This window comes from Bos taurus, chromosome 7, assembly GCF_002263795.3.
Source record: "Bos taurus isolate L1 Dominette 01449 registration number 42190680 breed Hereford chromosome 7, ARS-UCD2.0, whole genome shotgun sequence".
In the NCBI taxonomy this organism is placed as follows: Eukaryota; Metazoa; Chordata; class Mammalia; order Artiodactyla; family Bovidae; genus Bos; species Bos taurus.
The window spans coordinates 44,188,803-44,329,903 of NC_037334.1; the positions used below are offsets into that span (position 1 = coordinate 44,188,803).

The 141,101-nt window shown below is 51.9% G+C and overlaps 5 protein-coding genes and 1 non-coding gene across 10 annotated transcripts; 4 read left to right on the forward strand and 2 right to left on the reverse strand.

Annotated features, from left to right (window-relative positions):
- Nucleotides 1-2,123: 2,123 nt before the first annotated feature.
- On the reverse strand, nt 2,124-10,338 carry ABHD17A (abhydrolase domain containing 17A, depalmitoylase). Its single transcript, NM_001046536.1, is given in 5 exon segments — nt 2,124-2,602; nt 2,703-2,882; nt 5,100-5,294; nt 6,280-6,816; nt 10,253-10,338. Coding segments are annotated over 4 exon segments (933 nt in total). The 5' UTR covers nt 6,612-6,816; nt 10,253-10,338; the 3' UTR covers nt 2,124-2,376.
- A 21,023-nt stretch (nt 10,339-31,361) lies between these two features.
- Nucleotides 31,362-48,260, forward strand: SCAMP4 (secretory carrier membrane protein 4). Of its 2 annotated transcripts, none has more exon segments than NM_001024566.1 (7): nt 31,362-31,436; nt 38,326-38,374; nt 39,944-40,072; nt 40,564-40,720; nt 41,973-42,074; nt 45,010-45,127; nt 46,728-48,259. In NM_001024566.1, coding segments are annotated over 6 exon segments (693 nt in total). In that variant the 5' UTR covers nt 31,362-31,436; nt 38,326-38,367; the 3' UTR covers nt 46,908-48,259.
- Nucleotides 31,581-38,380, forward strand: ADAT3 (adenosine deaminase tRNA specific 3). Its single transcript, XM_059888742.1, is given in 3 exon segments — nt 31,581-35,683; nt 35,686-37,020; nt 38,326-38,380. Coding segments are annotated over 2 exon segments (1,101 nt in total). The 5' UTR covers nt 31,581-35,647; the 3' UTR covers nt 36,751-37,020; nt 38,326-38,380.
- Nucleotides 48,261-54,976: 6,716 nt separating the features above from the next.
- Nucleotides 54,977-86,419, forward strand: CSNK1G2 (casein kinase 1 gamma 2). Of its 4 annotated transcripts, NM_001101056.2 has the most exon segments (13): nt 54,977-55,201; nt 70,015-70,446; nt 76,439-76,479; nt 76,605-76,674; nt 76,751-76,899; nt 76,995-77,229; nt 77,303-77,388; nt 77,474-77,558; nt 77,658-77,806; nt 77,910-77,993; nt 78,092-78,198; nt 78,319-78,403; nt 78,613-79,228. In NM_001101056.2, coding segments are annotated over 11 exon segments (1,245 nt in total). In that variant the 5' UTR covers nt 54,977-55,201; nt 70,015-70,262; the 3' UTR covers nt 78,374-78,403; nt 78,613-79,228.
- On the forward strand, nt 73,485-73,555 carry MIR6120 (microRNA mir-6120). Its single transcript, NR_107740.1, has one exon. It is a non-coding gene; the product is annotated as a microRNA mir-6120 (primary transcript).
- Nucleotides 86,420-91,368: 4,949 nt separating the features above from the next.
- BTBD2 (BTB domain containing 2) lies at nt 91,369-113,280 on the reverse strand. Its single transcript, XM_010807292.4, has 9 exons — nt 112,871-113,280; nt 99,423-99,542; nt 96,161-96,317; nt 95,086-95,191; nt 94,804-95,001; nt 93,228-93,420; nt 93,013-93,100; nt 92,625-92,771; nt 91,369-92,356 (listed from the first exon to the last, which is right to left on the reverse strand). Exons 1-9 carry the CDS (start codon nt 113,257-113,259, stop codon nt 92,195-92,197), a joined length of 1,560 nt encoding a protein of 519 aa, XP_010805594.3. The 5' UTR covers nt 113,260-113,280; the 3' UTR covers nt 91,369-92,194.
- Between the last annotated feature and the right edge of the window lie 27,821 nt (nt 113,281-141,101).

The following is a 141,101-nucleotide window of genomic DNA, read 5'->3' on the forward strand; positions in this document are numbered from 1 at the left end:
AATGTGAAATACAAATGGCTTTTAAATATCTACTGTTTAAAATAGTTTCCAGTTTCAAAATGACCATATTAGTGATAGGAATGATCAACATAAAAAATATAAGTCTGACAGAAGCACTGAGATGTTTGATTATATTTCTAGGAAATATGAAGCTACAATGAAATACTATTTTAAGAGATCATATGCCCATTTACAGATCTATGGAAAGCCCTTCTGCAGTAAGGAATTCAGTTTTCAGGAATACCCGTACTTAGGAAGAGAAGTGTATAAGGATACTGGATCTAGCAATGCCTGTTACAGACTTGGGGGAAAAAAACAAATTTCAACCAAAAAGTAACAGGAATAATAAATTACAGTGCTAATAAAATATAGTGCAGCCATTAGAAGGACTGAATCCAATCTATGTAGGGGTAACTGAACATTCTCCAAGCCACGATGATAACAGGACCACATTTCTGTATAAACTCTTTGGCTACACGTGCACTTTCTCTGTTGACACCTAAAAAACTGCTTGTCTGTGCCGCGGTAGACGGGAACACTGGAGGTCAGGGGTGGGAAGAGCAGTGAGTTACCACCCAACACTCATACTCTGAAGTTTTTACTCTGCCTGAAAACATTTCTGTTCAATCGTAAGCCGTCGCTTTGGACTTGCTGCACCGCGGAGCCCCAGCCCTCGGGGAACTTGTATTCTGATGGGGTGAAAAGCCGGCGGGCTCTGTGACAGGGGCAGCAGCGGCGGTCAGTGGCAGCACAAGGCAGGAGGATCAGGGTAGGGGCTTGCGGAAGGAATACTGCAGCTGATGGCCGAAGAATCGGACGTGCTGGGAGGGATCGGTAAAGATCCGGCTACTTCGGTCACCAGGACCAGCCAGTACAAAGGAGGCTCTCTGCTCCCGGGAGTGCACACCCACGCTAAGTTTTGCTCCCAGACATCCTGGATTATTAAATGGGAACCTAGATTTCCAGCGGGAGGGCCCGGGGACTCGGGAGGGACAAGCCTCGGCAGCGTCCTCGGTCGGGGACCTCAAGACCAGGGCTCCCGCCGGGCCGATCTCGCGTGCCCGGGGCCACTCTTGGCTTTCCCAGCACCCAGGCCCGACGCCCAGTTGAGAGCCACAGAAAGCGCTGACACACATCCGCCGGCGTCGGCCAGCCCGCTGGGCGCGCCCCCACGGCCGGGACGGCGGCAAGGGCAGGGCCGGCCGCCAGGGCGCCGCCACTTACCGGCCAGGCCGTGGCCTCCACGCCTGCCACTGCAGCCAAGCGCACGCCACCCCACTTCCGCTTCCGCTCGGCCGCCCCCTTCGGCGTCACCCCCGCCCCCAGGCCGAGACACCGCCCCCTTCTTTAAAGGGGCCTAGGACCCCGAGGGGACGAGGCGGAAGCAGCGGTGGCTCTCGGCCTCGCCACTGTCTGGTGTCGGGCACTCGGAGCTGCCGCCCGACTTCGGCGTGGACAACAGGTCGCCCGTCTCTGAAGCCTTCGGCGCTCTAGGGCGCCGCCCTTAGAGGTCGCAGGGGGCACTCCGGGGGGCGGAGATGAGCCGGGCGTTCTGCCAGGATCCCGGAAGACCTAGGCCGTCCCTGTCTTTAAGGGCATCCCCCGCGGAGTATTGAGCTCAGACCAAGGTCCGGAGGTGTGCTGCAGGAGTGCTCCTCGTGACCCCATTCCTGGGGAGGCCGCACGGAGCCTCGGACCTACCACTGCCCTCCACTGGACGCAAGCGTGCAAGACTCTTCTTGGTCTTCCGCGCAGGGGGAGCTAACCCTAACCCTGCGAGGTCTACCACACGGGTACGGAAGGGTGTCTGTCTCGCTGAGGGTCCAGAGTAGTCCCAGCCTAAACCCGCGGGGGCCACTTCCACCCTCAGGGTTGTCTTGTGGACAGGGAGCCAACCACCCTCCCCAGGCGTGCCCTCGGAGCACGCAGGGTCCTGGATTCGAATGCTGTCGCCCCTCCATCACCACCTAGGCAACCGACAGCCTCAAGGACCGGAACTCTGACCTGGCATCTGCAGTTGTGAACTCCCCTGGAGGGTTGGGGACAAAGCCTGGTCCCGCCCCCGTCTTGGGCTCGCTGAGCCCCATGGAGAGCACGCACAAGCCAAGAAAGGGAAAGGAACCTTAAAATTTTAAATCTTTAATTTCTGTTTTCACGTTTTTCTTTCGTTTTGCTTCCAAAAGGAAAGGTGCACATAGCTCCGTCACCTGTACATTGTCCACGGCCCAGGGGCCGGGGCAGGTCCCGACCCCTGCCGGCCGGCTGCCTCTAGGGCGTTGGGCGCCCGGGGGTTCACATGCAGCCCCCGGGGCCGGGGCAGGGTCCGGGCGCCGCCTTATTGCTGAGGTCCTGGCGCGGCTCGGGCCGGCCACTAGGCTAGGCGCGCTGGCTGGGGAGCTCCTGGGAGATGAAGCGGCGCAGGCGCTCCAGATACTGGCTGTAGAGCTCGATGTCGTTGTGCCCGGCGCCCTCCACCCACAGAGGCTCCACGGCCTTGGGGCAGCGCTCGTAGAGCGCCAGGCCATGAGAGAAGTCGATCACCTCGTCCTCCGTGCCGTGGATGATGAGCACCGGCGACGTGATCTTCGACACCTTCTCGATGCTGCGGGGCGGGGCACGTTAGGCCTCCTCGCCCCGCCCCTCCAAGGTCCCGCCCCGCCCTAGTCCCCGCCCCGCCCCGCTCCACCCCGCCCCGCGCTCACTTGGGGAACGCGTCAAAGCAGTAGGTCTTCTTGGTGTCCGGGAAGGCGACGCGCATGCCCGAGGTGAGCGGCGAATGCAGCACCACCGCGGCGCACTCGTAGCGCGAGGCCAGGTCCACGGTGGGCACCGTGCCGATGCTCTGTCCGTACAGGACAATGCTGTCCGGGCTGATGCCGTACCTGGCGGCGGTAGGGGCAGGATCAGCAGCGAAGCAACTCACACACCCCTCCCACTGCCTGTCCACCATTCTCTGCGCTGGCTCCAGGAAATATGATAGGGTCCTGGGACCCTCCCCAACCTGCCAGCACCGAGGGCGTTGGCTCAGCAGGGGAGGCAGGATCCCCAGGTGTGAGGAGAACTGATTGCCCGCAGCCCAAACCCTCAGTTTCGATAGTATGTACTTGGTCACACCTGGGCAGTACACCTGTGTAGGCCCTACCAGCGCTGTGGTTCCTGGAGGCAGGTCCCTGGGGCTTCTTCTGGTCACCCGGCCCTCCCGACCCATACACACACTAGACCAGGGCCACATGCAGAACCTGCTTGGAGCCTTCCTGCCGCTGCAGTTCGAAATTTGACAGCCCTTCCTGGTCCCACTGCAAGGGGGCGTGTCTTCCCGTCACCCTCACCCACTCCCTTGGCCTTGGGGAATGAAGACAGTTCCTGCCCAATTATCTCAGCCAGTATGCAGCCCCTCAGGTGCTTAGTAAAATGTCGGTGAGCAGGAAGTGGCCCCTGAGGGCAGTGAGTGGTCACTACCTCCTTCCTTGGGCACCTTTCCTACATAGTGGTCAGGTCCTATGCCCCTTTCCCCCCTACTCCACACACAACTCCCAGAGCACCACCTCAGCGCAGCTCTCCTGACCACTCAAGGACTCACCACCCTCTGGGTATAGGAGGTCTCCATGGCCTTACCTCCACACACCCTCAGCTGTGATCTCAAAGGGGGTGCCCCTCTTCCAAGTGGCCAGGGCACTCGGGCCCCTGGGCACCCAGGGGTCATGAGCACCTGTCCTTGCCCTCTGGCCCCAACCTCAGGCCTTGGGGATGCCACCCAACCTTGTGCCAACCCCCCTTGGCCACTCCACCCCAGTCTGCTCCCTGGTTTGCCAGGAGCACCGCTGTGCTGAGCACCAGCACGGTCCTGTCACCCAAATCCAGGCAGGACTCCCAGCTGCACCTGGCTGTCTCCACCTGGACAAACACAGCAGGTGCTGGATTCCACAGTTTTTCCAGCCCTTCCCCACCCTGCACCACTGCTTGGGCCCATGCCTCCCGCCCTCCTAATGATTCTCAATTGTTGGGGCTGAGGAACAAGGTTGCTGGAGGTCAATGCTGGCAGCAGGACAGATGGACGGATGACAGAGCTCAGAACCCTCACCCTTCGGCAGGGCATGATTCTGCTAGCAACCCCCAGCCAGCGGGGACAGGCTGAGGCAGCTGAGTGTGGAACACCTGCACCAGGCCACCCAGCATGAGTCCCCAGTACCACAGAGGTGCCAGGGGACCCTGTTCCCAGGGCCTGCATCAAGGACTCCTGGAGCATCACTACAGCAACCAGGGCCCTGCCTCCCCAGGGCAGGCTGGCTATGGGCCCTGAAGGAGCTGGTCGCACCAGTTGGCTAGGCAGGGCCGAGGTCAGGCCGCCCTGGGCAGGCAGAGGGCACCACCTCCAGGAGGCTGGGGGTCAGGTGCTCCCTCCAGGGCAGCATGGGGCACCAGGCCACAGGCTGTGTGTGCTGACTCTGAGACTGAGCCACCAGGCTTCAGTGAGCAACCATGGAGTGGAAGGGGGTTGCCAGGACCTGGACGACAAGGGTGGTGAGCTCCAGGGGCAGAGGCGTAGACAAGACCACAGGGACTCTGTCTGAATCAAGCCAGCAACTGTGGCGGGTACTGTGCCTGGGGAGGCCCCAGCCTCTGCTAGCTGACCTCCCACAGGGGCTGTGTTGGGAACTAAGCTGTCTAACAACACCTCTAGGCCCAGAGACCCTCCCCAGAATGAAGCCAAGCTCCACAACAAGGGGTCTGGCCCCTCCCCACCCCTCAAGTGCTCCCTTAGGTGTGGGGATCTCCGAGTCTTTTCACACCACCCTCACACACCACGTACCAGGCCCAGGAGAGGTCTGAGTCCTCTGCCTAACTCCTCCCTCCAGGCAGAGCCTCTGTTCCCATGGAGAGAAACCCAGGCCCTGTCCCTACCCCTCTCAGACTGGGGCTCCCAGGAGGAGATCACTCCAAGGAGGGTGGAGGGCCCCATCCAGCCTCCCTGCACACCAAGCAGACAGAACTCGGGTCAGGCTTCACCCTGCAGCCCCCTACCTGGGCTTCTTCCCACAGGGTCCAGTCACCTGTGAGGAGACGCGCACCCTTGCCCCCCCGTTGCAGCCAGGGCTCACCTGGTGCGCAGGGCCTGCCAGGCAGCGTCAATGTCAGCGTAGAGGTTCTTCTCGGAGGGTTTGCCGGAGCTCACGCCATAACCAGAGTAGTCGTAGGAGAAGATGTTGCAGTTGATGCGTGTGCCTAGGCCGATGTAGAAGCTGCTCATCTGGCCCAGGTCCACTGCGTTGCCGTGCGAGAAGAGAACTGTGTACCTGGTGAGGCGGGGAAGCACAAGTCAGAGGGTGATGGAAGGAGGGGGCTGGTGCCCTTATAAAAGGAGCAGAGAATTGGTTCTACTCACTGGGACTTAGGCCAGGATAGACAGTGAAGCCTCAGGCTCCCCATCAGCCAGGGGACCACCCAGTGTGAGCCCGAGAAGCCACAGTGACCTTCACATCGATGGCCCTGGGTGGCAGCTGCCTCCCCCTGGAATCATTCCTGATGGAGAGACTCTGAGAGCCTAAGGATGGTGGTTCATCTCCCTGCTGCTCTGAACCTTCCTGGAGGATGAGACTGCGGGGGCTCCGACCACAGGGAGGAAGGCCAACCCCTGTTCACTGCGGGACGGCTCTTCCCTCTCCATGGGAAAGGACCAGAGCCCTTATCTCTGCCCAGGGTCCCACACGGCCCTGCCAGGCAGTCTGACCAGTCTGGATCCTGGTTGACAGGCTCCCAGAATCTTCTTCCTCCAGCACCACTGGGCCCTAGCCCAGCCCAGCCGAGGTAAAAGCCTGCCCTTTGGACCTGGCCTCCTCTGCAGGCAGAAGCAGCTGGAAGGCCCCACCTCTGTGCCACGCTGGGGCTCGGGGAGTCAGACCTGGCCCCAGTTGCCAGCCTAGTCTCAGGGCCACCACCTGAAAGTGGGTGCCAAGGCCTCACTGGGCACTCAGGGCCCAGGAAACTGACCCAGGGCATATGAACACTGATACCCAGAGGCAGGAGGCTCCCAGAGAGGGCCCCCAAGAGGCTGCATGTGGAAGGACCCCAAACAGTTTCTCGGTGGCCGTGGGCAGATCTCACCTGCTGCTCCTTGGCAAGAATCATCTCTGGGACACCCGCCCACCCAAATGGGCTTTTGCTGGCTCTGGCCCTCTGGTGGTCTCCATGGGCCGCAATGAGAGGCTGAGAACAGAGCATATCTGGGGCCCCCTTCCCAGTTGGCCCCTCCACCACAGGGGTCATGTCTGCGCGGCTCACCTGGCACCAGGCACACAGCGCACGTACATGCAGGAGATGCGGTTGCCCCGGCTGCTCTTGGTCAGGAAGACCTCGATGGTGTCCAGCTCACGCTGGCTGTACTGGAAGTCAGCGCGCTCCATCAGATGGAGTTTCCAGCGCCCAGGGGTGCCAGCTAAGGCCCGCAGGTTCCCTGAGGGGGCAGCCCCGGCCCCACCAGGCCCGGGCTCAGGCTCAGGCACCAGCGAGTAGGTGGGCTCCGGAGGCAGGAAGGCGAGCTTAGCGGCAATGCGACCGGGGCAGGGCGGGCAACAGAAGAGGCAGCAAAGCTCGGTCACTGACAGGCCGTTCATGGCGGGTGCCGGGTGCCGGGGCGGGCCTCACCCGGCAGGGGAGGGCTGGGGGTGCTCGGAGACGCGGGCAGGGGACAGGGCGACCCCCGGCCACCTCCCCAGATAAGAGCCCCGTTAGGAGGCTGTGGCACAGCCCCATCGCGGTCCAAGCTGAGCCCTCAGGAGCCTCGCAGCCTCGCGTGTCCGTGTGGCACAGAGGGAAAGCCTGTAGGGGGACAGCATGATGTGGGGTTCCCCTGGGGCTCCCACGGGTCCCAAGCCCTGGGCCTTCCCCTCCGCCCAATCTCCACAGCTCCACCCACTGCCCCACGGTCTGGCCTGCCCTCCCTGGGGAACCAGCCTTCCAAGCGACCCTGGTGGGACCCAACCAGCCCCCTGCCTGCTACCACACTTCCTCAGCCTGCAGGTGACTCTTGCCATTTAACCCCATTCATCAGTCCAGCCTCTGCCTGCAGGCCGTGCTGGGTGATCAGCACCCTGGCTACCCAACTCTCCCCAATACTGCCCCTGCCCCAGGTCCAGGGAGACTGGTACCCCCAGACCTCTGTCCACACAGCTGGCCCAGACTTTCCTCCACCCCCTCCCATCTGCCACCCCCAGGTGACACAGCTCAGCCAAGGGAGGACAGACTGCTGACCACAGGGACCCGAGAGCATGCTCCCAGGGCCTGCGATGTCCGGAGACAGGAGCCCAGGCAGAGGAAATACAACAAACAAAGGCTCTGGGAACAAAAGCAGGATACATCTCCAGGCTGGGAAGGCCCAAGGAGCCGGGACAATGGCTCTCTCCTGTGCTTGGGGCCAGGCCGCAGTGGGGGTTGGGGTCCACAGGAGCCTGGGGCACCTTCCCCTGCTCCGCCAACTTAGGGGTCTGTGGCCTCGGGGAAGTCACTTAGACTCCCCAGGCCTCAGTTTACACTTCCATCAGTACAGACACCACACAGGTCACAAAGAGAGTAAATGAGATGAGGGGAAAAGAGGTGGGACAGGCAGGGCTCAGGACAGGCACAGAATGTCCTGAACGCTATCTCAAGCAGACTACAGCTGAGCTGCTAAAGCAGCTATACTCAATATGCATGGAGCTGCCAACAGAGAGGCTGGAAGAAAATACAGAGGTCTGAGAAAAACCTACTCACTTACTACGTTGTCCTTACAGCCTAGAGCGAGGGAGGGACACACGTTCACAGCTCACTGTTGGCAGCAGAGCACCTGAGCCTGTTCTGTTTCCCGGCCACAGCATTTGAAAACCACTGGGCCAGGGCCACACGGGTGCAGAGCAGGTTGGTGCAGTCCAAGGCCCAGAAACACACCTGCCTGCTTCAGACCTGTGATCTGAGACCGGGGGCCGCAGAAAGCTACATCTCACAGTCACTTGGATCAGGGGCACATGGAGGGGTGTGGGAGAGGGAGGCAGGGACACAGACAGCCTCCAGGAGCCCCCAGACTCCCAGGTGGGAGATTTGTGTTACGTGCAAGCATGTTCAGAAGGGAGAGTCTATCACATTGGTTCTCAGACCAAGGCAAATTTATGCTCTGGGGACATGGGCCAACCACTGGAAAGACAGCTATGGTTGTCATGACTTGCGGGGGTTACTATTGGCATTGAGTGGGTGGAACCCAGGGATGCTGCTCAACACCCCACCATGCCCAGGACACACTCCCCAGAGTGTCAATCAAACTGAGGCTGCTCCAACATATTCTCAGAGATGTCCAGGCCCCAACAGGTTGACATTCCATCGGTGCTTTGATGGCGTGGCAGGTCTGGAGTTTGGGCAGCAAGGCGAGGCTGGTTTTGAGAGGGAGGCCTGGCTGAGAGCCAGTGGGCAGGTAGGAGGCCCCTGGAGACCCGAGGATGAACAGGCACCCCAAGATGGACAAGGGCCCGCTGACCAAGCCAGAAACCAGGATGCCATCCTTGACACCTCCCTGTACCCTCAAGACCGGCCCATCACAGGGCTTGCTGACTGCCTCTCTCCCTCCCACCACCACCTGGGGCACACAGTCTTCTTCCTTGCTGGTTCCCCCCAACCGTTGACCACCGCCACCCTGTTCCATGCCATTCTGCCCTCTGCAGCCAAAAGATCTCTTCACAACACAAATCTACCAGCCACTGGGCTGTTCCAGGGGTCCCACTATTTTTATGATGGAGATCAAATCCCTCACCACCGTCTGCTGTGGCCAACCTCTCCAGCCTCCCTTGCTCATCACTAACCCACTTTCCCCAGATGAACCACACTGTCCTCTCCTGCCTCAGAGTTGCAGCCCCAGCAGTTCCCCTAATTGCACGGCCTGGGCTCCCTGTCCCATCCACCTTTCACATCTCCCAGTGCCCTTCCAAACAGGTTAGTCCCTTCCCCACAGGCTCTCTAGGCTCCAGATCTGACTCCACAGCTTGTATGTATAAATTCAGCCTTCACCCCACGCCTCCAACCAAAGAGAAACTCCATGAGGGCAGTATCACCACCGGTTCTCACTCAATCAACACTGGCTGAATGAACAGACAAAGGACCGGGGGGAAAGGGGGGGCTCTACAGTCTGCCATGCCTGACAAGAGAGCGGGGACAGTCTCTTCTCAGGCCTCCCAGACCTGGGACCTCCCGCAGTCTTACACGGATATCAATGAGGGTGCCAGATATCAATGAGAGTGCCGGCCCTCAAACTGCAGAGCACACCTAGATGCCTCATTCACTGGGCAGGCACTCCCAGCACTCAGAGCCCAGTGATTCTGTCCACAAGCACATATCCGGCACCCCGCTGCCAGGCCCAGTGTGGGCTCCTGGTATCATGAGGATCAACAAGGAGCCAGGCAGTTACAATTCTCCAAGACGACCTAAATACGGACAACTGTGACCGCACCTCTCCCAGTCAGTCTGAAAGGCGCCTGCAGAGTGCCTGGTGACAGCGACCAGGACAGCGGGGAGAGGATAGTTAAACCCCAGAGGTGAGAGCGGGTTCCAGGAACTAGGGGTCCTGGACTAGACAGACTGGGAGGAATAGTGAGCAGAGGGGTCCTGGAGAGAGCTGGGTCAGGCCCCACCCGTGAATCCTGCTGCAGAATTTGGGGGAAATTCATCCTGGAGGAAACGGGGAGCCTAAGGAGTGGGGGTCTGGGGTCTAAGCCCATGGGTTTGGCGCTGTGCATGGTGCCCTGGTAGCAGCCTGCAGATGGGACTGGAGCAGAGGCTGGGAAGCCTGCCCAGGTGTCCAAGCCGGACGCAGGACGCCCGCGAAAGGGCAAAGGTGTCTTGGAGATGTTTAGGAAGCAAGGCTCGGCTCCGGCTGCTGTGGCGGGCGAGGGTGTCAGGCTGGGGCATTTGTTCGGGGCCGGGGGTCAGAGTCCGCGGCTCGGACAGCGCACTCCTCGAAGGCGGGGCCGCGTCCCCGGGAGGGTGAGCGCATATCCCACGTCGGAGGACTGAATGGACTGTGGACGTTGCTCTGCCAGAGTCGGAGACGCTGTCCCGCGCCTGATCAGTGGTCCTCCACCCGGGACCGCAGCCGCCCCGGGAGTGCGGGGTCTCAGGGACGTCCGGCCGGACTGCCCCAGCCTCGCGGCCCGGCCCGGCTCTCCAAACGGCCGCGGGAGGCAGAGACCGCGGGAGGCACTCAGAGCCGCAACGCCAGCCCCTGCTTCACACTCACCGCCGCGGCCCGCGCCACCCGGCCCCGGGGCCGCGCTCCATGGCTCCCGGCCGCCCGCCCGTCAATCCCTCGGCGCCCCGGACCGGTCCCCTGCGCCGCCACCGCCGCCGCTCCCCCGCGGGCGGAAGTGAGCCTCACTCCCGCGGCCGCCCCGGAAATGACGTGCAGGTGTGCGTGGGGAGCCGGAGGGGCCGGGGGCCAGAACCGGGAGCAGGCGCGGCGCGCGTCCGGGGGCGGGGTTAACTTTCATGGTGGGCGGGGCGATTGGGTGGGCAGGAGCCGAGCTTCAGGTTCCAATCAAGGTTTCTGTGAGTGGAGACTCATGACCGTTCACTTAATCCTTCTCTTATTCCAGGTCTAGGACTCTAGTGAGGAACTCTTCTGGTATCAAAATTTACAGGGGGCCAAAAAACTCAATGGGGCTTCCCAGGTGGCGCTAGTGGTGAAGAACCTGCCTGCCAGTGCAGGAGATGTAAGAGACTAGAGTTCCATCCCTGGGGTCTGAAAGATCCCCTGGAGGAAGGCATGGCAACCCACTCCAGTATTCTTACCTGGAGGACCCATGGACGGAGGAGTCTGGCGTGCTGCAGTCCATAGGGTCGCACAGAGTCGGACACGACTGAAGCGATTTAGCACAGAACAAAAACCTCAGTGGTCAACATAAGAACTATTTTAATGCACTACTAAAAAAACAAAGTTTGGGGACTGAGCGACTTCACTTTCACTTTTCACCTTCATGCATTGGAGAAGGCAGTGGCACCCCACTCCAGTATCTTGCCTGGAGAATCCCAGGGACGGGGGAGCCTGGTGGGCCGCCCTCTATGGGATCCTACAGAGTCGGCCACGACCGAAGTGACTTAGCAGCAGCAGTAACAGCAGGCTCCCGGCTGGGATGATTCAGCCTTTATTTCAAATCTTTATGTGTTGTTCATCATGGGTCCTTTTGCATCACTTTAGGCTCCCCCTCCCCACGCCCCTCAACCAACCACCCCCACCCCCATCACCAGTTCCCTGGTGGCTCAGTGGTAAAGAATCCGCCTGCAATGTAGGTTTGATCCCTGAGTCGGGAAGATTCCCCTAGAGGAGGAAATAGCAACCCGCTGCAGTATTCTGGCCTAGAGAATCCCATGGACGGAGGAGCCTGGCGCTACAGTCCATGCAGTGGCAAAGAGTCCGACACAACTGAGCACACACACACATTAGGCGTTTTCATTGAGCATTAAAATATTAGGGTTTCCGACTCTCTCCCATTCAGCTCACCCTGCGGGCAGGGAGACAGCGGCTGGTGACACAGCTGAAGGCAAAGCAGATGGACAAGAATGAGGCTTGGAAACAAAGTGGCAGTGTGGCTAAAGGTGACCCGGGCGGTCAGGGCAGGCCTTTCTGAGGAGTGATTGGGAGGAAGACAGAAAAACTGGAGGCTGACAGTGCCTAGTCAAAGCGGGACAGTGAGTTAGTGGGACAGCCTCGGCCTTGGCCAGGCCAGCCTATCGCAGCTCAACATCCGCCCCACCTGCTACAGGCAGCCCCGGCTCCCCGTCCTCCCCCAGAGAATCTAACTTTCAGCTTCATTTGCAGAGATAGGCCTCCCTGGCCAGTCCTTCCCCAAGGCCCCATTCCCTGGGGTCAGCTGCCAGGAGAGGACTCAGGCTCAGGATTGGACACTCTCCAGAGGTGGTTTCCAGCTGGTTCCCTCTGACCCCCTGCCCAGGCCCTAGCTGACCTCCCTCAGCTGTGTGCTCCAGGGGGCTGTCCCTGGGTGCCTGGACACGCCCCTGCCTCAGCTGTCCCCTCAAGGCTCCTGGCATCAGCTGTCCTCCTGAGGTCCAAATGTCACACCTAAGCCAGGCTCCTTCCATTTCCTTGTGCCAGAACAGGAAGAGGCCTGTCCACAGCCTTCCTCCACACTCCCCCACCCCGCAGCCCTATCTTCCCCTCCTCCCCTGGGCTAGAAAGGGCCAGAGCTGCTGCAACACCTGAAAGCCCAGCTTCTCCAGGACTGAAATGCCCCAAGGGGAACATCTGTGTGTGTGTGAGGGGGTGGCCAGGAGGAGGGGATAGGCTTAGTCCCCACCCAAATGGGGCCCGCCCCACCCCTGCGGAGTTCCCCCACCCACCAGAAGGCACCCAGAAAAGATGAAGGCACTGCTGTGAATTCCCCAAGGTCTCTGAAGGTCAGTCCCAACACCTTCCCTTCCCAAAGCACCTGCTTGGTGTTGCCCAGCACCTACTGGCCCATTTTCCCCACCTCTTTGCCCTTGCTCTCTCTGCCCCAGCCAAGCCACCCTTGAGAAGTTTGTCCCTGGTTGTTCAGTCACTACATTGTGTCCAACTGTTTGCGACCCCATGGACTGCAGCACTCCAGTCTTCCCTGTCCTTCACCATCTCCCAGAGCTTGCTCAAACTCATGTCCATCGAGTCAGTTATGCCATCCAACCATCCTGTCCTCTGTCATCCCCTTCTCCTCCTGCCTTCAATCTTTCCCAGAATCAGGGTCTTTTCCAATAAGTCACTTCTTTGCATCAGGTGACCAAAGTATTGGAGCTTCAGCTTTGGCATCAGTCCTTCCAGTGAATATCTAGGATTGATTTCCTTTAGGATTGACTGGTTTGATCTTCTTTCAGTCCAAGGGACACTGAAGAGTCGTCTCCAACACCGCAGTTTGAAAGTGTCAATTCTTCAGTGCTCAGCCTTCTTTACGGCCAGCTCTCACATCCATACATGACTACTGGAAAAACCATAGCTTTCACTATACAGAACTTTTTTGGCAAAGTGATGTCTCTGCTTTTTAATATGCTGTCTAGGTTTGTCATAGCTTTTCTTCCAAGAAACAAGTGTCTTTTAATTTCATAGCTGCAGTCACTGTCCAGTGATTTTGGAGCCCAAGAAAATAAAATCTGTCATGGTTTCCATGATTTCCCCTGTCTATTTGCCATGAAACGATGGGACCAGATGCCATGATCTCAGTTATTTGAAAGTTGAGTTTTAAGTCAGTCTTTTCTTAAAACTGGATGAAGCACAAGGTGGAATCAAGATTGCCAGGAGAAATATCGATAACCTCAGATATGCAGATGACACCGCTCTTATGGCAGAAAGTGTAGAGGAACTAAAGAGCCTCTTAATGAAGGTAAAAGAGGAGAGTCCTTCTGCAAGGCCCCATTCCCTGGGGTCAGCTGCTGGGAGAGGACTCAGGATCAGGACTGGACACTGTCCAGAGGTGGGTTCTAGCTGGTTCTCTCTGATCCCCTGCCCAGGACCTAGCTGCCCCCTCCCTCAGCTGTGTGCTCTAGGGTGCTGTCCCTTGATTCCAGCTGTGGTTCATCCAGCCCAGCATCACGAATGATGTACTTTGCATAATAAGTTAAATAAGCAGGATGACAGTATACAGCCTTGATGTATTCCTTTCCTAATTTGGAACAAGTCTGTTGTTCCATGTCCAATTCTAACTGTTGCTTCATGACCGGCATACAAGTTTCTCAGGAGGCAGGTAAGGTGGTCTGCTATTCCCATCTCTTTAAGAATTTTCCACAGTTTTTTTGATCCACACAGTCAAAAGCTATAGCATAGTCAATGAAGCAGAACTAGATTTTTTCTGGAATTATCTTGCTTTTTCTATGATCCAAATTTGTCCCTACCTCAGGGCCTTTCACAAGCAATGTTTCCTGCCTAGAATGCCTCCAGATAGACACATGGCTGGCTCCTCCTCCTCCTCAGGCACATGCACAAATATCACCTCCTTAGGAAGCCCTCACTGACCTCCCTCAGCCAAAGTCCCTACCACACCCTATTTATTTTTCTAATAGAAAACTTGCCATCATTTTACCGAGTTGTTTGTTTGTCATCTATCCTCCCCATATTCCACGAGCTCCAAGCTCCCCCCAGGGCAGGGAGCCGGACTCTTGTCCACTATGTCCCCAGCTGTCCCCCATGCTTTCTGAAGAGTCGATAGATACATGGGAGGAGGATAACTCCCAGCCAAGAGGAAGGCTTTCAGGAGGATGGCGGGAGGCTCTGGAAACTTTTGGTTGCCACTGGCACAGACCTCAGTCTGTCCGGAAAATAATGTGACCACAGGAATCAATGCTCTTGTCTTTTTTTCCCCCAAACTTTAAAATTTTATGTTGTATTGGAGTATAGTCAGTTAACAATGTCATGTTAGTTTCAGGTGAACAATGAAGAGACTCAGCCATACAGTTATGTATCCATTCTCCTGCATCTGCCAATGCAGGAGACCTAAGAGATGTGGGTTCAATCCCTGGGTCAGGAAGATCCACTGGAGAAGGGCATGGCAACCCATTCCAGTATCCTTGCCTGGAGAATCCCACGAACAAAGGAGCCTGGTAGGCTATAGTCCATAGGGTCACAAAGAGTCAGACACGACTGAGCACGTATGCACCCACCTCCACCAGGTAACCGTAAGTTCCTTTTCTAAGTGTGGGAGTCTCTTTCTGTTTTGTGAGTTCATTTGTACCACTGCTTTTGAGATCCCGAATATAAGGGATGTCATACAATGTTTCTCCTTCTCTGTCTTACTTCACTGGTATGACACTCTCTAAGTCCATCTTTGTTGCTGCAGATGACATTATTTCATTCTTTTTAATGGTTGAGTAATATTCCATTGTATATATGTACCACATCTTTACCATTCCTCTGTCCACGGACATTTAGGTTGCTCCTATGTCCAGGCTACTTTAAACAGTGTTGCAATGAACATAGGGGTACATGTATCCTTTCAGATCATGTTTTTGTCCAGATATAGGCCTAGGAGTGGGATTTCAGGGTCATATGATAGCTCTATTTTTAGTTTTTTAAGGAACATCCGCACTGTTCTCTGTAGTGGCTCTGTCAGATTACATTCCCACCAACAGTGTAGGAGGGCTCCCTTCTCTCCACATCCTCTCCAGTATTTGTGTGTGTGTGTGTGTTTATGCTGCTGCTGCTAAGTCGCTTCAGTTGTGTCCGACTCTGTGCGACCCCATAGACGGCAGCCCACTAGGCTCCTCTGTCCCCGGGATTCTCCAGGCAAGAATACTGGAGTGGGTTGCCATTTCCTTCTCCAATGCATGAAAGTGAAAAGTGAAAGTGAAGTCGCTCAGTTGCGTCCGACTCCTAGCGACCCCATGGACTGCAGCCTACCAGGCTCCTCCATTCATGGGATTTTCCAGGCAAGGTTTATGCTAGCCATTCTGTTTTTTTTTTTTGGGGGGGGGGGCGCTTATTTATGAACCCCCTACAGACTCTTCGTGAATTTCCTAGTGATTCAGAACAAGAGGCTCCAAGGTTGTCCCTGAGATCCTGAAATGAAAACTGTGGGACTGGGAGGAAGGGAGGGGAGCCATACCCTCTATGCTAGCCATTCTGACCAGTGTAAGGTGATATCTCATTGGAGTTTTGATTTGCTTTCTCTAATAATTAGCAGTGTTGAACATCTTTTCATGTGCCTGTTGGCCATCTGTATATTCTCTTTGGAGAAATGTGTATTCAGGTCCTCTGCCCATTTTTTGAGTGGGTTGTTTGTTTTGATGCTGTTAAGTGTCATAAGCTGTTTGTAAATTTTGGAGACTAATTCCTTATTGGTCACATCATTTGCAAATATTTTCTCCCAATCTGTGGGTTGTCTTTTCATTTTGTTTATTGTTTCCTTGGCTGTGCAAAAGCTTTTGAGTTTACGTAGGTCCCATTTGTTTATTTTTGTTTTTATTTCCATTGTTCTGAGAGATGGGTCAGAAAAGATGTTGCTGTGGTTTATGTCAGAAAGTGTTCTGCTTGTTTTCCTCTAGGAGTTTTGTAATGTCTGGTCTCACATGTAGGTCTTCAATCTATTTTGAGCTTATTTTTGTGTATGGAATTAAAGAGTAACCTTATTTCATTATCTTAGATGTGGCTGTCCAATGTTGTCTTTTTTAATTTCTTAGATATTTATTTATTTACTTGGTTACTCCGGGTCTTAGTTGCAGCACGTGGGATCTCTTAGTTGTGGCATGTTGGATCTAGTTCCTGGACCAGGGATTGAACCCAGGTCCCCTGCATTGGGAGTGTAGCATCTTAACCATTGAACCACCAGGGAAGTCTCAGGAATCAATGGTCTTAAAAGCAATCCTGTTTGAGGAAAAGATCAAGAGGTTACATGTTTCCCATCCTGGGGACAAGGGAGACACTGCACATGTACGGAAAAGCTCCTTGGGTGTCAAAGAGGAAGGGCTGCCCCCCCATAATAGGTGATCTCAAGCCTCCCTGTTGGCCTCTAGGCTGGAATCCATCTTGGAAAAAAATTGTGTCCACATGTTGGGGAGGGTCCTAGGGTGGGTGAGGTGTGGAAAAATAAACCAGGTAATTGGTCAAAGGTAAACAAAGACCCTGAAGAACTACTGAATATAAATGATTTAATCATCTCTTCACTGCACTCTGCCTTATTAGGGAAGATGCTCACACCCTTTTCCAGGTGTAGGGGGATCTCTACCTTGCTTCAGTCTTTTTTTTTTTTTTTTAATGTTTGGAAGCTCTTTAAAAATATTTATTCATTTATTTGGCTGTGCCAGAATCTTAGTTGCAGCATGTGGGATCTAGTTCCCTAACCAGGGATCGCACCCAGGTCCCTTGCATTGGGAGCCCAGAGGCTCAGCCACTGAACTACAGGGAAGTCCTTTAACTAAACAAATTGTTTCTCTGTGTGCTCTCCAGCTTATTGTGTTGTATCTCTAATAATAGGCTTTGTAGTGTTTCTACAGATTTTGGCTTCCTTGAGAAATGCATTTTTCAATGGGATAGACAGCCAGGAGGAACTCTGCCTTAAGCCTGAGGCCCCTTGTGGACTAGTAGTGGCCAGGATTTCTGATTTTCATCCAGGCTTCCCAGATTCAGTTCCTGGGCAGGGAACTAAGACCTTGCTTCAAGCCAGTGCTCACTGCTGTCTGTCTCTGTGATCAATCCTGCCTGGATCAGTGAGCTCCAGTCAGGTGCTATTCAATAGGGGCTTCCCAGGTGGCGATAGTGGTAAAGAATCCACCTGCCAATGCAGGAGACATAAGAACTACAGGTTCAATCCCTGGGTTGGAAAGATTCCCTGCAGAAGGAAATGGCAACCCACTCCAGTATTCTTGTCTGGAGAATCCCATGGACAAAAGAGCCTGGTGGTCTATAGTCTTTAGGGTCACAAGGAGTCAGACATGACTGAAGCAACAGCACACACACTCTCCAATATGGAGGCCATCAGCTCTGAGCTGCTATTTACATGTAAATAAATGGATGAAAAGTAAATACAATTTAAATTGGACTTCTTCAGTTGCAATGGGGTCCTTTCAAGTACTCAAGAGCCATGCAGCGCTGGGGGCTCCCATTGTGGAAGGCACAGGTGGAGAACAAGTCTGTCACTTGGAAAGTTCTAGAAGTTTCAGTCTAGCCACTGAACTCCAAGACAAAAAGCATCTGCATTGGTTTCCTTTTGGTCTCCTGTTTAACTCTGGTGCCCAGTTTGGGGCTCAGCATTCAATTGGTTCTCAATAAATGCTTACAGTAGAGAGGGGAGGTGGGAGGGAGAAAAGGGAGTTCTTTTAAGAAGCAAAGTTAATCATCCGATGAAACAGAAAAATATCCTCAAAGTGAAGAGAGGAAATTAAATAAAAAGATTATGTTTGGGGACTTCCCTGGTCATCCAGTGGTTATGACTCTATGCTTCCAATGCAGGGGACACAGGTTCAAATCCAGGTCTGGGAACTAAGATCCTACATGCTATGTGGTTCAGCCAAAAGATTTTCTTAAAAAAATGATTATGGTTGACGCTTGATGAAAAAGACTATTTCTGCGTGGAGAATCCCCATGGACCAAGGAGCCTGGAGGGCTACAGTCCATGAGGTGACAAAGAGTCAGACATGATGGAACAACTGAGCACACCGAGATATGCAGACCATTACAAAGTGGCTGGTCTTTTCTTTTTTTTCTTTTAATAGCTTTACTTCGACTTATATTTTTATGGGAAATAATATTTATATGGTTCAAAATTCAAAGGGTCAATACGGTTGTGCAGAAAACATCTCTGCCCCAATCTCATTCTCTGGGAAACATGACCCCATCTCTCAAGGCAGCCACTATTCCAAGCTGCAACTAATTCAGGGTTGAGAAACCCTGGCATCTGTGTCCACCTATGAGCAGGTGTAAAGAGACTGTCCCATTTATTATTCTATTTTTTTATGTTTTGGCTGCTTCCCACAGCATGCAGGATCTTAGTTCCTCAACCAGAAATCAAACCCACCCCTCCCCTGCAGTGCAAGCGTAGAGTCCTAACCACTGGACCACCAAGGAAGTCCCTATTTTTTTTTTTAAAGTCATTATTCCCTATTATTATTATTGATACACACAGCAGGTTTTAGCAACACTGCCCAGATGGTCACTTCTTCCCCCTGGGCCCATCTTGCAATCCTATCATGCAACCCCAGGGCCGGCCCCCCTGCTGTGTATTCAGTCCCCTCCTGCTGGACAAGTAGGTTGTTTCCGCTGTGTTGTTATTCAGTTGCTAAGTCATGTCTGAAACCCTATGGACTGTAGCATGCCAGTCTCCCCTGTCTTTCACTATCTCCCAAAGTTTGCTCAAACTCATATCCATTGAGCCGATAATGCCATCCAACTATCTCATCCTCTGTCACCCCCTTCTCCTCCTGCCTTCAATCTTTCCCAGCATCAGGGCCTTTTCCAAGGAGTCCTCACTTCACATCAGGTGGCCAAAGTACTGGAGCTTCAGCTTCAGCATCAGTCCTTCCAATGACTTTTCAGGGTTGGAAGGATATCAACCCTTTAGGATTGTCCTCTATGGGCAGGACTAAAACAGTACCTGGGCATTTCCCACTGGTAGGTGGGGATTTCGGGGAGGTTTCCTGGAAGCAGAGGATTCTAAGGAGAAGATTCACGCTGCTTCCTCCAAGAAACAACACAACCCCAGGTGCCACTTGGAGAAAAACACGCCACCCTGGGAACGGGGAGGATGATGGCAGATGAGGTTATGGGAGATTTTTTTTTTCTCTTCTTCACGCTTTGATGTGTCTTCTGAGTTTGCGTTGGTTTTGCTCTGTCAAGGGAGTGTTTCACTGTTAGGATTGGTGAGAAGCTGAAATAAAAACTATATGCCCAATGCAGTGAACATGAATTCAACCCCTGGTCGGGAAACTAAGATCCTACATGACATCCAGTGCGGCCAAAAAATAATTCATGCTTGAGTTTCTCGAGTTCAGACCTGAAAGAAATGAAAGCCAGAACTCAGATACTGTAGAAGAGTGTTCACACCAGCGTGATTTTTAACAGCCAAAGATAGGAGCTGCATGAGTGGCTTGATGGATGAAAAAATGTGGTCCATCCACATAGTGGAATGCGGTAGGAGACTCTGACATCTACACCTTGGCTGAACCTTAAGGATGTGACGCTCAGTGAGAGAAGCCAGACACGGAAGGACACACACTGTCTGAATCCACTCACAGGAGGTCCCTAGAGGGGTCAGATCCACAGAGGCAGGAAGTAGATGGTGGGGCCAGAGGCTGGGGGAGGGGAGTCTTTCATGTGGGCAGAGCTTCAGTTTGGGAAGATGAGAAAGTTCTGGAGATGATAACGGGGATGGTTGCAGGACAATATGAATGTACTTAACACCATTGAGCTGTGCACTTAAAATATGGTTAAGATGGCAAATTTATGGTATGTGTATTTTACAACAATTAAATATAACTTGATGAAACCAAGAGGTAGGGAGAGGTCTGCAGGTGGTTAGGGCAGTGCCAGCATCCTGGCCTGAGACTCCTGCAGTCATCTGGTGTCCCCAGCTCAGGAGGGATTTGCTTGTGTCTTGAAATTCTTAACATTTGACCAAGGGCATCTGCACTTTCATTCTGTGCTGGGATCTCTATGTTGTGTGGCCCATCGTGGTTTGGGGAAAGGACCCACGCATGGTCAGGGTCTGGGAGTTGGTGGAGAAACACCCTCATGGACACGTTTTTTTGTGCACCACCCCAAGTGGGGAAGAATGAGACCTAGTCAGGAAGTGGGCTTCTGAGAGTCAAGGAAGGAAGTCGGGGGGGGGGGGGGGGGGGGGGGGGTTGCATCTGAAAATAGCGCTGCTTACCCAGCTGATTGTGGTTGGGGGGGGGGTGGGAAGCACGCATGGGACTTTTCTGAGGAAGACCCCTGCCTGGAACCCAGCCCCACTCTTTCCTTGGACACAGCCAGACCCAGCACCCACTGCTTGGCTGCCCGGTCTCAGTAGTTGGGTTTCAGAGCAAAACGGTGCAGGAGAACCAGCCTGGGAGCTGGGATGAGGGTTCTCCAGAGAAACAGAGCCAATAGGATAGATGAGGATATAAATGTAGATACACTGCTGCCCAGAAAGAGATGTATAATCAGGATAATGGATATTGAGAATTCCCTCCATCCTGACCTGCTGTCTGCAAACTGGACACCCAGGGTAGCTGATGCTGTACGACCAAGGACAGGAAGTGATGGGTGATCCTGCCAGCCATCCGGCAGAGAGGACAGATTCCACTTTCCTTCGCTTTGCATTCAGGTCAACAACATGTGGGTTGATGCCCACTGAAGGCCATCTGCTTTAGGGAGCCCATCAATTCAAAGCACTGCCTCATCCAGGAACCCTTGCACAGACACACCCAGAAATCATGTTGTTTTTTTTTTAAAAAAGATATACTGGGAATTCTCTGGATGTCCAGTGGTTAGGACTCCAAGATTCCACTGCAGAGGACACAGGTTTGATCCCTGGTTGGAGAACTAACCAGCACACTGCATGGCCAAAAAAAAAAAAAAAAAAGGAAAGAAAGAAATAGTCCTTAAAAATTGCACACAAATATATACAAGCTCACTGTGACCCACTGCCAGCCTCATCCTCGGCCCTCCTCTCCCAAGAAGCTCCCTCTTGCCCTGTACCAATTTCTCCCCTGCCAGAGGTCACCAGTGGTTGACTTTCATCACCACTGATGAGTTTGGTCCAATTTTGTACTCTCCCTAAGTGAAGTCCTACAGTTTGTTCTCTCCCAGCCAGATTCATCCATTCCATGCTGTGTCCCTGGGATGCAGAACAGGTTGCATGCAGCAGGCAGGTACCTTTTTCCTTACTGCATAATATTCCATTTTGTAAACAAACCACTGTTTCTTTTTTTTTAACATGTTAAAAACCATTCAGTTTTACTAATTTACGTGTATTAAGTTCACAAATTATCTAAAGAAGTCTTTCTCAATGCACTGTATGAGCCTAAGTCAAAATACAGATTACAAGAATTCACAAGCATTCTTGTTCTTCTGATACAATGACCTGAGAATTGTGATTGTTTGAAATATAGTTGATTTGCAATGTTGTATTAATTACTGCTGTACAGCAAAGTGATTCAGTTATGCCTACATATACATTTTTTTCCTTTTTCTCTTTTTGGTCACTGTGTGGCATGTGGAATCTTAGTTTTCCCAACAGGGATCATACCTGTGCCCCCTGCAGTGGAAACACACGGTCTTAACCACTGGACATCCTTGAAAGTCCCTATACTCTTTTATATATTTATATATATATATATTCTTTTCCATTGTGATTTATCATAGGATATTGAATATAGTTCTCTGTGATATACAGTAGGACCTTGTTTATTACATACCACTTCTTTTTTTTCTGACTGACCAGGTTTTAACTGTGGCTCTCAGAGTCTTCACTGTGGCATGCAGAATCTTTTTTAGTTGGAGCATCCAGGATCATGGTTCCCTAACCAGGGACTGAACCTAGGTCCCTGAATTTCGTGTGAAGAGCCTTAAGTGCTGGACCACCAGGGAAGTCCCACATACCACCATTTCTTGACCCAGCTCTCAAAAATGGACACTTGGGTTGTTTCCACTTTGGAGCTATTATGAACACAGTTCCTATGAGTCTTTTCCTGGATATAAGTACTTGTATTCTTTAATTAAATTAAATTAATTAGTTAACTAATTTTTGGCTGTGCTGTGCTGCAATGTTTGGGCTTTCTCTAGTTGCAGTGAGCGGGAGCTACTCTAGTTGCGGTGTGCAGGCATCTCACTGTAGTGGCTGCTCTGGTTGTGGAGCCCAGGTTCTAGGGCAAGTGGGCTTCAGTAGTCATAGCATGTGGTCTCAGTAGTTGTGATGGACGGGTTTAGTTGCTCCATGGCATGTGGAATCTTCCCAGACCAGGGATTGAACCTGTGTCTTCCACACTGGCCGGCGGATTCTTTACCAACTGAGCCATTGAGGAAGCCCCATGAGTATAGATCTGATCCACACTGCCAAATGGTTGTCCAAAGTAGCTGAGCTGTCTGGCTCCCTGACTTATCTCCTCCCCCTGCCCCGATTTTCTCCAAACTCAAACCCCAGGGAATCTTCCAGGTTTCAACGTGCAGAGCCAAGTGCTCAGTCACTAAATCATGTCCGATTTTGTGGCCATGGACTGTAGTCCGCCAGTCTCCTCTGTTCATGGAATTTCCCAGGCATACTAGAGTGGAATGCCATTCGTTTCCTTTTTCAGGGGATCTCCTGACTCAGGTGGAGCTACTGGTAAAGAACCCACCTGCCGATGGAGATGTGGATTCCATCTCTGTGTCAAGAAGATCCCTTGGAGGAGGGCATGGCAACCGCCGCCAGTATTCTTGCCTGGAGAATCCCATGGGTAGAGGAGGCTGGCGGGCTTCAGTCCATGGCATTGCAGAGTCAGACACTGATGGAGCAGCTTTCTACTCCACCCGGAGCTCTGTCTCCAGGGTTTGACTGGGCACCGGTGTACAGAGGCTGAGCTTTGGGTAGCAGCAGCACCTACCTTCTGTTTTCTGTAGAGCACTTCCTGTGAGTCTTGGAAATGACCAAACTTATTTACGTATTTAGCTGCCCTGAGTGTTAATTGTGGCACTTGGCCTCTTTGATGTGGCATGACAGATACTGAGTTGCAGAATGTGGGATCTAGTTCTCTGACCAGGGATCAAATCCAGGTTCCCCTTAATGCTGGGCCAGCAGGTAAGTCCCAACCTCATCTTTATTTTATCTGACTTGGTTATTACTTGTCTCCTTCCACTGCTCATGAGCACTCCCGGAGCAGGGACCTAGTCTGTGGTCCACTCCATGCTCTGTGTCCAGGGTCCAGGAAAGAGTGACTACTAATGAAGAGGGGGGCGTTTCCTTTCTGGGAGATAAAAATCTCTGAAATAGATTGTGGTGCTGGTTGCGAAAGCTTGTGAAAACCACTGATCTGTACGATTTAAATGAGTGAAGTATTGGCCTTGAGATTGTATCTCAATACACATGTTACAAAACTTAATCATTGTACCTAAGTAATTTTTCAGTTTTTTAACTGTAGGGCCAAAGGAGCCAGGGCCCCTCCCTGTCCGCCCCAGGAGGTCAGATCTGGCAGTCATGACCCCAGCAGGTGGAGGCCCAAGAACCACAGCAAATCCCCTGGGCTCACTTGCCTGGATCCTTCTCTGCAGAGGTGGACTTGAGTCATGTCAGAAAAACTCCATTGTAGAGGTAAATACAATTTTATTTCAATATATTTAAAAATCAAAATAAGGGCTCCTGAGGTGGTCCAGTGGTTAAGACTCCAAGCTTTCAATGCAAGGGCCAAGGGTTCAATTTTTGGTTGGGGAACTAAGATCCTGCATGCCTAGTGGCATGGCCAGAAAAAAAAGTACCACGGTTAACAATGTAGTCGAGCAACAAAAAACATTACAAAAGTCAAAATTAATGCAGAGAACAAACGTATGGTTATCAAGTGGAACATGGTGTGGGGGAAGGATAAATGAGGGGTTTGGGATTAGCAAATTGTTTTTGTTGTTGTTCAGTCACTCAGTTGTGTCCCACTCTCTGCAATTCCATGGACTGCAGCACACCAGGCTACCCTGTCCTTCACTATCTCCCAGAGTTTGCTCAAATTCGTTTCCATTAAGTCAGTGATGCCATCTAACCATCTCATCCTCTGTCACCCGCTTCTCCTCATGCCCTCAATCTTTTCTAGCATCAGGGTCTTTTCCAATGAGTCACTTCTTTGCATAAGGTGGCCAAAGTATTGGAGCTTCAGTTTCAGAATCAGTCCTTCCAGTGAATAATCAGGGTTGATTTCCTTTAGGATTGACTGCTTTGATCTCCTTGTAGTCCAAAGGACTCTCAAGTGTCTTCTCCAGTACCACAATTCCAAAGAATCAATTCTTTGGCGCTCAGCCTTCTCTTTGGTCCAAGTCTCACATCCATACATGACTACTGGATAAGCCATAGCTTTGACTATACAGACCTTTGTCGGCAAAGTGATGTCTCTGCTTTTTAATACGCGATCTAGGTTTGTCAATGCTTTCCTTCCAAGGAGCAAGTGTCTTCTACTTTCATGGCTCCAGTCACCATCTGCAGTGACTTTGGGATGCTGCATACATCTAAATACACATGAAACTTGGAGGAAGATGAGGAAAAGCAGACACTGGGGGCCACCCTGATTTATGCTGTCTGACCATTTGGCATTTACCTTGGTGTGTGGTGTGAGCATGGCCTCAATTGAATCGGATTCCATTTTTCCTCCCAAATAGTAGGGGCTTTTTAACCTGGGCACTGCTGCTACTGGGGCCAAACAGTCCTGAGTTGGGGCCCTTCTGGGCACTGCAGGGTAGTGAGCAGCATCCCTGGTCCCCAACTGCACCGGGCCAGGTGCACTCTCCAATTGTGGCAAATGCTGGGGAGCAAAGGTGGTTGAGGATTGCTGCTCAGGGCCTGGAGGGTTGCCCCCGTGGGGGCTCGCTGAAACACTGAAACACAGAAGGCCTGGCCTCGCCCCAAGTTTCTGATTCTGCAGGTCCGAGGATGAGCCCAAGAATCTTTATTTCTTCCTTTTATTTTTTTTTGCTGAGAAATGGCAGGCCTTAGTTCCGATACCTGGGATTGTACTGGGATCCCCTTGAGTTGGAAGCTCGGAGCCTTAACCATTGGACAACCAGGGAAGTCCCAAGTGTCTGCATTTCTAAAGGATCTCCCGTAGTGGTGGTGATGGGGACCGCGCCCCGAGATCCACTTCTGTCATGCAGCCCCTGCCTTGGTGAGAGCAACCTTGAGTCAGATGCTGCTGCTTTCTGGCTGGGAGGCGCCAGGGGCAGTGGGCATGGAGAGTTTTGGGGAAATGACCCAATAACTGCATTCCCAGATCCTGAAGATGGAGCCCAGAATTCGGGTCATGCTGCCTTTGGCCGGTAGGTGGCGAAAGTGCCCGCTTGATCCTGGAGGGTCGGAGTAGGGGTGCAGGCTAGGGGCGGGGTAAGATGCGTGAGGGAAGTACTTGCTTACATAACAAGACAAACGTCCCCTGTTCACATGCATGTGCTCTCTGGGCAATGGGGATACCGCAGTAGACAAAATTTCCAGCCATCTTGGAGCAGACATTCTGGATAATAAGATACCACCAGCTAGGGAATTCCCTGATTTGTCCAGTGGCTAAGACTCCATGCTTCCAATGCAGGCGGTCTATGTTCCATCCCTGACCGGGAAACTAAGATCCCATATATGGTAACTAAAGATGATGGGTGCTGCAACTAAGACCTGGTGCAGCCAAACAAATGAAAGAAAAAGAAAAAGAGAAAGAAATCGCCAGCTAATATAAATGCTGGAAAGACAATAAAATAAAGAACGGGCCAGGAAAGAACAGGAAGACCTGGAGATGGGGTTCCTTTTTGACACTTCACTCCCAGGTGGCCAGGGATTTGGGGAGGGTCAGTTGGAATGTGTGCCTGGTGGGGTGCATTTCCAGTCCCCCTGACAAGAGAAGAGGTCATTCTATGGCTGCAACTCAGGAACAAAGGTTTGTGGTCTTCCTAGCTGTGCCAGGGCCTGTTTTTGGCTAAACTAAGCAGACCTCGGGATGTTAGTGGCGGGGGTGGGAGGAGGGGAGGTGGGGAGTGGGGTGGGGGGGTAATGGGGGGCTGGCAGTGCACACAAAAACCTAAGGATAAATATAAAATAATCAGAAGGACACAGGTGCAGTGAAAGAGAGATGGGTGGTTAGAAGATCGCATCAGCTTGCTCATCTTTAAAATGGGTTGCAAGCGGTGCTGTCTTCCAGAGTTGTTGAAAAGACTAAAGGAGATGATGTAAAGTGTTTAGAATGGTGTCTTGTAACAAACAAGCACTTAGTAAATATTAATCACTGTTAATTATCATCATTAATTTCAGCATCTGACACCTGGCAATTTAGAGAACAAGGTAGGTTATCATTGTGTGTAAACTAAGGGTTAAAGGGCTGTGAGAAAAGGGGTTGCATTTCAGAATTTTGCAATACTTCAGTTTGCAAAGGAAACTAATGTTTTCCGGGCTTGGGAAATTGCCAGATGACAGATGGCTGGCGTCAAAGCTATGATTTTTCCGGTAGTCATGTACGGCTGTGAGAGTTGGACCATAAAGGAGACAAAGTGGTGAAGAACTGATGCTTTTGAGTTGTGGTGCCAGAGAAACCTCTTGAGAGTCCCTTGGACTGCAAGGAGATCAAACCAATCAATCCTAAGGGAAATCAACCCTAAATATTCTTTGGAAGGACTGTTGCTGAAGCTGCAATACTTTGGCCACCTGATGTGAAGAGCCAACTCATTGGAAAAGACCCTGATGCTGGGAAAGATTGAGGGCAGGAGGAGAAAGGGGAGACAAAGAATGAGATGGTTGTAGGGCATCACTGACTCAATGGACATGAGTTTAAGCAGACTCTGGGAGATAGTGAAGGACAGGGAAACCTGATGTGCTGCAGTCCTTGGGGGTCGAAAAGAGCTGGACATGACTTAGTTATTAAACAACGACAGGTGGCTGATCTTGTGTGTGTGTGATAGAGTCACGGAGCCCTCTTAGAACCTGGGTAACTAGGTAAGGATTAACTTGCTGAGTGTCCTGTAACCCCTGGGAAGCAGGGGCTGGCAACTTTCCCTCCAGGCTCTTGCAGCTTTAATCTGCCTTCCCTGGGGAGCTGAAGGCAGCCCCCTCAACCCATCTCCAGGAAGATCCCCACAGAGACGGGAAGCACCTGGGTCCCATACAGATGCCCATAGCAACCTCAGAAAGTCAACAGGATGAAGAGCCAGATACACACAAGCCACACAACTTGGCACAAGAAATGTTGACTTTGGCCCCAGCCCCACAGAGATAGGGTGGCTTGGAGGGAAGCCTCTCTTCCCCCAGGACACATTTGTCGACTGCCTGCCCTGCAGAGGAGAAAGGCTAATGACTGGCAGCTGACCAGGCTTCTGACTAACTCCAGGGTGCAATCTGCTGCTGTTAAGCTTACAGTTTGGGAACCGATTCCATGGTTTTACTACCTTTCAGTGCTGGACACTAATCTGCCATTGTGTTTTGAGGGTCACATTACCTGTCGGATGTGCTGGATGAAGGACCATGTCAAAACCAAAGGAACACTAGGAGCTGAAACTCTTGATTTTCAAAAGCCTGAAGTATGACTCAAAAAAGAAAGAAAGAAAGGAAATGTATGGATACCAAGGGGGAAGGTGGGGAGTGGGATGAATTGGGAGGTTGAGATTGACATATATACATTATTGATACTATGTATAAAATACATAACTAATGAGAACCTATTGTATGCTGCTGCTGCTGCTGAGTCACTTCAGTCGTGTTGCACTTCTGTGCGACCCCATAGATGGCAGCCTACCAGGATGCCCCGTCCCTGGGATTCTCCAGGCAAGAACACTGGAGTGGGTTGCCATTTCCTTCTCCAATGCATGAAAGTGAAAAGTGAAAGTGAAGTCGTTCAGTCATGTCCGACCCTCAGCGACCCCATGGACTGCAGCCTCCCAGGCTCATCCATCCATGGGATTTTCCAGGCAAGAGTACTGGAGTAGGGTGCCATTGCCTTCTCCGAAAGGGAAGGAAATATAAAAAATAGGGGATATATGTATGTGTACAGTTGATTCACTTTGCTGTACAGTAGAAATTAGCACAACATTGTAAAGCAACTATATTCCAATAAGAATTAATAAAAATAAATAAAAAAGTGCCTCATACACAAACGCACACAAACCCAAATCAAATCCACAGGAAAGACCAAGGGTGTACTGATTAGGTATGGCTGGATCAAGGTGCTTAAACAATGTTGTTAAGGCATGGACTTCTCTTTCTAGGATCTGCCCTCTTCTGTTGTGGCTTCCTCCTAGACAAGATCAACTGTGGGGTGGCAAAAGATAACTCCTGGCAGCTCCAGGCTTTCACCCTAAGGAACCATGAGTGACTCTGCTTATATTAATATTTCTGACAGTCTCCAGGCTGACTCTCATTGGTCCAACTTGAGTCACAAGATCATTTCCCAAACCAATCACTGTGGACAGGGGGACCCTGCAGGCAGATAGGTGGGTGGGGGCCAGCCAGCAGCTGTCAGGCTGTGGAGAGAGGACTGCAGAAATCTTGCCTGTCTTTGTCCTGCAAGGAAAAGAAGGCAGGAGGAGGTAGGAAGTCAAGGACCGTTTCTTTTCCTCTCTTTTATGTTGTTCTTGTTTTTAGGAGAATTTCACACAACAAAAAATTCACCAATTTGGTACAGTTTGGTGGTAGAGAAGGTACATCCACAATGTGTATAACTGTCAATTCTATCTAATTGTGGAACATCTTTATTTTTAAAAACTTTCTTGGTCATACCACACAGCATTTGTGATTCCAGTTCCCCAACCAGGAATCAAACTGCTGGCCTTGGCACTGCAAGTGCAGCGTCTTAACCACTGGACCACCAGGGAAGTCTCTAATTGTGGAACATCTTTATCACCCCAAAAGGAAACCCCATACCCATTAGCAGGCACTTCTCATCCCCTCTCCCAGACCTTGGCCCCACCATCTACTTCCTGTCTCTGTGCATTTGACTCCTCCAGGGACTTCCCATGAGTGGAATCAGACAGTGTGTGTCCTTCTGTGTCTGCTTCTCTGAGCCTCATGTCCTCAAGGTTCAGCCACGTTGTAGCAGGTGTCAGAATCTCCATCCTTTTCGTGGCTGAATAATATTCCATTAGACGGACCACATTTCGTTCCTCTATTCATCTGATGATGGACATTTGAGCTGTTTCCATCCTTGGTCTATTGTGGATAATCCTACTACGAACATGACTGTGCAAGTACCCATTCAAGTCCCTGCTTTCCACTCTTTCCTGTCTATACTCAGACATGGAATTGCTATATTTTGGGGTAAGTCCATGTTTAACTTTTTGAAGAGCTGTCACAATGTTTTGCATAGCAGCTGTGCCATTTTACATCCCTATTTGTGTGTTTTTGCATTTTGAGAAATTTAAAACAAGCAGAAAAATAGGTTGAAGACATCCACTTTTTAGATGCAAAACTCTAGGCATTGCTTTTAACGAAATACTAATTAAAGAGCAATTTAAAAAAATCAGCAGGGAATTCCCTAGGTTCACTGGTTAGGACTCCTGCTTTTACTGCCAAAGGTCCAGGTTCAATCCCTGGTTGGGGAACTAAGATTCCACAAGCTGCATGTTGTGGCAAAAAAAAAAAAAGCTAGACAGGAACTTTTGGCTATCTTGAGTGGGCCATCCAGGGATGGAATGATGTCTTTGTTTGTTTGTTTGTTTTTAAGTTAAAAGCACACATCAATCTAAGTTTTAATTGAGAAAAGAAAAAGAGAGAGTAACTAGCTTCAAGTAGAATGGCTTCCCCCGATGCGGTTTCACGTAGGAATAGAGCGGGACACCAGGCAATGCTTTGCAAATTAAGAGGAGAAACACAGAGGATGGACTCTCAGGGCCCTGTAGGGTTGAGGAGCTGGGCTGCGGTGGGGACTACAGGAGGAGGGTTCTCTCCTCCAGCCACCAGCTTCCAGATATTGGACGTATCTTGCCAGAGGATTCCTTGTTTGTTTTTTGATTCTTTGGTTTTTGAAGGAGGGGAGCAGGGGAAAAAAATAGAAAGAATTAAAATTCCCCTCTTCAGGATCCTTTTTATCAAATCCAAATTTTTCTCCTTGTTTAGCAGTGCGGTTAAACCAAGGTCTTTAAAGCCTGCATTGTGGACAATTGGGGAGGCTGATTTGGGGGCATCCTGGTGAAGGAAATGGCAACCCACTCCAGTATTCTTGCCTGGAAAATCCCAGGGACGGGGGAGCCTGGTGGGCTGCCATCTATGGGGTTGCACAGAGTCGGACATGACCTGAAGCAATTTAGCAGCAGCAGCATGCATTGTAAGGCCTCCCTGATAGCTCAGTTGGTAAAGAATCCGCCTGCAATGCAGGAGACCCCGGTTCGATTCCTGGGTCCGGAAAAACTCCTGGAGAAGGGATAGGCTATCCACTCCAGTGTTCTTGGGCTTCCCTTGTGGCTCACCTGGTAAAGAATCCGCCAGCAATGCAAGAGACCCCAATTTCATTCCTGGGTCAGGAAAATCCCCTGGAGAAGGGAAAAGCTACCCACTGCAGCACTGCAGTATTCTGGCCTGGAGAATTCCACTGACTGTATAGACCATGGGGTCGCAAAGAGTTGGACATGACTGAGCCACTTTCACTTGTTCAGCGACATCCTAGGTTTGATGCGAGGACCCCCCACCCTCACCCCCGGCGTAGCCACCACGTAACCACCCCTGGGAGTGGAGGGACAAACTGCCCCTTGTTGAGACGCTCTGGTTTTAATCTCTAATTAGAATGAATAACTGGATTTGCTCATAAAATTAGCAAGTTTTGCATAGGAGTGTCAACAGATCCTCTTCGTCTACTGCAGGGATGAGAAAATAAGGCCGGGGTCGGCTGGGGCTCCAACCAGAACTGGAAGCCGACCTTAACCAGGTCTGTGGGGTCAGGATCTCTGGAGCCACGTGGCAGCAGCAAACTGCACTTTGGGAGTGACTGAAGCACGTGGCCTGAACCCCTATGCCTCAGTATCTTCACTCAGCTGATTTCCCAAAAGACTCCCAGGGTCCAACTTTTCCTGCCGCCCTGCTGGGTCTCGAACCCTTAACTTAGAGCTCGCCTCACTCTCCTGCGGGTCACAGCAGCCGCGCTCAAGAAAGGGGCGGAATGAGTCGGTGGTGCGCGCGGCCTTGTGGGGATTGTAGTCCCGGCCTCGCCTCCACCTCGCGCCGACTCCGCCCCTGGAACTACGCTCCCGTCGTGCCCCGAGGCTCCAGGCGGTGGCAGAGGCGGAGCAGGCGGGCTGGTTGCTAAGACTTGGTGAAGCGCAGCGCTTCCGCCTGTCTCCTCAGGTAAGCACACAGCCCCGGGGTCTCGGGCTTTTACGACCCAGGCTCCCGCGGAAGGCGAGGAGGGCGAGGGCAGGGGGCGCGCCTGCGGAGGGGCGCCAGCGGCGTGGGGAGCAAGGCGGGGGCGCCAACTGGACCAGGTTCGTGCGCGCGCATCGGGCGAACGCGGGGAGGGGCGCATGTGCGCGTGCGCGCGGGGCGGCCAGGTTTTTGGGACCCCTCTTTCGGCGCCCGTCGTCCTTCTGCGCGTGCGCTCGCCCCTGCCGTCCGTTTTGGAGACCCCGTGCCCTAACTGCTTCCACTGTGTTCAGGCCTTTGGTCGTCTTGGTCACCCTTGTACCTCCGTGCTGTCCGTTTACAAGCTTTCCGCCCGCTTAGGGCGAAACCCCCAGTCTTTTGTACGTCTTGTTTGTGCGCGCGCTCAGTCTCTCAGTTGTGTCCCACTCTCCGACCCCATGGATTGTGGCCCTCAGGTTCCTCTGTCCCTGGGATTTCCCAGGCTAGGATACTTGAATGGGTTGCCATTTCCTTCTCCAAGAGATTTTCCCGACGCAGGGATCAAACCCGCATCTCCTGCATTGACAGGCGGATTGTTTACCACTGAACCACTTGGGAAGCCCTAAAAATTGATAATCTTTGCTGATACTTAAGGGAAGTGTGAGTTTTCAAGGCTTTTTAAAATTCTGGCCTTGGGTCTGCCACACCCGACATGCGCATGGTTCTCGATTTTTCGTGCACAAAGGCCTGCTGGTAGGGTGGCTAGGTTTTGCAAATAACCAGGCAGGTTGCCCCATTAAATTAGAATTTTGTGTAAACAACAAATACATGCACATATATATATGTATTAGTAGTATAAAAGTATTGCAAAGGTTCCATGAGACACATTTATTAACATAAATCAGAAATCATCTGCTCATGTGGGTTCACGCTTAGCGGGGTATGCTGCATGTTATCTGGGGACCCTGCTTTGTTGGGGAGCTTGTCAGATGTGGACATTAATGCACCTTCCCCCTTCCACGGGGCCAAGTTCTGGATACCATATTTGAAGCCATCGCCGCCTCAACTGTTCAAGAGTCCAAGACTCCAACACTGGGTGTTCCTTCTGCTCAGGGCTCCCCACCCTGCTTCACCTGCTTTCCAGGTCCAGCTGTGGGTCACTGCCTCCGAGGACCCTCCTGGAATCTGCCCTTCGCAGGGCACTGGCTCCTGAGAAGAGCTGTGCCCTGGGGTGGGCCCAGCCTCATGGATTTTCTCACTTTCTGTCCCAGCCAGGGTGGTGGTGGATCCCATTTTACTGAGGGGGAAGCTTGTCCTGGGCCTAAGGTCTGGTCTCAGCCAGGAGAACGTGGGCAGGGCCCGGACACACCCAGGGGTGAGATAAGGCCCCTACCTCTGGTTGCAGAGGCTGCCTCAGCTCACTGAATAAGCCCCATGTTCTTGATGCCTTCTGGGCTTCAGGCCCCGGCACCCAGTGAGGGGACTGGCTGTTGGGGGGTCCCAGCTCCCTGGTCTCCTGGACCCTCCTGGACCTTCCCCACACCATTGAGCCTTACATGGCCCTGACAGTGGGTGCCAGCCACAGAAGCTCCAACCATAAATATAAACAATTGTGGAGGGGGCTGGCCTCCACCCCATTGGAGCACAGGAACCTTTAGGAGGTGCCCTAGCTGTGGACAGCGGGAGGTAGACACACCCAGGGAAGGGCCTGAGCTGGGTGGAGCAGCCAAGTGCACAGCAGGGAGGGTGTGGGGCAGTGTGTGTGTGTGTGTGTGTGAGGGGGTGCGCATGCAGGGCACTTGGACAGGGTGGGGCAGTGGGGTGACCAGAGTTGGGGTGGATGAGGGGGTGCCCACAGGCAGGGTGGACATGTGGTTTTGAGGAGGAAAAGAGGAACAGATAAGCCTCCCAGCATGCTGAGGTCCCCGGGGTTCATTTAAGCAAATCATTGGGCGTGGGGGCCATTTCTGGGTGGGCTTCAGCTCCCAGTCTGGGTGTGTCACCCTGGAGGAACCTGTGTCTCATCTGTAAAGCCCCTCCCCCACCACGGGGCTCAGAAGGCAGAGTTGGGAGCTGTTGGCCACCTGGCCGCAGCTCTGCCCTCCCAGGCACGTGGCCCTGGGCAAGTCCCTTGACCTCTGGAAAGGGACGAGCCCTGCAGCCTCCGTCCTGGTCATGACGGGAGTTGGGGAGCCCATTTGTAGGAGTGAAGACAGGGAGCGGTTTCAGCACTGGCAGCAGTCACGAGGTCTGGGCCGTGTTAGAGGTGTGCTGTGACCCTGGTGGCTCAGTGGGTATACAGTCCACCTGCCAGTGCAGGAGATGCCCATTTGATCCCTGGGTCGGGAAGATCCCCTGGAGAAGGACATGGCAACCCACTCTAGTATTCTTGTCTGGGAAATCCCCTGGACAGAGGAGTCTGGTGGGCTACATTCTGTGGGATCACAAAAAGTCCAACATGACTGATGGATTAAGCAAGCACGCATGCCCTGGTGACTGCCAGATTTCCCCACCGCCGCCAGAAAGAACAGCAGCTTTACTAGGATACGGTTCACATAGTGTGGGGATCACCCACATAAAGCATACTTTTTAGTGTTTTTTAGTGTATTTAGTGTATTATATGACCATTACCTCTGTCTAGTTCGAGAACATTCTGTCTTCCAATAGGAAGCCTGTCTCCAGGAGCAGACCCCCCCATCCCCCCACCTCCCAGCCCCTGACAACCAGGAACCCACTCTCTGTGTCTGTGGATCGGCCTGTTCTGGACGTTTCCCACCAGTGGGATCACACCCTGCGTGTCCTGTGTCTGCTTCTCTCACTGAGCATCATGTTCTCCGGGTCTGTTCACGAGGCAGTGAGTGTCAGGGCTTCTCTCCTCTCCATGGCTGAGGGACGCTCCTGTGTGCGGGGGGACCACCTGGTGTTTGTGTGTTTATCTTTCAGTAAACATATGGGCCTGCAGCCACCTTTTGCTGTTGGGAGTCATGCTGCTGTGAACACGTGCGTGTGGATGGCTGTGTGGACATGTGTTTCAGTTCTCCTGGGCCTGCACCTGGGAGTGGGGTCACTGGGCCAGATGGTGGCCTCCTGGTGGTTTTTATTTCCTCCCTGGAGGATGGCAGCCCCACCAGCAGCAGTCCGAGGCCAGCCTCCTGTCTCTGTCACTTGTTTTGTTTCGGTCAGACAGAGGTTGCAGTCTTGGAGGGACAAACAGGACTGTGTCTGTCTTGCCCAGGAGACAGTGGGGCCTTTTGTGGCCTAGAGCAGGCTGTGGGGGCCATTTTGCCTTGGGCACGGTGTGTGCTGGGAGTGGATTTACAGCCAGCACGCCCAGGACCCTCCTCAGGGCCTGACCTGGCCCTGGCGTCCTGGGTACCCCAGGGGCCCCCAGCCACACTGTGTGTTTGCTGGAGTGGTTGGTGAGGACCTCCCGGGCCCTCTGCAGGGCCCATGGGCTGAGGAGTGATGAGTAGGCTGCATTGAAGCAGTAAGGGGCAGGCTGTTACACGGTCTCAGCACACCTCGTCCATGGGAAAGAGGTGGGAGGGGTTGGTCCAATCCCAGATACCGCCAGGGCATCGGGCTCTGCAGCCATGGCACAGAGCTCCCCTGGAGCCACGTGAAGGTCATCTGTGGCCCATTTCTGCTCTCATCCAGGGCAGCCCTAACCAGTAGGAATATAATGCGAGACGTGTACATGACATGAAGTGTGTAGAAGCCACGTTTTGGGAAACTACAAAGAAACGGTTGAACTTAACCTTAATCATACGTTTATTTAACCTGAGACATGTAGAGTATCCCCACTTCAGCCATGTAGTCAACACAGCCATCCCTCAGCATCCATGGGGAACTGGGTCCAGGGCCCCCAAGGATAAGAAGAGCCAAGGATCTCAAGGCCTTTGAATAAAGTGGTGTAGTGAGTTGGTCTGTGTCCGTGGAATACAGAAAGAGACTTAACGATACAGTTAGTTTTCTCTTTTGTATTAAGTCTCTGGGATCCAGTGTGCATTTTTGCTCATGGCATTTCTCGGTAAAAAAAAGGGGGGACAGAAAAGACACCCAGACAAGGGCGGTTTAAACTCTGTGCAAACACGGCGTTAGTAAGATGTGAGTGAGAGCACGACAGCTGGTGCCTTTTGCTCGGTGGGACGAGCCTGCAGACGTGGCACACTCCTGGGACGACCCCTCCAGCTCGCCAGGCCCCTCCACGGCCCAGGATGATGCCCTGCTCCGGTCTCTGTCTCCCACAGTCAGAGCCCCACTGAGGACGGACCCCGCCCCGAGCGTCATGGAGCTGCGCAGAGATGCAAAGGCCGGGAGTCCTGAGCAAGAACCGCCGTGGCAAGCCCTCCCGATTCTGTCAGAGCAGCAGTCTGGGGCTGTGGAGCTGGTGCTGGCCTATGCTGCACCCGTCCTGGACAAGAGCCAGACCTCACGCCTCCTCAAGGAGGTGTCAGCAGTCCATCCGCTGCCTGCGCAGCCTCACCTCAAGAGGGTGCGGCCCAGCCCTGACCCCGGCCGCCCACACTCGCTGGAAATGCTGCTGTGCCTGGCGGGGCCAGCCCGGGACTCGCGATCGCTGGCCGAGCTCCTCCCGAGGCCGGATGTGGACACCCGTGGCCTGGGGCAGCCCTTCCTGGTGCCTGTGCCTGTGCGGCCGCCCCTGACCAGGAGCCAGTTCGAGGAGGCACGCACTCACTGGCCCACGACTTTTCACGAGGATAGGCAGGTGACCCGAGCCCTGGCTGGATGCCTCTTCTCGGCACAGGAGCGGGCTGCAATGCAGGCCCACATGGAGCGGGCCGTGTGGGCCGCGCAGCAGGCAGCCTCGAAGGGCTTGAGGGCTGTGGGTGCGGTGGTGGTGGATCCAGCCTCAGGCCGCGTGCTGGCCACGGGCCACGACTGCAGCAGCGCCGCCAGCCCCCTGCTGCACGCTGCCATGGTGTGCATTGACCTGGTAGCTCGAGGCCAGGGCTGCGGTGCCTACAACCTGGCGCCCCACCCTGCCTGCTCCTTCGCGCCGGCTGTCCGCGCCGGCTCTGTGCGCAAGCTGGATGAAGACGAGGACGGGCTGCCCTACGTGTGCACCGGCTATGACCTGTACATCACCCGCGAGCCCTGCGCCATGTGCGCCATGGCCCTGGTCCACTCTCGGGTGCGGCGTGTCTTTTATGGGGCGCCCTCGCCTGACGGTGCACTCGGTACCCGCTTCCGCCTGCATGCCCGGCCTGACCTCAACCACCGCTTCCAGGCCTTCCGCGGCATCCTGGAGGCCCAGTGCCGCCAACTGGACCCCGACGGGCTGGACGCCAAGGCATAGGTGCTGGCCTGGACCCTCCTTAGCATTCCTCACATCGCCAGGGGCTTTTGCCCGGTCTCAACTCATGGACACTCATGCTATTTCTGCTGGCACATGGGGGGCGTCCCTTTCTGGACACGGTCTTCCTCAAAGTTGGGCGGAGTGGGGGTCCAGCTGACTGAGTAGCTGGGCACCTTCAGACCCAGGTGGGCCCCTGGGGTCACCAGCGTTGTGTCCCCTTTTCTCAGGTGTCGGGACAGCTTTAATGTGAAAATAAACAACTTAAACCAGGTTGGTGTCTGTTAACAAAGGCATGAGGCCCCGGTGGCCGAGAGTCCCTGGGTCAGGGTGGCCATTTTCTCTGATACCTGGATTTGCGTGGGGAGGTGAGCTGCTGAGTGGAGTATAGTCAGGGAGGGGCCCCAGAGTCTGGATGGCTATGGCTAGAGCCTAAGGAGAGGGCCCATCAGCCTGGATATTGCTGAGTGTATCAGTCTCCCATCCTTCCCAGGTGCCCAGAGGGTCCCTGGAGGGGCTGGTGGGGGTCTGCCTGCCCTGGAGTGGTTAGCCCTGGAACCCATGTGTGCAGGACTCTAAGCAGCAAATGTGTGTGCTGCAGGCCCCTGAGACATCCATGCCTTGAGCCCCCGTCCCAGGGCTACTCCTTGCCTATGGGGGCTGGGCAGGTAGAGGGTCTGCTGGAGCCAGAGTGGTAGATGGCCGGTGGGGCCTGCGACAGGAGGGCTGGGCTGGGCCAGGCTCCAGGTCCCAGGGGAGGCCCTCTCTGAGCTGGGGGCCGGGGGTGGACCCGGAGACTCTCAGTCATTGGATCCTTCCCTTGGACCCCCTCCAAGGGGCTCTGCACCTGCTCCAGTGCCCAGTGCTGGGGGCTGTTCAAGCTCAGCTGTGCTGGTTGGGTACCAGGTGTGGCCACGTTGCCTGCCCCGCTTCCTGGAGAAGGTAATGTCTGCCTCCTAGGTCCTTGTGCAACTGGCACCTCTGTGGTGCCTCCTCTGAGGGGCTGCTCCATGACACAGGCTCCTGGGCAGGGTCGCTGGGTGCCTGGCCTGTCCCCAGGCATTTCAATTGGGTTGCAGTGGGGTCCTTGGCCTTGCAAAGCTCATAGGGGCAAAAGCCATGGACCAGAGAGGTTGTGTAACTTGCCTGAGGTCACACTGCAATGAGTGTGGACTCAGTTTTTGGTGACTCGGAGACTTTGTGGCCATAGGAAGTGTGCAGAGCCATCCGTGGACAAAGGGAAAGTTTGGGGGTTGGGTGACTAACACGTTCACTTTTGTGGGGGAGTTGGGGGAGGACGGGCAGGAGGGCAGTAGTGGTGGGTCACTGGGACCCTCCACCCAGATGCCTCCCCCACATCAGTGGCAAGCTGCCCGGGGTGGGGGTGGAGGGCTCTGACACGAGGTGGTGACTGGGGTCACATGTGGGGCTGGGTTGGCCTTGAGCCAAGAGCCCAGAGACCCCTGTGGATGCTCTGGTAGTTAGGGCAGTAACTGCAGTGGCCCCTGGATCCGCAGGTGGTGTTGGGGTCGCCCTGCAGCTGTAGAGACCCCCTGACTGTGCCTGTCTCCCCTCCAGGTGGCTGCAGGCTTCCACTCCCACCCTGTCTTCGCAGCGGAAATGTCAGGTGAGTCCCACCCGCGCCCCGCAGTGGGGGATCCTGGCTTCTCTGGCCATCTGGAAAGTTCCCCGGGCGGCTGAGCACACTGTGACCCCAGGAGGGGCACAGCCTCGCTCTCCTCCTGGGATGGGAGTCGGGGCTGCTCTGGCCACTGGATTGGACAACAGGGTGACAAATCCGCACAGTGAGCATCTGGCCCAGCCAGCAGAGCCCAGGGGGCACCTGTGTAGTTGCTCGGACATGGAGCCCAAGTGGGCAGCTCTGGGCAGCACTTTGTTACTGTGCTATGAAGTCTGTCCACTGCCCACCAAGGTGGCACAGGTGCTAAAGGGACCATACAGAGATGAGCTCGGCCCCTGGGCCCCACATGTAAGACGGAAGCGTTTCATGTTGGAAAACAGGAAGTCCCAGGACTTCCCTGGTGGTCCAGTGGTTAAGACTCTGAGCTTCCACTGCTGGGGGCCTGGGTTCATCCCTGGTCAGAGAACTAAGATCTTACAAGCCTCGCAGTGAGGCCAAGAAAACAAAAACAAAAACCCCATGGAGTCCAGACTCCAGGAAGAGGACCTAATGGCAGGTGTGGCTGTGAGATGAAGTCATGTTGGAGCAGGGTGGCCCTGAGATAACAGTGGGACTGACATCCTAAGATGGAGGAGACAGGGGCACAGACACAGGGAAGCAGGGAGGATGGGGCAGAGCTGGAGGGACGGGTTCATAACCCTGGGGCGCCCAGAGCATCGGGGGGAAATGTGGCCCTGTGACACTGGATCTGATTGTCCAGCCTCTAGAACGGAGCCAGGACAGACCTCTGTCCAATCAGGCCACCCAGCCTGTGGTCCTTTGTAATGGCAACCCCAGGAGGTTCCCACGTCCCAAGTGCCACAACCTGCCCTGAAGTCAACAGTGTGGATATGTGTGGACCCTGCTGTTGAATCTTCACGTATCCCTGTGACTGTCGTAAGAAATTGCCACAGACTCAGATACTTGAAAGAAATTTGTTCTGGGACTTCCCTGGAGGGCCAGTGGTTAGGACTACCTGCTTTCAGTGCTGAGGGTGTGAGTTCAATCCCAGGTGGAGGAACTAAGATCCTGCATGCTGTGTGGCGCGGTCAGAAACTAAGTTCATAAATAAGTAAGTAAATAGAATTTGTTCTCTGACAGTCCTGAGGTCTGGAGTCCCACATGGGTACCACAGGGCTAAATCCAGGTGTGGGAAGGGCTGGTCCCTCTGGAGGCTCTCAGGGAGCACCGGCTCCCCCCTTTTCCAGCTTCTAGAGGTGCTGCATCCCTGACTCGCGGCCCCTCCCTCCATCCTCACAGCCAATGGCTCAGCATCTCCCGTCTCTCTGCCTCTGACCCAACCCCTTCCCTTTCATAAGGACCCTGTGATGGCACTGGGTTCCCCAGAGAGTCCAGGATCATCCCGTCTCAGGGGCCTTAGCTTAATCCCTCTGGCAAAGTCCCTTCTGCCCCATGAGGTGATGTATCCACAGGTCCCAGGAGCAGATGGGCACAGCCCTAGGGCCACTACAAGCTGACTGCAATGTGAGTTTTTCCGCACCCCTGTCCCTGCAGGAAAGGAGAACAACTTCCCCCCGTTGCCCAAGTTCATTCCTCTGAAGCCCTGCTTCTACCAGAACTTCTCTGACGAAATCCCTATTGAGCACCAGGTCCTGGTGAAGAGGATCTACCGCCTGTGGCTGTGTGAGTCAGGGGGAGGGGTGCACCACCCAGAGACCCAGGCCCGGGACAGGCCCGGCCCAGGACTTGTCTTGAGCTTGGTGGGTGGGAGCCTGAGGGTTTAGTAATAAAGCTTACCGACAAACTTCTCTCATGGCTCAGTGGTAAAGAACCTGCCTGCCAGTGCGGAAGCCACAGGAGATGTGGGTTCAGTCCTGGGCTGGGAAGAGCCCCTGGAGGAGGGCATGTCAACCCACTCCAGTATTCTTGCCTAGAGAATCCCATGGACAGAGGAGCCTGGTGGACTATAGTCCATAGAGGTGCAAAGAGTCAGACATAACTGAGTACACACACTGATGAGCTCCTGTCCGGAGTGGATGGAGCAGGTGGGCAGCTGCACAGAGCTGGGCCCCCCAGGCCCTTCTCTGGCCCCAAGGTCTCTGTGCTCATGGGAGCCACACCCCAGCAGTAGGGGGTGTCCCATTCAGCGCCCTCTTTCTCCTTCCTTCCCCTAGTCTACTGTGCCACCCTGGGCGTCAACCTCGTTGCCTGCCTGGCCTGGTGGATCGCGGGTGGCTCAGGTGCTAACTTTGGCCTGGCTCTGCTCTGGCTGCTCCTCTTCTCGCCCTGCGGCTACGTGTGCTGGTTCCGGCCTGCCTACAAGGCCTTCCGGTGAGTTGGGGTGGCTCCCACCCTCCAGGGGCCCTTGGGGAGGGTCTGGGGTTGACATTTGGCTCAGAAACAACAGCAGGTGACCTCACTGTGCACGCCCCCCTCCGGGCCAAGTCCTGAGAGGGGTGTACCCTGATCTGCAGCTGCCACCTGGCCCGGGTGTGAGCCTGCCTCTCTTATTTGGATGACACTGTGTACTGGGGTCCACAAGCCACATCCATCTCTCCCTGTTTTGTTAATGACTTTGTTGACATACTGTACATACCACTCAGCTCACCTGCTTAACAGCTCGATGTTTCTAGTGTTTATATAAGACTGGACAGCCAGCATGTCTAGCTCCAGAACAAACCACCAAGAAACCCCATCCCCATTAGCACCATCCTAACCCCTCAGCCTCTGACAACCAGGAACCCACTCTCTGTGTCTGTGAATCTGCCTGTTCTGGACGTTTCCCATCAGTGGGATCACTCTGCGTGTCCTTCTGTGTCTGCTTCTCTCACTGAGCATCATGTTCTCAGGCCCTACCCACATGGTAGCGAGTGTCTGGGCTTCATCCCTTTGGGTATCTGATGCTCCCATGTGTGCAGGAACCAAGTGGTGTTTCTCCATCATCTGTGGATGGCGTTGGTGTTGCTGCCCCCTTCTGGCTACTGTGAATCTTGCTCTGTGGCTTTCACCGCAAACCTGCCCTCGGCACTCAGGCGTGTGCTATGTCTGTTCCATGTGGCCCCTAATCCCAGACCCTCAGTGGGAGTCAGGTGGGGCCCCTGGGGCCCTTTGGAGACAAGAACCAGAAACCTGTCCACTTGTGCTGAAGCGAAAGGGGCACTGTGGCTTCAGGTCCCAAGCTGATTCCAGCAACTGTGTGTAAGAATGGGGACCCCCCGAAAGCTTCGGGGGCAACCCGGGAGCAGCCCTGTGCCGCGAGGTCCCCGGCCCTCCTCCATCCCAGGTCTCCCCTTGCTTGACCTCCCTATGTGAGCCCCTTGCAGCCTCTTTTGTCCAGGGCAGCAGGGCATCGCAAACCCACCAGGAACCTATCAGATTGACCTTAGGGTACCGGCAGGTCCTTCGGTGTAGTGGGGCCTCCTAAATCCCCTTCCGGTGAGGAGCGTGTCAGGGTTGTCCTCCTCCTGGGGGCGGGAACTGGAGGTGTGGTGGGGCAGGGCTATCCTGCCCAGTTGGCCTGGGCCCTTCCTCGGCCCCGCCCTCTCCTCCAGCATTGGTAACAAAGCCATTGGCTTCCCTCCAGATCCGACAGCTCCTTCAACTTCATGGCGTTTTTCTTCATCTTCGGAGCCCAGTTCATCTTGACCATCATCCAGGCCGTCGGGTTCTCAGGATGGGGCGCGTGGTAAGCTTGTGGGGTCAGCCATGGGGACATGTGTCATGTGCAGGACAGATGTGAGCTCAGGCTGAACACTGTGGCCAGGACACCAAAATGCCAATGGCTGGACGAGGGTGAAGTCTGCTCATCGCTCTTGTAAACCCCCTATCCTGGGAGGTGCCGGGTTGGCAGCCCGTTCACAGTGGTTCTCGTGCCAGTCACCCAGCCCCCAGGAGAACCTGGCAGGCATGTCCAGCTGTGTGTCCCCGGGGTCAGAGAGCAGCTGGAAGGGCCATGCCCCACGATCTGGGAGAGGCATTTTCCATTGCTTCCCAGATGGTGCTAGTGGTAAAGAACCCGTCTGCCCCATGCCGGAGACATTAAAGAGGTGGGTTCCAACCCCGGGTTGGGAAGATCCCCTGGAGGAAGGCATGGAAACCCACTCCAGTATCCTTGCCTGGAGAATCCCATGGACGGAGGAGCCTGGCGGCTACAGTCCATAGGGTCACAAAGAGTCAGACACGACTGAAGTGACTTAGCACTCGTTAACACATGAGGTGTCTGCTGCTGCTATAGTGAATTATTAAATGTTCAGTGATTTGAAACAAACTTTTCATCTTAAGTCCCAGGGGTCCGAATTCATGTAACCCACAGGTTGGCAGGGCTGGCCTTCTAGAGAGCCACCTGCTCCAGTCCAGGTGGCCACAGTCCCGCAAGTCCCCTCCAGGGGGTAGTGGACAGCATGGGGGTCCACGGTTGCTGTGGAGCTACAGGGACACCTGGCCAGTCCTGGGCCCTGGGTATCCATCCCTCCCTGCTGGCCCCAGACTTCCACCATCCGCTGGGTGAACGCTTCCCTGTCAGTCCATTCAGAAGGCCTTTTAAAACCTGTGAGACGTCATATGTGTAAAAGACCACAGTGCTGCTTCACACTAGGAAGCAACAGTGACCACAGAGGCTCAGACCTGTCTGTCCTGCCTGCTTGTGACCTGTTCACATGGGGCTTCTTCGCAGTTTGTGGATCTGGGGTAGAGTGTCCACCCCGAGCTGCCTCCCCACCCGTCTGACGCCCTTGCCTCCACCGGATGTGGTGGGCACAGTGCCCTCACCCACAGCGCTACCATGTCAGGCCTTCCCCTTGGGGTCCCTGCGGCTTGTTAACAGTTGGCCTTTGTGGTTGGTCCACATTGGACTCCAGGTGGGGTGGAGTGTGCACCCTCTGTGACTGGGGCCCCCACCGCCAGTCCTTTCCACGGTTGGGGCTTCCTTGAGGTGCCTTCCCAGCCCAGAAAGGCAGCTGCTTAGGTGCATGACTCAGTGGTTCTGTGTGTTTACAAGGGTGTAGGTTCATCACTCTCTCCAGTTTCAGAACATTCCACCACCCCAAAGTGAAGCCCCATCCCCGTGAGCAGTCCCTTGCTCATACCCTAACAACCAGGAACCCACTCCCTGTGTCTGTGGATCGGCCTGTTCTGGACGTTTCCCATCAGTGGACTCACACCCTCTGTGTCCTTCTGTGTCTGCTCCTCTCACTGAGCAAGTGTATTGGCAGGGTCCGTCCACACGGTAGCGAGTGTCAGGGTTTTGCCCCTTTTGGTGGCTGAGTTGGTGGGACGCAGTGTGTGTGTCATTTGTTGTGGGTGGACTCTTGGGTTCTCTGCCCTTCTGCTGTTGCTGGTGGTTCTTCTGTGCATTGTGTACACCTGTCCGTGTGGACACGTGTTCTCAGTTCTCTCTGGTGGGTGCCTGGCTGTGGAATTTCTGGGCCACATGGTAACTCTTGAACCTTCATCAGAGCTCCCAGACCTGCCCCTGGCCTTTGCAGGCTGCATCCGCATCTCCCTGGCTCTGGCCCCTTGAGCTCCTGGCTGGGTGGCCCTGGGGGAACACCTTATACCCTCGTCCCATCCCCCTTATCTCCAGGTCTGTCATCTTCCCAGACCCCCAGCTGTGCTTACACTCCCTCAAAGTGCAGAGCAGTGTGCATTTGTACGCGAGGACGTCCCTCCTGGCTTCACAAAGGGGCGAGGCCTGTCCACGTGTGTGTGTGTGTGTGCATGTCCAGCAGGTTGTATACCTGTGCACATGCACATGCACACACACACACACTTTATCTTTTTTTTGCTGTGTGACTTGTGTAATCTTAGTTCCTCAACAGGGGATTGAACCTGGGTCCTGGCAGTGAGAGCACAGAGTCCTAACCCCTGGATCCCAGGGAATCCCCTACACATGTTTCTATAAACTCTCTGGAAGTGAACTAGCAGATGAGGGATGCCAGTTCCCTCTGGGCTGGGGAGTGGCGTTGACAGGAGAGAGGTGTCTATTGTGTGTTTTTCTAAGCTTCCTGAACTGTGTGGTTTTGTTACTCACTAAGAAAAAACATTCTCAAAAGAACTCTATTTCCTGCCTCCCCCCCACCCCACCCCTGGCCTGCCTGGACACCAGATTCATGTTCTTCCACGTGGGGGCTCAGGATCTACCCCAGACCTTCAACTTTCTCTTGTTTTCACACCTTCTTAGTGTAACTGATGTTCATGCTTTGCCCAACTAGTGGATGTTTAGATCATCCTCAGATTGTCCTCGTTACAGACACTGGATGAGTGAAACAGTTGAGGGAGAAGGAAATGAATGTTTAAGCCTTGTTATGGGTCAGACCCCATTGTGCTCCAGAAAGGGCGCAGCCCAAACTGACAGAGTAGGGTTCGTTTCTCTGTCCTCTGCACGACATGTTTCAGGACAGTGGTGTGAGAACGACACCTCTGTCTGACTTGCACGTCTTTGTGGGTGGGTTAAGCATCACTCCCTAAGTATACTGGCTCCATGGTAGTCCTCATGAGAATCCCATGTCTCTGCTGGCGGGTTACCTTTTTCTTGTTGATTTGCTGGAGCTCTTTATATATGAGAGGTAGTGGGCCCATCTGACGGTCCTGTTGGCTCCCGCACATGTTCTCTTCTCTTGCAGTGGTTGGCTGGCAGCCATTGGCTTCTTCCAGACCAGCGTTGGGGCCGCTGTGGTCATGCTGCTCCCAGCTATCATGTTCTCCATGTCGGCTGCCATGATGGCTGTCATGATCATGAAGGTGAGTCCTCCAGCTCCCGGGATGTTTCACTTCCTCCCTCACATCCTGTTCTCTGACCTCCCAGCCCTGGGACTCGTCCTGGCTTGTTTTAGGAGCAAGAGGCCAAGCGCTGGCGAGTGAAGTGAGTGCTGACAGCAGGGCAGACTCTCTGCGATCTGGGCCTTCGACTGCCTGCCTTCCTGCCCACGTAGACTTCCAGGGAGGAGGGCAGACAGCGCCGTGTGGCCAAGGGTAACCACTTGCACACTGGGGTGGTTGGGTGTCTGCTGGAGCCCCCAGCATGTGTGTCCTGGAGGGTTGTCCACACTGCTGATTCAGCCACCACTGGCCACGTGCTACTGGTTACAGTTAAACCCAAATTAAGTGAAAGTAACTAAAACTGAAAATTCACATCCATCGCACTGCCCTCATACTGAGCGCTCAGGCTTTGAAAGGCTGGCCCTGACTGTACCATCATGGCCACTCCCTGGACGGCCCTGCTCCAGATGCCTTGAGGGACCAGTGGGAACATGTGCACTGTAGTCTGGGGCATTGGCCACACGAGGGTTGTCCTGGGACCACATAGAGACTGATGCCTGACAGTGCACCTGTCCAGCCTTCCTGGGGTGACCTTCTTGGCCATGTGCCTGGTAGCCTGCTTGGGGAGGCTGGACCTGCCTTGTGCTGCAGCCTGGCCAGCAACTCCTGAAGCCTGGGTTTTGGGTCCCTCCAGCCTCCTTGTTGCAGGGTCCCAGCTGTTTCTCAGGTTTCCAGGCCTGGGCTGTTCAGCTGGTCCTGGGACTGTCTGGGAGGACAGAGGGGTACTTGCTCCCCCCATGTTTGCCTCCAAAGCCTCCTGACTGTGTGGACGATTGAAGGGGGTTGGGGGATAACCAGTGCAGAACAGACCCTGGAAGACTTGGCCAGAGGCCAGGATGAAGGCCACACAAGGTGGCTGTGGTTCCGGCAGGGATGTGTCAGGGCAGAAGGGAGGGGCTTCCAAGCCAAGCAGGCTCCCCAGAGTAGGGCCACCCCGTTGGGGTCCCCTGCACCATCCCAGGTTTGGGAGTTCACTGGGAAGAAAGAAAGACGAATTCTGGTGGGAAAGGACAGTACCGTCAGCTTTGCTGGTCAGGAGCCTCAAGTTAAATGAATTCAGTTACGGGATTTGCCAGACTTCCAGAAACAGCCCAGCCCCACATCTGAGGAGCCCGGCTTCCTGGATGGTGCGAGGGCAGTGGCCTATCCGCCTAGGCCTCTGCTGAGGACATCATTGAAGAGAATGATGTCACCCCCTTGGTGATCTGGGGGTCCCGGGTCTGATGTGGCTGAGGGAGGAGTCACCAGGCAGTCGCCAGGCCTCAGACCTGCCCCAGAAGAGCCCCTTCCCTGGAAGAAGCACTTGTGCCGAGTGTTGGGCTTGGCTGGGACAGTGGAGACCCTTGGGGACAAGCCGGCAGCAGTCACCGTGTAGGCATGGCCCTCAGAGCCCCCCGCCTCAGCTTCTGCATGTTTTCTAAAGTTCTTGCAAGTGTTGTCATGTTAGTCATGCTCGGTTAAGAAAAGCCCCTCCTTGCACGCAAGCTGAGTGGCCTCCCCACCATCATCCTCACCCCCGCAGGTGCACAGCATCTACCGAGGGACTGGTGGGAGCTTCCAGAAGGCGCAGACGGAGTGGAGCACGGGCACCTGGAGGAACCCGCCATCCAGGGAGGCCCAGTTCAACAACTTCTCGGGGAACAGCCTGCCCGAGTACCCCACCGTGCCCAGTTACCCGGCCAGTGGTGGCCAGTGGCCTTAGGGGGAGCCAGCAGCCCTGCTGCCCACCTGCCGCCAGCCCACCTACCCCTCACCGTCCACTCCCACCACCTTGGGTTTGGTGAGGCCCCCCCGCAGCTCAGAGGGCAGCTCAGGGGCTCTCGGCGACCCGAACCCACATTCATCTCATTCTTGAGGCAGGTCTCCTCGGCAGCTCTGCCCGGAAGCTGTCTGGTCACTGCCATCTGGCAGGATACCCCCCCATAGTCTGGAGCACCGTTTGCCATGGCGACGTCCACTGTGCTGCAGCCACACCCTCTCCCTCCGGGTCGCAGGGGGCTGACCAGGCCACCCCTCTCAGAACTGATGACATGGAGAAGGGCCCAGCCCAGGTCCACCCCTCACAGCCTCTGTCCAGGCAGTCGCTCCTGGCCCAGTGACTTGAAGAGGGAGGCTGTCCAGGCACCAGGGTTCTGTGTCTGGTGGGAGGCTGAGGGCCTGGGTGGTGAGTGGCTGGTCCTCTAGTGGGCGAGCCCACAGGGAGGCCCAGAGGCTGATTCACCTCCTCAGTCTCATGATAGGAACTACTGCTCCCCTTTTGTCTGTCGTCCTTTGGCAGCTTGCCTCCAGCCTCCCTGTCTGGGGCCACGCTTGTCCCATGGAGGGGTCTCAGAACTGGGACCTTCAGGCAGAGCCTCATTAGAGCCTGTGGTAGAGGGGGAGGGAGCTGCCAGCTTGCCTCGCTGGAAACAGATGGCACACAGCTGCATCTCTTGAGAGTGGAGCCCTTCCCTTGCTGCGGGGCAGGAGCTGGAGTCACCAACCTGAAGGACAAGAACGAGGGAGACTCAATAAGTCCGTGCCTTACTAGGAATCTGAATCCCTGCCCTCTCCTTCCCACATAAGCAGCCAGCACCTCTGTGAGGGGAAGGGCCAGAGATGCCTCCCAGTGTCCTCGGCCCTCGTGGGCCAGGCCCCGGGTGCCCTGACACTGCCCCTTGGCTCCCAGCCGCCCAGCTCTCGGGACAAGCTGTACTTCCTGTCCCACTGGCCGCTGGGTCTCTCCCCGAGGCTGCTCCCTATGCCTGCTTGCTTGGCTACTCCTGCTGAATGCCCTGTGGTGCATGAAAGTGGCCACGGCTGCGAGAGCACCGGGGTCTGGGGCCCAGAAGGGAAACCAGGTTCCTTCACATCCCCAAGGCCACCTCCTGTGATGAGGTTAGCGTCACGCTCCTGGTGGGGCCAAGCATCCCCTGTCTGGGGTGCTGCTTTTGATGGGCGCTGAGCCGGTAGTAGGGTGCGCCCACAGCACCCACCCCGCCCCCGCACCTCACTGTGCATTGTGGTTTTTGTTACGTGAAAATATCCAGGAAATAAAGACATCCTTTGTGCATCAGGTGAGCCTCCAAGAGAGCTTTCTGAGGGCCTTCCTCCCATGGATCCTGGTTCCTGTGGCCTCGGGAGGGATAAACCAGGACCATGCTGTGCACCTGGGCCGAGTCCTGTCCACGCTGCCAGCCGCCCTGCCTGGGGCCCCTGCCCTGACCCACCACAGAGGAGCCGGCGGCCATATCCTTGCACCCTGGGGTCATTCCCTTGTTTGCTTTCAGTCATGTTCTCTTCACGCTCAACAGCTTTCACTTGAAAAAGGAAATTTGCAGAAAATGAAATACCAGCACCACTTGGTGTGCAGAAGACACAAGGACAGAAGCGGCTGGAGTAGGAGCAGCTTGGTCTGCAGGGGCCTTCACCTGACTCTCGGGGGGCCCTGGTGGCAGAGTGGACACCCCATGTAGACACGGAATGGGGGCAGTGCATCTGTCACTCCACAGACACCGGGGGAGGGCAGCGGATGACCAGAGAGAAAGGACCCAAAGTAGGGGTCCTTTGCATGCTGATAGGGGCTGTTGCATGCTGAAACCCGAAGTTCATATTCGGTTCTGACCCGACATCTCAGAGCAGGACTTACTGGGAACAGGATCCTTCCAGGGGTGGTTAAGGGAGTGTCGTGCAGGAGCAGGTGATCCTGACGCAGCAGGACTGGGCCTCACAAGGGGGCGTGTTTAGACACAGACACGTGGGGAGGGGCCACATGAAAGTGGAGGAAGAGTTGGGGTGAGGCCTCTATAAGCCCAGGTTGGCTGTGATCTCCAAAAGCTGAGGGTCAGCAGGCGGTCCCTTGATCTTGGCCTCTGCCCTCCCAAACTAGAGGGGATACATGGGTGGGTGCAGTCCGCCATGTTCCGTCACAGCTGCCCCCAGAGTATCCACAAGTGAGACGAGGAGGCTGTGGGGGCTGTGCTGCCCGTTGGTGTGGGGGACACAGGTTGGTGGGCAGGAGCACCTGGAGGATGAACAGTGTCTGCTGCAGATAGGATGGGTGGCCCAGGTGGGCCTGGGGGAGGGGATCTGCAACCTGGACTCAGAGGTGATACAGGGGACACAGGACCGGGTGGAGGTGAGGGGATGGAGGCCAGGTCAAGAAGGTAGCTTGTCTGCTGGGGTGGCTGGGATGGGACCACTGACCTGGGGCCTAAATGAAGGATTGATCCCGCCTGGTTCTGGATCCAGGTGTGGCCAGACTGCATTTCAGGCCCCAGGGCAGCAGCCTTCCAGCCTCTCTCAGCCCCCAGTGGCTCCAGGCTTTGCCTTTTCTCACAAACTTTTCTGTCTCTTACAAGGACACTATCCCTGAGGACTTCCCTGGTGGTCCAGTGGTTTTAAGACTTCATGCGTCCATTGCAGGGGTGCAGGGAACGCAGGTTTGATCTGTAGTTAGGGAACTAAGATTAGCATGGCCAAAAAAAATAAAAGTAGAACAAGGTAACCATCCTTGGGTTTGGGGTGCACCCCACAGCAGCATGACCTCAGCTGCATCCTAAGCTTTAATACATCTGAAAAGATCCTGATTCCAGGGAAGTTTCCAGGTTTTAGGATGTGGGGCCACTGCTCAGCCTGTCCAGGAAAACTACGACTTTCAGAGCAGGAAGAGCTGAGGCTGCAGCGAGGGGTTTGGCCATGGGGGACAGGGCCCTGGGATGGATGAGAGCCATGTTCATGATGGTGGTGGACACTGTTGGGGAGGAAGGGCTTCCCACAGGGGAGGCTGTGCTGAGAGCATCCTCAGCAGGACCCCTGAGGGGAGGGGCTGCGCTTGAGCAGGACGTGGACAGGTCACCTTGAGTGCACATGGGTGTTCAGATGGGACTGGGGTGGGATGGCCCCAACACAGGACGGATGGCTGGTGTTCTTATCCAAGGGGAAGTGTGGACCCAGACACCGAGGCTGGGAGAACGCCGCTGGAGAGGGGGTGATGCAGCCAGGGTCAGAGAACTGCCAATGCTCAAAGGGCCTTCACTTCCCCCTTCAGAGGGAACACCACTGAGACACCTCAACCTTGAACTTCTAGCTTCCAGAACCAGGGGAGAGTAAATCACCCATTCAGGGTGCTTTGTTCTGGCCACCCCTAGACACGCCTGCTTGCCTGGTCAGTCTTCATCTCTGTTCCTGTGACCTAAGCTATCACCAACTAGACCCAAAATGTCTTCTCCACTGCCTCATGGTTTCTGCTCACCCAACAGGTCAGCTGGGCGCCTTTCTTGAGGCAGCCTGGAGGTCACTGGAGTTGATTCTTCAGAGTAAATTAATTTACGGGAACTTGGCCGATGCCCGTGGCATTGGTGGGCGAATACCCTGGATCAGCCGGGGCTGGACCTTGGCAGGTGGGTGACTGGGGACCATGAGTCAGACCCTGTTCAGGTGTGAGCAAAGGTTGCTGTAAGGACCAAAAGATGCTAAAAGGACACCATCCTCTGAAGCATCCTGCGTGGTGAGAGGGCAGGACCACAGCCTGGACCCTGGAGTGATCTGGCCTCAGGTGTCTGTGACCCCATGGACTGCAGCACCCCAGGCTTCTCTGTCCTTCATGATCTCTCACAGTTTGCTCAAACTCCTCTCCATTGAGTCAATGATGCTATCCTCTGCCGCTCCCTTCTGCCCTCAATCTTTCCCAACATCAGTCTTTTCCAGTGAGTCAGTTCTTCACATCAGGTGGCCAAAGTATTGAAGCTTCAGCATGAGTTCTTCCAATGAATATTCAGGGTTGATTTCCTTTAGGACTGACTATTTCATCTTGCTGTCCAAGGGACTCTCAACAGCCTTCTCCAGCACCACAATTTGAAAGCATCAGTTCTTTGGGGCTCAGCCTTCTTTATGGTCCAACTCTCACATCCATACAGGACTACTGGAAGAACCATAGTTTTGATTAGACCGACCTTTGTCAGCAAAGTAACGTCTCTGCTTTTTAATATGCTATCTAGGTTTGTCATAGCTTTTCTTCCAGGGAGCAAGCGTCTTTTAATTTCATGGCTGCAGTCACCATCTGCAGTGATTTTGGAGCCTAAGAAAATAAAATCTGTGACTGTTTCCACTTTTTCTTCATCTATTTGCCAGTAAGTGATGGGATTGGATGCCATGATCTTAGTTTTTTGAATGTTGAGTTTTAAGTCAGCTTTTTCACTCTACTCTTTGACCCTCATCAAGAGGCATGATCCAGCATGACCTCATCTTAATTGATGACATCAGCAAACACTATTTCCAAGCAAAGTCACCTTCTGAGGTTTCAGGTGGAATATGAATTTTGGGGGTGCTAAAATGGGTCAGGCATGACTTAGCGACTAAACAATAAATCCAAGCCTTTATCTGCCCAGACCTCGGCCTCTAAGAGTGGGGCAAAAGAGTTCCTCATGGGGACCCCCCTTGGGGACAAGTAGGACACTGTATGTCCTGTGCTCAGGGGACTAAGCCTTTCTAGTTTGGTGGGATTTCAGGTCTTAGCAATGAGAAGTCAGGGTCCCAGGAGACCCGGGGAAGTTGAGATGCTTGGTCAGCCTACACTGTATCACAACAATGGCGACCCTGCAGTGGCAGAAGGCCATTGTCTGGGACATATTTCACACAAATCAGATCCTTTGGCCTCAATTTCCTGACCAGTCCCTAGAGGAGACGCTGATTGGCTCATGAGCCAATCAGAGATGGTGGGGTAGTCACATGGTACAGACCTGGTTGCTTGGGGCTGTTCTCAGAGGATGATGGGTAGACTCCTGGAATGAAGTGCCCCAGGAGCTTCTACATCCTTGAGGCCTTGGTTTCTCTTTTTATTTTGGCTGCACCATGCAGCATTCCCTGACCCCCAGGGGCAGAACAGTGCCCCCTGCAGTGGAAGTGCAGAGTTTTCATGGCTGCTCCGCACAGCCTCTTGTCTTCTGACCTTGCTTTACGCTCCGTAGCTCACAATACCAATCACTGGTTAGCTTATGTTGCCAGATCTCCCCTGCAGCCACTGGGATTGGGGTGGGGGTGCTGGGCCCACCCTCTACCCTCTGCTGGAGGGCAGCTGAATTGGAGGTCAGTTCTGGGAGACACTGGGCACTTTACTTGGGCTCTGTAAGCCTCACTTTCCACATTTCAAAAATGAGAATATCTGTGTCCAAGTCCCTGCCCCACTGGGGGAAAGACCTGGCCATAGGGAGGGCTATTTCCATTCAGTTCAACAAAAGCACATGGCCCCCCAACTTGTGTTTGTGTGCTGGAGCTGGACAACCAGGATGCAGCCCTGAACCTATCCTGGGATGTTTCCATAGACCTGCCTCTTTCATGGGTAAAAGGAACAGAAGAGAGCATTTCCTGTTTGTCTCTTGCTGAAATCCACAGATGTCTGGGATTTATTAGAAAGCTGGGATGTTGTTTGACTTACCCTTGAGGGATGGGGGCAATGGGGAGACAAGCTCATCTTCTTTACAGTGTTATTATTTTGTCAGAGCCCCAAAAGGTTTTTTTTCCTATCCCAACTTTCCCAAATGGTGTCCCCATGATCAAAGCCGAAACGAAGCAGGAACATGTGGGCTGCACTTGAAGTGGGTTAAAAAAAGAGGAAGCTTTGAAACCTGTTTGCTTTTTTACAGATCCTAGGTGATTAGATATATGTCCATGTGAGGCAGAAGGTCCTATGCTGGCAGTTCTTTATTCACTAACCTATGGATTCCCATGATGTACCGGAGTGGGGTATCATTAGTTACAGTTTACAAATGAAGATGCAGAGGACCAGAAGGGGTCAGTTACCTACCCACAGTGAGACAGCCTCTGGCTGGCCCAACCCCAGTTGTGGCTTTTTCTACAGTCTTTCATCTGCACAAGCCACCCTGCATTTTACAGAGGCAAGGCTGGTGCTCAAGTTTAAGGCTCAAACACCTCTGGAGGAGAGGCTACCATGCCCCCTGCTCTTCTGGGAGTTGAGCACTGGAGAGCAGATTTTTTTTTTTTTTTGAACGTCAAAGAGTGAAGAGAAGAGGACAGATGGGGCCAGGAAGTCTGAGGAAATACAATTCCCGGCTCTCCAGAATCTGGAAGGACCCTAGAGTCGTCGGTTGTTTCGTTCATAACAAATGAACCACACATGGTGACCACACAGACTGAGTTTATACTGTGTGTGGGCACAGCAGTGAGCAAGAAATGTGGTCCCTGGTCTAGCATGGCTGGTGGAGGAGGTGGATTTGAAACGAAGGTAGGTTCAGGTTGGAGAGGGTGAGGAGCAATTGAGAAAGGACAACACGGGGACGTGACTTGGGCTTCCTGGAGGTGTCGACATTACAAGGGGGCTGAAGGAGGAGAAGTGGGGCAGAACCAGCTCTACAGCTCTGCCATTCCTCCTTTCCCCTCAGGTTTAATTCTCCTTCCCCGCTTGTGGCTGCGGGACAGCAGGACGATAATCAGAGACCACGGAAATCTTCCTTCCATGTGCCACATCTAGCTTTTGGCCTTTAAGGTCTGCCCTTCGGTCATTCTGCTCCAAGCCACCTTATAACACCACCTGAAACTGTCATGTCTATTTAGTCTCTGTCCTGTCTATCCCCCGGGCTCAGGACTGAGGACCCACTGGGAAGCCATGCCAACAGTCTAGTTCACCATTCTGGTCTCAGAGCCGCTGCTGCTGCTGCTGCTGCTAAGTCGCTTCAGTCGTGTCCGACTCTGTGCGACCCCATAGACGGCAGCCCACCAGAATGCCCCGTCCCTGGGATTCTCCAGGCAAGAACACTGGAGTGGGTTGCCATTTCCTTCTCCAATGCATGAAAGTGAAAAGTGAAAGGGAAGTCGCTCAGTCATGTCCGACCCTCAGCGACCCCATGGACTGCAGCCTTCCAGGTTCCTCCATCCATGGGATTTTCCAGGCAAGAGTACTCGAGAGGGGTGCCATTGCCTTCTCCGAGAGCCGCTAGCAGGCACTTAAATACTAAGACGAGAGTGGATGAGTCTCCCTCCACCGTAAAAAATTCCCCGCAGGAAGAGGCTCCAGGTGGAGCAGGGTCTCACTGCGGGCCCCTTGCCAGTCGCCCCTGACTGACACGGTGCGTGAGCCAGCACTCTGCAGACCACACTTGTTGAATGCCAGCTTGCGTGCCAGGGCCCTTGCTCGGCCGGAAGGCCCAGCTGGACCAGGACCTTGGGTGACCCCCTCCTTGGCTCATTGACGTCACCGCTTATTACGACGCAGAGAAGCACCGACCCACCGCCGTCCCATCACCTACAACCCTCGCCGCTCCCAGCCCCACCCAACCCGACTCCAGCCGCCCGCCCCGGAAGTCGGCGGGTCCCCGCGCTACCACGCCCCGCGGAGCCGCCCGGCCGTGACGTCAAGTGGCGAGACCCTGACGTCACAGAAGCGCGGTGGGGCGGTGTCGGAGCGACCGGCCACGCGTCACCATAGCAACGGTGGGGGGGGCCAAGGTCGGCGGCGGCGGGAGCCCCGCCCCCCCGGGAGGGTGGACTGGGCCCGGTTCTTTCTCGGCCCCAGTTCTTTCTCAGCCCCTGCGTGTCCTCACGGCCGCGGGCCTCCTGTAGTCCGGCGGGCTGTGGCCCGGCCACCCCGGAGCGGCCGCAAAGCGCGGCGGTTGTCGCGCGGCGTCACCCGCTGCCGCAAAGCGGCGGGCGCGCCGCCCCGGCCCCGCCCTCGGTGACGTCTCGTGCGCGCCCCAAGGCCTCCAGCGGCTGCGCAGTGGGCGCCGGGCCCTCCCCCGCGACGCTGGCGGCGTAAGCGCGGGCCGCGGGCGACGCTGCGAGACCGGGGCGAGCCGGGCGCCCGCGCGGCGGGGACGGCCCGCGCCCAACATGCGGAGGCCGGCGGCGGCGGCGGCGCGGGAGCGGGAGCGGGGACCCAGGCGGGCGCCGGAGCCAGAGCCGGAGCGCGAACAGGGTCCGGAGCGGGGGTCCGCGCAGCGCTGCTGAGGGAGCCCGAGCCGCCCAGTTCGGCCCCGGGGCCACGGCCGCGGCGGAGGCTGTCAGGTAACGACGCGCGCGCCCTCGCTGGCGGCGGCGGACACGCGCCCTGGCCCTGCGGCCCCACCCCCGCGGACCCCCAGACCCTCTGCTCATATGTCTCGAAGACTCCTCAGACCCCGCACCCCCTACACCCCGCAGTTCGGACTCCCGGACCTCGCAGACGCCCACAATGTGGACCTGCTCTTGTGAAGCCCTGCACTCCCGACTGCACCCCCCACGGCGACCCCAACTGCCCCTACAGCCCAGTGACCCCCACACTGTCGACCCAACTCCTCATTCCCACCCCCTTGCACTCCAGACCTTGTCGTTGCCAGTGACTCCCAAACTCAGGTCCTGCCACTTGTCACTCCCTACAGATCCTCACACTACTGACCTCACTATTCCCCTCCTCCTCCATTTCTCTCTCCACACTCTACTGTTCCCTCACTCCAGACCTCAGTGTTCTCCACGGATTCGTCACTCCTGACTGCTGGCCTGTCCTTCCCTCAGCCCCACCCCACCTCCCTCCTTCACTGCCCCCCCAGTGCTCAAGCCCACTGCCCATTCCCCCTGGCTTCCCACCCTTCCAGCCTTCTCCGCTGGGCCCGTCGCTCCTCCCCACGCTGGCGCGCACACTCGCCCCTTTGTGGCCCTGCAGATATGTTGGGGGAGCTGCGGGCAGGAAAGGGGAACAGCAGGAGGGGTCTGGGCTGGGGGACCTGTTGTGGGACGCTCAGGAACTCCCGGCGCTCGCCGGGCTGCGCCTCCTCCTTCCGCCCTCGCCACCGGCTTTGTTTTCCGGAAACACTTCAGATGAAGGAGGGGGGGGCCGACGTCTGCGTGCCCGGCAGCCACACCACCCCCTCCCTGTCCTGCGCTTCCCCTGCTCCCTCTGCCCCAGTTTTCTCAGGGGAGGCGTTCAGGACCGGGCTGGGGGCCTGAGAGAAAGCCCTGCTCTGACGTCCGGGGCGTCGTCCTGGGCCGGCTTTGGGCAGCTGGGTTATTCCCTTGGCCTCCGGATGGCATTGTTTGCAGGAAACGGCCTGGAGGGTTCCGTGCACGTAGGTGGAGTCCAGCATTCTCTCCCTAGTCCCCTCAATAGGGGGCTCCAGGCCGGGCCAGTGTCTGGAGCTCCTGGGAGTGCCCACACATCCATCCTGAGGGGCTTCTGGGCACCTTCGTCCCTGCCCTGAGGGACATAGACAGGCTCAGTTGGCGTTTCCTGACCCCCCCCCCCCCAGGGGCTCCTTTGGCTCAGGGTGTGAGGGATGAGTGGGGAAACACGAATCTGAGGGGGAGGATGGCTCTGATAGGGAAGGGGGGGTAGCCGCTGGGGGGCTAGATGTGGCCCCCGAGGGGAGCAGACTGAGCTGCTGGGGGAAGTTTGTGGTCGTTGCCAGGAGTTTGTTTTTATCTGCTGTGTTTCCACTGAATTGTGGCCTCCTCTGGGCTCTGCAGGCAGAGGTTGGGGTGGGGGTGGGAGGGCAGGCTGACTATAGCTCCCTCAGCAGCACACACAGGGCTAGACAAGACTTTACTGGCCCATCTTATTGTCTCTTGAGCCCCAGATGTTTAGTTCAACCCCTGCGGTGGTATCTGTGGCCCAGCCTCTGAGGAATGGAATGGGGGTGGTGAGTGTGGGGTGGGAATCTAGCTGGTGGGGGTAGCTCCCAGATTCGGGGGGCCAGTTGTGTCTGCTGCATCTGGCAGTGGAGAGAGGGAAGGAGATCTGGAAGGAGCTGGCTGGACCTCCACCCCAGCTATAGGCAACACCCCAAGGTCTGCAGCAGGCGTTGGGCAGGGCTCTGGTTTTTGACCCCCCTGCTGTCAGGCCTTCCCATCTGATTCTGGATCTCTGTCATTTCTCTGAGGCGGGTTGGGGACAGGCATCTAGTCACCTGGCTCTGAACTGTGACAGCAGGTCCTGTGAGCACAGACTCCTCTGAACTGTGGCTTCTGATTCCATCTGAACCACCTCCTCCTTCTAACTACCTAGTAATTACCTCTGGGTTGCAAGAGGAAGTAGGTGAGGTTTTTTTTTTTTTTTTTTTTAATAAACTGAACGCGTCCTATCTGTTCATCCCAGCTCCAGGGAAGCCAGCCAGCTGAGAGGTGTTCCGGACAGCTGCAGGGCCACCTGAGCCTTGGGGATCTACTGGTGGGTAGCGCTCAGGGAGGGCCCAGCCCCCACAAGGCAGTACCTGGGGACAGGGCATGTCTCCTGGACAGCCTGGGACACCAGGAAAGCCTCGTCGGGTGGACTTGCCATGGCTGCCTCAGAGGTGCAGCGTTTCTCTTCAGGGCTCTTGTGGGGCTTGGTCTCTGTCTTAAAAAGTTTCTAGACCTACCCCCCTCCCCCCGGGACCACAGAGGCCTTACAGAGAGGCTTTACAAGGCCTTAGTCTGGGGGGGGAGCTGGCAGCAGGGCTGGGGGCGCGTCGGGCAGGTCAGCGTGGTGGGGGGAACCGTTGGTTTCCCTGGAAAGGGCTTTTGTAAAGGAGCTGCGTGTGTGGGTTGGGTTGTGGTCACCATCAGTGTTGGGTGTTTCTCTGGGGTTGTCGTACCTGAATGGGGGCCTTGCTGTTGTGATCCAGGCAGCAGGTGCGCGCTAAGCCACGAGTCAGGATTCTTTCTGTTGCCTGGTCAGGAAACGAGGCCCGGTGGTGCAGAAGGTCCCACTTTGAGCAGTTCTGCACCTGCCCCACCCTATTCGGGCACTTGGGGGCCTTGCTGGGCGAGTCCCCAAGCTCCCTTTCTATATATGAGTAAGCGAGGCCCAAGTGACCTCCAGGAGGAGGACCTTCACTCTGCCAAGGCCTGTGCTCCTCAGGACCCTCTCTGCCCACTGGATGCAGCCTGAGCAAGAGGCTCAGGGTGGGAAGACCGGCTCCTCTGGCCTCAGCCCCTCAGTCCTGCCCATTTTCCACTGAGCTCCTGGCAGAACCTACATACCCTTGTGATGTGGGGGTCCATACAGATGGCCGGTGGGATTCTCAGGCAGGGGGTAATGGCGGCGTTTCCTTCTCAGAACCCCACGTGTCCCCTCGGCACCCAGGATGGTCCACTGATCTGGCTTGCCCAGGTGTCTGCAGCTTTCCTGTAAGTCCCTTTCAGTGAGTGGCAGAAGCCAGGTAGCTTAAATTAAGGAGGGCGAGCCCTTCCCCTCGCTGCATAGATCTAGCCTGCAGAACACATGCGCACGTGTGTGCGTGAGTGCGTGCGTCGGCGCCAGCCAGGTGTCCCTGCGCCTGAGCCACTGGCAGGGCTGCTCTCGCCAGTGCCCCCGCTGGCAGTGCCTCTGCGTGAATGGAAAGGCAACGGAAGTCTCTCCAGCAGGTGGAGGGCGGGGGCACCCAGGTGCAGATAGTGTCCTGTGTCGTCCTGGGTCACGGCATCACTGTTCAAAGGTAGAAACAGATACACCTCATGCATCACGACTTTGTGTTGGTTCATGACACACCTCAGAGTGTTAAAAAGCTGTGCTTAAACATCACCCCTGGCGTGATCCAGCATGATCCCCATTTTGGAGGTCCGGCTGTTCCCACCCCAGGTTGCAGGGCAGGGTTGCAGGGCAGTGTCACTCCCTGTGGGACCCACAGCCTCCATGGAACCTCAATGAGAGTTTTCAGTGACCCTCGTGCTCACTGCAGTCCCAGGGCCCAGCTGATGGGCACGTGGCAGGGCTCTCTGGGAGCCTGGTGGGTGACCCAGCGGGGCTGCGTGTGGGGCACCTGGATGGGGAGTAGGCTGAGATGAAGAATCCAAGGGAGATAATTCTGGGAAGACCAAGGGCTTTGAGAGAGAAGAGGGGTGCAACAGAGGGATGGGGTTGGTGCCTAGAGTGCAGAGCCCTGAGGGCTCCCTTCCTTGTGGGTTCTAGAATTGGCTTGGGGGTTATTCCAGGGCCCACACTGGGAGCCTGGCATCTTATAGGAACCATATCACACCGTGTGCTAGGAGTCGCCCACGGAGACCCACTGGCCTGGCAGCCCTTTGCTTGTGTGGCTTCACCTGAGGCACTGGCAGCTTCCAGGACCCCTTGTGTCCTCCGCCAGTGCCCTGCCTCGGCCTCTACTCTCACACCAGCAGGGAGCAGCTGTGGGGCTCTTTGCCCAGGCCTAGTCCTCCCTCCCCGTGCCGGCCCCGGGACATGGGCTTGTTTCCTCTGAAGCTGTAGGCAGGGACGTGCTCTCTAGGCCAGGTCTGTCCCCTCCGCCCTGTGGGCGCTGGAGCAGGTCATTCTCGAGGGCAGCCACATAGGGACAATGTCTAGGCATTGCCCGGTGTCAAGTCAAGGCAGTCGGGTCCAGTGAGCACCCACCTCGCCATTTCCCACCAGCCTGCAGTGCGCAGTGAGCTGCAGCTGAGGGGCTTGCGGGTGCCCATCTCAGGGCCTCCCTGAGCCTGTCTCTGGGCTTCCACAAGCCCCATGCCTCTGCCCTCGGGAGCAGGAAGTCTGTGGAAGCAAGTCAGGAGGGATACTGCTCCTGTGGACTGGACGTGGTGGCTGGCTGAGGTCCCCCCACAGGGCAGTGTCCCCTGCTCTTGCCTCGGGCCGCTCTCCTGCTGGCCCAAGGGTGACCCGCACGGTCCCTCCTGGTTTATTTCTGGTCTCCAGGCTGTGGCTGGGCTTTTGGGGCTTCCTGTGTGGCCGGCCCGGGGAGTCTATGATGAGACCCTTGGCCCAGAAGCTCCAGCCTGGCTAGTCCCCACGTGCCCCTGGCTTGTGCCCCCAACTTGTGCCCCCAACCCAGGCAGGCTGTAGGGCATGCCTGGCGCCTCTCACACCCTGGCCTCGACTTCCCAGTCAGAAATGGTCATGCTGGTGCCCTGGGGGGAAGTGGTCCCGAGTCTTTTGGAGGCAGACATATCTGTCAAGACCCACAGCCCCTGCCCCCAATACGGACAGGATGAGAGCTACGTGGATGGTGGGCAGTATGCTGGTTAGAAAGTAGAAAGAAACAGGTGACCTGTTTATCTCATTTAGTTTGGGGTATCTGAGAAACGGTCAAACACGTCGTCGGTGTGAGAGGTTACTGTTGAGATAGTTTACATCCTTCATATTTGGGTGTGTGTGGCTTATCACCATTTGGAAGCTTAAATTTTCATTGGAAACACTCTATTTTAACAAATACAGAGCTTGAGTAGAAAAACATCAGGGCCCTGGGGATTGAGTCCTGCCGGGAGGCTGTCGGCACGGCTGTCAGGCGTGGCCAGATATTGCTGATAAAGCGTGGGGCGCCAGGCGCAATTGTAGTTCCTACAAACGGTCGAAAGTCGCCTGGCATAAACTACCCCGGGTGGCATGTGGGACACACTTGCAGTAAAGGTTAACTCATTGCTTATCTGACCTTCTGTTGTCTGCTGGGCGTCTGGTGTTTAATCTGCGTCTGGCCACCGCAGGCTGGCGTCCTCCTCCCGTCCGTCTGGGGCTCAGGGCCGCATTGGCGCTGGTGGGTTGGAGTGGAACCTCTGCGATCCGGTGGTGGTCCTTCCAGCCAGCATCTGGGGGCAGGTGGGGCATCTGGTGATTGTGATGCAGCCTCTCAGCCAGGGGTTTTTCCCCAGCTCATGGCCAATCTGGGGGACCAAGGTTGGAGTGCTGCCAGCTCATGGATAGAGACGGGCCAGAGGCCAGCAGGGTGGCTCGGGTGGGGAGGGCAGCCCGGGGTGGGTGCGGGTAAGCATGAGCCGGGTGGCCGCCCTGGCTAGTTTGAAGAGCGCTGGGCGAGCAGTGGGTGAGTTCTGTGTCCCCTCGGCCTGGGCCAGCGCTGCTGGGGAGGACCAAGCTCTCCTTCCTCCCCTCCCCGCCTTCTCCCTGGCTTCTCTTCCTGTGGGTGCACACCTCTTGATTCCTGTCTGAAATGGTTACCGCATCTGTCACAGGAGTGGGAGGTGTGGCTCTGGCAGCTGCCTGAGGGTCGGACTTTGACCCACACTGGACAGAGGAGCCCTGCTCTGGGCCGCGCGCCCAGCCCCACGCCCTTCCTGACAGCTTTATTGTGATGCCACATGCTACACTGGCTTTAATTAAGATACACCTCACCGACCGTAAAGTTCACTGGAGAGGAGACCTCGGTGGTTTTAGTGTATTCACAAGTTGTGCAACTATCACCAAAATCAATTCCAGAACATCTGTCACCCCAAAAGAACCACAGCCCCTGAGAACCACTACCCCACAATGTTGTCTGTGGATCGTCCTGTTCTGGATGTTTCCCATCAGCGGACTCACACCCTGTGGGTCCTTCTGTGTCTGCTGCCCTCACTGAGCATCGTGTTCTCAGGGTCCCTCCATGTGGTAATGAATGTCAGGGCGTCACCCCTTTTCTTGGTTGAAGGACACTCCCGTGTGGAGGGACACGTGTGTTCACTGGGTTGTGTGGGCCGCGTAGCAGTCGTGAGTCCAGCGGCTGTGGATGCCTGCGTGCTGTGCACACGGGTCTGTGTGGATGTGTTCTCGGTTCCCGCGGGTGGATACTGAGGAGATCGAGTGGTGACTCTTGTGAGGAATTGCTGTCTTTTCCACAGTGGCTGCTTCGTCTTCTGTGCCACCTGCTGTGGAGGAGGGTCCTGATTGTCCCCGTCCTTGCAGGCTCCCTCTCCAGGTTCTGCGTCCTGTCCTGCGTTATAGGGTCCGACCCTTGGTCATAGTGTCTCTGCCTCCTCCAGGCCTGGGAACCCTGGCCATTTTCTGGAAGACCGTCTTCCCGCTGCCCTGCAGTTTTTGGAGCGCCAGCCCTTCAGAGGACCTGGGCCAGGGCGGCTCTGCCCCTTGGCGTCTCAGACCCCCAGGCCAGCCCGGGGTCTTCCATCCTGGTGCCCCTCTGAGCAGGCCTGTTGGGTGCCGGGAGGGACTGCAGCCCCACGGGGCCAGGTGCCTTGGCCGCGTGTTACTGTAGATCCCATCCCGTCGTCGGTGTTTTTCAGGGGCAAAAGACACGCACACATTGAGGAAAATGGGTGTTTCGGCCAAGCGTGGGAAAGTTTTGAGAACTCACTCAGAATCAGGCGGTGGGCACTGTTCACGCGTCAGTGACGTCCTTCCAAACCCCCATACACCATGGGTGTGTAACAGGCAGGTCTGGCTGCTCGCTGTGCTCCGCAACCCCCTTTGGGAGTGGCCGTGGGTCTCCTCCTTCTTGGGGAGAGAGACCATTCCAGCTTCCCCCACAGGAGTGAAGCCATCCTCCCGGGGGCTTGTGCTCCTGTGCCTTGGCCTGGCCCTCTCCCTGCTGCACCAGGTCTGGGGAGGCTCCAGTTGGGACACGGGATCCCATATGGTAGGCGGGTGCTGGTCCTCCCCCCACCATCAGTCCTGAGCAGAGGGGCTGGGTCCTTGTCTAGGATGTGCCAATCTCTGAGGACCTGTCCAGACTAAAGGAGCCATCTCCCCCAGCAGGGGAGCTGGGTGGATGAGTGATGCTCGGCCAGCTCCGGTAAGACGGGGAGACAGGGCATGTGGTTTTCTGGTGGGTCTGCAGGTGCTCTGGCCCTTTAATGTCTTTAATGTGTCTGCCCACACAGCCCCTTGCCCTGGGCTGAGGCTACACACTCTGGAGGGTGGTCCAGCCCAGCTCTCCCATTCCCCTCTCCACCTTTCTGAGCTCAGGAGAGTTTGCATCTGCTAGCAGAGGCCAGCCAGGATTCCAGAGGTCATCAGGCGTCTCCCCCTCATCTGGCCCCAGAGTCCACGTTTCCATCATTTTCAGGGCTTGTGTCCCCTCCCCGTGCTCAGCTGGGGCTCCATCTTTCTCTCTGGCCAGGGTGTCACCTGGCCTCCCTGCTCTGCTTTGGGGATTGTGGACCCCGATGCCAAGGAGCAGCTGTGCTCCTGCCTGGCGCCCACTGTGTCCCTGGGACGGGTGCCTGCTGGACTGGTGGCATGGCGAGTGCTCTGGTGGAGGCCGAGGGGCTGGGCGGGTGCTAGGCTGCGGGTGCAAAGGTCCTGGGCAGGAGTGTGCCCACCTCGCACCGTGTAGAGGGAGAGGTGGTCTGGGGGGTGCTGCCAGAGGTGGTGGAGGTTGTTTTTTAAAGAGACTCTTGTTTCAGAGCAATGTTAGGTTTATAGCGAGTCTGTGGGTCAGTTTGGGGTCCCCGTGGGTCACACCTCCATTGAGTGTCACTCACATCGCAGCTGATGGGCTGGTCCTGGTGCATCGTCCTCAGCCAGGGTCCGTGTTTCCCCCGTCCTCTCTGCCCCAGGCCCCCGGGCTCTGCCAGTCGCCAGCCCTTCTGTGGGAGTACAGCCATTCCTGTATGTGTACCTGTCTTCTCGTTTGTGGCCCGTGTGGCCGCCTAGCCCCAGCTCCGTGCCTTCAGTTGTCCCTTCTCACCAGGCGTTATGCGTCGTTTGAGCGCCTTTTGTGTCCCTCCCCGATCCCTCTTTTCCACATCCCTCTCTTAGCTCTCAGTTGTGGGGGCTTTCAAGTGTGCCCAGGGAGCGAGCTGTTGGTCACTCCAGCAAGCCCATGGCCTGGCCCCACCCATTCCTGATGTCCAGCAACCCCGCCCCCACCATGGAAGCGCCTGCTGCGTGCTGGAATGGGGCCGAGGGGTTTGACATGCACGTGTTTAAGTCCGTGGAAAGCTGCAGGAAAGTGCAGAGTCCCACATCCTTCTGGGCTCGTCTGTAACTTGGCTGAACCTGCGCATCTGCCCACACCTGCTCTTCATGACCCCGAGCGTGAACTCTGACCGTCTTCCTTGCCTTTCTCAGTGAACCCTGCATGTCCTCGCGCAGGGCCTTTCCCTCAGGTTTGCTGCAGCCCCTGCCTGGCGGGTGCTCCCTCCTTTCCCATTTATCTAGGGTTGTGTTCCGTTGTCGTAAATCCTATGTCGTGAACCGTTTCTGCTTGATACTGTTTGGACGCTGGCCTTGTCCTGGGGTCTGGTCCCCGTTCTCGGCCCAGTCCCTTTCTTTCTGCTGTAACACTGTCAGTGACCTCAGGCTTCCAGGCTGCGGCCCCCCTGGCTGGCGCATCTCCAGAGCCTGAGTCCCTTTCAGGGAGTGGTGCATAGGTGCCACAACCTGGCACTTGGGGTTCTCGTGGCTTCTCGGGCCCAGGGCCTGGGTGACTCCTGGAGGGAGGCCCTGCCTATACAAGTCAGTAGGCTCAGCCTGAGGAGGGGGACGTGTGTGTCTGGAAGTGCCTGAGGGAGGCTGTGGCCAGGGTCGTCCCAGAGCCCTGCGCTTCCCGGGTGGCTACCACGGCAGAGCCCGCAGTGTGTGGTGGGGCCACCCCCAGGAGGGAAGCTGCTGCCACTGCTCCAGATGCATCCTGACTCTGGCCCAGGGCTGTGCCCATGATGTCAGTGGGGACTGTGACATCACTGGGTGGAGACGGTCAGAGAAGGGGGTTCCTGGGGCCCCTGCCAGGGGGCCTGGGCCTGGCCCTGACAAGATGGAGGACCCCCAGGAGAACGCAGCAGGTAAGCCCCCTGAGCTGGAAGGCAGGCCGGGGGTCGCTGGGGGGGTTGGGGGTGGGCTGGGAGCCCTGCCTGCCTGGGGCTTAAGTTGACCACGAGGGCCTGAGCAGAGTCCACACCCCTGGGGGCCTTCCCTGAGCGAGGAGTGAGTCCGGGTGCCCTTGGGAGGGAGGAACTGGGGTCCATGCTGGTGGGGTGAGACTGGCTTGCTTTCGGGTCAGGTGTAGGGCTGGGCTCCCTTTCTCCCCCCATGAGTTTTAGCGCCTGTGCTGACATCATACACACCCGCTTCCTGGTTCACCAGGTGGGCCGGGGCACCTACCGACTTCCGGCTCCTGGCAGCGTTTAGCTCACTTTTAGTCCTGTGTCCACTCTGTCGTTCCTGCACCCGTCAGGCCAATGGGTGACTCGCTCTGCCCGTCCCCCTTGAGGTCCCGAGAGAGGACCCAGGAAGACCCCTATGGTGTGGTGGGTGGTAGCTGCTGTTCACGGGGTGAGTAGGCACTGGCGTCCTGTCTCTGGGAGGGTTAGGGTCTGGACTCCTCACCCGTCTCCTGGTGGCCACTGTCCCTTGCAGGTGGTGACCTTGTGGTGGCCACACGCCTGCCTTGTTGTCCAGAGCCTGACGGATGGGTCGGGCCTCTGGTGTCTTGCCAGGGCCATATGGGCTGGGGGGCCGGGCTGGGGCAGCACACCCACCACAGCTTCTAGTTTCAGGCCTGGTCGCTGTCCCTGTGCTGCTCGCCGGACCCCAGGGACACGGCATGGGAGCCAGCATGGCGCTCCTGGTGCAAAGGCTCACTTACAGTAGGCACTGGGCCTTACCGGGGTCCCCAGAGGCAGTGCTGAAGGAGGGGCTGCGGGGGCAGAGTCCCTGCCCTGGGCCTCACGTCCTGCACCCAGAGACCTCCCAGCCAGCCCAAGGGCACAGGCCTCCTGGCTTTGCGGCTTTCAGAAGGCAGCTCTGTGGGCTCAGAAAGGTTTGCAGCTGGAGGCCAGACAGAGGTGCCGAGGCCGCTCTGGATCTCGGGGTGGGGCTGAGAGCATGACCCGCCTGGACCAGGGGTCACAGCTCAGAATGGAGTCTCAGGGCAGGACACCAGGGGTCTGGGTGCCCTGTGCTGCTGACCGGGGAGGGCCTCTGGGAGAGTTGGGGTTGGGGCACAGGGAAGTGAGGTCTCCTGGAGGGTTCCTTGTGTGTATTGTCGGGGCAGAGTGATGTTTGGTGATGCTGCCCCATAAAAACTGCACAAAGTGGGACCCAGACCTCAGTCCCTGCCTGTGTGGGATGAGTAGGTCACAGCAGCAGCATGGGGACTGCAAGAATGGGTGCCCCTGCCCACCATTCCTCCATCGACGCGGATGCACCCACATCTTGTTGGCCAGGAAGTCGAGCCCCAGTCTCCAGCCCTCCCCTCCCCTACTTTGTTCCCATGTTTGGTCTTCCTGGTTGGGCTGCTGTCCCTCCAGACCTCCACACATGGCTCCTCCATCCCCTGGGTGAGGGCCTGCAGTGTCCTGCCCCAGCCATACACTCCCTGGCTCTCCCTCTGCCGCTCGTGGGCAGGGGCACCTGGTGGCAGTGCCCTCAGTGTCCTCGGGCAAGGAGACAGGAGAATGCTGGTGTCTCCTTGCTGTCTTTGAGCTTCCCGTGGGCTCTCCGGCCCCCTCTGGTGCACCTTTGTGGGTGGGGGTGCATGCACGGACCTGTGTTTTAGTTAATTTCCAACAGGAAAAAAAATCTGGCAGGAAACCACCTCTGAGTGTCCATCCGGGGGTAGGGGGCTTTTGGTATCCACTTGTGGAATCTGGCAGGATTTCAGAGAAAGGAGGGTCACCCATGCAGGTGTGATATCTGGGAGCAGGAGGTACCCTGATGTTTGCAGGGCATGGGCTCGCTCTGCTGGAATCCCACACGGGCGTGTTACCGAGTCATGGGCACAAGCTCCCATGAAGTCAGGTGTCCAGCTGCTCTGAGCCAGGCTCCACTCTGGCCTCCGGGCTCACCTCCTCCCAAGGTGGGAAGGCCCTTGTCCCGCCTCCCTGTGAAGACCCTCAGCCCTTTAGCGCATCCCCTGCGGGTGCTGTTCCCACAGGCAGTGAGTGATTCACAGGAGTGTGTCTAGTGCTGGATGGGGGCAGGGAGTGCTAGGGAAGGCGTGTATCTGGAGGTGGAGCGGGACCATTGGGGAAATGCAGATCAGAACCACCCCGAGGCAGTGGAGAGCTCCGGTGGGAGCAGGACAGTTGACGGGAGGCAGCCTCCAGTTCCTTCAGCAATTAAGCTAGAGCCTCCACCTGACCCTGCCATTCTAGCCGTAGGTAGTGCCTGGGAGGGGGACAGCACGTGGCCTCCTGGAAACTTGTGCAGAAGCACTGTAGCCACTCTGTTCACTGTTGCCCAAGAGTGGACACAGCTGGGTGTCCTTCCATGGGTGAGTGTGTCCTTCCACACCCAGGAGCATCCCTCAGCCACGGAAAGAAGAGAAGCCCTGACAATGGCTACCACGTGGACAGACCCTGAGAACACGATGCTCAGTGAGAGAAGCAGACACAGAAGGACACGCAGGGTGTGATCCCACTGGTGGGAAACATCCAGAACAGGCTGATAGACGGACACAGAGAGTGGGTTCCTGGTTGTCAGGGGCTGAGGCAGGTGACTGCTGATGGGACCAGGCTTCCTTTTGGGGGATGGAACATTCTGGAACCAGAGGTGATTGTAGCACAACTCTGCAAGCATAAACCAAGGTCTGCTGCTGCTAAGTCGCGTCAATCGTGTCCTACTCTGTGCGACCCCAGAGATGGCAGCCCACCAGGCTCCCCCGTCCCTGGGATTCTCCAGGCAAGAACACTGGAGTGGGTTGCCATTTCCTTCTCCAATGCATGAAAGTGAAAAGTGAAAGTGAAGTCGCTCAGTTGTGTCTGACTGCTAGTGACCCCATGGACTGCAGCCCACCAGGCTCCTCCATCCATGGGATTTTCCAGGCAAGAGTACTCGAGAGGGGTGCCATTGCCTTCTCCGAAACCAAGGTCTAGTAAGAGCCTTTGATCTGTCCTCTCTGGAAGGGGTTGTAAGCCCCCTGTGGTCATCGTCTCCAGATGTGAATAAAGATGTCCCAGGGGCTCAGAACTAAGCATTCAGTCTCCACCCCAGTGGGCTTGCTGGCCGTTTTGTCTGCTTTTAAATTTTATTGGAGTAGAGTTGATTGACAATGTTGTGTTAGTTTTAGGTATACAGTAAAGTGAACCACTTATAGGTTTACACATACCCACTTTTCTTTAGATTCTTTTCCCATATAGGTCATTGAGAGTATCGAGTAGAGTTCTCTGTGCTCTACTGTAGGTCCCTATTAGTCGTTTGCTCTCTACTGCATATTAATGTTTTTAATATAGTTATTTCCTTATAAGTTTGTAGCAGCTGTTCACAGTTAACTCCCAGATCCTTGAGGTTGAACATCCTCCCCCCACAGGGAACTGTGGGCAAGTGGGGCTCAGCATGGCCCCTCGAGGTGGAGGCCAGCCCGTGGAGCAGGGGGGTGGGCAGCCTGCTCTGTCCTGGGCAGCCTGCTCTGTCCTGAGCCCCCAGCTCCTCGGTCAGGCCCCTCCCTCCCTCTGGTCACTCCTGCCGGGCTGTCTGATCCCCCTTGGCGTTGCAGTGGTTCTGGCCAGTCTCCCACAGTGCAACCAATGGAGATAGGAGGTCAAGGCAGAGCAGCAGCTGCTTGGCCAGGCCAGCGCCCCTGAGCCCAGTGATGGGTGTGTTGTCCACAGGTGCCAGGCCACTGGTCTCAGGCGGCGGCACATGCTGCTGGTGGTAAGAGCCGCATTCACAAGGCCCCAGGCTGGGCCCTAGCACAGGCGGATGTGGCCGCCAGGAACCCGAGCAGTGGTGGAGCTGGGTGCGCGGGTCTTGGCTGGGGTCGGATTGTCTGTACACGCTGTTCATGTGTTTGGGAAGCGTGGGCGCTGCCGGCTGTAAGCAGTGAGGTTTGGCCTGAAGCCTGGGCTCCTGCCTGTCTGGGACTCTCCTGGGCTGTGCCCGAGCGGGGACGGGCTTGTAACACGTGTGTGTGAGCACCCTGGCCTCAGCCCTACCAGCTTGTAGGTCCTGCCTTTGGGCACGTGGCCAGGGGGTCCCCCCTTTGGAGCCTGTTCTTGGCACCTGTGCCGTCAGTGATACAAGGGGGCTGCCTGGCCCTTCCATGTATCAGCGCTGGAGGCTGTGTGAGCACCCATTTAGGGGCTGGGGCACCAGGCTCTACAGAGCTGATCCTGCTGAAGCCTCAGGGCCCTGGTGTTGGTCCGCCCTACCCTCTGGGCAGGAGCTGGCTCTGGCCTTGCCTCCCCTCACCTTGGCTGTTAAGTGGGCATGGCCTTCACCAGGTGCCCGCCCTTGAGTGCCTGGTAGGGAGGGGCACAGGTGTGAGCCTCACAGTGGCCAGTCTGGGCCCTAGGGGGGCTAGGGAGGTGTTAGAGGAGGATGCTAGTGTTTTCTTTCTAGAGAGATTTTTGTGACTTTGGTGTGAGAGAACAGGAGGTGGTGGAAGGCCTGTTGGAGGGTGCAGTGATTGTGGCTGAGAGAAGGGATGGCTGGCAGAGGAGACCCTCCTCTCTCGAGACACAGGGTGACTGGTATGCAGGGCACTGTAGGAAGGGGTGCGGAGGGAGGAGCCCACACCACAGACACAGCCTGGGTTGCTTCAGGGCACCTGCCCCATGTGTCTGCACCCCTCGGTTTGGGCTGCTTCTCCTGCAACCTGGGGGACTGTGGGGGTGCCTGCCATCCCACCCACAACCCCAGCTTTGTACTGGCGAGGCCAGGTCGGACTCACCCCAGCAACACGTGCCCAGCCAGCCCTGTCAAGGCAGGGGGCTGCTGGGCCAAGTGAAGCCAGGCTGGTGTTGCTTTCCACAGCCCCTCCTTGCCTGCTTTCTGTCCCGAAGCAGCTGGTCACCCACCTAACCACAGGGTCACGAGCTCCTGGAACGAGGCCTGGACATTGGGTGGGGGAGGGAGGGGCCTCTCTGGAGTCCCATGTCAATGGTGGGGCCTGTCTCCGAGGCCCCTGCATGTACTGCTCTGCGTCTGTCCTCTTTTGAGGGCTCAGTGCCGCGTGCGGGGGGTGGCACCTCAATCACTCGATTGGGCATCTCCCCTGCCCACACAGCCATCCTGCAGTCCTTGGGGGGGCAGGGGCAGGCAGCATGTGGGATTCTCAAGAGGCCTGAACCTCCCACCCCTCAGCCCCCAAAAGGCTCCAGGTTGCACCAGTGCCTCAGATCTTTCCAGAAGGAGGTTCCACCAGCAGTGAACGCCCAGTCCCAGGTCTGGCCAAGCTGTGCTCTGGACCTCGGGGCGCATGATGGGGAGGCACGTGTCCTCCTAACCCGGGCCTCTGTTTCTCCTCCAGCCGAGAGCCACGAGATTTGAGCCCCCGGGACCCGTCAGCAGCATGAGTCCTCCCCCCATGTGCGACCCGGAGGCCACCGAGATGAGCGCTGCGGCCAGGCCCTCGTGTGCGCCCGCGTCCCACTAGCCGGAGCGCGCCGGGCGCCATGGGGTGTTAGCCCCGAAGAGCCGCCGCGACCGCAGGTCTCCGTGGAGCCAGATTTGCACGGCAGCTGAGTCACCGTGGAGAGGCCAGGGTACCACAAACTTATGGATTTTGACAAGAAAGGAGGGAAAGGGGAGTCGGAGGAGGGCCGGAGAATGTCCAAGGCCGCCGGTCGGGCCAGCCACAGCGTCCGCAGCTCGGGGACCAGCTCGGGGGTCCTGATGGTGGGCCCCAACTTCCGGGTCGGGAAGAAGATAGGCTGTGGCAACTTCGGGGAGCTCCGGCTAGGTGAGCCCCGTGCGATCACGTCTGGGGCCCCAGGGGTGGTGGGAGTCGTGGGGATGGGACACAGGTAAGTGCGTGGGGCTTCTGCCCCCCTGGGAAGGAGCAGTTGTGCTGGGGGCTCCTGGCCCATGGTACCCGATGGGGCAGAGCAGAGGACCAGGGGCATATCCTGGGATATGCTGGGATATATCGCTCTGGGCGATCCCGAGTCCCTGTCTAGTGGTCATTGCCCAGCTCGTGGCTGTTGTTGCCAGTGTCAAATGTGTCCGGCAGCCCCATGGGGCTGGGTGGAGGCCCGGCTAGAGTCTGCACCTTGGCAGATTGCGAGGTCGCTGGAGTGGGGCCAGCAGAGCCTTGCCGCCTAGGCTCTAGGGCTCCAGGTTCAAGGGCGGGGCCAGGCTGCTGATGGCAGGGGTGTGGGCGGGGGAGACACAGGAATCCCCCCCTGCAACTTCCCAAGGGTTCCCCCCAGCCTGGCCTGCACCGCTCACTGCCCGTCAGGGGCTGAGACCCAGCCCTGCTGCCCATGGAGCATCTGCACCTGCTCTCACGGACACGCGCATGCACTCACACCCCTGGGTCCTGCCCTTGGCATTTGGGGCGGCAGCCTGAACCGTACGGGTCTGGGTAATTTCAGCAGAAAAATGCTTTTTAAGAATCCAGGTTCTGTTGTTGCTCCGAAACCCAGGTACAGAACACCGATGTGTTGCGTGCTGCGCCCTTCGTGTGTAAAGGTTGGTCGGGGCTGGAGCGCCAGCGGTGTCAGCGCGGCTCCCGGGCCCACCCCCGCCCGCCCCTGCTGCTCAGTCACTTGGTTGCCTGCGCCTGCCTAAGTGACTCTGGGTTCCTCTCTCCTCTCGTCCTGCTTAGGGACCGGTGCCCAGATCTGGGGTGTTGTGAATAAAACCGCCCCAGGGCGCTCTTCTAGAGTGTAAGTGCTTATGAGGGACCACCAGACTGGTTTCCGGAGCCGGGAACCTCTTTAAACCCTGCAGGCTGCACAGGAGAGCGCTGGATGTCCCACAGCCGCCTCTGCACTTCAGGTTGCTGGCTTTCCATTCTGAGCTTGTCGGTGGGTGTGAAATGGTGCCTAATATGGAATTCATTTGCTTTTCCCCAGTGACTAATGCCGAGCCTCGTTCTGTGTATCGTTTGTCTTGTTTTCATTTTTTTTTTTTGGCCTGCACTGGGTCTTCAGGAAGCTGGGCACAGGCTTTCTCTTCTTGCAACAGGCGCTGCTCTAGTTGCAGTGCATGGGCATCTCGTAGCAGTGACTTCTTGTTGCAGAGCACAAGCTCTAGGGTGTGCAGGGCTCAGTATTTGCAACTCTCAGGCTTGAGGTCGTGGGTTCAGTAGTTGTGGCACATAGGTTTAGTCGCCCCGTGGCATGTGGGATCTTGCCTGATCAGGGATCAACTGGTATCCCCGGCATTGCAGAGTGGAGTCCCAACCAGTGGACCACCAGGGAAGCCCCCAAAGATTTCTTTTTGTCTTTGGTTTCAGATTTTGATTCTGCCTTGTTTAGGTATGGTTTTCTGTTTATCCTGCTTGGGATTGAGTTTGTAGGATCTGCACTGCTGCTGCTGCTGCTAAGTTGCCTCAGTTGTGTCCGACTCTGTGCGACCCCATAGACGGCAGCCCACCAGGCTCCCCCGTCCCTGGGATTCTCCAGGCAAGAATGCTGGAGTGGGTTGCCATTTCCTTCTTCATTAAATTTGGGAAAGGAGTGCCGTTATTTCTGCAAATATTTTTTCTACTTCAGTTTCTTCTCCTTCTCATACTCCAGTCACATACGGTTAGGAGTGTTGTTTTAATTGTTTCTTTTTGGTTGTGTTGGGTCTTCTTGCAGTGTGGGGTTTTCTGTATTTGTAGTGAGTTGGGACTACACTCTAGTTGCGGTGTGTGAGCTTCTCGTTGCAGCGGCTTCTATTGCAGAGCACGGGCTCCAGGGTGCATGCTCTGCAGCAGTCGTGGCACATGGGCTCAGTTGCTGTGGCATGTGGGATCCTCCTGGACCAGGGATCTGCATTGGCAGGCAGATTCTTTACCACTGAGCCACCTGAGAAGCCTGTCAGGAGTGTTTGATGCTAGCCCACAGGTCCCTCAAGTTCCTTTGAGTTTTTTCCTAGTCTGTTTTCTTTCTTCAATCTGGAGAGCTTGCATTTCTTTATTGTATGTTCACCCTTTTTTTGCTTCTGCAGCATCTGTAATATATTAGGTACATCCACTGAAATTTTCATTTCATACATGATATTTTTCACTTCCATTTGATTCCTCTTATTTTTCCTGTTATTTCCATCTGTTAATTTTGCCCATCTTTTCCTTTAATTCTTGAATTTACTTAAAGTAGTCATTTTTTAATTGGCATATAGTTGATTTATAACGTTGTATTAACTTCTACCGTACAGCAGAGTGATTTAGTTACACATACAGACATTTTTTTTTCATCTTTTTAAAAAATTTATTTTTGGCCCTGTGGGGTCTTCCTTGCTGCCTCAGGCTTTCTCTAGTTGAGGCTGGCGGGGGCTCTTCTTCTTTGCGGTGCACTAGCTCCTCATTGCGGTGGCGTCTCTCGTTGCGGATGGTTTCAGTCACTGTGGCTCAGGGGTGGAACTTGTGCTCCCTGCATTGGCAGGTGGATTTTTATCTACTGTACCACCAGGAAATGGCATTGTTTCATTCTTTTCTATGGCTGAATAGTATTCCATTGTGTATATGTACCACATCTTCTGTATCCACTCATCTGTCCGTGGCATTTAGGTCGCTTCCGCATCCTATCATGGCTACTGTGAACAGTGCCACTGTGAACATTGGGGTGCATGTGTCTTTTTGAATTTATAGAGTTTTCATTAGATATATGCCCAATTGGAGGATCATATGGCAGCTCTGTTTTTAGATTTCTGAAGAACCTGCATACTGCTCTCCACAGTGGCTGCACGACCTTACATTTCTACCAGCAGTGTAGGAGGGTTCCCGTCTGCAGTGTCTATTTTAAACGCCAGTGTCTATGGTCCCTTTGATTCTGTTTTTCCTTCTTACGGTCCTGTTCCCGTTTTTCACATGTGTACTGATGTTTGATCATATGTTGGACAACGTGGATAGCACCCGTGAGGTCTGGATTATGCTTCATCCTGGGGACTCATCTTGAACCCATGAGGGGCTGGCTTGCAGCTTTGATAGGCTGGCCCAAGAGCAGACTTTATTTAAGGGCGGGAGTCACCCCCTCCCAATATATGGGCTCTCTGGGTTTTCAGCCGAATGCAGGGGAGCTCGGGGAGTCTCCATGCCCTGGATGCAGTGCCTGCACCCTGTTCCTGCCCTGGGCAGCCCCTGGCATCTCCCTTCTGCTCACAGTGTCCCGCCTGAGTTGTTCTTCACCATGCCTCTCAGACTGTTACTCTTCACACCCTCTGCCGAGCCCAGAATACCTGAGGTCCATGGGGAGACTGTAACCACAGACTTCAGATGCCCGCATGCATGTGTGCGTGTGCACAGATCACACATTCACCTTCAACTCAGCTGAACCCCGGAGCTCACAAATGGCAAAACATGAGGTTTCTACCACAAGACAGAATAAGACTACCATTTACTGGAAGGGACCAGTTAGACATCATCGAAGTTTAAACATCCAGAAGTGTTGTTAAGAGCAGGAGCAGGTGAGCTGCGTACTGGGAGGTGCTGTTTGCAGAGCACCCCTGGACAAAATGCCAGTGTCCATGGCACAGGAAAAGGGTATGGCTCAGTCAGAAGACAGGTGGTACAATTAAAACTGGGCGTGAGATCCAAACAGACACCTCCCAGGAGCCAGCAGCCAGGCGACTGGGGGTGTGGAGGGCAGGGCAAGCCAGCAGACCTGGCCAGGAAGTGATGCGCTGCTGAAGGAAGGCCTCTTCTGGGAGGTGAGTGGGATGCGCTCTGTCCTGACGGGGTGGGGTGGCACAGAGCTCATCAGATGCAGGGCTCTTCAATGATAAATGTCGCTTCCCAAGGGAAAGACAGGGACTAAGTACAGACTAAAGGTGGCCTGCAGGTTGGAGTACTTAGGAAACGGGGGACTGAGGTCTACAACTTTTGAGACGCATCTGAGAATGAACAGGTGACAACCGTGCAGCTGTGCAGCAGAGTGGAACAGACCGCGAGCTGATGCGCCTGGTGGCAAGGGTGCAGGCTTTGCGCACCCGGCTCTCCAGTTTGCTGTATTTGAAGCTTTCATAATAAAATGTTGGGGGACATGAGGCATGCCTGTTTTTTACTCAAAACCTGACAAACAGGACTAGATGGAGGCTTTCTCTCCTTGCCCACGGGTGTCTTTTACTCATCGGAATGGAAGAATAGAGGCTGCAGGAGGGGTCCCAGAGGGTACCCTTTCCCGACAGCAGCAGTGAATGGACCAAATGTGGAAAGATGGGACAGGAAGAAACACCATGACCCATCCAGACAGCCTGACTGTCCATGTGCGGAGGCCAGAGTAGCTGCTCAGTAAACAGGAGGGAGTGAGTTTAGTAAGGCTGCTGGGTGTACCAGCATGAATCAGCTGTATTTCTCCTTTGGAGCAACAGTTGGAAAAGAAACATTTAAAAATCTACCCTCCAGGTGCCTCCAGGATAAACCTAACGAAGGTGGTATGCGCACTATGCTGAGCACTAAACGCATTGTGACGTTAATTCCCAAGGCGTGATTCCTCTGCAGAATTGGGGGCCATGTTGTCAGGTCTCTGGGGAAATTGACCACCTGACTGTGCACCATAGCGGAAACCGAGGCCCTGGAGGAGCAGGGGCTGAGCCGAAGACCCCAGGCGGGGGCCACAGTGATGAGAGACCCAGAATGGGGGAAGAAGGGAGCTGACTGACAGGCATGTGGGCCCTGGCCTCTGCCTGTGTGGTCCTACACACCGGTGTCTCACGCACCCCATGGGTGGGGCAGGTGGGCCCAGCACCTTGGTCATTCACACTGTCCCACTGCAGGGGGATGGAGGGTTAGCTGAGGCCTCTTCCCATGCTGGACCGTCTCAGAAGCAAGGTGCAGCAGCGGGGGGATTCAGCGTGAGGTCTCCTGGGGGCGCAGCACACCATGGGGCCTGCTAGCACTCAGGCCCCAGAGGGTGGCCGGCTGGTGCTGGGAGGGGCAGAGAGGGTGCGGCAGGTTGCTGGGTGTGCACACAGGCCGCCACCCCTGGGCGCTGTCTGGGGCTCAGCCAAGGATGGGAACTAGCAGGTGAAAAGCTGGCCAGGGCAGGGGTTCTGGAGCTTTTGTGTTTGCAGTTTTATGAGGTTGAGCACAGTAGCTGGTTCTCCATGCACACCTGGAGGTCCAGGCGGCTGGTGAGGGGCTACGAGAGACCTCCTGCCCCAGGCATGTCAGTTTCTAAGCCAAGGATACAGGTTACTTTCCTCCCGATCGGCTTTGTGCGGCAAGCCTCAGGCTGGGGAAGGGGCTCGGCCTGGGACCCTTGCTCCACGGCGAGGGGGTGGGGCTTGTCCAACAGACGTCTGGACTTACAGGCAGGGCGCGGGCTGGGGGGCGCCCTCGAGGGTCCCTAGAACTGAGAGGGGAGAGTGCTGGTCAAATGGCTTGGTGGATGGGGGCTCAGAGAGCATCTGGGGACAGAGACGGGGCGTGGGGTGGTATGGATGTCTCCTCCAGGTCTCCGGAGCTAAAGAAGGCCTTGGGGTCACCAGGACTCTGTTCTGTGTGCACTCTTCCAGATGGGAGAAATTGGAGTGCGTGGGCGTGCTGGCGGGAAGGATCCCGCTGAGGACAGGGGAGCAGCCCCCAGTGGGCGGATGCAGGGTTGGCCTGGGGACGGGGATGGGTGGGGGTGCTCACAGCCGTGGGGAGCCCCTGCGGGCATCCTTTTCCCTCCCAGACCGGGAAAGGAGGGGACAAGCATAAGGAGGGCTGTGAGGGGAACAGGAGATGCCCCTTGGAGGGGTGGGTGGTGCGCTGTCTCGTGGGCTGGAAGTCCCGCGGGCCTGACGTGCTGCTTCTCCCACAGGAAAGAATCTCTATACAAATGAATACGTAGCTATCAAATTGGTGAGTCCAAGCCCTGCCCCTAGCCCCAAGCGGCAGCTGTCCCGATGGACCTGGCCAGGGTCGGGGCGGGAGGAGGGCAGGCCTGCGCCCTGCGTGCCGCCCATGCGTCCTCTCGTCCCTCCCAGGAGCCCATCAAGTCCCGGGCGCCGCAGCTGCACCTGGAGTACCGCTTCTACAAGCAGCTCAGCGCCGCAGGTACCCCGGGGCCGGGCGTGGGGAAATCGGGGGAGCCCGCCTGGGCACCGCGCTAGTCTGTGTCCTCCATCCGCAGAGGGCGTCCCTCAGGTCTACTACTTCGGCCCGTGCGGGAAGTACAACGCCATGGTGCTGGAGCTGCTCGGGCCTAGCCTAGAGGACCTGTTCGACTTGTGCGACCGCACGTTCACGCTCAAGACGGTGCTCATGATAGCCATCCAGCTGGTGCGGGCCGGGCTGGGGCGGAAGGGGCGGGGTGGGGCGGAAGTGGGGGGCGCAGAGGGCGGGCTGAGGCCCACCTACCGCCCGCGCACCGGCAGATCACGCGCATGGAGTACGTGCACACCAAGAGCCTAATCTACCGCGATGTGAAGCCAGAGAACTTCCTAGTGGGGCGGCCGGGCACGAAGCGGCAGCATGCCATCCACATCATCGACTTCGGCTTGGCCAAGGAGTACATCGACCCCGAGACCAAGAAGCACATCCCGTACCGTGAGCACAAGAGCCTGACAGGCACGGCACGCTACATGAGCATCAACACGCACCTGGGCAAGGGTGAGTGAATGCAGTGTGGGCCGGGCAGGGGATGGTGGTTGGGAGGGCCAAGCTGACCTGCTGTCCCCCGCAGAGCAGAGTCGCCGTGATGACCTGGAGGCGTTGGGCCACATGTTCATGTACTTCCTGCGCGGCAGCCTACCCTGGCAGGGGCTCAAGGTGGGTGGGTCAGGCCGGGTGGGCAGGTGGGAGGTCTCCCGCGGGTGGGCGGGGGGGCCAAGGTGCTGACTGCACTCCCCCGCAGGCCGACACGCTCAAGGAACGCTACCAGAAGATCGGGGACACAAAGCGGGCCACTCCCATCGAGGTGCTTTGTGAGAGCTTCCCAGGTGAGAATCGTCTCCCCACGTACCCCCGCCCCCTTGCTCTGCAGACCCCTGCCCGGTGCCCCCGCCCCGGGCCTCCACTATCCCTGTTGGTGTCTGCAGAGGAGATGGCCACCTATCTGCGCTACGTGCGGCGCCTAGACTTCTTCGAGAAGCCGGACTACGACTACCTGCGCAAGCTCTTCACCGATCTCTTTGACCGCAGCGGCTTCGTGTTTGACTACGAGTACGACTGGGCCGGGAAGCCCCTGGTACGTGGAGGGAGGGGGGCTGGCACGGGAGGGGCCCCTGGCAGGTGAGAGTGGCTGGTAGGGGCCCCCAGCTGAGCCTCAGCTGCCTTTGGCTCCCTTGCAGCCCACGCCCATCGGCACGGCTCACTCTGACCTGCCCGCGCAGCCTCAGGTTCGAGAGAAAGCCTTGCTCTACAGCAAAAACCAGGTGAGTGCCGGGCCAAGGACCGCACCAAAGTGTGTGTGTGTAGGGGGGTGGGGGTGTCAGGCGGGGCCTACATGACTCCCCACCCCCGCCCCCCGCAGGCACTTAACTCCACCAACGGGGAGCTGAATGCCGACGACCCCACCGCCGGGCACTCCAACGCCCCCATCACAGCCCCTGCAGAGGTGGAGGTGGCTGACGACACAAAGTAAGGCCCGAGGCAGGGACGGGAAGCAGGGATGTCCTGGGTCCTCACCCTTCTCCTCCTCCTCCACCCTCACCCCTTCCGCAGCTTGTGCCCCCTTCCAGCCTTGCGTCCCCCTTCCAGGTGTTGCTGTTTCTTCAAAAGGAGAAAGAGAAAATCGCTACAGCGACACAAGTGACCCCAGGGCAGTGACCCCCGAATCCTCCCGCTGCAGCCCCCCGGGGCCAGCTTGTCCATGGCCGCGTTGGCCACAGCCGGACGCAGACTGCAGGCCGGCAGCACTGCTGCCCCCTGCGCCGGGTCACGACCTTTACATAAGACTTTGGCCGAGATTTCTACACCTGTGTCTAGTCCTCCCCTCCGAGAGCATTAACTATTTAAAACAAGGAAAAGAGAAACCACAGCGGCTGCCCTGCCCTGCGCCCCCGCCCGCGTCTGCTGAGTGAGTAGAGCGGCCGCCGGCACCGCCGCCTGCCCGTTAGTGTCATAAAGTCCAGCTTGTCTCCCTCGATCCAAAGGCCGTTTTCTCGAGGGGGCGCTGCGGGGCGTTGCTGCCGGGGGTGAGCCCGCCCTGGGCCTCCCCAGACTGGAAGGGAAGGCGGGGTGGGGGCGGCCCCCAACCAAAATGCTGCACCAAAGCCTGGGCCGGCAGGCGCGGCCCTCAGGGGTCCTGTGCACCTGTCGGTGGAGCCGCCGGCCTGAACTTGGGCTGGGGGCAGCCACCTCGAGGCCCGTGGGCGGCGCGTGTGTGGGCTTTTTGTGTCGCTCCGCGCTGCCGGCCGAGCCTGGAGACAAGCGCCTTAAAGCCCGTCTGAGCCCCGCAGGTGTGTGTGGAGCGGGCAGCCCCGTCAGTGCGGTCCCAGTGGTCCCCTGGGGCTGCGAGCTGCGGGCAGAGCAGCTGGGGCGTCTTCGCGGTGCGTGCGTCTAGGTCTGGCTTTACAAAGTGTACAGAAATGGCACTTCCGTTTCTCTGATGCTTCCTGGAAGCCATAGAACTTAGGGGCTTTTTTAAAAAAAATAAAGGAAAATGAAAACACTTGCCAGCGTGGTGTCCAGTCTGTCAGAGGGGTGTGTCTGGGAAGGGACAGGCACCACTGGGTGTCCGGAAAGGAGGTGCACGACTTGGGGAGGGAGCCAGGGAGTAGCAACGCCCTGCTCAGAAGAAACGGAGGTGGGAAACAAGGTAAGAGAACTGAAGTGGAGATAAGAACCGGGTTGGTTTATATGGGGCAAGTGGAAAATCAGTTAACTACATCACAGAATAGAGGAGCCACAAATACAAACGTAAAGAGTGGGGAACTTTGCCCCAGTTTACACAAGTCCACTTGAAACCCCCACTCAGACGGATTCCCTTCCAGGAGCAGAAGGGCCTCAGCCAGTGTCTGGATGGCTGGGTCTCCAGTGAAACCTGCAGTAAAGCAAGGAGCCCTGGGATGGCTGAGGAAACGCCCTCTTGGGGGCCTAGAGTTTGCGCCAAACCCTCAGTGGGGTTGGTCTTAGGAGATTGGGCCCCCAGGATGGGGCCAGGGTCCCTATACAGAGAGGAAGAATGACCACTGATCTGGAGGACGCAGCAGGAAGGCAGCCGTCTGCAGGCCAGGAGGTGGGCCCTCACTAAGATCCGGCCATGCTGCCCTCTGACGCTGGCCTGACCCAGATTGTAGCGGCTCCTGGAGCAGCTTCACAGGGACCCCAAGTCACTGACGACAACATGAGGAAGCCCCGAGGCATGCAATGTCCTGCCCATGAAATAAGTAATGTGCCCAGCCTCTCCAGAGCCTGGCCTCCCGCCCACCCCTGCCGGGCCTTGGGAGCAGCCAGCTAAGATGGGTAGAGGTCCCGCATCCCCACAGCCGGGAGCCCTAGGCTCCCCAGAATGTAACATGGGACCTGAGACGGACAAGACTCTCCCAGCAGTGGAAGATGTGAAACCACCTAGGATCAGAAATTCAAACATGAAGGACAGACACAAAAACCGGACCCAGAACCAGCCAATCAGATTTGGGAAGCAAAGGTAAAAATAAGTGAAATTTTCATTTAGAAACAAAGAGTAAACTGTTAAGGTGCGTGAGGCTCCAAGGAAGATCAGAGAAAAGGCTTGGGGAGGAGAAGAAGGGCGTGAAGAGAACGCTGGCAGTGAGCAGCCAGAGAACTGCCTGCCAATGCAGGGGACTCGGGTTCCATCCCTGCTCCAGGAAGATCCCACATGCCCTGAAGCAACTAAGCCTGTGAGCTGCAAACTAAGCACACTTGCTGAGCCTGTGCTTTAGAGCCCAGGAGCCGCAACTGCTGAAGCCTATGTGCCCTAGAGCTCACGCTCTGCAACAAGAGAAGCCACTGCAATGCAAAGCACCCACGCACTGCAGCTATAGAAAGCCCTCGCAAGGCATTGAAGACCCAGGACAGCTGAAAATAAAAATGAATTATTAAAAAAAAAAACTGCTGCTGAAGGGAACTTTTCCAGGTAGAGCCTGGAGTCTCCACTGTGAGTTAGAGGACAGTCACCCACAAGACATGTCCTCACAAGACAGCTGGGTTTTAAAGGTGACGACTAATCATGCCTGAGGGCGAAGTTGTAGCATCGTACTCCCAGGCCGGAAGATCTGGCATTGCAGCCTTTTTGGAAGCTGGTGAAACAACCCTGAGCCGAGGCTTCCATGTGTGTCCTAGGCGTCTCTTCAGCCCTGAGGCCTCAAGGTCAGCTCTGCCTGACTGGGCATGGGGGAGTGGGGTGATGGAGGCCATCTCTGTGTCATGGGGAAGTGGAAATGGTGCTGTCAGGAGGGCAGGCAGAGGAGGCCAGCCCAGCCCTGTGGTGATGGAGCCCTAGAGGCGTTGGTTCACAGGGCAGTTTTTGTTATAAACAGGGAACAACTGCAGAACAGAAGACCACCTGTATGCTGTTGGCCCATTCCCACTTAGACCTGCTTTGTGCTGTTTACCATTTATTGTACTTCTGACATTATATAAGCCCATGATTCCCCTGTAGTCATATTTGCTTTATATGGTCAAGTCTTTCAGTCACATTTTTAAAAGAGTTTTGTGTGTTTACCCACATGGTCAGGCTTCCTGCAGATCTACCAGAGGTTCTCTCTGAGTTCCTGAAGAGCTTCCTATAAAATGCCCATGGTGTGAGTTCATTGGCAGCAAATTCTCCCACCTTTTGGTGGCCTGAAAATACCTTTATTTCACCTGCATCAGCAGGAGGTATTTTTGCTGGGAATGGAACTTTGGTTCGGCAGGTGGCTTGGGTGTGACTTTGTTGGCCTCAGCGTTTTGAAGATGCTGCTCCATCATTCCCAGTGAGAGTTGAGTGGGCACTGTCTCCTTCAAAGGAATGTGTCCTTTCTTGTCCTGTGTGCGTTTTATCTTAGTTTTAAATTTATTTGATTCAGATGTGAGGTTTGTTGTTTTCTTAAAGAGTAGTTGATTTAGTGTTAGTTTCAGATGTACCAGCAAAGTGATTCAATTATATGTGTGTGTGTATATATATAAACATAAGTATTCTTTTTCAGATTCTTTTCCATTATAGTTTATTACAAGATACTGAATATAGTTGCCTGTGTTATACTGTAGGTCCTTGTTATCTGTTTCATATATCCCACTGTGTATCTGTTAATACTAAATTCCTAACTTATTTCTCCATCAGTCTCCATCCCCTTTGATGAACATAGTTTGTTTTCTTTGAGTCTATTTCTGTTTTGTAAATAAGTGTCATATTTTAGATGCCACATATATGTGGCATCTTATGGTATTTGTCTTTCTCTGACTTATTTCGATTATTATGATAATCTCTAGGTCTACCCATATTGCTGCAAACGGCATTATTTCATTCCTTTTTATGGCTGAGTAGTATTCCACTGTATGTATGTACCATATCTTTATTTTTATGGCATTTTTTTTTTTTTTAACACCAAAAACTTTTTTGTATTCGGGTATAGCCAGTTGTACCACATCTTATTTATCCGTTGCTCTCTCAGTGGGTATTTAGGTTGCTTCCATGGCTTGGCTATTATATAGTGCTGCTATGATCATTGGGGTACATGTATCGTTTCAAATTGGAGTTTTGTCTGGAGGTACGCCCAGCAGTGGAATTGCTGGATCTAATGGCAGCTCTTCTTTAGTTTTTTTTTAATTAATTATGTATTGGGCTGTGCATGCTTCCTCTAGTTGTGGGAGTGGGAGCTGCTCTCTGGTTGTGGTGTGGTGGCTTCTCTGGTTGTGGAGCATGGGCTCTAGAGCTTGAACTCGGTACTTGTGGTGCTTAGGCTTAGCTGCCCCTTGGCATGTGGGATCCTCCCAGACCAGGGATCGAACCAGTGTTCCCTGCACTGGTGTGTAGATTCCCAACCACTAGACAGCCAGGGAAGTTCTTTTTTTAAGGAACTTCCATACTGCTCTCCACAGTGGCTGCACCAATGTGCATTCCCAGAAACAGTGTAGGAGGGTTCCCAGATCCTTTTCATCATTTGTTATTTGTAGACATTTTCATGTTATTCTGACTAGTATGAGATGGTACCTCATTGTAGTTTTGATTTGTGTTTCTCTAGTGATCAAATTGCCAACATCTGCTGGATCATCAGAAAAGCAAGAGAGTTCCAGAAAAATATCTATTCTGCTTTATTGACTATGCCAAAGCCTTTGACTGTGTGGATCACAATAAACTGTGGAAAATTCTGAAAGAGATGGGAATACCAGACCACCTGACCTGCCTCTTGAGAAACCTGTATGCAGGTCAGGAAGCAACAGTTAGAACTGGACATGGAACAACAGACTGGTTCCAGATAGGAAAAGGAGTCCGTCAAGGTGGTATATTGTCACCCTGCTTATTTAACTTATATGCAGAGTACATCATGAGAAACACTGGGCTGGGGGAAGCACAAGCTGGAATCAGGATTGCCGGGAGAAATATCACTAACCTCAGATAATGCAGATGACACCACCCTTATGCAGAAAGTGAAGAGGAACTAAAAAGCCTCTTGATGAAAGTGAAAGTGGAGAGTGAAAAAGTTGGCTTAAAGCTCAACATTCAGAAAACGAAGATCATGGCATCTGGTCCCATCACTTCATGGGAAATAGATGGGGAAACAGTGGAAACAGTGTCAGACTTTATTTTTGGGGGCTCCAAAATCACTGCAGATGGTGATTGCAGCCATGAAATTAAAAGATGCTTACTCCTTGGAAGAAAAGTTATGACCAACCTAGATAGCATATTAAAAAGCAGAGACATTACTTTGCCAACAAAGGTCCAGACGTCTAGTCAAGGCTATGTTTTTTCCAGTAGTCACATATGGATGTGAGTTGGACTGTGAAGAAAGCTGAGCGCCGAAGAATTGATGCTTTTGAACTGTGGTGTTGGAGAAGACTCTTGAGAGTCCCTTGGACTGCAAGGAGATCCAACCAGTCCATTCTAAAGGAGATCAGTACTGGGTGTTCTTTGGAAGGAATGATGCTAAAGCTGAAACTCCAGTACTTTGACCACCTGATGCGAAGAGTTGACTCATTGGAAAAGACCCTGATGCTGGGAGGGATTGGGGGCAGGAGGAGAAGGGGACAACAGAGGATGAGATGGCTGGATGGTATCACCAACTCAATGCATGTGAGTCTGAGTGAACTCCGGGAGTTGCTGATGGACAGGGAGGCCTGGCATGCTGCAATTCATGGAGTCACAAAGAGTTGGACACGACTGAGCGACTGAACTGAACTGAATACTTAGGAATGTTGAGCATCTTTTCATGTGCTTGTTGGCCATCTGTATGTTGTCTTTGGAGAAATGTCGTAGGTCTTTTTTTCCTGCCCATTTTTTGATTGGTTTGTGTGTTTTTTATTGATCTGTATGACAAGTTTTCTACTTATCCTTCTGACCATTTGGTGAGCTTCTTAGATCTGTGGGTTGATATTTTTCATCAGTTTGGGGAAATTTCTTATGATTATTTCTCCAGATATTTGTTTTGCTCATGTTTTCTATTTTTCCCCCCAGGAATCCAGTTGCCTGTATGTAGGACTTCCATGTGATCCTACAGGTCTCTCGCACTCCGCCTGTTTCCCCTGATTTTTCCCTCTGGGCTTCCATTTGGGTAATTTCGACCTGTCTTCAAAGACATCCATCCCCCTTCTGTTGTGTCTGCCTGTAAGCTGCCCACATTCTCTAAATCTTGCTTAAGTATTTTCTAGTCCCAGAACTTCCTTTTCTTTCTTTGTAAAGTTTCCATTTCTCTGTTGAAATCCTCCATCTTTTCAACCTCCTGCTGTTTTCCTCTATATTCTTTAACAGATTCATTACAGAAATTTTTAAAATCCCTGACAACTGACTTCAACATCTGAGTCCCCTGTAGGTCTGCTCCTACCAGCTGTTGTTCCTTCTTCATTTCAGATAACATTTTCCTCCTTCATTGTATCAAAATTTTTACCACATCCCAAGCACTGTATGAGGATGATCTGCCAGATAGATCTGCACCAGAGAGCAGTGGGGGGTGGGGCCCTTACAGGAGCTGAGCTGGCTGACTGGCTGCACTTCCCCAAGTTAGCTTCCTTTCTAGTCCAGGTGTCCTGACGTTCACTGTCTTGACCTGCGACTCCTGCGTGATAGCAGAAAAAGAACATTTTTTTCACTCTGCCTCTTCACCCCCACGCACTCCCCACCCAGCGCAAGGCAAGGTCCCATAGGAGACAACCTGGGCAGTGCTTCTAGCCCCTCCAGGGTCCGGGCTGTCCCACCAGCCCATACGGCCCCAGCAGTGCCCAGTTCCTCCGAGGCTGCTGGGGGCCACTCACCTGGAAGGGGCTCTTTCCTCACTGGAATCTAGTTCTTCTCGATTTCTTAGCATCCATGTTTCATCGATATATTTTAAATTATATATAATTATTATAATGTAGGGTATACAATGCGATGATCTAATATACAGACGCATACAGTCAAGGTAATTACCACATCCATCACCTCACGTGGTTACTTTTTTGTGTGTGTGATGAGAGATCTACTTTCTGGGCCAGTTTCAAGTGTAAAATACAGTATCATCAACGGCGGTCATCATGCTGTAGTTGAGATCCCTGAACTTACTCATTTTATGACTGAAAGTTTGTGTCCTTTGACCAGCATCTCCCTTTTCCATAGCCCCAGCCCTTGGCAATCACTGTTTTACACTCTGCCTCTGTGAAAGTTAAAGAGGAATGAAAAAGAGGAATGTTGGCTTAAAGCTCAACATTCAGAAAACGAAGATCATGGCATCTGGTCCCATCACTTCATGGCAAATAGATGGGGAAACAGTGGCTGACTTTATTTTTCTGGGCTCCAAAATCACTGCAGATGGTGACTGCAGTCATGAAATTAAAAGATGCTTACTCCTTGAAAGGAAAGTTATGACCAACCTAGATAGCATATTCAAAAGCAGAGACATTACTTTGCCAACAAAGGTCCGTCTAGTCAAGGCTATGGTTTTTCCAGTGGTCATGTATGGATGTGAGAGATGGACTGTGAAGAAGGCTGAGCGCCGAAGAACTGATGCTTTTGAACTGTGGTGTTGGAGAAGACTTTAAGAGTCCCTTGGACTGCAAGGAGATCCAACCAGTCCATCCTAAAGGAGATCAGTCCTGGGTGTTCATTGGAAGGACTGATGCTAAAGCTGAAACTCCAATACTTTGGCCACCTGATGCAAAGAGCTGACTCATTTGAAAAGACCCTGAAAGATTGAGGGCAGGAGGAGAAGGGGACGACAGAGGATGAGATGGCTAGATGGCATCACTGACTCGATGGACGTTGAGTCTGAGTGAACCCCGGGAGTTGGTGATGTACAGGGAGGCCTGGCGTGCTGCGGTTCATGGAGTCGCAGAGTTGGACACGACTGAGCAACTGAACTGAACTCTGTGATTTCACCTTTAATATGTCCCACACATAAGCAAGATCAGACGGTAGTTAATCTTTCTGTGTCTTCACTCAATGTCATCCAAGTTCATCCAAGTTGTTGCAAATTGCAAGAAGACTTCCTTCTTTTTAAGGCTGAATAATGCGTATGTGTGTATTTCTGCTGTATGCAAAAATTAGGAATGATTTCTAACTAAATAATGTGATTATAATGTATCTGCAACATATATATCATATTTTCTTTGTTTCTGAGGTTGTTTCCATGTCTTGGCTGTTGTAAATAGTGCTGCAGCGAACATGGGTGCGAGTGTCTCTTTAATACAACTGATTTTATTTCCTTTGGATAAATACGCAGAATTGGGATTGCTGGTTGGTGTTGTTTAGTCACTTAAGTTGTGTCCAACTCTTTGCAACCCCATGGACTGCAGCACACCAGGCTCCCCTATCCTTCACTATCTCCCAGAGTTTGTTCAAATTCATGTCCGTTGAGTTGGTGATGCCATCCAACCATCTCATCCTCTGTCACCCCCTTCTCCTCTTGCCTTCAGTCTTCCCCAGCATCAGGGTCTTTTCCAATGAGTCAGCTCTTCGCATCAGGTGGCCAGAGTATGTAATTCTGTTTCAAATTTTTTGAGGAACCTCTATGCTGTTTTCCACTGTGGCTGTATATATATATGATTCCTGTAGTGAGTCTGTTCTTTTTCTAGTTTTTTTATAACCAGCTAAAGCTGTGGTCTGCCACATCAGTCTATATCCTGTCCAGAAATTGAACCCCTTCTACTATCTACTGAATGTCTGTAGGATCTGTCATGGTGGCCCTTTCTCACTTTTGGTATTAGTCATGTGTTATCTCTCTTTAAAAACAAATGAACAACAACAACAAAAAATGAACAAAAAGAAACATTTTGCTGTGTTTTTGTCAAAGAGCCATCTGACGGTTTGTATTTCATTCATTTTCTGCTTCATTTTCAGCCTCATTATTTTGTTATTTCTCCTGTTTTGAGTGGAACTTGCTGTTAACTCTCTAGTGTCTTAAGATGAAAGCTTAGACCGTGGATTTTAAACTTTTATTATTGGGAGGTCCCAGTTGGTTCAGTGGTCAGGACTCAGCACTCTCACTATCAGGGCCTGGTTTCCGTCCCTGGTTAGGGAACTGAGATGTTACAAGTAACACAGTGCAACCAAACAACAATAATAAAAATAAACCTTCTTTTCCAGTCTATGCATAAAGTATAAACATCCCTCTCAATTCTGCTTCAGTGGGATCATCAAATTGTGGTATGTTATAATCACAGTATCATTCAGTTCAAAATAGCTCCTTATTTCCATATAGTTTCTGTTTCAGCCTATGTTTATGTCAAGGAGTTGGTTAACAAACATCTGGGGATTTCTTGTTTTTATCCTGTGATTGATTCCAGTGTGATTCCACTTTAGCCAGAGACCATGCTTTGCAGGAGATAAATTATTCTTGAAGTACAGTTGACTTACAGTTTTGTATTAGTTTCAGATGTACAGCAAAGTGATTCAGTTACACTTATGTTCTTTTTCAGATTATTCTATTATAGATTACAGATACTAGATAGTTTCCTGTGCTTTAAGTAGGTAATCCCATACTCCCAATTTATCCCTACCCCTCATCCTTACCCTTGGTAACTGTAAGTTTGTTCTCTACATCTGTGAGTCTGTTTCTGTTTTGTAAATATGTTCATTTGTATTATTTTTTAGATTTCACATATAAGTGAAATGATGTTTGTCTTTCTTTCTTACTTCACTTAGTATGATAATCTCTAGGTCCATCCTTGTTGCTGCAAATGACATTATTTCATTCTTTTTATGGCTGAGTGATATTCCATTGCATACATGTACCACATTTTCTTTAACCACTCACCTGTTGATGGACATTTAGGTTGCTTCCACATCTTGGCTATTGTGAATAGTGCTGCTATGAACATAGGGGTGCATGGTTTTATCTGGATAGATGACCAGGGGTGGGATTGTCTATTTTTAGTTTTCTGAAGACTCTCCATATTGTTCTCCATAGTGGCTGCAACAGTTTACATTCCCACCAACAGTGTAGGAGGGTTCCCTTCTCTCCACCCCCTCTCCAGCATTTACTGTTTGTAGACTTTTTGATGATGGCCATTCTGATCAGAGACGTGATACCTCATAGTTTTGATCATTTGCCTAGTATTAATAACTAGTGATGTTGAGCATCTTTTCATGTGCCTTTTGCCATATGTATGTCTTCTTTGGAGAAATGTCTATTTAAATCTTCTGCCCATTTTTTGATTGGGCCCTTTTTTTCTTTTATACTGAGTTGTATGAGCTATTTGCATATTTTGGAAATTAATCCCTTATATGTCACTTGTTTGCAAATGTTTTCTCTCAATCCATAGGCTAGACAGCCTATTCATTTTGTTCAAGGTTTCTTTTGCTGTACTAAAGCTTTTAACCTGGAGAATGAAATGGCAACCCACTCCAGCATTCTTGCCTGGAGAATTCCATGGATAGAAGAGCCTGGTGGGCTATAGACTTCAGTTCAGTCGCTCAAGTCGTGTCTGACTCTTTGCGACTCAATGGACTGCAGCATTCCAGGTCTCCCTGTCCATCACCAACTCCTGGAGTTTACTCAAACTCATGCCCATTGAGTCTGTGATGCCCTCCAACCATCTCATCCTCTGTCAGCCCCTTCTCCTCCTGCCTTCAATCTTTCCCAGCATCAGGGTCTTTTCAAATGAGTCAGTACTTTGCATCAGGTGGCCAAAGTATTGGAGTTTCAGCTTCAGCATCAGTCCTTCCAATGAATATTCAGGACTGATCTCCTTTAGGATGGACTGGTTGGATCTCCTTGCAATCCAAGGGACTCTCAAGAGTCTTCTCCAACACCACAGTTCAAAAGCATCAATTCTTTGGCGCTCAGCTTTCTTTCTAGTCCAACTCTCACATCCATACGTGACTACTGGAAAAACCACAGCCTTGACTAGATGGACAGACTATGGGGTCACAAAGAGGTGGACATGACAGAGTGACTTTCTTAACCTTTTAAGTTTAGTTTCCATCTGTTTATTTTTACTTTTGTTTCCATTACTCTAAGAGGGGGAGCCAAAAGAGCTATTGGTGCAATTTATGTCAGTGTTATGCCTATGTTTTCCTCTAGGGATTTTATACTATCCAGTCTTACATTTAGGTCTTTAATCCATTTTGAGTTTATTTTATATGTGATGTTAGAGAAAGTTCTAATTTCATTCTTTTAAATTTAGCTGTCAGGTCTTAGCATCACTAGTGGAGACTGTCTTTTCTCCATTGTATATCCTTGCCTCACATACATACATACATACATATATATACATACATACATACATATATATATATATATATATATATGCATCCATGCTAAGTTGCTTCAGTCACATCTGATTCTTTGCAACCCTATGGACTGTAACCCACCAGGCTCCTCTGTCCATGGGATTCTCCAAGCAGGAATAGTAGAGTGAGTTGCCATGCCTTCCTCCAGTGGATCTTCCTGACCTGGGGACTGAACCCGTGTCTCTTTAAGTCTCTTGCATTGGCAGGCAGGTTCTTTACCACTAGAGCCACCTGGGGAGCATATTTTATTTTTCAGTCTCACTGCATGGCATCCAGGGTCTTAGTTCCCCAACCAGGGATTGAATCCATACCCTCTGCAGTGGAATTGTAGAGTCTTAACCACTGGACTGCCAAGGAAGTCCATTTGCCTCATAGATTCATTGACAGTAAGTGCATGGGTCTCTCTGGTCTTTCTAGCCTGTTCTGTTGCTCCATGTCTTTTTGTTAGTGCTACACTGTTTTGATGACTGTATTCTGTAGTAGTGTGTGAAGTTATGAGTGTGTTCTGATTTCTACTGTTCTTTTTTCTCAAGATTGTTTTGGCTATTCAGGATTGTGTTTCCATATGAATTTTAAAATTTTTTCTTCTGGTTCTATGAAAAATGCAATTGGTTATTTGGAAGAGATTGCACTGAATCTGTAGGTTGCCTTGGGTAGTACGGACATTTTAACTATTGATTTTTCCAGTGCAAGAACATGCTATGTTTTTGCATGTTTCTGTGTTCATTTTCTTTCATCAGGCTCTCATTGTTTTTGGCCTACAGGTCTTTGCTTCCTTAGGTAGGTTTATTCCTAGGTATTTTGTCTTTGGTGCAGTGGTAAATGGGATTGTTTCCTTAATTTCTGATATTTCATTGTTAGAGAAAAGCAACAGCTTTCTGTAAATTAATTTTGTATCCTGCAACTTTACCAAATTCATTGATGAGCTTTAGTAGTTTTCTGGTAATGTATGTATAGCATCATGTTATCTGCAAATAGTGACAGTTTTACTTCATCTTTTCCAACATGAATCCCTTTCATTTCTTCTTCTCTGATTGCTCTGGCTAGGACTTCCAAAACCTTCTTGGATAAGAGTGGGCAAGAGTGGGAATCCTTGTCTTGTTCCTGATCTTAGAGGAAATGCTCTCAGCTTCTCACCACTGAGTATGGTGTAAGCTCTGGACTTGGTATATATGGGCTTTATCATGTCGAGGAACGCTGATAACTCCAGCTTCTGAAGTACATGTAGATCTGTTCTGTTTTGTCTCTCGCTTCATATCTGTGCACTGCTGTAGGGAGCTTGCACTGCGGTCCTCCTCCAGAGTGCAGGCCACATGTTCCTTTGGCAGGAGACAGTCACAGCAGCTCACTGTGACCCTGAATAGCCACACGCCTTGGGAGTGGGGCACAGCCATCTTGGGACCCCTTCTAATGAGCCCACCGGCTTGTTGCCCAGCCTTTACTCCTGGCATGCCCACAACCTGTGGGTGCCCCAGGCTGACACCATTTGTCCTTCTGTCCTGAACTGTAGTGGCCCCAGGACAGGCTGCTCTGGGGGCTACAGTGGGAGGCCTGGTCCCCTGCCCCATGGACCCCTCACTTGGGGTCTGCCTACAGTGTGGCAGGTCTCAGGAAGTGACGAGGAGCCCAAGGGCTGGAGCTCTTTGCAGCCAGCCTGGTCCTGGGTCCGGTTCATCCCTAAGAGTCCTCACTGGACAGGAGGGGCCAGGATGGGTTGTGGAAGCAGGAGGACACCCCCCTGGGCAGAGCCAGCACGGCCACTCTGGGTTACATCCCTGCCAACAAGATTCCTGGTTCAGGGGGTGGGGGGGGGTGCTCCTGACACTCTTGGCTGCTCCAGAAGGAGCCCAGGGCAAGCCCCCATGTGATCTGGATGCCCTGAAGGTGAGAAGTCTGGCTCCACTGCCAGGACCCCATCACACTGGAAGCAGCACATGTCTCAGGGATTATACGTTTCTTTCCTTTATTTAAAAAAAAAAACAAAAACATTTGGGGTGTGGTGTGCAGACACACCTTCCATGGCTTCGGGGAGGACACAGGCTCCAGATGGAAGCATGGGGGTGGGGTAGGGGCTGCACCCTCCAGCACCTTGGGCAGAGTACTTGCTGGGGGCTGGGAGTGGGGCTACAGGTTGGGCAGGCGGGCCAGTGGGGACGTGGCCACCATGGCTGGCCCGCAACATGGCCCCTCCCAGGCAGACCCGGTCTGCCGCCCGCGTCCACAGCTGCAGGGGCGGGGAGGGGCGTCCAGGGAGGCTGGACACAGATGGTCCTTTACTGGGCCCAGGGGCAGGGCCTGGGCCTGGCAGGAAGCCGGCCTGCAGGACCTTGGGAGGGCTTGAGCCCTCATTCTCGGGCAGGTTGGGGGGCCTGAGCCTCCCCAGTGAACAGAGCAGAGGCACACAAGCCCCCCATGCCAGCTACGGCCCCGCACGTGCTCTCCTACCAGAGAAACAGGAATTCAGGATGCATTGCCATGTGCAGCTGAAACAAACAGGAGGCAACACCCTACACCAACCCTGAGTGGGGCTGCAGGGGTGGTGGGCGGGCGGACCCTCTGCTCAGGGCGGGGTTAGGCTGACCCTGCCCCCCAAGTCCTGAGGGGGATTGTCTCTGCCGCCCTGCCCACCCCTCCATCACCTTGGAATAGGCAGCCAGCTCACCGCACGCAGAGAGGAGCCCTCCTGGCCCTGTGGGGGGCAGCAGCGTGGGCGGCAGGCACAGCAGTGGGGCCAGGCGGCCTGCCTGGGCTGGGGGGCGCCGGGCCAGTGGCCTAGGTGTAGAAGATGACTTCTGGAATCTGGCCGTCCTCCACCGATGTGCCATTGTTGTTCCCGGCCGCATAGCAGAAGGTGAAGCAGGTCTTGGCCCCCGTCGTGGGCGACTCGTGGGTCACCTTGCGCAGGCCCTTGGTGCCATAGTGGGAGTCTGGGCCCTGTGGGGAGGACCCAGCAGGTCCGCAAGGATGTGCTGCATAAGAACACAGCTCAGGGCCCACCCAGTGTGCGCAGCAGGCCTCCAAAGGAGGACACAAGGTTGTGCCCTCCCAGCCTCACATCCTTAGAGGTGGGCAGTAAACTGGGAGGCGAGGTCCTGGGTGGGGCTCAGAGACCCTGAGTCTGGGCTGGGGGTCAGGTTCAGGGTTGGGGTCCTGGGGTAGGTTTCTGGGGTCAGGGGCCTGGGTGGGGTGGGGTCAGGCACACCTTGAGCGTGGCACAGGCCGTGTAGTTGACGTTGGGCAGCACCTCCACCGGCTCCTTGAACATGACTCTGAAGGTGCTGGCAGAGCCGTCACAGCTGAAGCCCGTGTCGTTCTGGCCCAGAACCGTGTTACTGTCCGTGTGGATGATCTAAGGGCCAGAGCCGGGCACAGCTCACCCCGGTGCCCCCAACCCGGTGCCCACCCACAGGACCCCACGGAGCCTGGATGTGAGGACTAAGCTAACCTGAAAGGAGGAGGCCAATGGTGGGGGTAGAGAGGCATGGTCCTGGGTTCCCCCTTGACTAGCGGAAGAGGGGTGGGATGTGAAGAAGGGGCGAGAAGAGGAAGGGGTGATCTGGAGGGACAGGGCCCAGAGGTAGGGGCAGGACCTGGATGTTCACTTGGTAATCTGTGGGCCCATGGATAGAGCCGTAGAGCCCGAAGCCGACCACAAAGATGCGTTTGTTGACCGAGAACCTGAGGGCATCGGAGGAAGGAGATGCTGAGTGACCTCCACCAACCAGGCCCTGCCCCTCCCCATGGGGAGGCCCCAACTAGGCCCCGCCCCACAACTTGCCCTGCCCATGAGACTTGCCCCGCCCACCTGATGCGGTCGCTCGTGCCGCTGTAGCCCCAGCGGCTCTCCACCTGCTGGAAGCGGTTGATGCTGCATTCCTTCCCGCGGAGGCAGCAGCGTGGCCGATCAATGAAGTCCACACGTGGCTTGGGATTGACGGTGAAGTGCAGGAAGAGGCTGACCACCTCACGGTCCACCAGGATCCCCGACTGCGCGGGCCCTGTGGGCACAGGAGGGAGTTGGGAAGGATGGGGCAAACCGTGAGCGCACAAAGACACCAGAAGGCAAGACATAAGACCCAGCCTCTTTTCTCTGCAAACTGTCATGGGTCCAGGCAGCCCCTGGGCGGGGGGGCAGGGGGGGAGTGTTAGTGAGGGGGAAATGGCCCTTCCAGGAGCGTTTGGGGAGCGGTCCCAGGTTGACATGGGGCCAATGCTCCAATGTGCTAGCTAACTGGGCAAAACCCCTTTCAGCTACTCGGGTCTCCTGACCTCCTCAGGGACTACCTAGGGGAACACCATGGGTCCACAGAGCTCATGCCCCTGCCTGTCTACCCCAGGCACCTACAGATGCGGGGGTGCTGGCCCCAAGACAGGCCTGGAGCTGGGGAAGACTCTGGAGGTGGGAGCCTAGATGCAGCAACCCAAGAACTCAGAGGAGCTTCTGGTGGGGAAGACCAGTGTGCTGGGGTCTCCTGGGCCACAGGGCGGGAGGATTACACCCGCCCTGTCCACCACCTGTGGCAGGACAAGGTGCCTGCAACAGGCCTAGATGGCACTGCCCTCCTTTACAGGAATCGCTCATTCACCAGCTTTGAGCTCGTTTCTGGGGCAGGTCAGCCATGGCCTGGCTCACAGACCCGGTAGCCCCATGTACGCATATTGCAGCAACAGGGGAGAGATGTCTGTGGAGCACATAAGATACAAAACTGAACACAGACAGGAACCGCTCTTTAAATCTCTACACAGAAAACAGAAAGCAAACCACCTGAGACCCTGAACCAGAGACCCTGAACCTGAGACCCTGAACCAGAGCGGGAATAGGAGCAGCATGACCTGGGAGACAGGACGTGGTGCACCTGCTGTGGGCTAGAGCTCCACCCAGAACCTCCCAGGCCAGTGTGGCTCCAGGACCAGGGTTGGCATCAGCCATGAAAATGACCCAAAGGGGAGGCCCAGCCTCCCTGGGGGAGGGTGCCAAGTTGGCAGCTACTGCCACACGGCCCAAAGGATTGGAGGGTCCCCACGGGGCAGGAGGTAGGGCCAGGGCCAACCCCGCCTAGGCCTGAGTCCCAACCTGAGCCCTGCAGCATGGCTCCAGACACCTCTCAGCCCTTCATAGGCTCATGGAAGACCCGGACGCCACAGCCCATCCCCCGGACATGAGCCCCTGTTGGGGATCTGCAACACTCAAGACACACGTGTGTGGACACTTGAGATGTGGGGACTCAGGATGGTTGGCCTCTGGGGGTCATTCCAACATCAGGGTCTCAAGCCCAGTCCTGTTCTCACACGGACACAGCTGGCGCCTGACCCACTGTGGCCAGGCTGAGGGTCACATGACTCACACTCGGGGTCACACTCCTTGTCAGTGCCCCTGTTACCTGCAGCGAACTCCTCAATGGTCATCAGTGGGAAGCGGATGAGGGCCAGCGCCTTGCCCAGAACCTTCCGTTTGTTCTCGGGTGTCACCTGCAGCTGCTGCCGCTGACATTCAGCCTCGGACCAACGGACAACGGCTGTGAACAGGCGCACCTCTCGGATGCCCAGCGTGTCCCGCTCCAGCACCGCCACCAGTGTGTCTGCAGGGAGGGGCTGTCAGCGGGCGCGGCCCCACCTCGGGGATGAGGTCTGATGGCCCCTGGGCAGCGACCAGTGTGCCTCACCTAGGTCGATGTCCGTGAAGCCCTCAGCTGTGATAGCATCAGCCGTGTTCTTGTCAATGTTCTCCAGACATAGGCTGGCAAGCTGTGGTTCATCAAAAAGTCTTGCCTGGAGAGTGGGAGGGCAGTAAGAGAAGAGCCATGTCAACACCCAGTCACATGAACCCTGGCTCCACACTGGGCATGGATTTCAAGTCCTGGGAGCCGAGCAGCAGCCCAGAGATTATCATCTTCCAGGGTCCCAGACTCACAGTAACCACTGTCTGGGGATGGGGGCGGGGGAAGGGCAGGCTTGCACCTCAAAAGTCAGGATACTGAGAGGTTCAGGCTGGAGGTGGGCCCAGTCCTCCCCAGGTCAGGCAGGAGCCTTGGGGAGAGGGCAGAGAAGGACCCACAGGACACTGCAGAGATGTGCCCCTAATATGAGAACTCATGCACAGGGTGGGGCCCAGGGATGCCCGGGAAGCTGTGGGGCAGCCCAAACCCACACCCCTATGCACTGTGCTCTGCCTGGGGCTGGGCTAGGAGGCCAGGATGCCCCACGTGGCTGCAGCTCTCAGGAAATGGTTGGGAACAGTCCCCATATGACAGCCCAGGCTCTAGCACTCGAGAGCAACTCAGCAGATGCGCCGGGGCCCAGACACCACGGCAGCGAGGGGTCATAGAGCCACAACTACACTTGGGTGCTGCCCTATCCCAGCCGGCCTCTCAGTGGTCCAGCCCCGCCACAGTCAGTGGGACCAGACAGCCTCAGACGTGCCCCTCTAACTTAGTAACGGAATACCTTTCTCCCCACACCTGAGCCCTGCACAAGGGCACCAAAACGTCCACAGGAGCGCAAGAGTAACCAGGGAAACTCACCCGCAGGGTGCAGGGTACAGTGAGGGAGGAACTTACCCTTCCACAAGATTTAGCAGACACCTAAAAGTCAAATGCACCAACCCGACCTCTCCTGCCCCAGCGGCGGCATCCTCACCCACCTATATCACTGTCCAGACTCCGCACCTATGCCCCAGCAGGTCCCACGCCTTCCCCTCCCCCACATCCTTGCCCTGCCCCCTGCATCCCAGCCCTGCACCTGCGTCAGCAGCATGAACGCGTTGTCAGCCCGCAGGTTCTTTTTCAGGAACTCCACACAGTGGGCCTCAAGAGCAGGCACTGCGTACTTCTTGGCAGTATACAGCGTGGTCATGACCGTCTCAGGCCCGATCTGAACTTCATCTGAGTAGAGAAACCTAGGGGCAGAGGCGGGTGTGAGGACAGCCTCCCTGCCCTCACCCTCCAGACCGGCCCAAGGAACCATCCAAACCAGCACCAGTTGCCCTCTGACCTGTGGACTTGACCCCTCAAAAGCAGTTACCAGGAAAAAGGAGCGGAGCTAAACTACCCACATGATACCCACGGAACGTATCTACACAGCAGGCAGCCTCTAACTCCTCTGTGGGCAGCATGGGATTTGCCCTGGGGCCATAACCCTCTGAACAACCCTCTGGCCCAGCCACAGCCAGCTCAAGCTCAACCACTGATGGGACCAGAAGTGCCAGCTGGAATTGCAGATATGGTGGCCGAGGTGACCACCTGTCCTCAGGCCAACTCTTTGTGTGGGTCAAAAGTGGGGTCGATTACAAAACCACAGGGAGAGAGTTGAGAAAGCAGCCCTTGGCCCGTCTGGTGGAAGCACCTCAGGGCGGCCCTGGGTATGCAGGAGAAATGATGTGTGTTCACAGCAGCACAATGCACAGGAAACCACCTGAGTGTCATCCACAGGCACAGAGCGGGAGTACAAGGGAGCAAGGGTGGAAGCCCAACCCACTGGAACAGCCCAAAGAGCAAGTTCCTGGAAGGTGCCCCCTCTCCTGGCACTCAGCACCCCCAGAACGCACTGGAAGCCTACACAGAAGCAGCAGGGATCTGGTGGGGTCAGGGACAGAATGGCCATCAATGTCAGCAGTGCTGAGGGGGACCTTGGAACAGACCAGGACATGTGGGAGCAGATAGGTGAGCCCCTCACATACAACGGAGGTAGTGTCCACCCTCTCAGGGGAACAGCCGTGGTCATCAAAACCCAGGGACAGAAAGAGAAACAGCAAACATATACAGAGAAAGACAGACACAGAGATGGAGACGAGACAGAACAGCCTTTCACCCCATGTCTCACCAAGCTTAGACTAAAGGGAGGGTTTGGCCAACTGCAATCTATCACTTTTTTTTGTCTTTTTAAAAAATAGACATTCTAATTTTCAAAAATTATGGTAATATGTACATAAAATTTACCATTTTGACCATCAGTAGCATTAGTTACATTCGTTTCATTGTGCATTCATTCCCACTATCCATCTCCAGAACTTTCTCAGCTTCCCAAACTGGAATTCTGTCCCCATGAAACACTGACTCCCCGCCCCTCCGCCAGCTCCTGGCCCCACCATCCACTTTCTGTCTCTGGATCTGACTCCTCTAGGACCTCCTGTTAGTGGAATCAGACGGTACCTGTCCTTTTGCATCTGGCTTATTTCATCATGTCCTCAAGGTCCATCTATGTTGGAGCAAGTGTCAGAATCCTTTTGAAGGCCAAGTAATACTCCAGCATGTGGATGGATCACACCTTCTTCATCCCTCATCTGTTCATGACAGCTGGGGTGTTTCCACCTTCTGGCTGTTGTGAATCACGCTGCTGTGAACGTGGGTGTGCAAATCTTTCTTCAAGCCCCTGCATCCCCTTCTTTTGGATCTGTACCCAGAGTAGGATTGCCTGAGCATATGGTGACTCTATGTTTAGATTGTGAGGATCTTCCGACTGTTTCCACAGTGGCTGCCCCATTTCACATTCCCCCAGAAGTGCATCATGGCCCCCATTTCTCCATGTCCTCGAGACAACTTGTTTGTTTAATATTGATAATAGCCATCCTGGTGGGTGTGAAGTGACAGCTCACTGTAATTTTACCACCTGGTTTGTAAATAAGTTTTTCTTGGCACTCAGCCCTGCCTACAGTTTACAGATTCTTCCAGGCCGCTTCTGCAGGATCAGCAGGCAGCAGTGGAAGCAGCACCCCCTGCCCTCTCTCGCAGGCAGCCTGTGGACCCTGGTCTGAAAAGCTGCCTAGAGACAGAAGTGAGATTACTCCACCAAGTGTTGTTTGTGGTCAGCCTGCAGAATTCAGCGTGGTTAGATGGAGCTAACAGGAACTGGTTTACATCCGAGGGTAACTGTGGATACCAGAGGGGAGAAGATGACACGGTTGGGGCAGGCGGCTGGGAGCGCAGAACACAGATGGGACTGGATATGAATGGGACCGGCCAGGCAAGGCCTTGTCCATGGTGCTCAGAGCGGGGCAGGTCCACTCCATTTTCTTCCACTTTTTCTTTTCTCTTTCTCTCCCTCCCTCTCTCTTTGTGTGAATCAATGCCATTTTTATAATCAGAAGGGAAAAGAACTTCCCTGGCCAGCCAGAGGTTAGGATTCTGCATTTCTACTGCTGAGGGCCCAGGTTTGATCCCCGGTCAGGGAACTCCTAAGGTCCCCCATGTCCTGAGGCCAACAACAAAAAAGGCAAAAAAGGAAACTCCACGTTTAAAAAGCTGTTTGACCATGTAGGATAGCCTTCAGGCTACACGTGTGGTCCACAGAGCTCGCCGGCCTCCACGGGGGTGCTGCCTCCACGGGGGTGCTGCCTCCTTGGGGGTGCTGCCTCCTCGGCTTCCTGCAGTCTGTGTGTAGCACCTCTACCCCAAATCACTAGATTTGTTTTAAAGTCCTTGAGAAAAAAAATTGAAACTCGGAAAGAAAAAATATATGTTGAATTAAAAATCCTTACGTTAGGCTATTTCTTTAAAAACTCTTTGAGTACAAGGAATGAAAACTGGGAGATTCACCAACACGCGGGTGAACCTGAAACCACGATGCTCAGTGAGAGAAGCGGACACAGGACACGCAGGGTGTGAGTCCACTGGTGGGAAACGTCCAGAACAGGCCGATCCACAGACACAGAGGGTGGGTTCCTGGTTGTCAGGGGCTGGGGAGGGTGCGGTTCTGGGGATGGACTGTTCTGGAATTAAGAGGTGGTGGCTGCGTGCTCTGTGGAAAAACTAAATGCCACTAATAGTACACTGTACACTTTCAAGGGTGAGTTGAACAGTATGTGAAATATATTTTGACACAAAAAATGCAAAATATGAAAATGGTGGGGGATGTCCAGAGTCCACCCCTCACTGAGAAGTTGAGTTCTAGAAATCTCAAGGGAGTCGCTTCTGGGACTCTGGAGGCAATGTCCCCAGGGCTCTATTAATTAACCATCAGGTATGTCTGTCCTACCCCTGGGTGGGAAGGACCTGGAAGGTCTTACTTGAGTAGCGCCAGGAAGGCAGCCGGCTCCACATCGGGCAGCTCGATCTCGGTGGACGTGGTGGCCATTCCCCCGTTGAACATGGCATCGAAGACAGCGCTGCCCACAGCCAGCACGAACCTAGGGAGTCAGAGAAGACCTGGTTACCCTCTGTGAGACCCACCAGTCCCCAACTGCCCAAGCCTGGGGTCTCTTGAGGCCCTGGGATGTGGATGGCGAGCATCCCTGCAGTAGTAACACCCTGCCCAGAGCATCCTGCCCTAGATGCTTCTGGAAGGCAGGCCCTGAGGACTGAGAAGTTAGCTCCTGTGGATCAACAGTGAGAGGGCACAGATGCAAAACCATCTCCCTGGGGCTGCATGGACGACAGCTTTCTGCCAGTTCCACACGCCACAGGCAGCTCAGGCATCCCCCAACTCGTTCACTCCCTCCATCATTCATTCACTCACTCATCGTTCATTCACTCACTCGTTCACTCACTGATTCATTCAACCACTTGCTCCCTCATTCTCTCAACCACGTCACTCCCTCATTCTCTCACTCATTCATTTATTCACTTGTTCAACCATTGCTCAACCACTCATTCACTCCCTCACTCATTTATTCACTCACTCACTCCACTGCTCTACACACATCCCCCAGGGTCAGGCTGCCAGGGAAGGCCTGGAGAGAACATTAGGACCGTGCTGAGTCTGTGGGGAAGGGTGTCGAGGCCAAGGGAGCGTTAGGATGTGAGTGGCCTCGGGGGCCTCAGGGTTCCACCAGTTGTGTACTCACGGTCCCCAGGCCTGCCCCATGACAGCCTCCCCCAAAGAGGACAGCCCCCTGCAAAGCCCTATTCTCTGGATTGCAAGCCACCATGCCTGCATCACACCTGCTCCCTGGGTCCTACTGTGACCCATGCAGGGCTCCGAGCACCCACCCCCTTGCAAAATCTCTGGATTCAGCAGTGACAGCCCACTCCCCGGCTTCTCTCTGCCCAGTGACGCTCCCCACAGCGCCCAGAAAACCCCACCCAGGCATCCCTCACTCCCTGAAAGAAGCCCGTCCACCCCTGCTCCTACCCACTCCTCCATCGTGGATGTGTGCTCCCAGCTCTGCCAGGCACTGGTCTGGCCCCCAGTCCTGCCCAGGGCTTAACAGCACTCCAAAGGCCAGGACAGAGATGGGAGCCAGGTGAGAAGCTAAATGCAGTGGATGAAAGGAGTGTCCCCAAAGTCACATCCCCCTGGAATGTCAGGATGGGACCTCGTCTGGAAACAGGGTCTTTGTGGATGTTACTTGCTAAGCCCAGGCTACCCTCATCCAGGCTGGGCCCTGACGCAATGGCTTATAATAAGACACCAAGGAGAGGCCACATGATGAGGGAAGCAGAGACTGAAGAGCCAAGGATGCCTGGGACCCCAGAAGCTGGAGGAGCCTCTGGAGGGAGCACAGCCCTGCCATACCCCATAGTAGACTTCTGGGTTCCAAGAGAGGATAACTGATGTGGTTTGCCCCACCATCTGGCCACCCCAGGATGCCCATGCCCTGTTCAGCTGCCAGCCCTGTTGTGTCCTTGGAGCCCCACTCATTCATCATGGCATCTGGGTCCTCAGCCCCACACACAATCCATATATGCAATGCTTTCCTGTTCCTCCTTTCTCCTAGATACAACAGAGCATCTTGATCTCCTATGGGGAAAACCATCCCTGACAATTCATTGGCAGGACATAAAAGGCAGACCAGCCGGGCCTGGTGTGTCTGTGCAGGGCCCAGGATGGTGGGGTATACATGTCCTCAGTGTTCCTGGTGGACAAGGTGACAAACTTCAGGCCTGGAAGAGCAACTGGGTCCAGGGGAGTCTGATCATCTCCACCTGCAGCCCTGCCCACCAGGCCCCTCACTGGCCTCCTGCCAGGAGTCTCCTATCCCCACCTCTCCGTCCATCCTCAAAACCATGATGATGAATATGGCAAATCAAAACCACTATGAGTGGACTTCCCTGGCAGTCCAGTGGTTAAGGATCCACGAACCAATGCAGGGGACGCAGGTCTGATTCATCCCACATGGAGAAGCTCTAAACAGTAACAAAAACAAGGCTAGGAGCTGACTGTGGCTCAGATCCTGAACTCCTTATTGGAAGATTCAGACTTAAATTGAAGAAAGTAGGGAAAACCATAGACCATTCAGGTATAACCTAAATCAAATCCCTTACGATTATACAGTGGAAGTGACAAATAGATTCAAGGGATTAGATCTGATAGAGTGTCTAAAGAACTATGGATGGAGGTTCAAGACATTGTACAGGAGGTGGTGATCAAAACCATCCCCAAGAAGAAGAAATGCAAAAAGGCAAAATGGTTACCTGAGGAGGCCTTACAAATAGCTGAGAAAAGAAGAGAAGTAAAAGACAAAGGAGAAAAGGAAAGATATATCCATCCAAATGCAGAGTTCCAAAGAATAGCAAGGAGGTAAGGAAGCCTTCCTCAGTGATCAATGCAAAGAAATAGAGGAAAACAACAGAATGGGGAAGACCCGAGATCTCCTCAAGAAAATTAGAGATACCAAGGGAACATTTCATGCAAAGACGGGCACAAAAAAGGACAGAAACAGTATGGACCTAACAGAAGCAGAAGATATTAAGAAGAGGTGGCAAGAATACACAGAAGAACTATACAAAAAAGATCTTAATGATCCAGATAACCACGATGTGTGATCACTCACCTAGAGCCAGACATCCTGGAGTATGAAGTCAAGTGGGCCTTAGGAAGCATCACTACAAACAAAGCTAGTGGAGGTGATAGAATTCCAGCTGAGCTATTTCAAATCCTAAAAGATGATGCTGTGAAAGTGCTGCACTCAATAGGCCAGCAACTTTGGAAACCTCAGCAGTGGCCACAGGACTCCCAAAGAAAGGCAATGCCAAAGAGTGTTTACCACACAATTGCACTCATCTCACACGCTAGTAAAGTAATGCTCAAAATTCTCCAAGCGAGGCTTCAACACTATGTGAGCCAAGAACTTCCAGACGTTGAAGCTGGATTTAGAAAAGGCAGAGGAACCAGGAATCAAATTGCCAACATCCTTTGGATCATAGAAAAAGCAAGAGAATTACAGAAAAACATCTGCTTCATTGACTACACTAAAGCCTTTGACTGTGTGGATCACAACAAACTGTGGAAAATTCTTAAAGAGATGGGAATAGCGACCACCATACCTGCCTCCTGAGAAATCTGTATGCAGGCCAAGAAGCAACACTTCAAACCGGACATGGAACAACAGACTGGTTCCAAATTGAAAGGAGTATGTCAAGGTTGTATATTGTCACCTTGCTTATTTAACTTATATGCAGAGTACATCATGTGAAATGCCACGCTAGACGAAGCACAAGCTGGAATCAAGATTGCCAGAAGAAATAGCAATAACCTCAGATATGCAGATGACACCACCTTTATGGCAGAAAGTGAAGAGAAACTAAAAAGAGCCTCTTGATGAAGGTGAAAGAACACAGTGAAAAAGCTGGCTTTAAAACTCAACAGTCAAAAAACAAAGATCATGGCATCTAGTCCCATCACTTTATGGCAAATAGATGGGGAAACAATAGAAGAGTGACATGTTTTATTTTGAGGGGCTCCAAAATCACTGCAGATGACGGTGACTGCAGCCATGAAATTAAAAGATGCTTGTTCCTTGTAAGAAAACCTATGACAAACCTAGATAGCATACTGAAAAGCTGAGACATTAGTTTGCCGACAAAAGCCCATCTAGTCAAAACTATGGTTTTTTCCAGCAGTCATGTATAGATGTGAGAGTTACACCATTAAGAAAGCTTAGTGCTTAGGAATTTATGCTTCTGAACTGTGGTAGTGGAGAAGACTCTTGAGAGTCCCTTGGACAACAAGGAGATCAAACCGGTCAATCCTAAAGGAAATCAGTCCTGAATATTCATTGGAAGGACTGATGCTGAAGCTGAAGCTCCAATACTTTGGCCACCTGATGCGAAGAAAGGACTCATCTGAAAAGATCCTGATGCTGGGAAAGGTTGAAGGCAGGAGAAGGGATGAGATGGTTGGATGGCATCAGTGACTCGACAGACCTGAGTTTGAGCAAGCTCCGGGAGTTGGTGATGGTCAGGGAAGCCTGGTGTGTACAGTTCATGGGGTGGCAAAGAGTCGGACCCGACTGAGCAACTGAACTGAACTGAATGCCCCAGGCAACTAAGCCCACGTGCCACAACTAGTGAGCCCATGCACCATAACTAGAATTCCATGCGACACAAGCAAAGATCTCACATGAGGCAATGAAGATCCTGAGTGCTGCAACTAAGATACGATGCAGCCAAATAAATTAAAAAAAAAAAAAAACCACCATGAGCCACTCCAGTATTCTTGCCTGGAAAATTCCATGGACAGAGGAGCCTGGTGCATTACAGTCCAGAGTCGCAAAGAGTCGGACACAACTGAGCACGCACGCACGCACTTACAGTGATAAGAGTCAAAAGCCTCTGCAAGATAAAAATTAATGAGAAAGTATGATGGAAATGCAGTATCAAAGCAAAAGCATCAGTTACAAAAAAACCCACCATGAGACATGACCTTATCCCTTGGACCACCAGCTAGAATAAAAAACCTAGACAATGACGAGAACTGCTGAGGATGTGGAGAAATCAGAGTCCTCAAGCAGGGTGACAGGGGCGGGGGTCATGAGGTGTGTAGCTGTGGTAGACAGGCCAGTGGTTCACCAGGGGGCGAAACATGAAGTTCCTGTCAACTCGGCAGTGCCACTCCCAGGGTATGTGCCTGAGAGAAGTGAACGCACACATCCGCACAAAACCTGTGCATGAGTATTCAGCATGTCATGATCCACAGACTCCTGAAGATGGAAGCGACCCAGTGTCCATCAAGAGATGACAGACGAGCAGTGAGCACGTCATCCATACAAAGTGGTCTGTCCATACAAGGGGTGTTAGTTACCTTAAGAAGGAGATTTGGACTCATGTTACAACACGAACAGACGTTGAGAACATGATGCTCAGTGAGAGAAGCCAGACACAGAAGAACACAGAGTTTGGTTCAACTCACAGGTCCCTAAAGGAGTCAGATCCACAAGAGACAGGGAGAAGATGGTGGGGCCAGGGGCTGGGGAAGGCGATAGGGAGTCAGTGTTCCATGGGGACAGAGTTTTGGTGGGATGGTTGCAAACAACATGAATATGCTTAGTGCCACCAAGCTGTGCGCTTAAAAATGGTTAAAAGGGTGAATTTTATGGTATGTGTATTTTACAACTTAAAAATTAAAAAGAAAGAAAGAATGACACACTACCCTGAAGGGACAGGGAAGAAAGACCAGCTAAGCAGCTTTGGGAAACAGGTTAAAGGCCAAAAGAACTGCATACAAATACTGTGCTTTATGCAGAAAAAGTATTTTTCACAGGAGAGGAAAAGCAGCTCTGAAACTACACATGTTGTGCCACTAAGCAGACATGTGCAGAATGAAAGCCAGGTTCTGAGAACTGGAGAAGAGAGTTACAGGTGAGGGGAAGGGAGGCTGGGATGAACTCTCCAAGGCTGAGCCAGAGTCAGAGGGACTCAAGTTGATCTCCTGGCTTTTAGGTGGGTGAATGGATGGATGGATGGACAGACTAGATGGACAGATGGAGACAGAGACACAGAAATAGAGGTTGTGTGTTGGTATATTTCCTCGCTCTATCTGCTAAGAAGGTCTCTTAACAACAATACCCCAGCAGCAGTGAGCACACCCAGCACCTGTATCTTGGTTTCTAAATACCATTTTCCACTAAATGGAGAAATGGTTGATTCCTGGGCTGAGGGAGGGGAAGGATGAGATGAGCTTGGTATCCTGTGGGGCCAAAAAGTAAAGACATTCTCCCGACATGACACACCAATGTTAAAAGGAATTGAGCTAACTGTAAGGACTTCCAGTGGCCAAATCTGGGACAGTAACGCTCATACCGGACAATGACCCAAAAGATAAACAACTGTGAGTCCATGATGAAATAAATATATAATGGAGGAGGTATGTGAGCAAGGGGGAAGGGACAGTTTTTCCTTTCAGAATCCCAGTTAACAAATGGAGAAGGAGTTATGGAAATAGGAAATCACCATATGGCAGATGCCAGAGTAAAACAACTCTTTCCAGCTAGAACCACCATCCACATATACTCCAACAGCGGGCAAAGGAGGAGGGGAAAGGGGATGTCTACACAGAGCACCCCTCAGGAGGGAAGGGTGATGACGAGGGGATGGCAGGGACATCCCAGTGGAGAAACCTGCCCTGCGGCCAAGGCTCACGTCACCAGAGATGGGACAGATGGATAGCACAGGCTCCGAAGTTTTACATTAAACACACGAAGGGGGTGAAAGGAGAAAGATGAGGGAAGACATACCCTGCAGACAGAAAGCACCAGTGAGCTGGAGTGGTTGCCCTGACAGCAGACAAGACAGATGTGAAGACAGGGAATGTTACTGGAAAATGGACATTTCCTATGAACAGAGGGTCAGTACACAGGAATAGGTAACAGCGCAAACAAACACACAACTGAGTCCCAAACCACACAAAGAGAAACTAAGCATAAAGAGGCGGAAGAGACAATCCAACAGTTTCCACCGGAGGTTTCAACACCTCACTCTTCACAACTGACAAACAGCCAGACTGAACAACGCCACCAACATACCTTTACGAAACCCTCAGCCCAGGGGTTTCCCCAGTGGTCCAGGGGTTAAGAATCCACCTTCCAGTGTAGGGAACTCAGTTTGGATCCCTGGTCAGGGAACTAGGATCCCACAGGCCATGGGGAAACTGAGCCCCCATGTTACAACTACAGAGCTTGCACGCCACAACTAGAGATTCCGCATGCTGCAAACAAGACCTGACACAGCCAAATAAATTTCTTTTGGGGATTTCTTAAACTCCCCAAACAAAACCCTCAGCCCAGTGATGGCAGAAGGCACGCTCTAGGAATATTCTCCAGGACAGACCAAGTACAAGGTCAAACAAATATACTTACAGGCACTGAAAGAAGTCAAAGCTTATTCTCCAAACAGAGGAATTAAAATTATACACCAATAACAGAAAGACCTCTGAGAAATTCCCAAACATTTGGAAATGAAACAACACTTCTAAGTAACCCATGGGTCAAGGAAGGAACACAAGGCGAATGAGAAAAGATCTTGACCGGAACAAAAATGCACAGGGCACATCAGACTATAAGGAATGCAGCTAAAACACTGCTTGGGGTAAACATTATGTATCCATTAAATAAAGATCTAAAATCAGCAACCTAAGCTTCTGGGAATTAACTGGGAATCCAGTGGTTAGGACTTGGCACTTTCACTGCCGGGGTCCAGGTTCTATCCCTGGTCAGGGAATGAAGATCCCACAAGACACACACAGAGTGATCAAAAATTTATAAAAAATAAAATCAGCAAGGCAATCTTCCATCCCAGGAATCTAGAAAACAGCAAATCAAGCCCAAAGAACAAAGAAGACAGTAAAGTGGGAGCAGGAGTTAATGAAACTGGGAATGGGAAAATAGAGATAAATCAATGAAACCAAAAGGTCATTCTTTGAGGGGAAAAAAAAAATTTAAACCACTGCTAGAATTTTAGCTAGACTGATCAAGCAAAAAGACACAAGTTACCAAAATCAGAAATGAAAACGGAATATCACTAAGACCAATGGTAAAAGAACTTTGAAACAACTTTATGTCAACAAAGACAACTTAGAGGAAATGGATGACTTCCTGTAAAGACAAACTGCCAACACTCACTGAAGACAGAGAAATCTAAACAAATAAATAACAAGTGAACTAGTCACTAAAAATCTGGGACTTCCTTGGTAGTACAGCGGATAAGAATCTGCCTGTCAGTGCAGGGGACATGGGTTCAATCTCTGATCTAGAAAGATTCCACATGCCGTGGGGCAACTAAAGACCATGCACTGCAACTACTGAGCCCACGTGCCTAGAGCCTGTGCTCTGCAATGAGAAGCCACTGTAGCGAGAGGCCCACACACCGCAATGAAGAACAGCCCCTGCTCACCACAACTGGAGAAAGCCCTCATGCAGCAACGAAGACCCAACACACTATCTTTCCACAGGGAATTCCCGGTGGTCCAGCGGTTAAGACTCTGAGCTTCCACTGTAGGGGACACAGGTTCGATCACTGGCTAGGGAACTAAGATGCCACAAGCTCCACAGTGCAGCAAAAAAAGAAAAAGAAAAAATCTCCCCACAAGGAAAAGCCCATTCCCAGAAGAAATTAACACCAACCCTCTGCATATTCTTCTAGAAAGCAGAGGAGGAGGGAACATTTTCCAATTCACCTATGAGGCCAAAGACATTACTGAGTCCTTGGGCATCATGGCGGGTGGGGAATGGGGAAGCCACTTTGGAAACCAGTTTGGCGGTTTCTTAAAATGTCACATGTAAGTGTTACTTGGCGGTTCCAACATTTGACCCTTAGGTATTTACCCAAGAGAAAAGGAACAGTAGTACTTCCATATGCAGATTTCTGCACAAATGTTGAATGTTCATAGCAGTATTATTCCTTATAATGAAAAGCTAGAAGCTAGAAATAACCTGTTTAACCTGTATGCCCGTATAACCCATATGACTGGTGAATGGACAAAGTGTGGTCCATCCATGCAATGGGATTCAGCAGTAAGATGAATTACTTTGGCAATAAAAAGAAATGAGCTGTCCATTCAAGGATGTGGATAGATCTCACAAATAAGACACTGAATGAAAGAAGCCAGATCAAAACCTACACATTCTGTCATTTTAATTATATGCGATTTCTACAAATGGCAAAACTAGAGCCTGTGTTCCACAACGGGAGAAGCCACTGCAATGAGAAGCCCGCACACGGCAACTAGAGCGTAGCCCCCGCCCGCTGCAACTAGAGAAAAGCCCACACAGCAACAAAGACCCAGGGCAGCCAAGAATAAATAGATTAAAAAAAAAAAGATTCAGTTTGGGAATTCCCTGGCAGGCCAGTGGTTAGGACTCTATGCTTTCACTGCTGAGGTCGAAGGTTCAATCACTGGTCAGGGAACTAAGATGCTTCGAGCCATGTGGTGTAGCTGAGAAAACAAAAGATTTGGTTCCTCAGTTGTGAGGGCCACATTTCAAGTGCTCAGTAGCCATGTGTGACTAGAGGCTAGGACTGGAGAGGACAGATCTAGAACATTCCCATTGTCACAGAAAAGTCTACTGGACAGCACTGGACCATGGAATCAATGGAACAGCTATTAACACCAAAGAGCATTCAGAAAGAAATCATTCCAGTGGATAAAAATAAATGTGCAAGGCCCCACAGCTTCCCAGCAAGAACCAGCTAGGAAATATGTAACGGAGAAATTACTCACAACAGAAAAAACAACAACAACAAAAACAACACCTAGCAATAAATGTTTACGAGCTATGTGCTGCTTAGTTGCTTCAGTCGTTTCCGACTCTGTGCGACCCCATAGACAGCAGCCCACCAGACTCCCGCGTCCCTGGGATTCTCCAGGCAAGAACACTGGAGTGGGTTGCCATTTCCTTCTCCAATGCATGAAAGTGAAAAGTGAAAGTGAAGTCGCTCAGTCGTGTCCGACTCTTAGCAACCCCGTGGACTGCAGCCTTCCAGGCTCCTTCGTCCATGGATTTTCCAGGCTAGGAGTACTGGAGTGGAGTGCCATAGCTCTTGCACACAAGAGCTATGTGAAGAAACTATAAAACTGGGCATTCCCTGGTCGTCCAGTAGTTAGGACTCCATACTCTCACTGTTGAGGGGGCCTGGGTTCAATCCCCAGAGAGGAAACTAAATCCCAAAATCCAGCAGTGTGGCCAAAAAAAAAAACCCAAAACTACAAAACTTCCCTACGGAAACACAAAAGCACCATACATAAATGGAGAGACAACATGTGCCCATACTTTGTATTCTGAACTGTCAGCTCTCCCAACCTGGTATCTTTGCTAAGACAAACCCCTCCAGTTATTTCTTTAGCATTTGACAAACTGATTCTAAAGATTATAGGGAAAAAAAAAAAAAAAGATTATAGGGAACCACTGAGCCAGGGACTGGTCAAATACAGCTCTTGGACCCAATCCAGCCCACCAGTTGTTTTTGTAAATAAAGTTTTATTGGCACACAGCCATGCACATTCATTTCTGTCTTTGCTGTGTTCATACTGCTACAGCAGAATTAAGCAGTTGGGACACAGACCATGTGGCCTACTGAGACTACTTATTGTCTGGCTCTTTACAAAAATTTGCTGGTACTGTGCTAGAAGGTAAATTCCAGGGAAAGAGATGTCTTTTGTTAGCACCGTTTCAGAGACTGCTGATTGACCAAGGGATGGACAGGAGGAAGGGATGGACAGATGGGTAACTGATCCTGAAACAGCTAAATGTGTGAGACGAGCTGAAAAAGTCTTCACAAAAAGTCTTGAGCAAAACTGGGAAGAACAGCCACAGCAGTTGTCATATCCACCATAAAGCCACAGTCACTAAAAAACGTGCTATTTAGCTAAGCACACACAGAGATTGCTGTACTTTGGGGACATCTCTGCGCTGCTAAGTCTCCAGTGATATGTGAATAAAGGTATTTTAGATATTAACGTGGGGCAATCAAATTGTACAGTGCTACCCTGAAGATGCTCAGTGCTTCCTCAGAGGGAGCCCTGTGAGTATAGACATTGGACTGATGCATTTCCTAAGCACCCAGTGTGTCAGGCATTTTCCTGGGCTTGGCAGGAGGGAGAGCAGCAAGACACTGCTCACAGCAAGCCAAGGACAGCCATCACAGAGAAAGTTAGAAGGAAAAAGAGCGATGAAAAAGTAGTACAGTGGAGAGGGGATGGGGGTGGGAGGCAGACTCTGAACAAGGCCTGAGCTTGCCCTGGCCAGAGCTGGCCCCTCTGCCATTACATATGCCAGGCCCTCCTGCGCCCCATGCACCAGGTCGCCCTTCACCCAGAGTCCACGCCATTCTGAGCCCCAGCCTGAAATCACAAGCCTGGATCCTGGGAAATGGTGGCTGCAGGCCCCACAGCCTTTCTGGAAGTTAGCACGAGCCCTGCCCTCAGTCTGCTTTGTGAAGTAAGCTCAGGTCCGGTTCAGCAGTCACCAGCTCTGCACTAACACCCTTCCCACCCCAGGCACTGTTTCTGGATCCCACGTGGCATTTACTTGTGTCCTCGGGCTCCTCCCAGGACTGTCCTGGGGACCCTCCGGTGTCTTGGTCCTGAGGCACGCCCCACTGGGTTTATCTGGTTATTTTCTCCGGGTGGACTGGTTCCTGGGACTTCTCTAACAAATTACTGCAAATTGGGTGATGAGAGAATCTCATGTTCTGGAGGCTGCAGGTGCAAGATCAGGGCCGTGCTCCCTGCAAGGTTCTGCCCTTCTCAGCTTCTGGGGGCCCCGGGCAGACTGTGGCTTGTGGCCACGTCCCTCCAGTCTCTGTCTGGTCCCTCTTCTCCACGTCTCTCACATGGACACTTAACACTTGGATTTAGTGCCGTTCAGATTATCCAGGATGATCTCTTCTTGAAACTCTTAATCACATCTGCAAAGACCCTTTTCCCAATAAGGTCCTGTTCATGGGTTCTGGGCCTTGGGACTTGGACACAACTTGGGGGCCACCATCAACCCACGACACTGGGACTCAGGGCTGGAGGTGGAGCACACCAGGGGGAGGACTCTTTCCTGCTGGGGGTGTTGACACCCCCAGGACCATCAACTTAGCCACATGGTTAAGGGGGCATCTGCTGGGTTTCCCCAAGGTGGGGTTTCAATCTGCTCCTTACAAGCCAGTCCCTTAATGCAGCCCATCCGGGAGGGAGGCGGGGGTGAGGTCAGCCTGGAGCTGGGCACAGGCTGTGAGGAATTCTCCCTACTCCTGTCTGTGCTCCAGCAGCAATGCTCCAGTGTTTCCTGGAGCACCGGGTTACATCCCCACCAGCCTGTGAGGCCAGCCTGTGTGGAGGATGAGCCCGGGCACTGTGATAGGACCTGGTTAGTCCCAGGGTTGGTTGGTCACAGGGTCCACCCTCCCAGTGGCCCCAGGAAGGAAGTGTCTAATGGTTGGTCCCAGGTCATAGGGGTGGAGGGAAACTGAGGCCCAGAAGAGCCCAGGGTCACTTATGCACCTGTTCGCGGTAGGTAACATTTCACAATGCACATGAAATAACAACCCAAAGGCTGAAAAGAAAAGGAACTAGAACCTTCCATCAAGAGGATTCACAGAGCAGGAATATGAAACAAGAAAGGCATGACGGAGGCTGGGGGCTCCTGGGTCACAAGGCAACCAGCCCCCTACGGGGAGTTCGCAGGGGAGGGGAGAGGGTTAGGGCAGGGACAAGCCCCAGGAGGTCTTGGGGACCCCCTCACCGGCCTGGAAGCTCCCTCGGGCAGGAATCTAGTCCCAGTTGCACATAAATAACCAAGAAAGGGCTAGAGAGAAGAATCTCAAAAACACAGGCCAAGTAAAAGCCAGACATCTGAATGGTGAAGACAACCCTCACAGCGGGCTGGGGACTCTCCAGGCAGAGTTGCAAGAACCCCCAGCCCCCTTCCCCAACAGAACCCTCCCAGCATCCCCCAGCAAGCAGTGGGCAGAGTGGTCTCTGATACAGCCCCGCCCCACCTAGGAATCTGGAGGCTGCACCCCTGAGCCTGGAGGCTGCACCCCTGAGCCTGGCAGAGGTGTGGGCCTGCACCAAGGAAAACCCCATTCAAGAGGAGACCTGGGATGTACGGTGTCAGGGAACGGGGGTTATGAGGGTCTGGGGTTCACGAGGTGGGAGTCTAGCGGGGCTCTGGGGGATCCCAGCCCCAGAAGGAGGGGGCACTCAGGGGAGAAGATCACTGGGGCCCGTGAGGCCCCAGTGGAGGAGGGGAAGGAGATGGAAGAGGCGGAAGGAGATGGGGTCTCTGGCGGTCCTACGGCTGGCCAGGCTGGCCAGCCTGGCAGGGGTTGAAGGGTCACAGAGATGCAGCAAGTGAAAGAGGTCTGCGGACCTGGGAGATTTCGGGCATGAGTGCAGGGTCAGGGATCATAGAGCCAGGAGACTCCAATGAGGGTGGAAGGGCAGGGGTCGCAGGAGCGGACCATGGCTAGTATCTGGAAGTCCGGGCTGGACGGAGGCCTGGCAGGGTCACAGGGCCTTAAGGGTGCTGGGGCCCGGGGGCGGTGGGGAAGGGCAGGCCCCCAGGACAGCAGGGGATCCAGGAATGGCGGGTGCTGGGTCCCCGGGGCTGGCGGTTTTCCTGAGGGGAGGCGGGGAGCGGGATCCCAGGAATGACTGAATCCTGGGGAGGGGGTGGGGGGAGGGGTCCAGTCCTGGGGATGACCGGGTCCCGGGAAGCGGCGGCGTCTTGGGGGATGACGGAGTCCCGGGGGGCGGGCCTCGGTGCTAACCCGGTCCCGGGTCGGGCGGCGGTCCCGGACGGCGGCCCACCTGTGCGCCGGGATGCGCTGCGCGCCGAGCCCCTTGCCCACCAGGAAGTGCACGTCGCAGAGCACCTCGTTGTTGAAGAGGAAGGCGAAGCGCTCCTTCACTGTGGGCTTGGTGGCCTGCCAGTTGTAGACGGGCTCGCGGAGCAGCGCCGCCGCCCCCGGCTCCTCGGCCGCCCGCTCCCCGCCCGCCGCGGCCTGCGCGCCCGGCCCCGACACCGACACCGACACCGGCGGGGGCGGCCCGGGGACAGCGGGGGCCGGGGCGGCGGCGGCGGCGGCCGCGTTGCCGGGGGCCGGGGCGGTGTTGGCGCTGGGCCCGGGGCCGCCCCCCGCGCCCGGGCCGACCCCCGGCGGGCACGACGCGCGCCCGCCGCTCCCACCCGCCGCCATCTTGTCGGTGCGGCGCCCGGCGGGGCGGGCCTGGCGGGGGAGGGGCGGGAGGAGAGGGGAGGAGCGAGGAGATGGGGGACGGAGGGGAGAGGAGGGGAGCCGGAGAGGGAGATGGAGAGGGAGAGGGAGAGGGAGAGGGAGAGGGAGGGGCGGGGCGGGGCGGGGCGGGGGCGAGCAGAGGCCCATGGAGACTTCGTACCTCAGACCCTGGGCCTAGACCCCAGAGCCCCGACCTCAGACGTGGGACCCCCCCACGTGCTAGATCTCGTACTTCAGTCCTGGGACCCCGACCCCAGACTCTAAATCTTGTACCTCAGACCCCCAACTCCAGGTTCTAAATCTGTTACCTCAGACGCTGGACCTCGGGTTCTAGATCTGTTACCTCAGATCCCCAACCCCGGGTTCTAGATCCTGTACTTCAGACCCCTAACTCCGGGTTATAGATCTGTTACCTCAGACACTGGACCCCAGGTTCTAGATCCTGTACCTCAGACCGCAGATCCCAGATCCTGGACCTCAGAACCCAGGTACTAAACCCAGACCCCTTACTTCAGACTCTATGTCCCAGATCCAGAAATTGTGACCCCAGACCTCAAACCTCAAAACCCTGACCTCAGATTTGGAGTCACTAGCCCAGATCCTAGATCCTCAACCTCAGGGGCCTCAGACCTCAGACCCCAGTCCTCGTAATTCCACTCCTACATCCTGGGCCTCAGAACCCAGGCTCTGGATTCCAACTCCAGACCTCAGATTCCAGACCCGGGACGCCAGAACTCAGACCCCAACTCCAGTCCCTAAACCCCAGATCCCAGTCTCTGACCCATGACCCCCCAAACACAAATGCAGACCCGACTCCAGAGTCCAAACCCCATAGCTGGGACCCTGGACCTTAGCCCCAACCCCAGGTGGTCAGCTGAAGGGACCCCACAGTGGGGGGAGTACTGAATGCAGGGGAGGGCTGTGCATCCCAGAATCAACAGAGATACAGGTCCCTCCTCTGAGCCAGGTCTCAGTTGCCCGGTGTCCACAGAGCTGCAGCCCACAAACAGCTAACTGCACCCACAATGTCAGAGTGCCCTAATGCCTTGAAGAAGAGACACAGGCAGCTAGACCATAAAACAGGGTGTCTTGAGCAACCTGGGGGTCACAACCTGGAGATGCAGCCTGAAGAATGTAACAGAAGATATGACTTCAGGGGTGCAGGGGGAGCCTGGAGGCCTTCCTAAAGGAAGGGAGGCTGACCAGTGACTCAGGAGTCAGGAAGATGAATGGGGAGTCGGGGGTGGGTACTCTGTTTAATATCCCAGAAGGCAGGGGCTGGGTAGAGAGGGAGGCATAAGGGTGTTTTTGCCAGACCCTAGCTGAACACAAGACCTCAGTAACACCTGTGGCAATTTAGCATCTAAAAAGTGACTGGGAGACCCCCCAGGGGTCTAGAGCCTGGTCTCCCCCATGGAGAAAGGACTTCTGCCTGTGGATCATGGACCTTGGACACCCAGGAGAGCCATAGGCAAGAAATTCCACCTCAGCGTCCAGTCTCTGCCAGAATCCTGGCCAGTTCTTACATCCAAAGTAGACTTTGAACCCTGAGTCTCCACAGGGGCCGGCTTCACGGGCAGCCCCTGCACTTGGTGTCACCATCTTGAAATTCATAATAATTTTTTAACAAGGGGCCCCAAGTTTGCACTGTAGTCCAGTCCCTCCTCCTCCTCCTCCAAGGCTACCTAAAACTGCCCAGCCCCCTCCAAGACAACCCGTACCCTCAGCCCAAACCACCTAACCTTCCTTACTCTTTTTAGAATATAGACTCCTCCCAACTTAAGCCAGGTGTCTGGTAGGCAATGATTAAAGCCCTCCATATCTTTCCCACAATTGAAAGTCAGTCCCCCTTACCTGAGGACAACCTCTACCCTTGGGGGCTGAGGACCCAGCACTACAGATTTTACCAGTGGCTTTTCAGAGGATGTACTCCCAGCATTGGGCTCTAGGTTTTTATAAAATCCCACTTTACCATCCTCTGCTCCTTGGGGTGAGAAATTTCCTGAAGGTCAAGCAAACCATGTTATAACCATAGACAAAGGCATCTTGAACCTGTAGATAAAATTTTTGCAAAGATTTATTTTTTCATTCTAAACATAATATGTAAATAAAGGAGAGAACTTGGAATTGCCAGAAAATTTCAAGAAAAGAACGTGTGCTTCATCCATTATATTAAATCCCAAACTAACCAATATTAATACTGTATCTACTATCTGTTCTATTGTTTGTTTTTTACAAAGAGTAGAATCTTTTTATGGGCTTCCCAGGTGGCTCAGTGGTAAGGAATCCAGCTACTAATGCAGGAGACCCAGAAGACATGGGTTCGATTCCTGGTTCAACAAGATCCCCAGGAGTAGGAAATGGCAACCAACTCCAGTATTCTTGCCTGGAAAATTCCATGGACAGAGGAGGCTGGTGGGCTACAGTCCATGCAGTCAAACATAACTGAGAGTTAGACATAACTGAGCGACTGAGCACACACATAGAGAAAATCTTTAGATACAGCTGGATCATGAATACAGATCATGTGGTACAGGGATGTCAGTCTTTTTATGTAGGGATGCTAAAAATGGTTCATCAGAATAAAATCAGGCTGTGAATACTGAACTAGCAGCTTCATAAAGAACAAAAATCCTAATAAAATAAATCTCTTTTTTTCAAAAAGAACAAAAATCTTGATTCTTGTCTTTGAGGATAATTATGAATTCATGGCATTCAGATTTGAGTAGCTGAATTGGTCATTAACTCATCAGTATTGATGAGAGATATCATTAAGTGGGCTCCTGTGTGCCTTCAGCACCCCAGAACTTGGAGAAGCACCCCTTCTTTCTGGCAGTGAAATACCCCAGGCCCACAATGTACCTGGCCTGCCCTGAAACATAAAACCAGCTAGTCTCCAAAGAGCCCTTATTCCTCTGGGTGGGGAAAATCCTGAAGGCTGCATTGGGATATTAAGCTGTTGTTATTTAATTGCTCAGTCATGTCTGACTCTTCTGCGATCCCGTGGACTGTAGCCCACCAGCCTCCTTTGTCCATGGAATTCTCTAGGCAAGAATACTGGAGTGGGTTACCGTGCCCTCCTCCAGGGGATCTTCCCAACCCAGGGATCCAACCCGCATCTCCTGCTTGGCAGTCAGTTTCTTTACCACTGAGCCAATATTGGGACTCTTCTCTATTTGCACATAAATCTGTGGTGGAAAACATTAAAGGCTACTTCATTTGTCAGGTGGAAATAATAAATTTCAAAGATTGGGAGTTTGTGTTGTTATTTCTAATTTAGTTCTAACACAACTGCATAATGGCTGTCCTCGACAACTTCAACCTCCCTGAGGACCAGAACCTGCTCACCACCCCTGGTTGTAAATAAAGCTTTATTGGTACACAGCTACACACACTCATTTACAGGGTAATACGGCTGCTACCCAGCTTCCAGGGCAGATTTGAGTAGTTGCTACAGTGATGTTATGCTTAGCAAAGTCAAAAAATATTTACTCTTTGGCCCTTTACAGAAAAAATTTGCAGAATCCTGCTTTGTAAATGCCCTACCTAAAGTATAATTTTACTCTTATCATTTGATGAACTGTAAGTCTCTGAAGATCCTATTATAACTTATGTAATTTCTGCCTTGTTTTATCTGTCAACATAAAATATAAATCCAGGGAATGAAAGTAAGATCAACAGTTTATAAAATAACTGCTAATTGGAAATTAAGACCTAAGATCACAGAAGCTATCTGCATGAGTGTGAGTGACTCGCCCACTGATTGGTTCAGGGACCAGGCACATACATGACCAGTTCTGGCCAAGGAGAAGAGAGGAAAAGCCTGCTGGGTGAGCCTGGAGACTGTCCTAGCTTGCGGCTATTTGTTCTGTAAACTAATAAACGTGTTTGTGGAATTAAGCAAGCAGAGTCATCTTCTCTGTTACCCATGGCTGCTGCTGCTGCTAAGTCACTTCAATTGTGTCAGACCCCATAGACGGCAGCCCACCAGACTCCCCCGTCCCTGGGATTCTCCAGGCAAGAACACTGGAGTGGGTTCCCATTTCCTTCTCCAATGCATGAAAGTGAAAAGTGAAAGTGAAGTCGCTCAGTTGTGTCTGACTCCCAGCGACCCCATGGACTGCAGCCTACCAGGCTCCTCCGTCCATGGGATTTTCCAGGCAAGAGTACTGGAGTGGGTACCCATGGCTACAGGTGGGTAATTGGTGCAATTGGCCCTGGTGGCCACCTCTTAGTAATGAGGGACATGGATGTGACTTTGTTCTTCCACCTATTTTAATAATCCCTGACACTCTGGTTTTTCATGGTCATCCTATAATGCAGGGGACTGGTTCAAGGACCCCTGCACACACTAAAATCCAAATATGCTCAAGTCCCTTATATAAAATGGCATAGTATTATAAGTTGTAGTATGGCCTATAACTTATACACAAATGATACATATATTATTTCTAGATTAGTCATAATACCTGATACAATATTTTGTTTTGTTTTGCTTCTTGGCTGCCCAGAGGCTTGAGGGATCCCAGTTCCCCAACCAGGGACTGAACCAGGGCCATGGCAAGCAGGTTCTAGATCTCTTTTACAGATGTGTGCATCTGTCAAAACTCAGCAAACATGAGGTATTCCCTGGTGGTCCAGTGGCTAAGACCCTGTGCTCCCAGTGCAGGGCACCAGGGTTTGATCCTTGGCCACGGAACTAGATTCTGCATACCACAATGAGAAGACTGAAGAGCCCTAGTGTTGCGACTAAGACGTGGTGCAGCTAAATAAATAAATATTCTGAAAGACAGAGAAAGAAACCAGACAGAAAGTTCACAATAAAAAGGTTTTCACAAATGATGCTTCAAAAGATATCACTATGTTAGATCATAACAAATTTTTGTATAAAGCCATGCTGCTGCTGCGTCGCTTCAGTCATGTCCGACTCTGTGCGACCCCATAGACGGCAGCCCACCAGGCTCCCCAGTCCCTGGGATTCTCCAGGCAAGAACACTGGAGTGTGTTGCCATTTCCTTCTCCAATGCATGAGTGTGAAAAGTGAAAGTGAGGTTGCTCAGTCGTGTCCAACATAGTCACATTTTATTTTACGTTTTTTAGAATAGTAGTTTACCTACTGGTAGGGTTTCTATTAAAGGAAATGTAGAGAATTCAGAAAACTTTAGCCATTTCAACATGGATGCAAAAACACAAGTATTCGTAGGAAGTGAAATAGGTGATTGCTTGTCCCCAAGGTTGCATCTAGTAATTAATACGCTGTTGCTAAAAGGATGACTCAAAACCTAAAATCCTGAGACATTTCTTTTAGCAACACATAAGAAAATATTCTGAAATGTGAGAAATAAGTATCAGTTTTAATATATCTTATTCATTTTATTTTAAGCTGAAATCCTTTTATAAAAGCCTCTAGATGTGACCAGGTGGAGCCAGTGGTAAGAGACGGACCTGCCAATGCAGGAGACATAAGAGACGTGGGTTCAATCCCTGGGTCGGGAAGATTCCCTGGAGGAGGAAATGGCAACACACTTCAGTATTCTTGCTTGGAGAATCCCATGGACAGAGGAGCCTGGCGGGCTACAGTCCATGGGGTCACAAAGAGTTGGACATGACTGAGTGACTAACATTTTCATGCAGCCTGTGGCATCTTAGTTCCCCAAACGGAACCCATACTCCCTGCAGTGGAAGCACAAGCCTTAACCTCTGGACCACCAGGTAAGTCCCAATGATGCTGTTTCAAATCACCATTTTTAGGACCCATAGGTGGTCAAGGTGGTTAAATTACTTTTGAGAAATAAAGTACAAGATCTTTAGTTTTTAAACATCTCACCCTTCCATGTCTGCCAAGGAAGATACCAATACATCTATCCATAAAGGTGTTTATGTTTCAAGTAAAAAACAAAAAAAGTTTTAAATTTCACTGAACACAAACTTTCTTACCTCACACTGTACATCTGTAAAGTCACAGCTCTTTAGCCAGACCCTGAAGACACCTCATGTACGACCAACTCAATGAAGTTTCAGAAAAGGCGTGATTTCTAGAGTGCTAGAAATCAGGAAAACAGTTGTCTGGGGTGTGGAGGGAACTATTTAGGATGCTGGAATGTTCTAGGTCTTTTAAAAACATATATATTTATTTATTTGGCTGTGCCAGGTCTTAGTTGTGGCACGCAGGATCTTCCATCTTTGTTGCAAAACATGAACTCTTATTTGCAGCACGTGGGGTCTAGTTCCCTGACCAGGGATTGAACCCAGATCCCTTGTGTTGGGAGTGTGGAGTCTTAGCCCTTAGAACACCAGCTAAGTCCCTGAAATATTCCAGGTCTTGATGGGGTGTAGGTGACATGGGTTCTCACATTTGCCTAAACGCCTCAAATCATACTTAGGATCTGTGCAGGTAACTGTAAGTAAACTATACCTTGGTTAAGTTCCCTGTGCCCCAAGTTCCTGGGCTGAAATATGGAAAAGTTCATATTTCAGGCCAGAAACTCTGTGGCTGAAAGATGGGAAAAGTCCATTTGACATTATACTATTCCTGAAAATTATACTCCTTTCATGAGAATTTATTTACATACTCTCATCTAAGGCAAGGTTGTCAGAAACATAGAGAAAACGGCCATAGGAAATCACATTTAATTTCCATCTCAAATAAGACACAAATGGACTTATCTGTGAAACAGAAAGAGGCTCACAAATCCAGAAACTAATACCTGGATACCTGTGGGGATTTGGTTGTGGGTGTCGCCAGATTGAAGAAGAAATTAAGAAATAAAAATCACTATGTATAATGTAATAAAAATAATAGGATATATTATGCAGCAGAGAGAAATAGAGCCGTGATTTTGAAATATCTTTAAATGGTATATATTCCATGAGCTCAGCTGGTAAAGAATCCACCCGCAATGAGGGAGACCTGGGTTCGATCCCTGGGTTGGGAAGATCCCCTGGAGAAGGGAAAGGCTACTCACTCCAATATTCTGGCCTGGAGAATTCCATGGACTGTATAGTCCATGGGGTCGCAAAGAGTTGGACACGACTGAGCAACTGTCACTTCACTTCACTTCACTCCATGTGAATACTGAATCACTCTGTTGTATCCCAAAGCAAATAGAGTAATGTGAATCAACTGTACCTCAACTGAAAAAGAAGGAGTGGATAGATGGCTACAAACACAAGAAATAATAATCAAGAATAAAGGTTAGCAAAATAAAAATGGGAAAAGTTGAGGAATAGAAATTCCCATCAAGAAATTAATTTGAAAAAAAAAAAAGAAATTAATTTGGATGGATTACTAAAAATCTCCATTGGTTCATCCACTAGAAAGAACAATATGGAGGATCTTTAGAAAACGAACCATGGAGGTGCCTGAGGAAACAGCAGCACGTGCCTGGGCACACAGTCTGGGAAAAGAAACATTATAGAAGACAGGGTACCCATGCCATCCCTGCTGGACCGATTTCCAAAGGAAAGACACCGCTGCAACCTAAGTGTACAAGGACACAGAAATGAATAAATAAAATGGGTTCTATATATACAAAGGTACATGAATCAACCATAAGGAAGACTGAAACAATGCCACGTTCAGGCACAGGCAAGAAAGTAGAGATGATCATAGCAAGTGAAGTAAGAGAGACAAGGAGTGAGAAACAGAGTGTGATGTCACTTCTATGTGGAATCTAAAAATGGATACACAGGAGCTTTTTGAGTCAAGATAAAAAGTTCAAAGAATTAGAAAAAACTCATCTCACTTACTGTTAGCAGAGAAGAAGGGTGTTGGGCACATAGAAATAAGCTACTTGGCTAATATGTGCACATTACTATTCAGAAAATAAGCCACAAGGACCTACTGGGTAACACTAGGAATGACGCTCCATTTTTGGTCATAATGTGTATAGGAACAGTCCCTGAAATATAGCATGTACACATCAATGTGTGAGTGAATCAAGTGACTATGAATTAAAAAAAAAAACAACCACCCACTGCCTTGTAATTCACCTATATACGCAGGTTCAAATAACTGGATAAACACAATAAATGTAGAAACATATGCTGACTCTATTTCCCTCATCCCATGGTCACTTTGGCTGGTATCATATCTCTAGAGACCAGGCAGGCTTGGGTCCCAAGGCTGGATTTTTTTTGGGCTCAGGGTCCTGGGAGGATGCAGCAGGCAGTGTGACCCCACGACGTTCCTGGAGTGCCTCTTGCCCTCAGCAGGAGCCCTCAATCTCTAGGTACAGGCGGAGTAAATTAAGAGATTTAAATTAACATAGACACTCATATATATATCCAGTAGATGATCAAAAACAACCTACTGAATAGCAGGTGGAAGTTTATTGAACACACTGTAATCACCTAGTTGGGAACAAGAACTTGAAAGAGAATAGATAAATGTTCATCCATGAATCTATCAAGTTCCTGTACCCCTGAAACACACATAAAATCAGAAATCACTTCTATTCCAATATAAAACCACACAGAAATGACAGGGATGTGGGAAATGCATGGGGCTGAGTAATGCTGCTGACTTGCGGCCATTTTCTGTAACAACAGCTTGAACAGCTGTGCTGATGGGCATTGAGTATTCTCAGGGTCAAAGGGTCTGTAAGGCAAAAACAGCTGATCTCAACAATAGGCCTGGGGTGGTCATCAGAAAAGAATTTAAAACAGGGCCGAGTTACAGGAAGCTGCATCTAGACGTAACATGAACTCACCCTTGAAAAGAAATCACATGAAAAGAGGTCAGTTTCGCTAAATATGATAAATACAAATCAAAACCACAGGAAGGAATCCCCTCACAGGACTCAGATGGGCCATAGTCAGAAACTTGACAAACACTAACTGATGGAGAAGGCGTGGAGAGAAGGGAATATTCCTCCCCTGATGCTGGCAATATATGTCGATAACAGACACTATGAAGGATTGTGCGAGGCTTATTAAAGAAAACAAGAATGAGGTTAGAACATTCTCTAACATCATACACAAAATGAACTCCAAATCATAAATATCTAAAGGTCAGCAGGGATTCTATGAAAATCTTAAGGAAAACATAGGCAGGACACAGAGGATATAAACTACAAGGTCTTTTTGGGTTCGGATGACTTCTTTTGGAATCCATCCCCTAGAGCAATGAAACCAAAACCAGGAAAATGCGACATACTTCAATTTCAGGTCTCCAAAAAAGAAAACCTTCAGGAATGAAGAAGTCAACTCAGAATGCACAGAAATATTTGCAAACCAAGATACCCACAAGCAATTTATCTCCAAAACCAACAAAAAACTCACAATTTGGTAATATTCCAATAAAGTGGATTACATAAAAATATAGTATCCCTATGCTGTATCACAACACAAAAATACTTGTGTTAATCAACTGTACTTCTTACAAAAAAATATGGATGTATAGCTATAAATACAAATGAAAACAAGAAAATAGGAACAAAATGAAAATGGGAAATATTATACAACAGAAAAAACAATTGAGAAATTACTTTGGATGAGATTATTAAAAATCATACAAACTAGAAGGACCATTTCAATCTTTGCTTCAAAAAGAACTAACTAGTCAAAGAGGCCAATGAATCTATCAGTAAGATAAATAAGAACAAGAAAGCCATGGGTAAGTCATATTTTACCAAGCCCACACTCTGATAATGAATACCATCATAAGATACATAAAAATTTTGATGATGTTTTCAAAAACAATTCAGTTCAGTTCAGTCGCTCAGTCGTGTCCAACTCCTTGCGACCGCATGAATCCCAGCACGTCAGGCCTCCCTGTCCATCACCAACTCCCGGAGTTCACTCAGACTCACGTCCATCGAGTCAGTGATGCCATCCAGCCATCTCATCCTCTGTCGTCCCCTTCTCCTCCTGCCCCCAATCCCTCCCAGCATCAGAGTCTTTTCCAATGAGTCAACTCTTTGCATGAGGTGGCCAAAGTATTGGAGTTTCAACTTTAGCATCATTCCTTCCAAAGAAATCCCAGGGCTGATCTCCTTCAGAATGGACTGGTTGGATCTCCTTGCAGTCCAAGGGACTCTCAAGAGTCTTCTCCAACACCACAGTTCAAAAGCATCAATTCTTCAGTGCTCAGCTTTCTTCACAGTCCAACTCTCACATCCATACATGACCACAGGAAAAACCATAGTCTTGACTAGATGGACCTTTGTTGGCAAAGTAATGTCTCTGCTTTTGAATGTACTATCAAGGTTGGTCATAACTTTCCTTCCAAGGAGTGTCTTTTAATTTCATGGCTGCAGTCACCATCTGTAGTGATTTTGGAGCCCCCAAAAATAAAGTCTGACACTGTTTCCACTGTTTCCCCATCTATTTCCCATGAAGTGATGGGACCAGATGCCATGATCTTCGTTTTCTGAATGTTGAGCTTTAAGCCAAGTTTTTCACTCTCCACTTTCACTTTCAAGAGGCTTTTGAGTTCCTCTTCACTTTCTGCATAAGGGTGGTGTCATCTGCATATCTGAGGTTATTGATATTTCTCCTGGCAATCTTGATTCCAGTTTATGATTCTTCCAGCCCAGCGTTTCTCATGATGTACTCTGCATATAAGTTAAATAAGCAGGGTGACAATATACAGCCTTGATGTACTCCTTTCCCAATTTGGAACCAGTCTGTTGTTCCATGTCCAGTTCTAACTGTTGCTTCCTGACCTGCATACAGGTTTCTCAAGAGGCAGGTCAGGTGGTCTGGTATTCCCATCTCTGTCAGAATTTTCCACAGTTTATTGTGATCCACACAATCAAAGGCTTTGGCATAGTCAATGAAGCAGAAGTAGATGTTTTTCTGGAACTCTTGCTTTTTCCATGATCCAGTGGATGTTGGCAATTTGATCTCTGGTTCCTCTGCCTTTTCTAAAACCAGCTTGAACATCAGGAAGTTCACGGTTCACATACTGCTGAAGTCTGGCTTGGAGAATTTTGAGCATTACTTTACTAGCCTGTGAGATGAGTGCAACTGTGTGGTAGTTTGAGCATTCTTTGGCATTGCCTTTCTTTGGGATTGGGATGAAAACTGACCTTTTCCAGTCCTGTGGCCACTGCTGAGTTTTCCAAATGTGCTGGCATATTGAGTGCAGCACTTTCACAGCATCATCTTTCAGGATTTGAAATAGCTAAACTGGAATTAACTTCACATTCCAGGATGTCTGGGTCTATGTGAGTGATCACACCATCATGATTATCTTGGTCATGAAGATCTTTTTTGTACAGTTCTTCTGTGTATTCCTGCCACCTCTTCTTAATATCTTCGGCTTCTGTTAGGTCCATACCATTTCTGTCCTTTATCGAGCCCATCTTTGCATGAAATGTTCCCTTGGTATCTCTAATTTTCTTGAAGAGATTTCTACTCTTTCCTATTCTGTTCTTTTCCTCTGTCTTTGCATTGGTCGCTGAGGAAGGCTTTCTTATCTCTTCTTGCTATTCTTTGGAACTCTGCATTCAGATGCTTATATCTTTCCTTTTCTCCTTTGCTTTTTGCTTCTCTTCTTTTCACAGCTATTTGTAAGGCCTCCCCAGACAGCCATTTTGCTTTTTTGCATTTCTTTTCCATGGGGATGGTCTTGATCCCTGTCTCCTGTACAACATCATGAACCTCATTCCATAGTTCATCAGGCACTCGTCTATCAGATCTAGTCCCTTAAATCTATTTCTCACTTCCATTGTATAATCATAAGGGATTTGATTTAGGTCATACCTGAATGGTCTAGTGGTTTTCCCTACTTTCTTCAATTTCAGTCTGAATTTGGCAATAAGGAGTTCATGATTTGAGCCACAGTCGGCTCCTGGTCTTGTTTTTGCTGACTGTATAGAGCTTCTCCATCTTTGGCTGCAAAGAATATAATCCATCTGATTTCGGTGTTGACCATCTGGTGATCTCCATGTGTAGAGTCTTCTCCTGTGTTGTTGGAAGAGGGTGTTTGCTATGACCAGTGCATTTTCTTGGGAAAACTCTATTAGCCTTTGCCCTGCTTCATTCCATATTCCAAGGCCAAATTTGCCTGTTACCCCAGGTGTTTCTTGACTTCCTACTTTTGCATTCCAGTCCCCTATAATGAAAAGGACATCTTTTTTGGGTGTTAGTTCTAAAAGGTCTTGTAGGTCTTCATAGAACCGTTCAACTTCAGCTTCTTCAGCTTACTGGTTGGGGCATAGACTTGGATTACTGTGATATTGACTAGTTTGCCTTGGAAACAAACAGAGATCATTCTGTCATTTTTGAGATTGCATCCAAGTACTGCATTTTGGACTCTTTTGTTGATCATGATGGCTACTCCATTTCTTCTAAGGGATTCCTGTCCACAGTAGTAGATATAATGGTCATCTGAGTTAAATTCACCCATTCCAGTCCATTTTAGTTCGCTGATTCCTAGAATGTCAACGTTCACTCTTGCCATCTCCTGTTTGACCACTTCCAATTTGCCTTGATTCATGGACCTGACATTCCAGGTTCCTATGCAATATTGCTCTTTACAGCATCGGATCTTGCTTCTTTCACCAGTCACATCCACAACTGGGTATTGTTTTTGCTTTGGCTCCATCCCTTCATTCTTTCTGGAGTTATTTCTCCACTTGAAACAATTCAAAAGGTGTTAATTCTGAAGATGTGTTTCCCATATTTTTATCCACACCCCAAGATTCCGGACAGAACTCTGGAAACCCTGGGCCCCAAATTCCCTGGTTGAAATAGGGAAAAGTTCCTATTTCAGACCAGAAACTCTGCATCCCAAGTTCCTGGGCCAAAATAGGGAGAAGTTCCCATTTCAGGCCAGAAACTCTGTGCACTAAGCTCCTGGGCTGAAATATGGAACAGTTCCCATTTCTGGCCGGAAACTCTGTGCCCCGAGTTCACGAGGGGTGACTTGGGTTCAATCACTGATCAGAGAACTAAAATCCCATATACCAAGGGGCAACTGACCTTCCACGCTACAACTACTGAGCTGCAGAGCCACTAGAGTTTGCACAGCGACTCAAAAGATCCCGCATAACACAGCAAAGATCCCATGTGCCCCAACTAAGATCTGATGTGGCCAAATGAACACATAATAAATAAATAAATAATTTTAAAAGGTGAAAGTTTTCAGCTGTTTGGAAGAATAATACATTTGAAATCTGTATGAGTTAATACATTTCTGAAAGAGTCAATTTCCTTGTACCACATGAGGGGGCTTTTAAAAGTTCCGAGAGAGTGGGAGTTTCGGTAAACACATGGGGTAAAGAGAAGGCCACTGTGGCCGGAGACACAGGGGTGGAGGTGGCCGGACCAGACTACAGAGACGAGCGGCTGAGGATAGAAGCTCAGTTGTGAGGATGCTACCATCATCACCGTCTGCTTCCTGACAGAATTTATAAGCTTAGGAAAGAGCTTTCTCACTCCTTCTCTTAATGGGGCAGGTTATCTGGGAGCTCGGTGTCTGGAGGAGGTAGGCAGAATGTCATGTGCGCTGCTGGCATCGGAAGGCTTGGCCGGACGGAGCTGAGGCATCCACCTCTGTGTGGTCCACACAGGTGAGGGCAGGAGGGAGGCCCCAGTTCTGGGTCACCTGTGCCTTTCCAGAGCTGCTGTGTCTCTGCTCATGTGGCAGCCACTTCCCCCCAGCCAACAAGGGCCCCTGGGGGAAGCGACCGGATCCATATCAGGAAAAGAGTACGTCAAGGCTGTATATTGTTACCCTGCTTATTTAACTTATATGCAGAGTACATCAGCAAAATGCTGGGCTGGAGGAAGTACAAGCTGGAATCAAGATTGCCGGGAGAAATATCACTAACCTCAGATATGCAGATGACACCACCCTAATGGCAGAAAGTGAAGAGGAACTAAAAAGCCTCTTGATAAGGGTGAAACAGAGGAGTGAAAAAGCTGGATTAAAACTCAGCATTCAAAAAATAAAGATTATGACATCCAGTGCTATCACTTCATGGCAAATAGATGGGGAAATAATGGAAACAGTGACAGACTTTATTTTTTTGGACTCCAAAATCACTGCAGATGGTGACTGTAGCCATGAAATTAAAAGATGCTTGCTCCTTGGAAGAAAAGCTATGACCAAACTAGATAGCATATTAAAAAGCAGAGATACTACTTTGCTGACAGAGGTCTGTTAGTCAAAGCTATGGTTTTTCCAGTAGTCATATATGGATGTGAGAGTGGGACCATAAAGAGAGCTGGGTGCCGAAGAATGGATGCTTTTGAACTGTGGTGTTGGAGAAGACTTTTGAGAGTTCCTTGGACTGCAAGTAGATCCAACCAGTTCATCCTAAAGGAAATCAGTCCTGAATATTCATTGGAAGGACTGATGCTAAAGCTGAAGCTCCAATACTTTGGCCACCTGATGTGAAGAGCCAACTCATTGGAAAAGACCCTGATGCTGGGAAAGATTGAAGGCAGGAGGTGAAGGGGGTGACAGAAGATGAGATGGTTGAATTGCATCACCAACTCAATGGACATGAACTTCAGCAAACTCCTGGAGATGATGAAGGACAGGGAAGCGTGATGTGCTGCAGTCCATGCGGTCGCAAACAGACACAACCAAGCGACTGAACAACAACAAACCTATGGAAAACTGTACGAGTCCATATTCATTATGAGCTGCTCTTATGTCTAAATTAAAATGTTTCTACTGGAATAACAATGCATTTTTACTTGTTCTTTTTTGGATGAAGAATAATGCCTGTCCACCACCTCCCAATGATAATGGCAAAGGTGAGCAACGAGCAGAGAAAAGAGAAAGAGGTGAAAAGGCAGGACTGGAAAGGGAAGAGAAGAGCCCATCGTCAGTTATTGGACCAGACTTTCTGCTCTGTGGGCTGTTGTCACCATCAGTCAACAGGAAGGAAGGGCAAGGGGACAGAATTCACTAAAGTAAGGAGCTCAGAATCTGCCTGCAAATGCAGGAGACCCCGGTTTGATTCCTGGGTCAGGAAGATCCTCTGGAGAAGGGAACAGCTACCCACTTCAGTATTCTGCCCTGGAGAATTCCATGGACTGTATAGTCCACGAGGTCGAAAAGAGTCAGACGCAACTGAGAGATTTTCACTTTCAAGGAGTTCAGGAAGTCACAGAGATTCAGAGTCAACGGGAAGTGAGAGCTTCCTGTCACAGCTCCTGAAACCCTTGGTCTCTGGTTGATAGAAGATTATGCTCGATGACCTGTATGTACATCAGTGACCCTTCCATGCTTATGAGGTATATTGTGTATTATGCATCAGCTGCAGTGAACTCAAGCCTTGAATTTTCTTGTGAGACAAATTACTTACCAGACTGTCTTAGGACATCTGAGGTGCCTTGTTTTTTCATTCTTTTTTATCAAACTGCCTGAGCCTAATGGGCAAAAGCACTGCGTGGGTTTAGTTTCTCAGAGAAGAGTTCAAAGTAAATAGAAAGAATGTTTCACATACCTCTGCTATTTTAACACAGAAATGCAAGATGGACCAAAGTTTGGGTTATTTCAAAACCATTCCTTTCAAAAAGAAAGACCTAACTACTTCCAAATAATCTATTTCATAATCAGATTTCTAACATTGGTGGTATTATTTTTGTTCTGTTAATGCAGATGAGGGTCTTCCCCAGGGGCTTAGATGGTAAATTAAAAAGAAACATAAGTTATGTCTCTAGAATTTAATCAGGGTACAATGGTGAGAAGGCAGAAATAACAGAACAGCAAAATAGAAAATAAATTCAGTTCACCTGCCACCATTGACAACATGTTGTGTATCAATGTTACTATAATATGGAAAAAAGGTTAATCTAAAAAATAATACTCAGGAAAAATGCAAAAGCTTTTGGGTGTTCATTCAGGTACATTCCACGTTAATTTACAGCCGTGAATTCAATCAGTTCAGTTCAGTCGCTCAGCGCTGTCCAGCTCTTTGAGACCCCATGGACTGCAGCACGCCAGGCCTCCCTGTCCATCACCAACTCCCGGAGTTTACTCAAACTCATGTCCACTGAGTCGGTGATGCCATCCAACCAGCTCATCCTCTGTCCTCCCCTTCTCCTCCTGCCTTCAATCTTTTCCAGCATCAGGGTCTTTTCAAATGAGTCAAAACTCTCAAAAGCTTTCATTTCCCAGGTAATCACAATTGGGCTTGAGAAAAGCCTGCCACCTTGTGGCATTCCCTGCAATAGCAACCGTAAAAGTTTTGCTTGTGAGTCCTTGTTCATTCGCTCAGTGGTGTCCGACGTTTGTTAGGATGCAAATTATTCATGGCACGTACAGCTCACTTTGGGGCTTCAGCGTAGCAGGTCGCCAGGCTGGGCCAGGCTCCGGAGCAGGGAAAGCAGGTCCAGGATCCAGAAGAAAGCCTTTCAGGGGAGGTGCCCAAGTGCACTCCCTGAATAGGATTCAATTTAGAGAAGTTAAGCCTCAGGTTACCTCTTACTGGATACTGGAAGTTTTCCAGGCAAGTCAGGAAAGAACAACGTGTGCAGAGGCGATGAACAGAAGTAATCACAAATGACTCTGCATACCTAAGACGTAGAAGTCTTTGGGTATAAGAGAAGGTGATTTACAAGGTTCAGGTTAGGAGCACTTCTGTATATGATTTCAGAGGCTTTGAACTTTGCACATAGGAACTGAGGAAACATGGAAATTTCGGATCTTGGTGTTTGAAGGAAGGCCCCCTGAAGACAGAAGTCTTCTCATGGGGCTGATCTAAATGGCCTCAATAAGACCTAAATTTTTGTTTTTTAATTTTAAAATGGATTTTTATGACTTTTCCATCTTTATTGAGAAATAATTGATATACATCACTGTATAAGTTTAAGGCATACAGCATGACAGTTTCGATTGATATGTATTGAGAAATGATTACTACTGTAGGCTCAGCTAACGTCCGTCTTCTCATTCATCATTTTCTTATCTTACGAATTATGCTTTGAGTACTTCATAAGGCTTTAGAAGATTCAGGTATCTCTAGCTGAGCTGTGTTCATTCTAATGCCTTTAAACAGAATTGTAACAGTCTTATTATTTTTCTTAACTTTTATTTTGTTGGCGTATATAGTTAGCTACTTTACATGGTTGTGTTAATTTCTGCTGTACAACAAAATGAATCAGCCATATGTATACACACATCCCCTCTTTTTTGGATTTCCTTCCCATTTAAGTCACCACAGAGCGCTGAATAGAGTTTCCTGTGCTATATAGTAGGTTCTCATCAGTTATCTATTTTATACATCACAGCCTTGTCCTGGTGAAGGGGCTTGCATAACTCAATGAAGCTATGAGCCATGCCGTGCAGGGCCACCCAAGACAGACAGGTCATAGTGAAGAGTTCTGACAAAATGTGGTCCACTGGAGAAGGAAATGGCAACCCATTTCAATATTCTTGCCTGGAAGACGCCATGAACAGTGTGAAAAGGCAGCAGTCCATGGGATTGCAAAGAGCTGGACACAACTTAGCAACCGAACAACAACAAAGTGAGTGTAAGACCCAATTAAAAAAATATTTCATGTCACTTTAATAGAAGTACAATGGAAATATCTAGATTACTGGTAGTTATTGTTTCTTAAACTGTTTCATTGACGTACTGAAGTGTAATTGTCATATGCTTGGGTTCATGCTTTAGTCATGTCTACTCTTTGTGATCCCATGGACTGTACCCTGCCAGGCTCCTCTGTCCATGGAATTCTCCGGGTGAGAATACTGGAGTGGGTTGCCATTTTCTCCTCCAGGGGATCTGCCCAATGCAGGATCAAGCCTGCATCTCCTGTGGCTCCAGCATTGCAGGCGGATTTTTTACCCACTAAGCCTGTAATGGGCATATAAACAATAGTGCCCTATGCTGTGCTTAGGTGCTCAGTCATGTCTGACTCTTTGCGACCCCATGGACTGTAGTCCTCCAGGCTCCTCTGTCCATGAGGATTCTCCAGGCAAGAATACCGGAGTGGGTTACCATGCCCTCCTCTAGGGGATCTTCCCAACTCAGGCATCAAACTCAGGTCTCCCTCATTGCAGGTGGATTCTTTACCATCCAAGCCACCAAAGAAGCCCATAAACAATGATAGATTGAAGGAAAACAGTAAAGGTCCATTTGATCAGCTGTGCTTGGTGTGTCCCACAGAATAGAGTGACTCAGAGACAGAGGAGTGAAGGATATTTCTAAATTCATGTTTAGGAAAACTGCGACTGATGGTACTATTAGGTCCATAGACACTTCATCACTCACTCTCATCTCCATGACCTAAAGCAGATGGATCTAAGATACCATGTTGCAGTAGAGAAAAGTATATAAAAAATGGAACCATAGTGAATTTATTTCAAATAGTAAATGCTCAAGCACAAGACCAAATGTACCATAAAAGGAAGCACAGTGGCAATTAGATGAATCAAAAATACTGAGTCCAGGGACTTCTCTGGTGGTCCAGTGGCTAAGACTTCATGCTCCCAGTGCAGGGGGTATGGATTCCATCCCTGGTCAGGGAACTAGATCTCACATGCCACGACTCAAGAGTTCACATGCTGAAATGAAGATGAAACATTCCACATGCTGCAACTAAGACCTAGGGCTGTTGCTGCTGCTGCTAAGTCGCTTCAGTGTCCGACTCTGTGTGACCTTATAGACAGCAGCCCACCAGGCTCCCCCATCCCTGGGATTCTCCAGGCCAGAACACTGGAGTAGGTTGCCATTTCCTTCTCCAAGACCTAGGGCAGCCAGACTAAAATAAGTTTTAAGAAAAACAACAAAAAAAATTGGGTCCACTTTTACTAAATAAGAATATTGAGTAATGTTATATGATTGCAAAGAAATATTACAAGAAAGTGAAATGTGCTGAAGGAAAATATTATTGTAACACAGCGTTTAAACACTTCAGATAAACAAGGAATATAGCCATCATTTTATTGCAAGAAAACTATGCATGCTATGGCTGGTACAGGTGGCTCTTATCTTTCGCATGTAATTGACTCTCTTTTTGTCATGTTATTCTGCCAACTACAGAAGCCCACTGAGATGCTTCGTGAAGATGTGCAGCGAGCTGAGTCTGCACTCCCAGAGCCCTGTTACTTTTCCAAGTGGAAACAACTCGCTTGACTTATAAAAATTTGTTACAACACATTCCTAAAGTGTAGAGTAGGGAACTGTGACAATTTCCACAATTATAATACAATGTAATGGGATCTAAAATGGAAAGTTTTGGTTCATGTTAAATGGCAAGAGAATAGTAGAGGCTCAGCTCTGTACTTACTATTATAAGTTCATCAGCAGCAGAAATAATGGCGGTATTTCATTATCATCATTTTTAGTCTCACTGTTAGTGATCTTAAGCACAAAGTCAGTTGAGCACATATTAGACAATTTATAAATTCTTATGACTTATAAGAAAGGGTTACATTTGAATTATTTACCCAGGTGTGTCAAGAAAAAAAAAAGATTACACTTGTTTACTCATGACTACTAATCTAACACAAAACAAAGGAAAACTTGTTCTCATCAAGGACGACAGAAACATTCCAGCGCCTACTGTGGTTCACTGTGAAAAACAGTGTTTACATCAATAAAAATTAGACTACTGTTTCTGATGACTGTTTCTCAGGAGTAAGTAGACTGATAGTCATCACAGCTTTATTTTCAGTGAGACACATTTGGAGGAGATGAACCCAGGGTGCCTTCTCTGATGAAGGAGGAGGTGCACTGTTTGCTCAGATGGGGCCGATCTCCACTCCCTGGCTTTGCTCTCACCTAAGGAGAAACGCTGGGCTGGAAGAAGCACAAGCTGGAATCAAGATTGCTGGGAGAAATATCAATAACCTCAGATACGCAGATGACACCACCCTTATGGCAGAAAGTGAAGAGGAACTAAAAAGCCTCTTGATGAAAGTGAAAGAGGAGAGTGAAAAGTTGGCTTAAAGCTCAACGTTCAGAAAACGGAGATCATGGCATCTGGTCCCATCACTTCATTGAAAATAGATGGGGAAACAGTGGAAACAGTGTCAGACTTTATTTTTTGGGGCTCCAAAATCACTACAGATGGTGACTGCAGCCATGAAATTAAGACGCTTGCTCCTTGGGAGGAAAGTTATGACCAACCTAGACAGCATATTAAAAAGCAGAGACATTACTTTGCCAACAAAGGTCTGTCTAGTCAAGGCTATGGTTTTTCCAGTGGTCATGTATGGATGTGAGAGTTGGACTGTGAAGAAAGCTGAGCACTGAAGAATTGATGCTTTTGAACTGTGGTGTTGGAGAAGACTCTTGAGAGTCCCTTGGACTGCAAGGAGATCCAACCAGTCCATTTTGAAGGAGATCAGTCCTGGGTGTTCTTTGGAAGGTCTGATGCTAACGCTGAAACTCCAGTACTTTGGCCACCTGATGCGAAGAGTTGACTCATTGGAAAAGACTCTGATGCTGGGAGGGATTGGGGGCAGGAGGAGAAGGGGATGACAGAGGATGATATGGCTGGATGACATCACCAGCTCGATGGACATGAGTCTGAGTAAACTCCGGGAGTTGGTGATGGACAGGGAGGCCTGGAGTGCTGCGATTCATGGGGTTGCAAAGAGTCGGACACGACTGAGTGACTGAACTGAAGGAACAGTTCAGACTTCCCAGGGGGCTCAGTGGTAAAGGATCTGCCTGTCAAGCAGGAGACATGTGTCTGAGCCCTGCATCAGGAAAATCCCCTGGAGAAAGGAATGGCAATCCACTCCAGTATTCTTGCCTGGGAATTGCCCATGGACAGAGGAGCCTGATGGGTTACAGTCCATGCGGCCCCAGAGTCGGACACAACTGAGCGACTAACACTTTCACTTTGAATGAGCAGCCACAAGGCAAAGGGAGGCAATGAATCACCTCCACCCGACCACCAGTGTTTACAGCCTCAGCGAGACCTGGGCTGTGAGGTCACCTAACCCTGAGACCAAAGACATGAGATGAAGAGGAGCAACGAGTGCCTTGTGTCCTGCGTCGTATGCCCTCAGGTAAGTACGTCTGTCTCCTTTTTACAAAACGACATTCGACATTCGGAGTTTCTGCTGCCTTCGGGTTCCCAGCGTCCAGTCCCTGGATTAGCCTGCCCCGCCCCCAGCTCCCGCTCCCGCACAGATGCGCGCGCTCTCTCTCATTCAGGGACCAAGTGGAATATCAGAATTCTCCACGCATCGCGGGCATCTCCACCTCCCTAGGGGAAGGGGCTGCCCGAGTGCAGACCGCCCCTCTGCGACGACGAGCCCTCCATCACACCTGTGTGGAGTCAGGGGTGTGAAGCGTTTGTGAGCCTAAAACCAACACGCCAAGATCCAGGGGCACAGTGTCAAGTAACAAGACTAACAAGTGGGACTTCTCAGGTGGTCCACTCGGTAAGCATTCACCTGTCAGTGCATCCTTGGTCTGGGAAGACCCCACATGCTGCGGGGCAACTAAGCTTGAGTGCTACAACTATTGAACCCCCTGCACCAACAGCCCCTTACATGCTCCACAAAGAAGCCACGGCAATGAGAAGCCCTGGCACTCACAGGAACTCAAGAGTAGCTCCCTGTCGCAGCAACTAGACAAAGCCTGAGTGCAGTAACAAAGACCCAGCACAGCCAAAAATAAAATCAAAATCAAAACCAAAAAAAATAATAATAAATAAGACTAACAAGTGGTCCATGCTGTAAGTCTTAAATAGCAAAACTATAACCATGCTGAAAAGTATGAATAACACATTTATTGACTACAGTGACATACTCTAAGAAAGGAGTTAAAAAACAAATCATTTTAATGATCTCTGCTGAGTGTCTATCTGCTTTTTATTTTTTTATTTTTTACATTTTGCATTAATTTTTATTGTATAGGGGAATCCAGTAGATTCACAGTGTCTTTTAAAACCCCTGATTCAGTTATGAAGTGAAGTGAAGTGAACTCACTCAGTTGTGTCCAACTCTTTGCAACCCCATGGACTGTAGCCTACCAGGCTCCTCTGTCCATGGGATTTTCCAGGCAGTAGTCCTGGAGTGGGTTGCCATTTCCTTCTCCAGGTATCTGCTTTTTAAAAACAACTTCTGTTAAACAAATTTTTCTAATGGTCAATAAAGCGTGCTAGTATTAACTTACATTCTTTACAACAGAAAGAATATATACACATGAAATATTTGAAAGTGGAAAAGTGCCTTTTTTAGTGTACTATGGTTATACAAGGATTTGTATACTAGAGAAAGTGTGTGTCATCTCCTAAGATGGTTTCACATTCATGAGACAGTCAATATTGCATTCTCCAGCTGCCACTGGATCCCGGGGCATTTCTAATGCTTTTCTTCATTTGACAATATGCTCAGTAGCTCAGTTGTGTCCAACTCTTTGAAACCCCATAGACTGTAGTCCTCCTCTGTCCATGAGATTCTCCAGGCAAGAATACTGTAGTGGATTGCCATGCCCTTCTCCAGGGGATCTTCCCGACCCAGGAATCAAACCTGTGTCTCTTGCATCTCTTGCTCTGCAAGTGGATTCTTTACCATTGCGCCACCTAAGAAGCCTTAATATCATACTGGAAACTTAAAAACAAATCCCTGGTGTGATAGAATTGGAGGCTAAATGTAAATCTAACGTCTGTTCACACTAAGTCGACAAATCCTCTCTCTACCACCCCCTACAAAGACGTTCTGTCATTTGGAGCAGGAGCCATAGTCATCATAATAAATAACCTGCAAGCCCTGCGTCTCCTTGGTCCTGCTCTCTCTCACTGGCCCCAGACAGACAGGCTTCCTTGCTGTGCCCCTGCCGTGGGGTCTTTGCAGGTTCTGTTCCCTCTCTTGAGAACACGCCTCCACAAGTGTCCACTCGTCTCTGGCACACACAGAGCTCCTGCACTCTCAGGCTGTGGTTCAAATATTACCTTCTTAGAGAGATATCCTTAGCCATCTTTACAAACACTGTGCCATCACCAGAAATTCCCTAAATCACTTCCCTGCTTGTTTTGTTTACAGCACTTAATGACCTATATCTCTTCAGTTTCCTTTGTTTTGGATGCATTAATCCCTTTCTTCTCTTTCTCCCTACTAGACCTTGATCTCCATGAGCTTTTGATTGCTTATCCAATGCAACCCTAGAGCCTACACAAGTGCCTTGAAGGCAATCAGATATTTTTTTAAAATGAGGTATAGATGTTTTACAATGTTGTGTTCATTTCTACCACCCAGCAAAGTGAATCAGCTATATGTATACATAAATCCTCTCATTTCTGGATGCCCTTCCCATTCAAATTACCACAGAGCACTGAGTAGAGTTCCCTGGGCCATACAGGAGGTTCTCATTACTTGTCTATTTTATACATAGTAATGAGGGCTGAGGGTTAATTTCATATCAAGGCTAAATATCCTTTTTTTCCCCTTGTTGAATTATTGAATTGTTACCATTCAATAATACCTGTTTCTGAAGTCGCATCTTAGAATGTGAGTTATCACCAGCACATCAACTTAGGGCAACCATGCACATCCGAACCCTATTCTGCCTGAGGCCCTGCAAAGTCTCCCACATTCTCCTGTGGTCCTCACTGAAATGGGGCAGCACAAAGCCTTACTAGTAAAATTCCACCATCCGATTCTGGTGACTCACGCCTGATATTACCTTGAAAGTCAGCATCAGTGTTGTGGCTGGAATTGTTTCAAAGGCTGAATGCAATAATCAGAGCCAATATTCAATCAATACACTATTTAAACAAAAAGTGAGTACTCTGATCTCCTCAGAAATATGTTTTTATTGATTCTTCTCTTTTTAAAATCTTTGTCCTTTTTATTTCAGTACTATAACATGGACATTAAGCCATTTATTTGGAAGGCTGTTTTGTTTTTCATGTTGTTTTTAAATTGTTGTATGAAACAATATCATGCTTATTCATGCAAACCAAATGCCATAGTCAAAACAGTTTAAAGTGGTGTTTATTTTAAAATAGTTTCTGCTCTGTTCTCCAGCTGATTACACCTGACTTTGCTTCTTATCTATCAACACCGTTGACCTTTTGGACAAATTTAGTTGTGGCTCTGGATTTCCAGTAAAACTTTTTAGTGTAAATATACAAACCCAGAATTATTCAAACTATGGAGATGATATCATCATCGTGCACACATAATGTACTTTTAGCTATCTTCCACTTGGTTACAGCATCAAGATGTCTGTCTAGATAAAAAGAAGGATCTGTAAACAAAGCAATCTGCATTTCACCTTGAAAGTTCAGTGACTAATTTGTTTGAGCACAGACTTTGGATTATCCAGGACTTATGTTTGCTTTCCTGAGCTAAAAAGTGTCTTCTAACCTTATTGCTTGATTCTTCTGTGACTCCCAATCTTATTTTTGTTATATTACCATTTTCTTGTTCTAAAACACTTGTTTATTTCTTTGTGGAGAACAGTGTTCAGATATTACAGTTTCAGATTTGTTTTAGCTGGTTTCTGTTCCTTTGTTCACACAAGGCCAAATATTTCTGAGAGTTTTCAAAGAGATTGGATTTCATTGGAAAGCAGCATTTTCTGTGATAAAACTCAGCACATATTAAAGGTGTGAAGAAAAAGTCACTAAGGGAAAACTAAACTCAGGTCATGGGAAAAAATGAGAAATTGTTGCCAATTCACCACTACACACAGAGAAAACAACATAATTACTTATTTGTTGCACTTTCTTCTTCCTTAGGCTTTTATGGTATCAAAAAATATCAGAAATGTATGTGAATCCAAATGTAGACAACAAAGAGGTGAAAGGTTGATGTCTGGATGTACGAAAGTCAAGGATGATGTTAGTGCTTATGATGAGTGTGTCTAACTAGAGGATTTATTTCTCACGATTCCCTACTAATTAATGATTGAAACTGTGCACACTTGAAAATCGATTCTGGGACAGGGGTAAAGACATACATTTCTGAAAGGCACTGCAACTTCAGGAAGGGAAGTTATCTACCTAGAAGCACAGTTACAACTTTTCTCTCTTGTGAAACACTTTGTGCAAACACATTGTAGTTTTTTTTTTTTTCACTTTGTAGTTTTAGTACAACTTTAATCACTCTCAGATCACAACTGCAGGGACTTCTTGTGTTAAAAGTTAATTTAATTAGATATTTCTTCTCTGATACAGTTTCAAAGGTGACTTTACCCTTAGTTCATCACATTAACTTATTGTTTCATTAATAGAAAAATATCAAAATTTGATTCTGTGTTACCTTGTTCAGCTCAAAAATGCACAATAATTGTAATTTATTATTGAAAATGTATTTCCCTGGTGGCTCAGTGGTAAAGAAGCTGCCTGCCAATGCAGGAGATGCAGGTTCAATCCCTGCCTTTTCTACCACATTTCTTGTTTTTGAACTTGCACTTGTCTCACATTTAAAGCAAAGTGTTACTTGCCCTTTCCCCTGTTTTACTTTATTTACCACAACAAAACTCCTCTTGAAGTCTTCTATTCTAATTCTTCATCATAAGCCGACCTAGTCTTCCTATATAGAGCCTTAGCTGCCGTATTTAGAGCTAACAACTAAATAAAAATTAGGGGAAAAAAATATTTTTTCTCCCAGTGCAAGGGACCAGGGTTCAATCCCTGGTCAGGGAACTAGATCCTGCTCGTCACAAACAAGACCAGGTGCAGAACAATAAATATTAAAAAACTAAAAATAAAAAGTTTCTATTTCTTATGAGATTGTCTCAGAAACATTTCAGACCCATGATACTGAATTTTCATTTGTATGCAAAGTGGGTTTTACAATAATTGATGCTATAGCTTCATAGAGCATGACGTTGAGAATAATCCTCACCAAAGGCCAGATAGCTCTTAAGTGACATGACAGTGCTGAATTTACCAGTCCAATACTGGTCTTCTATTTTGTCTGTATTACAGTAGTAAAATGTACAAATAAAAGATACCACAGTAAAAATAAAATAAATAAGTACTGCGGTCAAGAAACCATGGTCAAAGTCCCTCCACAGTTTCTCTGGGCCTAGAGCTCCTCCAGGCCCCACCTATGCCGCATCCCCTCTCCAGCTCCTGGGGACGCCTGTGCTTCCTCACACCCCGCCCCTCCCCACCCCTCGCCAGCTTTTCAGATCAGACGAGCTCAGGGAGCCTCCTGCAGCCCCTCCGAACAGTCGAACAGTCTCGAGCAACAGTGCGAGTGAGGTGAGTGTGCGATGTGTTTACATTTTTAAACATAAAATTACAAATGCCAATAAACGATCAAATAATATGTGAATCTTCAAAACAAGACTTTAAAATGTGTGAAATTATGAGTGCTGTGTGACTGAAATCTGACAAAATATCCAAGAGCGCTGACTGTCACTGCACAACTTTCATGTTCTGTTGAGGGGAAGGGATATTTATATAAATAATTGAAAACAGTGATTTTGCTAAGATGAAGGTAATAAAAGTTTACAGGATATGACTCAATTTTTTTCTATCTAAACATTACCTTCCCTTCAACAGATCACCTTGATTTGTTCAACGAAAATTATATTACTTCAACATTATCTTTAAAAGTAAAAAATAAATTAGAATGAAAAATATAAAGAAATCAGAATGACTTAAATTAAGCTGAATGTAAATGCTTTTAAGATGTAATTAAGTCTTATTTATTTTTTATAAAGATAAGACTAGTTATGCTTATCTAGTTTAGTATTGTTTACCTGCCAAAATAAATTACGGATGTTAACACTCCACTCATATTTCATCTAGAGCTACCAATTTGAGAATGGTGCTAATTGTTTAACATGGTAAAATGTTTGTAAAGTATTGTGGTCCTTTAAGATTGTATGAATTCTATGATAATTTGGGAGAAATTGATACTTTTATTATTCTCACACTTTTCCGTTTTGTGGGCATTTTCCATTACTTTCTTCAGAATGACTCGACTGCCTGGTTTATACAGATCATGTACCTTTCTTGTGGATATTGTTTCTAGGCATTTTATTATTGCTGTATGTATCGTGGAAAGATGTTTCCCAATTCTATTTCTAGGCATGCATGCCTAGATAAACTATTGATTTTTGTGTTTATAGCTTTTGCCAACTTTGCTGCTGCTACTGCTAAGTCGATTCAGTCGTGTCTGACTCTGTGCGACCCCATAGACAGCAGCCCACCAGGCTCCCCTGTCCCTGGGATTCTCCAGGCAAGAACACTGGAGTGGTTGCCATTTCCTTCTCCAATGCATGAAAGTGAAAAGTGAAAGTGAAGCCGCTCAGTCGTGTCTGACTCCTAGCGACCCCATGGACTGCAGCCTACCAGGCTCCTCCGTCCATGGGATTTTCCAGGCAAGAGTACTGGAGTGGGGTGCCATTGCCTTCTCCTGGGGTGCCATTAGGCTTTAGCAAAAAACCCACTGAGCAGACAAGGCTTACTTTGCTGGATTTGCTGAAATAAGAAACGAAAACACCCTGGCAGAATCTTAACAGCCCAGACAGGAAGAGTGGAGTGATGGGTTTGTAGGGTCTGGCTGGGTGACAGATTGTGAGACGAGTCTTGTGAGGTCAGAAACTCCGTGGGACCCAGAAGTGTGTGATACACAATAGCTTTATACTCATGTGCATATGAGACCCATTTCTGAGCCAAGTTTGCTCAACAGTATTGATAATGCAAAGATGGGCTTGATAAAGGACAGAAATGGTATGGACCTAACAGAAGCAGAAGATATTAAGAAGAGGTGGCAAGAATACACAGAAGAACTATACAAAAAAGATCTTCACGACCCAGATAATCACGATGGTGTGATCACCCACCTAGAGCCAGACATCCTGGAATGTGAAGTCAAGTGGGCCTTAGAAAGCATCACTATGAACAAAGCTAGTGGAGGTGATGGAATTCCAGTTGAGCTCTTTCAAATCGTGAAAGATGATGCTGTG

Excerpts from the sequence above, each read along its gene's own strand:
- SCAMP4 (XM_024994476.2), top strand. Across the intron at positions 40,073-40,563 it reads GATCTACCGCCTGTGGCTGT|TCTACTGTGCCACCCTGGGC; the intron begins GTGAGTCAGGGG and ends TCCTTCCCCTAG. Across the intron at positions 45,128-46,727 it reads TGGCTGTCATGATCATGAAG|GTGCACAGCATCTACCGAGG; the intron begins GTGAGTCCTCCA and ends TCACCCCCGCAG.
- CSNK1G2 (XM_059887994.1), top strand. The coding sequence starts at position 70,263 with ATGGATTTTGACAAGAAAGGAGGGAAAGGGGAGTCGGAGGAGGGCCGG. Across the intron at positions 76,480-76,604 it reads AATACGTAGCTATCAAATTG|GAGCCCATCAAGTCCCGGGC; the intron begins GTGAGTCCAAGC and ends CGTCCCTCCCAG. Across the intron at positions 76,900-76,994 it reads TCATGATAGCCATCCAGCTG|ATCACGCGCATGGAGTACGT; the intron begins GTGCGGGCCGGG and ends GCGCACCGGCAG.
- BTBD2 (XM_010807292.4), bottom strand. The coding sequence starts at position 113,259 with ATGGCGGCGGGTGGGAGCGGCGGGCGCGCGTCGTGCCCGCCGGGGGTC. Across the intron at positions 92,772-93,012 it reads ATTACCAAGTGAACATCCAG|ATCATCCACACGGACAGTAA; the intron begins GTCCTGCCCCTA and ends TCTGGCCCTTAG. Across the intron at positions 92,357-92,624 it reads CGGCCTGTGCCACGCTCAAG|GGCCCAGACTCCCACTATGG; the intron begins GTGTGCCTGACC and ends TCCTCCCCACAG.